Genomic DNA, 125680 nt, shown 5'->3' with positions numbered 1-125680 from the left:
CCAACCCGTCCGTCATTCCAGGCTCCCTTCTGTACTCCTGACAAGAACTGAAGCCAGGCTCTGCTCCTCCTCCCTCAGGACACCTCCACCCCTGCTCCTTCCAGAGCACCAGAGACTTGCCCCTCCTTCCCCAGCTGGCCTCATCGCACCCTCTTTCTCACACCCCATCTCCGCCACCCAGGGCATCTTTCCTCATGCTTCAGGCTTGATCTCATTCTGTGGTTTTCACCCAAACATGTAGCTCTGCCAGTGGATGCTCCCTCCCATTTCCTGCTCTCTGTCCCACTGGTAATACAGACTCATGACTAAACACTCTACCTCCTGAAATCCAGTCAGCAGCCTACTAAGTGCCTGTCATGGCAAAGCTAGCTTACAGGCATTTCAAACATCCCCCAGACTGGACGGGCCGCAGGGACCACATTCACCCTGCCCCCTCTCAGGAGCTGGGAAGAAATACTTAGCTAAGCCACTTGGGTGAAGGTGGAGGTAAAACCAGAGAAACTCTTGATGCTTAAGTAATGACAGATGGACTCCTTCTCAAGGGAATGTGGGCCCCATGAAGCCTGGGGAACCCATGTCACAGAGAGGGGAAAGTGAATCTGGGTCCATATATGGCACACCTGAGATGTAGCTCCCTGGCCCCACCTAAACATAAGGGACAACCTCAAACAGGTCCCGACTTCTGAGATGATGGGCTTTGTGACAATGTGCTCTAGTTGTCAGAGGCAAGGTGGCCTTTCTTAGAAACTGCCCTGGAGTCTTCAGAAAGGGAACCACTTTTTCATGGGAGAAAGCTAACCAGCCAGGACCAGAAGAGTCTGGCACCCAATTTTACTTCACACTGCACGGGTGTGGGTGTGCGTTACAGTCACCTGAGTTTAGGTGCCAAGCCTTTTCACTTTAATCAATTGTCACGTAAAACCTCTGGATGAATACACAAGAAACTGACAACATGAGTCACTTCTGGAAAGAGGAACTTCAGTGTCTGCAGGAGCCTGGGCACATGCCTGTAATCCCAGAGACTTGTTAGGAGGAGGCAGGAAGATCATAAATCTAAGACCAGCCTCAACAATTTAGCAAGATCCTTGGCAACTTAGTGAGACCCTAATTCAAAATAAAAATTTTTAAAAGGACTAGGGATATAGCTCAGTGGTAAAGCATCCCTGGGTTCAATTCCCAGTATCAAAGAAGAAAAGATCTAGGGAGAGGGTAGGAGAGGAACTTATCTGACCATTTATTTGCATTTTCAGAATTTTGTATTATATGCAAACATTACTCGTTTTTAAAAAATATTTTATGATTCAGTTGACCAAAAACTGAAAAAAGGAAAATCCTTGAACTATCACTTCTCTAGGAATATCTATGTAGAAAAACAAGATACCCTTTTTTTTAGGAATGTAATTGACCCAATAATAAGCCAGCCAGCGTCCCCCCAAAGATTCTAGAGGCTCCACCCAACTCCGAGGCCAAGTTCCAGGTAGGAACCTTTCTGACCAGCAGCTTACCTCAACAGAGAAGTCAAGGTGCAGGGAGTATCGGGACATCTCAGCAGCTATTGTTTCTTTAGAGTCCACAAGGTCTGCAACAACGAAACCTCTGATGATTGGCTCATCAAACATTCCCAGGTTGCTGAGATGTAGATATTAAAGTCCAAGGTCGAAATCATTTGTGATATAGCCAGGAGAAGTGGAGTTTTCATCAAGCATAGAATTAGATTTAACTCTGGATGGACTGAACTGGGTAACCTTGGGTATGCCACATCGTCTTTTTAGAAAACAAAAAGCTGGGCTCAAATAGAATTATCATTGGCTGACTGCCAACCCTAAGTCCATTCCAGACATTACCAGCAATGGTCAGGATGTCCCACGCATTCTCAGTGCTGTGCTCTAGGCACCCAAAACACATTGATGAGAGTGAGCATTTGAGATAAAGTCTCTACCATCATGAAACATTTCTAATGGCACTTCTAGCACTCCAAATTGCTAACTCTGGGGTGGAACCCAGGCTTCTGCTCCATAGATGTCTTTGGTTCCCATTTCCTCTGTGCCTGGATTCCTTGTGACTTCCAAAAGGGCGGGTAGACAATAAGTATTTGTTTATGCACAAAGTTTATCAGTGCATGGGAGTAGTCTACAGAAGAGAGAGGACTCTCCAAGGGTGAGCATCCTGATCTCTTGGTGCTGAGGCTTCCCGTCTGATTTTGGTATCTTGACCCTGGATGTGCACGACTGCTTGCCAGGTATGTTGCAGGTCAAAGGAGCCTGTGATGTTGACACTGTATAGAGTCAGTCTTCCTTTTCAGAATCAGGGTCATTGACAGAATTTCCTGGCAGCACAGGATTTTTCCTGATGGACATCTGAGGCAAGTACTCTTTCCTAGGGGGGTGTCTTCCCTCATAATTTAGGGGAGAGAAAGCACAATCCATGGCCTCCCTTGCCTCAGAGGAGACACAAAACAGCTTCCTGAGAGCACTCCTTCAAGGACTAAATATCCCAACCCATCCTAGGTGCAAGAGAGGACCTGCCTATCTGGCTAGGACTCCAGAGACGGATTCACACAGAGGAGTGTCACCCCTGTAAGGAGGGCAATGCCTGATGTCTGGAGAAGCCTGGAAGCTGGCTTTATTTGAATAACATTTCCATCACTTTTGCCTTCAGGGCCAAGTGGGCTTACTAGAGTTAGAGGAATCATGGGTCCCACACTGAGGGGTTTGGGCTAGCAAAGTAGTTTTACATTTTAATTTGAATGCTTTAGAGACCTGCAGGCTCCCATCTCTGGGTCCCCTCCTTCCCAATAGCACACCCCTGCTCACTTTCTGGCCCTTTAGGGCAACAAATGTGCTGTCGCTGCGACAAGGTTCAGACCAAGCAGTCTTGTTCTAGAAGGACCTTCGAAGGCATCTGCATCAGGGATACACACAGCATCCTCTGGGAGCCCAACAGCTGCGGGAGGAGCGCAGGCTGACCTCCTGTCACTCTTCAGTTAGAAATAAAGAGAACTTGGGCTGGGGACGTGGCTCAAGCAGTAGCGTGCTCGCCTGGCATGCGTGCGGCCCAGGTTCGATCCTCAGCATACAAACAAAGATGTTGTGTCCGCCGAGAACTAAAAAGTAAATATTAAAAAATTCTCTCTCTCTCTCTCTCTCAAAAAAAAAAAAAAAAGAAAGAAAGAAAGAGAACTTGATTATTGCACCCAGGGGCATTCTACTAGTGAGCTACATTCCCAGCCCCCCACTTCTTTTTTTTTTTTTTTTTTTTTTCCTTTTTGGAGACAGTGTTACTAAGTGGCATAGGGCCTCACTAAGTTGCTGAGGCTGGCCTTGAACTTGATGATCCTCATGCCTCAGTCTTCTGAGTAGCTGGACTCTCAGGCATGCACCACTGTTCCCAGCTTCCATAGATTTTCCAAGTAACCTCAAAGCAGCCCCATGCCTCTGTTTCTTTATATGTACAAAGACACCCCCCACCAAGTTCTTCCAGCTACAAGGGGACTACAGTCTTATTTAGGCCTTAGTACTTCATACCCCAGTGAGATAGGAATCCCCATGATGTGACCTGAGGCAACTCACTTCACCTCCCTGAGTCTCATTTGCAAAATGGGGAAAATGATAAAACTTATTTTGAAAGATTGTGAGTTACACAGATCATGTTGGTAGTGCACATGGCACATGGCAGGGACCCCTTAATATCATTATTATATCATTATTATTAATCAGACTATTAGCTTCATGTTTATCAAAATATCTGGCAAGGCTGGGCATGTTAGCATATGCCTATAATCCCAGTTATCCAGGAAGTTAAGGCAGGAGGATGGCAAGTTCAGGACCAGCCTGGGCAACTTAGACCCTGTCTGAAAATGAAATTTTTTAAAAAGGGTTGAGGATACAGCCCAGTGGTAGAGCACTGATCTAGCAATGTACAAGGTCCTGGTTCCATCCCCAGTACCATCAAAAATAAAAATAAATGAAATGAAAGTCATCTGATAAATTGAAGACTCTGCTCTGCCCAGTAGAAATGGCAGGAATGATTAGCATGCCCTTTGTTTTGGGATCCCCATCTGCTTGGCTGAATATCAAAAACCCACTTAAGCTGAGGCCAGGCCAGGAGAGCATCAGGGATGCACAGCCCCTCCCACTGCCCACTTCCTCTGGCTGAGCTCCTGCTTCTAGCTGCCTGCTGCCTGCCAGCCATCTTTACCTTCTGGCAGATCCAAGCATCCATCCACAGGTGGAAGGAAATTCCTACAACTTGTTGGGAAGTGGCCCAGCCCCAGCCCAACCACACAGGTGGAGATATACACACCAGAATTGCCAGGGACATTTCCATCACTAAGGTTGTTCTCTGGGTTGGGAATCCTTTATCACCAAAGGGAAGGGGGCCATCACTGAGTCCCAGCTGACCCTCCTGGAAAGGTTTAGAACACAGCTCTGGGTGCAGGTGAGCATGTTTATCAAAATATCTTCATCAGACCCTGATCCTGCCTGGGGCTCCCAAAGAACCTGGGGATTTTCACTACTAGACACAGTGAGCTCAAGGCAGGACTCTTGGCTTGATGTCTTTGTGGTTGAGCACAACGGATACCAATAAACATTTGCTGGATGAAAGAACAGTTGTCATCTTTTCCTGGGTTGGAGACTGCCACTCTCTGGGAATCTGATTTGACTGATCAGTAATTTTGTAACTGACCAGTCTCTGACCTCTCTTATTGATTCTTGCTTTTTTCAAACTGATTTCACCCTTGATTTTCTAAGTAAACAATTATGTAACTTACAACAACATAGTTTCAAACCCCCGTCCCTCCCTTTTAACTTTTTCAACTTTTTCTCGTGTCTTGATACATGGACTAGAACTTCACAGCAACATGTCAACAAAAGCTATGAGAACCAGCATCCCTGCCTGGCTCCAACTTCAACTAGAATGCCTCCGGTGTTTGTAATCATGCCCTGACCTTCCCACCTCTCCCACTTCCTCTGCAGCTTCTCAGTCTCCCTTTTCTCTCCTCTAGTCACTCTTAGCTTTGTAAGTGGCCTGTGTACTACAGATCAGAGAGCAAAGGAAAATGCTCACAATGCCAGTTACATCAAAAGTTCTCAAACAGCAGTGTGTACCAGATCTCCTGGGCCAGGTGCTAGAATTACATGCAGATTTCTGGCCTCCACCCCTAGGGGCATTTTTAGCAGCCCCTCCCCAACCCTGGGAGTTTCTGGTACAGATTATACAGGACTATATTTTGAAAACGACTGAATTTCCAAAGCAGTGGACACCTGCCTACAACCTGAATCAGTCTCTGAAAGAGTTTGAGAAGCCCAACAATAGAGTGGAATCTTTTGGGTGGGGAGGATCTGGAGGTTGGGCCTAGGCTAGAAACTTCCTGGGAAGGGGGAAGCCAGGATAAAGAGGAGGGACCCTACCAGATCCAGTCATGGCCTTGCTGCTGTCTGTGTTGTCCATCTCATTCACCTGATGTCCACCCTGGGTTTCTTTCCAGTGTCAAGGACTGATTCAAAGGTGGCCACACTGTTCTGGGATACCCGATGCTCTCAGCACTGAAACCATCTGTGTAGGGATGATCAGTCATTGTGAGGGCTGGAAGTCCCCCTTGGTACCTCTTCCCCTCAGCCTCCTGCCTACCTATGGTCAGAACCACAGAAAACACCTGGCTGAGGAACACAGGGTTCTTATCATCGAGACCTGCTGCAGGTTCATAGGTCGGGGGCCATCCCTCCAGTAGACTCCTCAACTCGCCTTGCTCGTCTCAGCTCATCTGATGCACACCAGGAGGTGGGATCATTGTTCACCCCTCAGCAGAACAAGATGTGGCTAACCCAGCCTGGCCACCCAGCCCCCCATTGTAGACACCTCAGAACATTTTCAGGACACCGTCTGTCCAGGGCAAGCAATGCACCCAAAAGGACCGAGGAGCATACCAACCATGTGACCTAGGGCAGATGGTCATGAGACCTCCCTTTAAAGCTTTAGGATGACCTGGGGAAAGCCTATGTTGGCTTCAGAAGCTTCCATTTTTAAATTAATTGCCAGTGGCCTGCCTCTCTCTCAACCTCTGAAGAACCCTGGCTAGACAACCTTTCCACTTCATTAAAGCCAGGGAGAAGGCAAAGCCACAAGAATTCATCTCTTAAAGCCTTGGCACATGGTTAGTGCTCTATAATTAAAAATCCATAAATGGGACTGGGATGTGCTTGCCCAGCATGCACAAGGCTCTGGATTCAACCCCCAGTACAGGGAAAAATTAGCAAAGGATTTAGATTTTAAACATAATCTCTAAAAACAACTGTATGTGTAAACAGGTACAGAGGAACCCTCTGAAAACACTACACAAGACAGTCACAAACCTTTGAACTGGCAGCGTGGATTGGACCACACCCACCCATTCTCCTACCCCACACCACGCTCCAGGTCTTAAAGCTACCTTAACTATGCCTTGCAAAAAGCACAAATTTCACTGCCTTGTGTTCCCTCCCCCGCACACACCCAGCATTAAAGATGTCAACCTGGTTAAACTCTTACAATATGCCATCATTTCTAAATCCTGTTTTGGGGTTTGTTCAACCTCAATTTATAAGGAGCTCCCAAAAATGGTGTGGCTCAGTCCTCTTATGACCTCTTAGGTCACACGTCTAAACAAGCCTTTTCACTTATCAAAATCAGAAATATGGCAAAAGCCACCCCACACCCAGAGTGGTCAGAAGGAATAAAAACAGGCAGAAGGAGACCTGCAAAGGGGCCTGATCCAAGCAGGGACACAAACTCCCTGAATTGTCACCAGGACGCCTCTCTGCTCTTGTCTGCGGGTTTCCTCCTGCCTCTTCTAGAGGCCCCAGGCTGTCTGGTCCTGCTGGATCCAGGCCATCTCCAGAGCAGGGTGGGGAGTAGGGAGAGTAGAGAAGGCAGAGCTATGGGGGCTCCAAGGACCCTCAGACTTAGAGCTCCCAGGTACTCTGGTTTGCTCCTCCCAGGTGGAGGTAGCCTATCTAAGATGGCCCCTGCAGTCCTCCCCTCCTGCCCTCGAGGAATCCCCTCCCCTAGACCTAGTGACTAGATGGGCTGAACCAAGTCGCTCACTTCTCACCAACAGAATGCGACTCTCTCTTCTGAGATGAGGTCCTGCACACTCCCTGCTGGCTCCAATGGAAGCCGACCGACCACCATGCTGTGACAAGGCCCTCAGGACGAGGACCTGAGACTGTAAGCAACCAGGCAAGGAGCCTGGAAGTGAATCCTCCCCCAGAGTAAACTTGAGAGGCCTGCAGCATGTGAGACCATGATCCACAGGATCCGGGAGACTGCACCTGGATCCTTGGCCCCACATGTGAGCTGATAAATGTTGTGTAAGTGCTATATCTTAGGGAAACTTGTTACATGGCCATAGGTAGTACATGGGCTAACTGCCGCGTCAAGTTTCCTTGCCCCCCTTAGGCAGCCCCACCAGAAGCTCTGCCTGCTGGTAGGAAATTTGCAGATGGCCAGGCATGGTGGCACACGCCTGTAATCCCAGTGACTTGGGAGGCTTAGGCAGGAGGATTGTGAGTTCAAAGCCAGCCTCAGCAAAAGCGAGGAGCTAAGCAACTCAAATGAGACCCTGTCTCTAAAAAAATACAAAATAGGGCTGGGGATGTGGCTCAGTGGTCGAGTGCCCCTGAGTTCAATCCCCAGTGCCCCCCCGCCACCACACACACACAAAAAAAGAAATTTGCAGATGGAGCAGGCCCAGTGGTGGCCCCACATATCTCAGGGTGAAGGAGCAATATTAAGAAGGAACCTGGAGGAGGGAAGTAGCCCAGGAGTAGCCCTTGCCTAGCACATATGAGGCCCTGGGTTTAACCCCCAGTACTCCAAATAAAGAGAGACCTGGGAGGGGAAAGCTATCAAGCTTAAAGTTGAAGGCCTCTGAAGTTGGCAGGGGCTCTGAGATTCCCTGACAGAACCCACTCTCTGGTAACCTCGTTTTGGAAGTGACTCCTGCAACATGTTAGAGTCCTGGGGTACTCACGTGTGGCTCATGGCTGAACAGGTGGCTTGAGGGGAGGGTGTGGAGGAGGAATACTCCACCAGGAGTCAGTAAAGTTGGTTCAACCACCACACTGTACAGCCTTAAGCCAGCTCCCCTGCTCTCTGGGCTGGTTTCCTCATCTCTGAAAGAAGCCCCACCTTAACCCACTGCTTCCCAAACTCCAACACTCCTAAGGATCAGCTGGGAATAGGCTACTAATGAGCTCTGGGCACTGGGCTGGGTAGTTGTATGGGTTACCAAGTACTCATTATAACCCAAGAGATAACAGAAGCACAGAGTGGCTCAAAGTCTTGCCCAGGGTCACAGAACTTGGGAGAGAAGCAGCCAGTGGCAAGGCTGGAGTTCCTTGGCAAAGGTATATTGCTTGATAACTTTGAATGGCTGCTTGGCCGTGGTCCCTGAGCATCCTCCACAGAACTCACAGTTCAGCTGGGGACACTAAAAACTGCTGAGCAATGGGCAACGGGAACATGGCAGCATCAGACTGGTGTAAAGTACAGGCACCTGCACATGTGGCCCAGACTCCCAGGCCAACTATGGCACATGTGGGTCTGCACACCAGCACGGAGCCCTCATGTTTTTGGTCTTGAGACAGGTCTGGTTCATCAGGGAAATGCAGTCATTCAAGATATTTTCCTGAAACTATTTTGGGAAATGAAGAAAGAGGCAGGTAAGGATTTGCCTGGTGCATCAGAAACTTAACACACACCATCTATGGTGCACTTCATAGCCTCCCTGTGCTGTGACCCATCTTCCTGGCAATGATGTCTGCCTACAGTCTCCAGAGACTCTGCAGCACTGAAAATTAGAAACCTCTCAAGTGCTCAGACACAGAGCAAAGGTTAAGTACATCCATAGATCGATGGGGCCCAGACATTAGAATGAAGTACACAAAGCGCTTCCAATTCCCTGGGGGAATGCCTCTGTAATCGAGTTCAATTAAATGAAGCAACCTACAAAGCCAGGCACAGGACATGCCACCTCAAATATGTCAGCATCAATTATCAAAAAGAATGAGGCACATCAACATGTGGAGTCCTTATCACTGGGGAGGACACTGATTTCATTTTCTGTCCACATTTCTGTACTTTCTAAGTCTTTTGTAATAAGTACATGTTACTTTTTAAGTCCTATTTATTTTATTTTTTTAAGAGAAAGAGAGAGAATTTTAATATTTATTTTTTAGTTTTCGGTGGACACAACATCTTTGTATGTGGCGCTGAGGATCCAACCTGGGCCGCACGCATGCCAGGCGAGCGCGATACCGCTTGAGCCACATCCCCAGCCCCAGTCCTATTTATTTTAAACCATTTTCTCAAGCTATAATTCACATCCCTGTACAATTTGGCATTGAGTCTATGTAGAGTTGAAGTACATGTATTATTTGGTTATCTGAAGGGAAAGCTATAAAAATAAAAGGAATAGATGATAATGTTCATTCTCCCAAGAGTGGGGAGTGTGTGCTTCCAATTCTTTGGAGTTCTTAGAGTCAACCCTTAACTTTCCAAGAGGGGCAACTACCTCAGCTCCAGGACCCTTCTTCCTGTCCCTCCTCTGGCCTTCATTTGGGCTTTTCCTTCCCTGCCAATCATTCTCACTTTCTGTCATGTCCTCACCTGTAAGGTGATACAGTAAATGGCCCTCCACAATAGTGAGGGTAAAGAAGGGGGTGTACATGACACAACCTGCACGGTGCACCCCGCAGTCCTAACCAGGGGGTCCTCCTCCACTGTGCCCATAGCCAACCTGCCCTGTTGTGCAGACTTAGGGAGAGGAGGGGAAACTTCAAGCAGAGGTATAAGGCTTGGCATTTTCCAGAAGTTTTCTGTTGCAAAGTCTGATGAGAAGGAAGGTTGGTTGTGTCTGGTGTCATGAGTCTTCACACCCTGGACCTTACAGCCACCCAGTCCTGCATCTCCAGGTCATTGCTCTGCCTTTGGGCTGTATGAAGATATCTTCCCTCCACTCAGCAGAGGCCTCCCCACCTAAGCTTCTGAAATATTTTTAGAAACACTTTGTGTGCACCAACAGGACATATAAATAATTGTCAAGTGCTCAGTTCTTTGATAAATACTGGGGTTGAGAGAGAGGAAAGGAAGCTGCGAAAGGCCCATCGTGGGTCCTGGAGGAAGGCCTCTTGGCTTGGTCTCCACCCCAGACCTGGGGAGCTAACCCCTCTCTGGACCAGTTTCATGTGTCTGAGGCTGGCAATTGACCTGAGCTCACCCACCTTCCCCCACAAGCTTTACTAGCTCCTCCCTAAATAAAAAGAGGGGTCTGTGGGATGGACCTGTTTCATTCAGGAATGGCAACTTCGTCACCTGACCAAAGTTCCAGAGGTTTTCTCTGATATTTTTGGTGGAACCCATGTGAGCATAGCCCATGTCACTGAGGATGTACTCCATTGGCTCTTCCTCAACAGGCATGAAAAAGGTGTCCTTTGGAGCCAGACCATGAGTACACAAGGGTTCCTGTCCACCCCAGGGCAGAGGCAGGTCTGCCATGGGGGCCTGCCTAGGCTGGAGGTCTGCAAGGTCTTGAAGGGTTTGGGACAGCAGGTAAGGGCCCTAGGAGGGAGGATTATGGCAATACATTTTGTATCATAAATACAAAGAGGTTCTAAAACAACATTCTGAGCCAGCTGTAAGGAACTTTCACTGGAAACATTTGGGATATTTTGAGCATGAACAGAAATTAAGAACAAGTGTGAATCATAAACCATTTTCAAAAGGATCCATAAGTCCACAGAGATGATGAAGGGATGTGAACAGAGGGCTCTGCTCTCAGGAGAATGCCAGGGGCCAGGAGGTAGGTGTGGGTGGAGAGGTGGAAAATCACTGTGTAACCAGCATAGTGAAGGTGAGTGGTTCAGGCAAGAACTGTCAATGGATGCTAAATCTGGAGGTGGGGAATTGTGATGACGAGCAGGATATTTGCAGTCTTAAATTATTTCCACACAAATTGTTTATTAGTTACAAAGGAAAAAAACAGTAATTATATGGCAAAGAAAGTGGAAAACGCCTTAACCAAATGATAAACTTCAGGGACAGGTAGACATCATTTGCCTCCAGGTATGATTTTTTGAGGACATTTAACCTCACTTACATAATATTGCAACCAGGAACACATAACCTCAAATCTAAAGATGATGAGTCACCAGACAAACAGAAAATGAGGGATGTTCTCTGTGTTAGTCAGCGTTTTCATCCCTGTGATCCAAACACCTTACAAGAACAACTTAGAGGAGAAAAAGTTTATTTGGGGCTCAGGACTTCAGAGGTCTCAGCCCATGAACAGCTGAATTCATTGCTGTGGGCCTGAGATGAGGCAGAACATCATGGCAGAAGGTCCTGATATAGGAAAGCTGCTAGGCTCATGGCAGCCAGGAAGCAGAGACAGCAATCTAGGAGCAAAAGATAAAATGAATTCCCCAGGACACATCCCCAATGACAGACTTCCTTCAGCCATGCCCCACCTGCCTACAGTTACCACCCACTAACCCATTCAAATTATTAATCCATCAAGAGGATTAATCCACTGATTTTGATTTATATCTCTCATATTTCAATCATTTCACTTCTAACATTCCATTCCAACATTGCCACATGAGCTTTTGAGGGACACTTCACATCCAAACCATAACATTCTATTGCTAAGGGGGGCACTATCCCTCTGAAATTCATTGTCAACAAAGACTAAGGGGGCTTGAGTGTAGCTCAGTGGTAGAATGCATGTTTAGTGTGTGTGAGGCCTTGGGTTCCATCCCCAACACTGCAAAAAACGTAAAATCATGTAGAAAAAAAGCTTACTAACTGGTAAAATGAGGGTTGTTTTTATTTACTCTCTTCTGTCCATTTCTCCCTTTTGAAATTAAAAGGGAAAGCAGTGAAATGTAAGTACTTTGAACCCTGTCAGAATTGCATGCTCTGGGAAGCCGTAGCCGTAGGGAGACATGGCCCTGCTGTACCCTGCCGTGGTGGTTTTAAGCAGTGTTAACAACTGGATGGCAGGGAACCTGCTGAGCCAGCCAGCACCCTGGCTCTGTGGGCCCCCACCTCTGTGCTGAACTCTAGCCACACCCATCCCCAGGAGATGCTCCCCTGCCTTAGGGACATCTTCTGCCCACTCACCGAGCCCCCACCCTCCTCTCAGATTCCTGTTGTCCCCTGGATCCTTGAGCCTGGCCCTCTATCTGCATTGTTCCTTGTCCCTCCATGGGCCTCAATGCCATCTCTACCCTGATCATCCAGCTTTTGTTGTGTGCTTGAGTTACATAAGCCTCCCTTATCACCCCAGGCATCCAGACTTCTGGGTGCACTTCCCCTCTCTGCTTTGGGCTAGTGTTTAACCCTCACTGGGCTGAAGGCAATGGAGGTGCTTCTGATTACTACCTCTACCAGCACCCTGGAGGAGACCCCAAGCTTCCCTCAGAGGAGCCAAAGAGCCCCTCTCTCAGAAAGTGCTAGAAAGTCCTTTTTGGTGCTGGAGATCCAACCCAGGGCCTCACACACACACCAGGTAAGCACTCTGCCACTGAGCCACACCCTAGCCCTGCTCCATTTATTTTTAAAAATTAAAAACATAAAAGAGCACGATCCCCCCACCATTATCAAACCACCTGCCACAGATCTAATTCTTTTCTGTTTCCTAATTGTACTTATGTGCAGGTAAGTAACCTGGCTGTGACTGACCAAGGAGCTGTTTCCTATTATCTTTGCACGAAAGGTGTGATATTTCTAATCACTGTTACTGGCTTGCCTCCAGCCCACACAGCTTGGGGTGAGCAAACCTCAGCACTGAGATTCATCCCTAGAGAATGTTCTAGATCCCCCTAGAATAGTCATCCCTCTGAGTGGCCTCATCTCTCTGTGCTGGTCACTCCCCAGCCATCTCCTGGGTGGCCAAGGAATTGGATCATCTGTGGATAGAATGCTCACTACTGCCGAGCCCAGCTGAGCCTCAGTTCTGTCCTAATTGCATAATGATCCTCATTATAACCACTTCACAGATAGGGAAACTGAGGCTCAGGAAGACAAAGGAACTCTTGGCTTGAATTGATTATAAAGGGCACTGCAGATTCAGAACCCAGGGGCCGGCCCTCAAGCCTCGTGAGCAGGGCCAAAGGTTTCTCTGATACTGCCTGCAGCTTCGGCTGGTCCTGGGATTGTGGAGACTGGTTCAGCATCATCCACAGATAAAGCACCTGTCCCTGGAAGTCCCCATGTGGCAAGAAGCAATGTTCTCCCATTGCAAGAGGTCAAGGTACACAAGCTTCAGCTTTGTTAGCAACCCAGCACGAGAAAAAAAGAAAAAGGGGATCTTTATGGCCTAAGTTTCTCTTTCTGGGTTCAAATTGTGATGATGCAGCAAGGGGAGCGGGGCGCTCTGCTCCACCCCTGCTGGCAATGGGTCTGAGACTTGGTTTCCCACTGTAAGATGGGCATGCATGTATCAACCTTGGGGGTTACGTGCTGTTGAACTGCGACCAGCAGACACAGTACTTGGCAGGCATTTCTGGTTAACAGTTTGAAAAGTGGGACCCAGGGCTGCGGTTGTAGCTCAGAGGTAGAATGCTTGCCTAGCATGTGTGAGGCACTAGGTTGGATCCTCAGCCCCACATAAAAAATAAAGGTAAAACTAGCACTTCCTGGAACAATTAAAAAAAAAAAGTGGGGCCCCCACCCCAATACCTGCCTCCTCTCTGCAGACAAGGCTAGGAACAAATCTGGAGCCATGGTGCTGTGTGCTCTCCTTTAATTGACAGAAACTGGAGAGAAAGAGGAGAGTGGGTGAATAAAGGAGGGAACCCACGACCCAAAATTGCTCTTGCCTCCTGGTCAGGCCAGACTTTGGGTGACTGCGGATCAGACAGCAGCTTGAGGTGGGAGCTCACAAGAGGTTAGGGAGGAAGTGGCCAGAGATCAGCCTTTTTATCCAGAGAAGAGGAAGCACCAGGGAGCTCTCATGATCCAAGGCTATTTCTGCTATAAATGAGATAACCCCCAGTGCTAAAGTGAAAAATAGATTTACTTGGCATGTGTGTGCATACACACCTGACTTGCCACGTATCCCCATTAGAATGACATTTCCTTGTGTTACCTCAGCTTAGGAGCAGATCTCCCCACTAGTTAGAATTCAAGCTACTCACAGGTTCACAATCAAGAAAGGGAAGGACCGCCCCCCTACCTCTTCCTGGACAAAATGCCTGCAGGCACATTGGCTGTCAATCACTCTTAAAAAAGAAAAAAAAAAAAAAAGCCCAATCCTGGTCCTCAGTTTCCATGTGCATGTAGCACACTGGAGTCACCTGTGAAGCTGTCAGGAGTACTGATGTCCACCTCCGAGACTGGTGTCATTGATTAACTTATTAATCCCCCACACCTGAGCCTCTGTACTCTCAAAGCTCTCTGTGTGGTCTAAACGTGCAGCCAACTTTGAGAACTGCTGGCTCTGCATGACTAATACAAACGAGGCTATCTTAGAGGCCATTGGAACTTCCCAAAAGCTTGTTAAATCACAGCTGAGCAGAGTTCTAGGTCTCACCGGCAAAAGAGATGCAAAGTCCTTCCCACATTCTGACTTGTTCCTGCTGACACTTTCCTTGCAGAACATTTACAGGGGTCAGCCATACCTATGAGATAGATGAACAATCGTGTCACAGATGACTAAAACTGGAACTCACTACCTCAGACAGGTCCCCTGGAACCAAGGGCTGAACTGAATTATTCCATTTGAACTAAAAGTTCCAGCAGTGGAAGCCACACGAGAGCCCTGTAAACCTGGACTGCCTGGTGCACCTCCTCCTAGGGGTGCCCTAACTACTGGGAAGTCTTTTGAGTCCAGGGGTACAACATGCTCCCTCAGGATGTACTTCCTGTGTGTGCCCGACACTCATGATGCTGCCCTGCCCCTAGAAGACTTCAAGTCTGCTTCAATTTTCTGGCCAGAGTTGAGCTGTGCCTTCCTTGGTCCTTCAGGCCAGGCTAAAAAATAAATTTAAGCCAGGCACAGTGGTGCATGCCTGTCATCCCAGCATCTTGGTAGGCTGAGGCAGGAGGATCACAAGTTTAAAACCAGCCTCAGTAAAATCGAGGCACTAAGCAACTCAGAGAGACCCTGTTGCTAAATTAAATACAAAATAGGGCTGAGGATATGGCTCAGTGGTTGAGTGCACCTGAATTCAATCCCTGGTACTCCCCACGCCCCCAAAAAAGGTATGATGGCACACACCTGTAATAACAGCTCACAATAAAAAGGGTTGTTGGTGTAGCTCAGTGGTAGAGTGCTACTGAGTTCGATAGCCAATACAAAAAAAAAGTTTCCTACAGAAACTAAAGGAGAAACCATCTTGCTGAGACAGAAGGGTTTTTAAGGTTATGAAATTTGTTGTATGGTTATTGGAACTTCCTATAGAACAACTCTAAAGGAAATAGGTAATTTTTTACTGACTTCACGGTTTTCTTATTTAAGTTAGAAAAGTAAGGATTGCTTGTGGTTTTAAATTTTATTCTATATTTTGAATATATAATGCATCCACATGGTCAAGTTCTCTTAAGTGCCAGTCACCTTGATGCATTCTAGTTACTAGTTTCTTTTAGACCTTTCCAGAGACTGTATGCACTAAGACAACATATTTATGCAATAGTTCCCCTCATGCTTATACAAATGGGAGCATATTGATGTATTGTTCTGCATTTCAAGTTTTTGGAGATCTTGGAGATGTTGGAGATTTTTCTAGCAGCACATGAGTTGGCCTGTTCTTTTCATGGATGAATAGTAGTTCATTTGTGTAGATGACCCATAATTTATTTAACTAACCTCCTTTCTATAGGCATTTGGGTTGCTTCCACTTTCTCAGTACTGCAAACAAAAATCTTATAGATCATTTATCCTCATGTGGGTGTATCTGTAGAACTGAATGCTTTCAAGTGGAAATGTTGGGCTGAAGATCAGCTGCAGTTGAGATTCTGGTAGACAATAATGCTCTGCTCTCCCCACAGGCATCTGTAATTTTTTTTATTTATGCTCTGTGTCACTGAGAAGTCACCTGTGTTAGGTTATTTACCTGAAAAGTGAGGGAACACTGTGGCTCTCCCAGGGCTCATCAGTGCCTGGCACAGAGGGTCCAGTTCACACCAGTTAAAGGAAGTCAGACTGGCTCACAAAAGTATGGACATCTGTGGGGAGACCAGGGATGCCCAGCACATGTATCTGCAGGGCAGGTACCTCTTCCTGAGGTCAGGGGAGATTCTGTCCTCCCTGCCCAGAGCAAGCTGGGAACCCCTTTTTGAAAGGAGTCCTGGTAAGTCCTACTTTTGGGAATTCAAGCTTGCTTGCCCACCAGCCTCTGCACCCACTTCCTAGTTCTGAGGAAGAAAGAGCAGCCACCACCCTGCGGGCCATCCCAGGCACTATGTGGGCAGCCCACAGTGCTGAGCTCTAGACCTAACTCATGAAGGCCATTCTGATACTTTTTACCTCCTTTTTGGAGACAGGGAGCAATTGGAAAAATAGCATCCATAGATCTGTAGGAGGAACATCTTTTCTCCTTTGTATCTGAAACTATAAGTTTATCCTACATCTATTTTTTCTTATTGTGTATGTAAACACTTTAAAGCAGAAAATAAAAAATTCCAATAAACCCTGAAATCTCCTCATGAAGCCATTCTTAGTGCTTGCCAGAGTACATGAGTGTCTAACACGACACATAGTGATCAGGGCGCCTGTGGATCCGGCTGGTAGCCTGCCCTTGTGGTTGTTGCCTGTATCTACCTATCTCAAATATTCCTACTCATGGCTAAACGATGTTCTACTGTGTTTGCTTAACCATGTGACTCTCAGGCAACAAACTGATATTAGCAGTGATGCCACCAGGAGCCCTGTTGGCCAAGCTGTGTGCTTTTTCTTTCCGATATTCCCCCCAGAGAGGATGAGGGGCTGCCACCTAAATAGCCTGCACTGAGGATAAACAGGGCTCACTGCCACATGCCTTCAGGTCAGATGATGGGGGACCCTGCTGAAGGCCAGCAAGGAGGACTTGAAGCAGGGCAGAGGGGACAGGCACTCAACCAAGGCTCTCTGGATTCCTGCCTCAGCTTTATGACCAGTTGAGTGGATGTGGGGGGAGCTGAACCCTCTAAGGCCCTGTTTGCTAGGATCTAGGGAAATACTAGACAGCTCTAGAATTTGCAGCAACAATCCTCTGGCAGCCCGGCTCTGGAACCAATCCGATTGGAACTGGCGCAGCGAGTCCCTCCTCTAACCCTCACCTGATTCACCACTCTTCATCCTCTCCTTATCCAGGCCCAAAGAACCTAGAGCAGAGCTGGGCTGGCAAGGACAAGCTTGGTATTTCCTTGTTGAACCACCATAGCAATAATATTTTCGTATTTAATAGTGTTATATGTAGGGCTGGAGACGTGGCTCAAGCGGTATCGCGCTCACCTGGCATGCGTGCAGGCCGGGTTCGATCCTCAGCACCACATACAAAGATGTTGTGTCCACCGAATACTAAAAAATAAATATTAAAAAAAAATTCTCTCTCTAAAAAAAAAAGTGTTAAATGTAAATATTCCAATTTATCAGCAAACAGTTGTATTAAAAAAATTCATGAAACTACCAGTCAGGGAAGGAGGCTGAGGCAGGAGGAGGATCTCAAGTTTGCGGCCAGCCTGGGCAACTGAGGAAGACCCTTTGTCAAAATAAAAATGTTAAAAAGGCTGGGGAGGTAGTCTACTACTATTACTGGGGATGTAGTATATTACTAGTGAGGTTTCACCTTTTCATATGTTCACTGGCTCTTTAAGTTTCCTCTTCTGTGAATTATCAGCCAGTATGAATTCTATTAGTTACCAAACAATATGCTTTGATCAATTTTCTTTTGAGGTATTTTGCCTTTTTGTCAATAATGTGTAATACCTGAAGAATTTTGAAAGAAAGATAACTGTTCCAGGCCCACAGGACCTAACCACTCCCACGAGATAGCCACTAATCACTCTGGAGGGTGGTTCTCCCGTGACCGATTACCGTCCACTGGGCCCCACTGCTTAAAGATTCCTCTGCTCTTCAAAATTGTTACACTGGGGACCAAGTTTCCAACACATGAACCTTTGAGGAACAAGCCACCTCCAAACCACAGTTAATGTACATAAAATTGCCCATTTTAATCATTTTGGAGCGTGCAGTTCAGTGATAGTAAGTACACGCAGAGCACTGTGCAATCATTACCACTATCCACTTCCAGAATATTTTCATTGTCCCCAAGAAACTCTATCTTTTAAACAATAACAGGATGTTTCTTTCCCCCGGCACCTAGTAAAACTGCTCTGCTTTTTACCAATCTGCCTATTCTAGGGACCTCAAATAAATGGGAACATAACATAGGTCCTTTTGTGTCAGGCTTATTTCACTTAGTGAAATGTTTTCAAGGCCCGTCCATGTTGAAACGTGTTAGATCTTCATTCCTTCTTATGGATAGTACTTAATTATATATATATATATATATATATATATATATATATATATATATATATATTTGTATTTATCACAGTCTTTATCCTTTCACCTGTTGATGGATGTTGTTTTCACGTTTTAGCTATTTTGAATAATGCTGCTATGAGCACTGCTGTACTAATGTTTAAGTACTTGTTTTCAATTCTTTGGGATATAGAATTGTCGCAAGAAGAATTGTCAGATTGTAGGAAAATTGGATCAAATGACAAATCCATCAAAATTTATCTTATTTTACTGCCTGTGTTTTTGGTGTCATATCCTAGAAATTGTTGCTAAATCTAAGGTCACAAAAACCTTTCCCCTCTTTGAAAAGCTTATTGTTTTTTTTTTTTTGCTATGGTACTGGGGATCCAACTCAAGGCCATAAAGCGTTGTTTTAACTTTCATGGCTTTGATAAATTTTTAATTCATTTTTGGTATACAAAGTAAGGTAAACATTCAACTTTTTCATATGGATATAGTTTTCCCAGCACTATTTGTTGGAAAAAAATCATTTTCCCCATTGAATTGTATTGATACCTTTGTCAAACATTTTCTGGACTCCCTGTTATATCCCAATTGATCTATCTCTCTGTCTTAATGATAGTACTACACTGTTTTGATTACATGGCTTTGCAGTGATCTGGGAATCAAGAATTGAGTCTTTCAACTCTGATCTTTTTCAACATTGTTTTGACTATTCAGCTCTTGATATTCCATATGAATTTTAGGATGTCAATTTCTGCAAAAACACCATTGATACTTTCAGGGAATTGGATTGAATCTGTAGATCACTTTGGGTGGTATGTCATTTTAACAATAGTCTTCCAATTCATGAACATGTAATGTATTTACATTTATTTATGTCTTCCCTAATTTCTTTCTGTAATCTTTCATAGCTTTTAGTGCACAAGTCTTCCACCTCTTTGGTTAGATACATTTTTAAGTATTTTATTATTTTTGATGCCACTGTTGAGTTGAAAAAAAGTTCCTTTCAGCTTGCTCATTGTTAGTATATAGAACCGGAACTGATTTTTGAATATTGCTTTTGTATGAGGCAACTTTGCTGAATTTCTTAATTCTAACATTTTAAGGAATCTTTAGGATTTTCCACATATTAAAATCATATCATCTGTGAAGAGAGATAATTTTACTTCTTTCTTTACAATTTAGACGTCTTATTTCTTTTCTTTGACTAACTGCTCCAGTTAGGACTTCCAGAACTATGTGGAATAGAAGATAGTGAAAGCAGAAGTCCTTGTCTTGTTTCTGAGCTTAGGGGAAAAGCTTTCTGCCTTTCACCACTATAATGTCAGTGGCATATTGTACATATATTGCTTTTATCACGTTAAGGGAGTGTCCTTCTATTTCTAGCTATAGTTTTTTTTTTTCTAACTATAGTTTTTTTCATGAGAATGAACTGAAATTTGTTGGGTTGTAACCAGATGTTGAGGGTGCCTCCAGCATGTGGGGAATCAGGTGGGGCAGTGGGGACTAAGGAGCTATCAACAGAGAGAACCCTTGCTGGAGTGGTAGGTGAGGACCAACCCCAGTTAGCCAGAGCCATGAGACCGTTGGAGAAGGAGAAGAGAGCCACAGAGGTACTGTGCCATAGGAGGAGCCTAGACCAGCTTCCTCTGTCCTGGACAGGACATCAAGGCCCTCTCATCTGCAAGGAGTGTATGAAGAAGCCCAGTTGGGGATCAGGCTCAGGGGACTGGTGAAGGGTCAGGGGGAACCCCAGCAAAGAGCTGGAGCAGGTGAGTGCAGGTTAATGCTGTGCACGGAGAGAAAAATGGCAGTGCCAGACTATTCTGAGCTAGGAATTACATTCACAAGATATAAGTTAGCAAAAGAACTGAAGGGAAACAAAGGACAGAGGAGACCAAAGGGTGGGGCCAACCTTTGGCCCAGGTTTCTTTCCTGATATGGAAAATGAATGAGGGCTCCAAAATGAGATCCAATTTTCCTCCTTGAGAGAATGGCCGAATGTCGAGCGCTGGCTGGCAGACTCCAGAAGGAACACAGGCAGCAGAGCAGCCAGGTACTACCAGGCAGAACCTCCATGCTTGCCCCTCTCCACCTGCCCCACTCTGGAAGTTCAGCTCACCCTGGCTGCTTCCTCTAACTCCAGAAAAAAGGAAAGAATTTAAGATTCCATCCTGATAGTTTTAACTTACAAAACAAGTTATTTATTAACTCAGGTTTCCTTTTGCTTGCCATAATACATAAGCATGACATAGATGGCCTATAAGTCAGCATGGAGTTGTCAGAAAGCCCCACCAGTCACTGACACTAGAGGTTTGTGACGGTCTTAGACAACAGGACTATAGTTACAGTGTGATTTCAGGCACCATACATGAAGCTGAGCAACCCAGGAGCTCAGCATCCGCCCGGGCTCAGGAACATGAGAATCAAAACTTTACGCAGATGACTGAGCACACCTCCGAAAGAGCACTGCCGCACTGCCTCTCCTCACAGAAGCCACAGCTTCTGCACTCAGGGCTTGGAGATCAGAGGCTTGTTCCCTTGGGAGCAGGGCTGGCCCGAAGACCTGCCTCGTCTGGCATCACCCCATGGCCAACAGTAAGAAGGCTGCATACCCAGGTCCCCCTGGAAGCAATCCTGCACACCAACCCAAGACTGGGCACCATGGTGGCCTTATCAGCTCTTCGTCCTGCCAGCTGGTGTCACTGCTGCTTGTGTGGAAGAGCCTTCCAGGTTGGTGGGAGCTTCCTGTGGATCAGGGTGAGCCCACAGAGGATGAGGAACACTCCTCCCCACCACAGGACTTCCTGGCACTCTCCATACAGCACGTAGCCCAGGAAAGCCTGCGCAGAAGAGATAGCAGTAAGGGACCTGCCCTCCATGGGTGGGCATAACACACTCTCCTTTGGCTGACATTCTCCCTGAAGGTGCTAGCGGCAAAGGTCTAGAGCCAGAATCCTGGGGCTTCGCACTCAGCCGTCACCTTCACCGCTCACTCCATTCACCTCTGACTCCCCAGTAGAAGTGGGGTGTCGCCTCACTCACAGCATTAGACCCTAACAGAGAACGTGAGAAAGACCCGGCACAGGCTGGCAGGTGGACCTAACATAGAGATGGTTCCTGGCAGTCACTGACCCATGCTAAGCCACCACAGCCTTCCTCCCAGAACTTTAGGAATGACTGGGCTCAGCTCCGCCCTGTTAACTTCAGACCACCAGAAGGAACCTGGACCCTCCAGGGCTCATGCTCAAATTCACAGACCCCTAGGAGACTGCTAGGCTACAGAGAGACTTCAGAAAGAAGTCCCCAGCCTGGAAGGAGCACCAAGCCAGGCTGTATTCTTATCTAACTTGAGAAGTCCATCATTTTTTTTTTTTTTTTTTAGCTGTAGATGGACACAATATCTTTGTTTTTTACTTTTTTATTTTTGTATGTGGTGTTGAGGATCGAACCCAGAGCCTCACGCATGTGAGGCAAGCCCTCAGCCACTGAGCTACAACCCCAACCCGTCCATCATATTTTTTAAAAATATTTTTTTAGTTGCAGATGAACACAAAATATTTATTTATTTTTATGTGGTGCTGAGGATCGAACCCAGTGCTTCACACTTGCGAGGCAGGCACTCTACCATTGCATTACAGCCCCAGCCCCAACCCTTCATATTTAATGGCTCCATGATTAGAGGAATAGCAAAGTGGGGGTCAGCCAGAGCCCAATCTCTGCTTCACATCCTGTCCTTTCCCCTGGGAAAGCAGGGGTCCCTCATGGACAACTCACCCAGAACCCAGGTTTAGTACAAGGGCACCAGACCCTCAGGCTACTCACTGAGCTGAGGATGTTTGAAAAAGTCACTGTGACAGATGCAATGGCTGAAGACATGGAGAAACTGAGGCCCCGACTGAAGAAGGTCCACATCAGGGAATTGGTGCTCGCCATCACAATAATGCCTAAGATGCATAAGCTCATGTTCACCTGTGGGAGAAAGTGTTGCTGCAGCCATGCCCACCCACCTGCAGCTCCCCTTACAGCTCACCCAGGGACATAACTGTGGCAGCCAGACCCCTACTGGGATGGCACCACAGCCCATGGAGACTCAAAACTTTCTAGGGCAGGTTTTCACTTAACCCTCAGTGGGCAGCAGACCCATCTTCCAGATGGAACAGTCAGAGAAGACTCTTGCTGGCTGTGTGACCCTGGAGCAGAAGTAAAACACTAACCCAGAATTAGTATTTTCCAGTGAACACAGACCTCTTTTACTGGTCCCACAGGAACCAACGCTTGCAGACCACAGGGCCTGGTAGTTATTACTTGGTATGTGCTATAAGTAGGGTGGGGGGGGAGTCCTTACTTCCCAGGATCAGATAAGGCACAAATTGGCCATACCTCCCTCCACAAGGCACCCCAATCCCCAAGTTACAAGTTCATTCAGGCCAGCTCCTCAGGGCATTCCTGGGCCTTTTTTGTGCTAAGACTTTACCTGTGCAGGTGTTTTTGGTGCATTCTTGCTTATTCCTTAACTTCATTTTACAGATAAAGAACCAGGGGCACTGCATAATTTGCCTAAAGTGCCACAGTATGAGAGCCCATAGGATTCAACCCTAGACACTGTAGTTCCATGCTCTTAACCAGGACACAGCCCTGACTGGGGATACACCATCGGAAGTGATGTGAGTCATTCCAGGCATCACTTCAAGGACCTAAAGATTTTTTTTTCTTCTTTCCTTTAAAAAAAAAAACAAAAAAAAAACCTTGAGAGAAAAGGGGATCTTTAGAAGCCTCCTATACAAAACCTATATAGACCTTCTTGCTTGGCTGAGAATAAGGAAACTGCCTGCAGACATGCATGCTTCTTCCATGGATTGGGCCTATCTAGACCTCCTACTTATTTCTCTTAAGTTTACCAGAAGCTAAAAATATTTGAGAAAAGAGTGCTTTTTTTTTTTTTTTTTTTTTTGTGGTGGTGGTGTTGGGGATTGAACTCAGGGCTTTGTGCATACAGGGCAAGCACTCTACTAACTGAGCTATTATTCCCAGCCCAAAAGAGTGCTTCTTTATAATTTACACAAGGCATCTTAAGGTCCAGTGGCAGCCTGCTGACATAAAGGGTTATGAAGGCTGGGTGGCAACTGATAAAGACTAAAAAACTTCCCAGTCCACAGAGTCACTTGTTTTACTTTGGACCACTTACCCCAAGAATCACACCCAAGAGTACACCAACTGCAAGCGTGGCAGCTCCCGCTGACAGACCTAAATAGACTGTCGGGTCTGAGCCCAACTCTGGGTTGGGGATGCAATAAGACTCCTCTATCAAGCAGAGACTGGGGATGGGAGGCGAAGGGGATGCACCTGAGCCCTGAAGGGAGGCTGCTGGGGAGGGGGGTTCTCAGTTCAGGGGCATTTCCAGACAGTTCTTTCCAGTATCCCCGTATGCCTAGGGTACCCCACACGCCCAATTTTCCTGGCAATAGGGTAGACTGGCCAGAACACCCGATAATGACAGAAGAGCGATGGGCAGCGGGTTTCTCACCTTGGAATCGCGTGCAGAGAAAGTCTGAGGCACAGGGGACTTAAAATGAGAGGTGGGAGGTGGCGGTCTCCCCCAGAGCGAACTAGCCCAACCGCAGGGAAGGTTTTAGACCTGTCAGGAGGAGGCCTCGTCCGCCGTCTCTTACCGCCCGCGCGGGACCCGGGTCGGCGCGACTCGGGAGGAGGCCGCTCCCGCCTGCCCGGCTCACTGCGGCGCCGGCTGCAGGCCCCCCGCCCGCCCCGGAGCCCGCGGCGCCCCCCCGCCGCCCCCCGCCGCCCGCCCCGGGCTGCACCTCGCTGCCGAAGGCCAGCTTAGCGGCGGCGGCGGCCAGGGCCCCGAACGCGCCGGCGCACAGGCAGTTGAACGCGCCCCAGAAGCGGCGCCGCATCGCGCCGGCCTGCAGGTGCGGGGGCACCTCGGCGGGCGTGTCGGGGTAGGCGGTGGCCGACACGGCGCCCCTAGGGGGCTGTGGCTGCGGCAGCGACCGTGCCGCCATAGTGCCTGCCACCCGCTACCCGTCGCCGGCTGTCAGCCGCGCGCGCGCCCGCCCGCCGGAGCCCGAGCGCTGAGGACGTGCCCACGTGACGGCCCACGCTCCGGAGGCGGCCACGTGACGTGCTTACGTGAGCCCGTCGTCCGCAGCTCCCGTCTTACGCTGGGTGGTGCAAGGCCCGCAGTGTAGACGCCAGGTCCGGGGCCCGCGTGGCGGCTGTGGGTGCGGAACGACAGCCGCTCGCAACCTGCGGCCTCAACCCCGGCCACACAGCGCTGCCCTGCACCGACCCCCGCAGCGTATTAATGCCCAGTCCTGACTCGTCGGAACCTCGAGTCACCTGCATTCCCACGCCTCCTGCCCGCTCACCTGTTCTTTCTAGGTCCAGACACGTACAATGAAGTGCTGCTTCGACAGAGGGCGCTGGACACCTCCGGACTGAGAAAGGAGGCTGGGGTGGGGAGAGGGTGGTGCGCCCTGCATGGGAAGTTAACATGAGGGTAGGCAGTGAGAAGTCGTCCGTAGTCACTCTGCTCAGATAAACGTCACCTCTGATCTTCTATGCAATTATATGTCTTTATAATGTCATTTAAAAATTGCATTTTCTTGAAATCAGAGCTGTTGGAATGTATGCTATTTCCACTCTCCAGGAAAATTAGTACTTTTTCTCTATGCATATTTAGTTATATAGAGTACAAATGTTAAAAGTATTTTATATATGGGATCCCCAGCACACCCCATCCCCCAGCTTCCATGCTGAGAATTGAATCCCTCGCCCCCTCGCATGCTCAGCAGGCACTCTAGTGCTGAACTACCTCGCCAGCCTGGGACTTTTCTAAAACACAAATGATTTCACAGCACACATAATGTTCAACAGCACTCTGTTCCCTGTTCTGGGAGCTTTCATGGAAGTCTTTGTGTGCCACCTTGCTTCGCCCATAGGGTGGTTTGTGGCTCAAATAAAATCATGGATGATCCCTATAACTCCTATGAGGTTCAGACTGTCCCATTTTGCAGATGAGAAAATTGAAGCTCAGAAAAAATACATAAAGTAAACCCCGGCTCAAAAATGTTCCCCTCAAAACTCGTACCTTACTTTGAATCTTCAGGAAATCAAGTTGTGTCTGCCAGATCAAGACTGCATAATGTACAAGGGGTTCTCTTGGAACAAACAATGTCTTTTCTAGGACTAGCAGTTGAGCATCTTCAAACCACCTGCTCTGGAAATTTTCACCAGTCCTCTGGTGGTTCCTCTGGTTGTCTGTACTAGCCTGCCAGCTCCTTGAGGATAGTTACATATTCAGTTGTTTTCAGGTGTCTAAGGCCTAGTGCAGGGCATTGCATTAAAGCTATCCTCAGCCAACCTACTGGGAAGTAGTTTCTGCTCTTAGGAGCTCCCCTCCACATACAAATTACCTGGGAATCTTAAAAATGAAGGTTCAGATGAGGTCTGGAGCTGGACTGAGGCTCTAATGAGCTCCCCCAAGACAGTGGCAGTGCTACTGGTTAAAGGACCACACTGAGGAGCAAAGCTTTAAGTGACTGTTGTTCTAAGTGCAGGTGGGCATCCTGCAGCTTACATGTCCGCTCACAGGACTTTGTCAGGGCAGAAAAATACATGCCTTTTTCTGTTTCTGCTGCAGCACTGGATAGTGCGACCAACTCATCTGTGACCTTTCTACAGATGTTTGAATACACTGTGGACAAACTTACTAAAAAACGATGCAAGCCAAAATTGCCTCAACTGGGAAAACGAGGGGAATCTCCCATTCCACGTTTACTTAAAAAAAAAATTAAAACAAAACTTAAAGATGGCTTATAAGCAAAAAAATGACCCATTGAGTTCTGGGAAACCCTAAACTCCTCCTCACCTAGAAGAGCCAGATGTCATAATCTGAAAGGGGGCAAAGAGGGAATTTTAAAGCGTGAAGCCCCTGGGGTGATGGTGGGGGCTGCGGTGACCTGGGCAATGAGTGCCTTCTGCCACCCTTTTTTCTCCAGCCTTGCCTCAGTGTCGTTTCTTTTCACAGTGTCCATTCCTCTGTGCCTGTCTTTTCTTCTGTTCAGTCAAACAAATGAGCACATAATCTGGGCCAGGCCCTTCCTGTTCCAATCATCATAGTAACCTGGATGCTTAAAACCAGATCCCTGTACTCCTTGGGTTCTCAATCCTAACTCCATGTCCTGAGGACAACCTTGTCTTCTGTCCTTGCTATGAGTGATGTTACGGGTTAAATTGTGTCCCCTAAAAAGATAGGTTAAGGTCTTAATTGCTGGTAGCTGTCAGCGTGACTTTATTTGGAAATAGGGTAATTGCACATGTAATCGCAATAATCTAATCCAATGTGACTGGGTCCTCATGAGAAAAGCGGTGCAGGGGCATGTGCAGCTTGGTGGTAGGGTGATTATCTAGCATGCATAAGGTCTTGGGTTTGATAAAAGGCGGGGAGTAGTAGGGAGAACCCCATGATGTATGTGATACTGTGAATGAAGTGACACTTCTACAAGCAAAGGAACCCAAAGGATTGTTGGGAACACCAGGAACTAAGAGAATGGCATGGGACATATGCTCTTCTGGGCCAACACACCTTGATTTTGGACTTCTGGCCCAAGAACTGTGAGAAAATAAACTGTTGCTTTAAGTCACCCAGTCTGTCATTTGTTATGGCAGCCCTAGCTAACACAGGTGATAAGACCCAAGCCTCTTCACTACCAGTGTCAGTACTCTACCTTCTCCCTCCAAGGCAGTTGCTACCTTTTAAATTCCTTTTACATCCGGCCCTTAGGGATTTACTACTATTCCTTGAGACTTCAAACATACATTAAATTTAAGCTTCTTTCTACAGCTTTATTAAGAGGTATAACTCAAAAACTATAAAATTCACTGATTTCTTTTTGGCAGTATTAGTGATTGAACCCAGGGCTTCTTACAGTCTAGGCAAGTGCTCTTCAACTGAGTTATATCCCCAATTCTTAAAAAAAATTTTTTTTTCAATATATGTATGTGTTTGTTGGTACTCTGGATAAACCTAGGGGGTTTCTAACATTGAGCTTCATCCCCAGCATAATTTTTATTTTGAGATAGGGTCTTGATAAGTCGGTTCAGGATGGTCATGAATTTGCAGTCCTCCTACCTCAGCCTTCCAAGTGTCTGGGTGTGTATGACCATGCTTGGCCAAATTCACTCAAGTGTACAATTCAATCTTTAGTAATTTAGAGTTGCGTAGCCATGTCCACAAACTACATTTCTGCCACTTGAAATACCAGTACAGATCTACGAGGATAGCTGTAGTAAGAAAACCTGACAATAATGAGTGTTGAAGACGTGGAGAAAGTGGTACAGATGGCTCTGGGACTGTAAAATGGCACAGCCAAATGGTATATTTGGAAAAGGTAAGCAATGTCTAGAAAGTTAGACACTTGCTTCACAGATGACCTAGCAATTCCATTCCTATATATGAATCCTATGTCCACACCAATATTTACATATGTATGTTTACAGTGACATTATTTCCAAGTTGGAAACAATTCAAATGTCCATCACCTGATGAAGAGATATATAAAATGTGACATATTCATATAATGGAGTATTATTCTCAATAAAAAAAGAATTAAGTTCCAATACACAGAAGCTCCTTGAGGGCAGGAGTTTGTATTTGCTTTGTTCACTGATGAGCAGAGCCTGGCATCCAGTAGGAGCTCCACTAAGTATATGCTGAGTAACCAGGGAATAAACAATCTGAGTCACTTCATTGTTTTTTAAAGACTTTATTTGAAAAATGTTCAATATTTACAATCATAGAAAATGCTCATGAGAATAAAGAATACAAAAAAACCCCAACAACTATATTAACAAGTTCACTACAAAACCAACCATTAGATTCAATGAAAGTTATTGAACCACCATATATTGTTAGAGCTGCCACAAGAATCAAAGGAGATTACCTGAGAAGAAAATGACCTAACATCTACTGCAGACCTTAGCTACAGGTTCTTATTTTAAAGACAGAAGGGTTTTTCCAGTATTTACAACCAATTTCAAGACTGAAAATGGAGACGTAGCCCCTTAATAGTATGCTGCATACTGTCACAGGTATACCTGTATACAAGAAAACGCAAGGGTCATTTTCTGCCCCCCTATACACATGTCATAATTAAGATCCTCAAATTCAGCTCTGCTAAGTAGACAAGACTATGTCTTACTTTTGAGAAAAATAAAAAATAAAAATCTCCAAACAAGATGATGCCTTGGTAGTTGACCAGGATCCTTAGGATTCACTCTTTTTCTTTTCCTTTAAAAATATATTTTCAGCACGCAACTTTTCTGACTCCTATAAGTAATTTAAAAAAAAGAAAAAAAAAGAATTAAAAGAAAAAAAAAATTAAAGCCCTAATTCTTTCAGGAGTACAGGAGGAGTTATTCTTACCATTTATTACGTTTATATTTCAAATTAAGATTAGAATGTTTGATTTGTAAACTATTCAACAAACAAAAACTGGCATTTATGAAAATTTTAACTGATTCAATTATGTCAGATTAGTAATGAACAGAATTATTTTGAATTTAGGAAGTTCTCTGAAGCTGTTAATTGACGCAGTCATTAAATTTTAATTAATTTTACCAAGAGAATCACTTTGAACTCAGAGTGAATTTATTCAGAATGCTTTTCAGAGTGTACCTCGACAAGCCTGACATTTTCCTTCTTCAGTCGCACTACGTATTGAATCTTCTGATGCAGGTTTTGGTGGCCCACCAGCTTCCCATTCTCCTCAGTGAGAAATTCCACCTGCTTCCTTAGCATCGTCATCTCCTGCAGGAAAATCACCCCAAGGAGGTAAATGAGAAGCAGAACTTTCAAAATTACATTACTTCTTGCCCTCCAAGAACACAGGAAGTGAGAGTCCAGATCCCCAGCTTCTGTGGCCACACACCTCTGTGTACATGAGAGAAACGTGGAAGCAAGGACATGCAATCACAGAACCGAGCTTGTGTGGATTAGCTGTGTTTATTTAAGTGTCCTAAGAACCGTGAGAAGTCCCCACGCTAACACACCTGGGACCTTCTCTCACTCTCTTCATACATCTCTTCCAGTTTTGATCTCAGGCGTTCCTTTTCCTGGAAGGCTTTAGACTCTAATGCTCTGGTTCGAACAATTTCCTCAATCATCTGGAGACACTCCATCTCCCTGATACGAAGAGCACCCTGGACTTCTTCTAGACTGTAAGAATAAATATTTCATGGTATGCCAAAAGAATGTATCTGAAAAACAGCACTCAAATTAGATATTTCCCCTCTAAGCCCCAAATTAAAATTTGGAAGCATCACTGATATTCAGACCCCTCCAGTCAAGAAGAAAGCCAGGCTGGGGGTGTGGCTCTGGGCGAGTGCTTTCCTGGCCTGTACCAAGCAGAAAGCCAGTGCCGCAGAGCAGAGGAGCTTTTTTCAGTTAGTTGCCCAAGACCTTGTCTTCTCTTTTATCTCAGAAAACTTCAATGCTTTTTATTATACAATGCACATGCAATGTAATCTTGAAATCTTGATTACTGAAATTATGCAGTATGCAGAATTTACTATACTACTGCAGGCCAGTTTTCTGTGGGTTTAACCTGATAAGACAATGTCTACCATTTGCTGGGTCCAATTCCCATGCCCAGTGATGTGTGTGCTCTTACCTGTTTCAAGGACTCCTGGTTACTAGACTAAGTTACATGCCAAGATAGATAGCTTTTATTCTTTTTTAAAAAGGTCTCAAATGAATATTATTTCTAAAATGGCTCTGATTCTACAAACCATATGTCTGGATTCTCAAAGATCCTGTAATAAGCCGGCACAGTGGTGTACACTTATAATCCCAGTGGTTAGGGAAGCTGAGATAAGAAGTCCGAGAGTTCAAAGCCTGCCTCAGCATCCGTGAAGTGCTAAGCAACTCAGTGAGACCCTGTCTCTAAATAAAATACAAAATAGGGCTGGGGATGTGGCTCAGTGGTTGAGTGCCCCTGAGTTCAATCCACCCCTGCAAAAAGAAAAGCTTCTGTAAAAGATCTGGGGTTCCTGGCTTGGTTGTACCACTAACTGATTGGAAGACAGTCTCGGAACTACTCAAATGCAAATGAAAAGGTTGTTTCCACATGTAGCACATGTATACACTTTTGAGCCTATGAAGCAAATGACTCAATGATTAAGTAATGAATCTTTCACAGGTTGGATGGTCTTTGACCACCTGATCAAACAAAGATCATTAAAACAGTATTTCTGATGAGAGAGCACCATGATTTGGGGTGGGGGTGGGGGGCAGTGCTGAGGATAGAACCCAGGGCTGCACACATGCTAGGCAAGTGCTCTGCCTCTTAGCTAGATTCCTAGCCCACCTTGTAAGTTTTGGCATATTAACTTGGAAAGAGTTCAAATAATTGGATGACAGTACTCTTAACTCCTTCCACTGCTATTTGCAAGTATGTAAATGTATGAAAAAAGATTTCTCATTAAAAAAGCCCTCATTATCTTGCTTTTTTCTTTTTTCCCCCTTTCCCTTTTTGTGGTACTGGGGATTGGAATCAGTGGTGCTCTACCACTGAGTTACATCCCCAGCCCTTTTTCATTTTTTATTTTATTTTGAGAGAGAATCATGCTAAAATGCCCAAGCTGGCCTCAAACTTGAGATCTTCCTGTCTTGGCCTCCCAAGTTGCTAGGACTATATGTGTGTGCCACCATGCCCAGTCCTTCTTGTATTTTTAAATGGATAGAAAGTAGCAAATTAGTTGGAAACCTTTAAAAGAATGACAAGAGTTTTAATTGCAAATATTATCATGTTCAACAAGCCAGACTATTCATCCTTTGCAATAATTTAAATTTATAATGAAAAGTTTTAGATAAAAGGCCAAATTGAAAATATGTAAGAGGGTATATGGTAGCTCAAAATTCTCTTAAGATGTATAACAAGTAGAAATGTTTGAGGACTCTGGATTGGTAATTACTCCATCTTTTGAATGTTATTTTATCATTTTATTGGTTACTTAGTTTGAACTTGACAGAAAATACACTGTATCTTGTTCATCAAAGAATGAGGCAATTTATAAGGATATATAAATTAATGTGAAAACTATATGAATAAATTAAACTCATGGCTTCAAAAAAAATATGACCTGTGGGTATTAGGGGCCCTCAAGGTTTTAAATCAGAGGGAAACAGAATAGATGTAAAAAGGGAAACCTGGCCAGTTATACTGTTCTTATGCCCATGAGGAGAAAACTGCATTCCTCAAGGGAAGTTAGGCTTTCCCATGTGCTTATTTTCTAAAATTCCCTTAGAGGAGAATAAAGAAAAGACAATCAAGCATTTGAACTACAAAATAGTTTACTTACTCTGCCTTCATTTTCATCATTTCTTCGACTATTTTACTCTATAATAAGATTAAAAAAAAAAAGGAAAAAAAAAGATGGCTTAAGGTCCTTTATAACATCAAATTTAAAGATGTTAAAACATTAAAAAGAAAAGACTGAAAAAGAAAGCAATCCATCCCTCATGCTAATAAAATCAAACCAATGTCCTCTCCCACAATCCCAGTCACACATACATCACGGGGTACATATTCACAAGGTTTCAGGTGCTGTGCCTTCTAAGGCTGCTAAGTGAAGAACTGTACTGGGCACGCCGACCAGGCGACTTCCCACCAGGCACGAAGACAAACCCCCTGTACTTCTCAGCAATGTCTAAATGCTGACGGTAAATATTATGCTCAACAAAGGAAATGCAGGAAAGACAGGAATCTCAGTAGCAAAATAGTTTCAAAAAACATGTAATTATGAAAACTTTCTCATAGAAAAGGACACTATTGTGTCACGTAAATCATACTTTAGCAAGTCTTTCTTTGATAATTTCTTCTTCTTCACCCTTTAGCTGTTGATTGTTGGGATGATTCTGGTCACTGCATAGAAGAGTGAACAGAGAAACATTGTCAAGTAGATCCAAGTATCAGTTTCAAATTCATTATATGTAGCAACGAAAGTTATGTCAAGAAAAGCTAACTCTTTGGTGACTGGGTCAAGTTAGTACAGTTGATATATGTGACCAACACATGGGATGAAGTAAGGCTGCTCCCCAGAACTCAGGACTCATTCCTCCCAGTACAAAAACATGACAAGCAGAGCTGGGAAATCTAATCAAGACCTGGTTGAAAGTGAAAGTAGAAACGGATGCAGAGTGGTAATACCTGAAGATCAAATGGGGGCATGGCCTTGGATGAGCATGATCAGGTGGGAGGGGGCCTTTTTGGGTGGGGAGTGGTTTCTCAGGGGGCCTCCGGGTGGCTTGGCCCCTTGGAGCCCGACTTCCCCTTTGGATTCCCTACTCAGCTGGCACTTTCTGACCATTCTGGCTTCCCATGTATTGCAGATAGTGGGGAAGGGGGTTCCCTAGGAACCACACAGAAATCTCTTCATGAGAAAGGAACGCTCCCTAAATACAGACAGACGATGACGACACTCTGGATGGCACAGCCCCCTCTGTGAGGTGAGTTCCGAGGACAGTCCCACGGACAGCAAGACCTCCCCCTTAGAAGACCTGCCTGAATGCCGTGAGCTTCTCTAGGAATCTCTCTCTGACGGGTGAGTACAAGACCATTTCTTGAAGGAAAACAGAAGCTACAGTAAGGTCTCTTTCCCTTAACGAATCTGGCAGCCTAGACAAAAATGGCAATGAGACTCCAGTGAGGAAGAACTCCACATCATGGCGGGCGGAGGGGCAGATGCTTCCTGTGTGCTAATCCAGGGATAGGCAAACTTTTCCTTTTCTGTTTTTTGGCAGTATTGGGGAGTGAACCCAGGGGTGCGCTACCACTGAGCTACATCCTCAGCCCTTTTTATTTTTTATTTTGAGACAGGGTCTCACTGAGTTGCCTAGGCTGCTGTGAACTTGCAATCCTCCTGCCTCGGCCTTTGAGTTGCCAGGATTGTAGGTGTATACCACTGTGCCTGGCAAAGGTAAATTTTTCCTGTCAGGAACTAGATAGTAAGTATTTTAGGCTTTGGTGGCCGTATCATCTCTGTCACAGCTACGCATCTGTCTACCGCAGCGCTAAAGCAGACATAACAATATTTAAGTGAAAGGTGACTATGTCCCAATAAAACTATTTGCAAAACAGGCTGTGGGCTGGACTTGGCCCCTGGACTGTAGATCACCCCTTTTCCTGAGTTTTCAAAGAAGGTTTGGTGTGGGGCTCCTTCTACAAAGGACATGAGACTATGAAATAAAGTATTTAAATCATTTATTTAACCACAAATGAATCTGGGCATGTTCTATATTCCATGTTTCTACCTACTCTTGAAAAAGGAATTGATGTGGGGGTGGAGCCTTTGGGAACTTAGGTGAGCAGACTGTGGACTGTGTTCATCAATTACCTAGAAGGAGAGGAAGTTGCTTATCAAAAATGTAGACTTCTGCCTTAAATCCTGCCCTACAAAATCTGACTCTGATGCTTATTAAAACTGGGAAATAACTACTTAAAAGATCGTTAGTATAGTTCCATCACCACCCTCAAATCTCTTGTCTCAGATAGGTTGCTGGGGAGCTGTCAAGGACTTTCTGGCAACAGCACCTATCGGATAGATATTTCTGGGTAACGTCCTCTATTCCAGAGACCCCCCCCCCCAAATCTGGTTCATTTCAACATCCCACATAATTTTATAGCCCCTCTCGTCTTTAGTCCTTCATGAAGAAAATTAAAATAGGTTGAGTCATAATCCTACCTTGGGTACTTATTAAGTACCTTTTATTGAGTGACACTGTTAGTGAAGCATGTAACTGGTACTTTACATACATTTATGTTGTTCTGGGGCTGGAGATGGAATCCAGAGCTCAGGCATGTTGGCGAGTGCTCTGACACTCAACCACATTCCCAATCGTGTGTGTACATGTTCTTTTTAATCTTCAAAACATTTTGGGAAGAAGATAGAACTTTCCTCACTTTAATGTTAAGGAGCCTAAGGCACTAAGAGGTTAAAAAATGTGTTCAAAAATCACAAGGCTTTTAAGTGTCAGAGACGGGACCTGGATGTGGCTGCCGGTGGCACTATGTTATGTATAAATGCACAAATGCAACTAAACAACTGCTTTAAGCTGAGGCCAAATCACACACACAGAGATGGTCATGGCAGGGAACTCTCTGTGTATAAGGCTGAGGATGTTCTGGCCCAGCCCAGGAGTGTTCCTGGACCATGAATTCTGATGGCAGGAATCCTCCCCTTTTTCAGCAGCCTTCTTGAACTTTGTCTTGTTGAATTTACTATTTAAAAAAAATCTTTTTTAAGTAGAAGTAATTTGATTAAAATATTCCACACATTATAAATTCATTCCAGTAACTTTACAGTGCAAAGGGTAACAGAGTAGCTGAGATCACAAATGCCTTATCTTCCCACTCTGGAAAAACCAACACCCTCTCCAGACCTGCTTCAAATCAGCTAAGGGAGCACCTCCTGGGCTAGTGGAACATCATATACACCATGAAACCAACCCAATCTCACTCACCCAACCACACCCAGGCAGGCCAAGGTCTGGCCCACAGAATTCTGGTGGCTTCTTCTCACCTGTTGTCCTTCTGCCTTTTAATATCATCCAGCTGACTTTGTAGGAGCCAGTTTTTCTCTCTTAACTGCTGAGATTCCAGGCGTAGGTTTTCCATTGCAGACAACTGCTCCTAAGAACATACAAAATCATGCTCTTCAGAAAACACATGACAATATTATTTTTCACCCCAAGTCCATGACTGCAGCAGGCATTCCTCTTTTAAGCTCCTCCTATGTACAGAACAGGGCAAGGGGTTTTGCTGAATAAAACAGAGATTGTGACAAGTTCTCGGAGGCCTAGAACTATGATTCACAACCATATCCATAGTGCTTTGAACAGTTTCTTATCAATATCACATAAGTCATTTGTTTATGTGGGTGGAATTTTCATAATTTCTTTAGGAGGAAAAAAAATGACAAAAGTCTCTACTTTGGTAAATATTCTCAAATATTTTATTTAACAGATTCTAAATAAAACAAGCAAAGAAAAAAAAAACTGATGCCATAGTCGATCACTCAAAATACTTAATCAGATCCTAACTTAAAAATCATGAATTTAACCATCCAGAAGAAATAAACATTTGTCTGCAAAGAATATTCTTTTAAATTTAATTCTACTCTGATTTCTTTTAACCTGACCCAGTTTCTTCCACGTTTCAAGATCATGCCAACCTGGGTAACAGCCCCATTCCTGAGATAGCATGAAGTGCCCTGAATTCAAAGGGAAGGAATGATCCTCTCTCCTTGACAAACAAAATCCAAGAGTGACACTATCTTTACTTACATTATGTCACTTGGTTAACATGACCTAATTGAGTTCCTGAACAAACTCTCACTGCAGAGCAATGAACAGGCTAAATGCTAATTTCTGTGGGCACCCACATCCCTCCTCACATCTATCTATATACTCTTCACATGCCTCCACCCCAAATCATAGAAATGCCCTGCCACGCACAGAAGAAATTAGTTTAAATTTATCACAGACGGAAATAAATCTCCTTCATATATAAGGAATGCCCACAAATCAATAAGAAAAAGTTCAATAGCAGAAAAATGGTGAAGGATATAGTTCACCATGAAAGAAAAACAAAAGATGTTGATGCTACTTTAAATAAGAAAAATTAAAACGACACTGAGATAACATGCTTATAAGATGGCAAAGACCTCAAAGTTGCATAGCACTATGAGGTGAAGTTTAAGGATACAGGCTCTCTCCTGATGACAGTGTATGATATGATACAACTGTGTAAAGGCCACATAGGGCAGGAAAAGGATGCTTACGGACTTAAACCAAGTGTACACACTGAAAAGCTCTAACAAATAAGAAAAAAGAAACCGGCTACCCTGGGACAGCAAACTAGGTAGCTAGGAACCAGAGGTAGGAGGAAGACTTTTCTCTGTTCACCTTCAGTTCTGTGCCCTTTGAATATCTATCCTTAGCTGTCTTGAGAATCCTGCTTATTTTTTAAAATTAAATTTACTAGAGGGGGAAAAGGACCCAGGTACCTTCATTCTGAGGATCTCAGCATTTTTGACTTCTCTGTCTTCATTCAGCTTTGTTACAAGATGTTGCAAAGATGTCTTAGAGGCTCTTCCATCTTCTATCTCTTGTTCTTGTGTTTCCAGGAGTTTTGCCAAGTGTGTTTGAAAATGAGGTGGTGGTGTTTTAGGACTCTAAAATAAAATCACATCTCATCCAAATACCCGATTAAGTGATGCTATACAGATTTCATAAATCTATATAGCTAATACACAGAATATGCATTTAAATGAATATGCCAAGAAGCTAGCACACAGTGCATGCTGAGACATAAGTTGGTTTAACTTATTCAAATTCATGTTCAAGTAAAACCACCAAAGACTGGTACTTTTATCAAGGAGAAAGCAGACAGAGGGCATTGGTGAAAAGACAAAGCTATCCCCATTCCTTGGCACAAACCTAAAGGACTTAAAGTCAGCATACTACTGTGAATTAGCCACATCAATGTTTATAGCAAGCTCAATTTACAATAGCTAAGCTATGGAACCAACCTAGGTGTCCTTCAACAGATGAATGAATAAAGAAAATGTGGTCTATATAAACAATGGAATATTACTCAGCCATAAAGAAGAATGAAATTATGGCATTTGCCAGTAAATAGATGGAACTATCATGCTAAATGAAATAAGCCAATCCCCCAAAACCAAAGGCTGAATGTTCTCCCTGATATGTGGATGCTAACATACAACAAGCGGAGGCAGGAAGAATAGAAGTTCATTGGATTAAACAATGGGAATGAAGAAAAGGAAGGTGGTGGGAAAAGGAAAGAGTAGAATGAATCAGAAATAACTTTCCTATGTTCATATATGACTATATGACCAGTGAAACTTCACATCACGTTCAACCAAAAGAATGGGATCCTCATTAGAATAAGTTATATACCATGTATGTATAATATGTCAAAATACACTCTACTGTTATGTATACCTAAGATTAAAAAAAAAAAAAAAGACAAAGCTATGGTTCTGGTAATTTCTACTTTTTTTATCATTCACAAAACAAACTATTCAGTCCTCCTGCAATGCATGCTTTTCTTGGGAAGTACCTGGGGATATTCGGCAGCAAAATCCATTACATGTTCTAGTTGCCTCATTTTGAAGTTATATTCATTCTTCTTCTGTTCTACTTCCTCTTTCTTTTGGATTAGCTGGGAAAATTGAACAGAAGAAAGGTTACAAGTTAGAAAATGATATGAAACACAGAGTCTAATTAGAAAAGACAAGCTTCTGCATCACCAATCATCAGGGAGATACAAATAAAAATCACAATAAGGTATCACCTCAGACCTATTAGAATGGCTTCACAAACACACACACGAAAATGGTATAGCGGTTTCCCCTGAAAAACTTAAACTAGAACTACCACCTGGCTGGCAATCTCACTTCTGGGTATGTAACCAAAGGAACAGAAACAATATGCCGAAGAGAACTTTGCTCTCCCATGTTCACTGCAGCCTTATTCACAATAGTCAAGTTATGGAGTAGATCTAAATGTCCACCAACAGATGAGTGGGTAAGAAAATGTGGTGTTCATAACCAAATGCTGTTCGGCCTTAAAAAGAAGCAGATTCAGTCATCTGCAATAACAGCATGGATAAAACTGGAAGGTGCTGTGCTAACTGAAATAAGCCAGAGGCAGAAAGCCAAACACACGTGATCTCACTTAAGTGTGGAATCTAAAAAAGCCAAACTCATAGAAGTAGAGAATAGTGGTTACCAGAGGAAGTTAAATTGGTCATGTTGGTTAAGGGGTACAAAGTTTCAGGTGTACAGGAAAAACAAGTTTTTGAGATCTACTGCAATGAAATGTGAATATAATAAAAAAAGTCAATTAATTTGACTAAATCATCCCATAATGTGTGTTTGTATAAGATCACATTGTACCACAAAAATATACATTGTATCTATCAATTTAAAAAAGACATTTCTTGCTGGGTGTGATGGCATGCCTATAATCTCAGTGACTCAGGAGGCTGAGGTAGGGGGATCCCAAGTTCGAGGCCAGCCTTAGCACTTTAGCAAGGCCCTAAGCAACTGAGTGAGACCTTGTCTCAAGATAAAATATAAAAAGGATTGGCAATGTAACTCTGTGGTAAAGTACTCCTAGGTTCAACCCCAATTTAAAAAAAAAAAAAAGACATGCATGCCTATAATCCCACCAACTAGGGAAGCTCAGGCAGGGGGCAAGTTTGAGTCAGTCTGGGCAACTTAATGAGTCTCAAAAAATAAAATAAGAGTATCCTTGTGTTCAATCCATAATACTATGGAAATAAAATATAATAATAAAAATGTTTCTTAGAGAGTGAAGGAGGTGGCATCACTATACCAGACCTTAAACTATACTACAGAGCTATAATAACAAAAATGGCAAGTATTGGCACCAAAATAGACTTGTAGACCAATGGTACAGAACAGAGGATGCAAAGACAAACCCACATAAATACAGTAAACCCAATGATCTCCTTTGCTCCCATTATTTGCCCTGGTTTTTACTTTCTAAATTTTATAATAAAAGGTTCATTTTAGAAAAATACAAAATGTGAAACAACAATAGTGGCCAAACAATGATGGTCAGCTGTACCCTCATCACAGTGGTTAGAAGTTGTGGCCATGTGCCAAGGACCCAGAGCAGGGAAGGATATGGCCATGCAAGTGTCAATTCAAGGGAGCAAACCCAAATCCACAATCCACAGTGCAAACGCCAGATCACCTACACTCTCCTCAGTCTTCACCTTTTGTGTGCGGAGAAACCAGCCAAGGCAGGAATATCCGACAACCTCCACTGTGGATTCTGCCTGACACCTTCTTGAGTGACACCACTGTGCAGCTTACCTCGTGCTGAAGTTCCTGGATCAGGGCGTCCTTCTTGGTCAGTTCTTCCTGGGCTGACTGCAGCAGCTCTGAGTGTTTTTTCGAAGCCTCTGTGAGCATGTTCAGCTGCTCAGTGGCATGAGCCAGATCTTCACAGAGCATATCCCTCTGTTAGGGGACAAAATTCCCATAAAGAAAAGAACTTATATTCCAATAAAGGTTCACAAGTCACTACTAATTTTTTAAAAGTTGATTTTTTTTAATGTAAAAAAAAAAAAAAAAAAAAAAAGTCTTTTTTTTCTTTATGTGCTAGTTTAATCCATTCCAAGATAAACCAATCAATTGATATTTAGGTGAACAGGCTTATACAGAAAAGTATTACACAGTAAATGCATAGCGATATGTCAGTGGAGGTTGAACTGCACTCCCCCCCAACCCTTAGGATCTTAAAGTTCTCTCTTTCCTGGGGAGGACTTGAGGTATAGAGCTTACCTGATGTCTCACTAATTGATTCTAGACTTTATATACTAACAGGTAAATAGCTATCACAATACCCTACCACCAAGTCAGTTGGGTAGAGGCTTGGAAGTTCACCATTTCACAGGTTATCAATTTCAGAATGTAAGGTGACGGAAAGTAAGAGAAAATTGGAAGTCCTATAGGTTGCACACATAATTCTTTATGTATGCAGTACATGTAATCACTATCAAACTGTGAAGAATCTGCTTATACTTCCTTTCCAAATCTATGCAGGTATGTATTCATCTGCTTTTTAACAACAACAACAACAACAAAAAAAAAACCCTTGATATATATTACAAACATTTTCCCATCTACTCACTCTTTTCTTATATAATTTTCTTTGGATGGGCTCCTTTTCATACAGATACATCACAGTTTAACCCATCACTGAATATTTTGGTTAACTTAAATTTTTCAGTATTAAATGTACTTTTTTCTCATATCTAGATTTACTTCTTTAGGGTAATTTTCTAGAAGTACAAACTCAAAGTATACACAAAAGACTTAAGGTACATTATTACCAGATTATCTCTCTAAAGGCTGGTCCTCAATACCTCCAAATGTCTACAAAATCATCCCCTTCTGCACATCTTCCTTGAGGCTTACACTTTACAACATATTTTAATTTGCACTTCTTCGATCCAAAGAGGTTTGTGTGCTGCTACATTCCTTTTTATGGGGGATGCCCATGTACCTTTTTGCATCTGCTTCCCTCCAACCAGGGATGTTCTGTCCCTTCTTGTGACTTGTAAGAGCTCACCTATGTATTCAGCTGATGACCCGATGTCATCAGTTGTAGCTTCCCCCGATCTATTCTTCAGTCTTATTTTTGTCTTTAACTTATATAATATTCCCTTTTTGGTTTCTAACCATAGTACCAAGATTTTTTTCAAAGGGCCACTTTTAAAAACAATCTTCGGGATTCATCATGTCTTTGTATTTTCTAACACTTTTGTAATACCATTTGTTTAATCTAAGAACTTGCATTGGTAAGAATCTAATCTTATCTTTTCAAGTGGGTCTTTTCCTAATATTTATTGACAACCCATGTTCTCTTCACTGTTGTGAAATATCCCTTTTACCATTACACTAAATTCCTTCCCCTTCATGGTGGTCTAACTGTGCATGTTCCAAATTGTTGCAAAGATCTGACATCAGTCCAACACTGAGACATTATTACGTGTAGTTCACAAATCTCTCTGCATTATTATTTTTCTACATTTTGTTGAGAAATTCTGTGTATTTATTTAAAGGAATTTTAAAATCTTCTTGTCAAATTTTTAAAAATTGAGATTTGAACTAGAATACATAAATTTCTATTTTTATAAAGATTAATGTACCTTCCTCTGCAAGTCTCCTACAGGTTTATCCAAGTCTCAGCAAGTTTTGTCCTTGATACTTGCTAAACCTTCTCCCTAAGATTTTGATATACTATGTTTTTGTGAATTGCTGATGTACAGTAAAGCTATTTTTACAAACACTTAGCCAGGCACAGTGGAGCATGTTTGTAATCCTAGTAACTCAAGAGGCTGAGGCAGGACTGCCAAGTTCAAGGACAGCCTGGGCAAAGTCTTGTACAAATATTACCTCTTTTGGAAAGTTCTTTGGAATTTCCCCAGGCAGAATTACTTCCCTCCCTCCCTTTTCTGTGCTTTAAGTAATTTATTACACAGTAATACACTTAAGCTACAATGCCTATGTAACAATGTTTTAATCATTCTTCCATTCCCAAATGCCAGACCAGATATAGGTTGTACAATAGGTAGATCCAATAAGTATTTGTTGAAGTTATTTCATTGGTTAGCACATTTTTCCAAGAAAACCTTATTTCTTTTTTTTCCCCAAAGAGTTTCATTTTTTAAAAATTAAATTATTTATTTATTCTAATTTGTTATACACAATGGCAGAATGCAATTCATTTCATATTACACGTATAGAGCACAATTTTTCAAGTCACTGATTGTACACACAAAGTATTTTCACACCATTCCTGTCTTCATAGATGTACTTAGGGTAATGATGTCTAACTCATTCCACCATCATTCCTACCCCCTTTCCCTATCTAAAGTTCCTTCATTCCTCCATGCCCCCTACCCCATCGCCATTATGAGAAAACCTTATTTCTAAAGCAAATGAAGAACAATATACATGGCAGATTACCATCTATGTGAAAGTATTTAGGATTAATCTAAAATCTCTGGAAGAATACATAAGAAACTGGTAACACTGGGTGGGTGTTTTACCACTGAGCTTCATTCTCAGTCCTATTGATTTATTTGTTTGTTTATTTTTAAATTCTGAGACAGGGTCTTACTAAATTACTGAGTCTGGCTTTAAACTCATAATATTTCTGCCTCAGCCTATTGAATCACTAGGATTACAGGTGTAAGCCACCATGCCTGGCTAGTACCACTTAATTTTTAAAAAGAACAACAACAAAACTAAAACCTACTTTAGCTAAAATGTAAGAGGCCACCCTGAAATCAAACTGTTAGCCAGTCTTTCCTTTGCTCCCACTTCTCCCACTGTGTCCAAGTAAATGCCGATTCCACTCTGCATTTCTTACATGAGGAAGCCAGTTTAGGAACTTACCAGGGTATCATCACAAATGAATGAAAACAGATCAACTACCCAAAACAACAATTTTAGTGTTATCTCTGAATCGTCCAACTTCCCATGAGAAAATCATTAAAAAATCCTTCTATTTTTTTATTAAAAAACCTCCATGCAAAAATATACATATCGACAAGTAAGAAGACAAATAAAGTGCTGTGTTAACATCTACCTCAATGTCCTCAGAGAGTATTCTCAGCCTAAGAGTTTCTTTCAGATCCTGAATATCCACTTCCTGTCTCTTGATCAATGCTTTGCTCTCTTCTTTGTCAACCAAAGCAGAGTTGTATTTGCACTGCAGAAAAGAAAATCATGATTCAAAATCTGTCTGCTTTATTAGCTGTTTATTTGTAGATTAAAATAATTTAAGAGCTGTATGGTGATGACCAGATTAACAAGTTAGTTCAACAATACTTGTTAGTAAAGGAATGGAAGAATTGATGCATGTGGCAAAGAGAAGTAGGAAAGTCCCACAGATCAGTGAAAACACATCTGGTTTTGTCATCTTCATCAGGAGACTACCTTTGGAAAAACATGGAGTGTGGCAAGCTCCTCTTGGAACCCAAAGGGGGACAAAACCTTCACCTTGACCCAAGCTGAGGAGGAAGCATCATCATTCAATTTAGATACATGAAGAAGAAAGAAGTAGTTACTTTAAGTCTAATACTGGGGAAACAAACCAATTTTCTCCATGATTAATGTCTCTGAACTTCATTAAAATGTGTTATTTTTTCCTGGAAGCAACTAAGGAGCACCACCTTAGCTTTCACTGTCTCAGTTAACACCCCGTTTGTTCTTATCTGGTTTGTATTAGCAATTCCCAAGTGGTGCACGGAGAACATTGTTCCAGGACAGTGAAGTGTGGGAAATGCTACCGATTGTGTTGCCTCCCAAAGATATGCATGCTGCACAATAAAGGCTTTGCAAGCAAGCAAACACAGTAATTCACTGAACTTCAATTTGTATTTCCAAATTTACTTGATCCCAGAATCTTCAACGTTTGTTAACCCTTTGAGTAGTCTATGAAGTGTGTCTCATGCACAAATTTCCTATCTTTTTTGGTGACTGAACTTACGTTTATGTCCTTCAGTTCTTGTTTCAGGGTGTCTATAGTTTCTGTTTTCTCACAGATTGATGTTCTTAGTTCCTGGATCTGGTTCATGAGTTCAGCTACAACTTCCTGATGAGGATAGAAACAGTATCTTCATACCCATTGATGTTAAGGACATCATTTTATAGTGATAAACCATTTATCGTTCCTAATGGCAACATAAGAAGTCAATTTTATTTTAGCAAAATATCATATCACACTCCATTATTAATATCAATTTATATTTACTGGCTTTATTCTACTTTAATTGTTTCGGTTTTATAAATGAATAAGAGTTAGAGAAATAAGGATTTTTCTAGGTCTATGTTATTAAGGCTTGTGTTTTTGTTTTTGAGATGGGGATCTTTCTTTGTTGCCTAGGCTAGCCTCAAGCTCAGGATCCTATTGCCTCAACTTCTCAAGCAGCTAGAATTTCAGGGGTATATCACTGTATTCAATTTATACCTGATTTTTATACTTGGAGAAACATGTTATTTTTATTATTCTAGATAAAGTCAGCATGAAGGGTTTTGAGAATTTGTATCATGAGAAAGGGGCACAATTATATCAGCATCCTACTTAAAAGGGCAGAATGTGTTTTACAAACACACTCTCTTTTCAAAGCAACAGAACAGTTTCCTCTTGAAATTACTTGATAATTAACTTAATTGGAAGAAGCATTCTGTAAGCACCCTTGTCAACCAAAGCAGAGATGTATCTGCACTGGAGTGTGCAAATACGAACATGGAAATGGAAGCTTCCACCTTCCCTGAAGGTGGAATGTCAAGTCAGCTTTATAAACTCCACCTACCTTGTCAGACTCTCTAGACTTTTCCAGAGAATCGATCACTTTTTCTGTAACAAGCAAACTCTCTTCTAATTTCTGTACTTTTGCCATCTACAGAGAAAAACAAATACTTAAAAAAAGAATTAAATCATGACCACACATACATTAAAATACTAACCAACCAACCAAGCTGATTCCTGCTTTTCAACTATAGAGTCTATAAATAAGAGTAATACTTCAAAATGATCAACTGTGTTGAAAGGCAATGATACTGAGGGTTCTCCACCAGGAGGACAAATAATGACCTATGATGACAGCTATTTAGGAGTGAGAAAATTAAGAGCTAAAAAAATTAACTGATTTCCAACACTTAAAGCTGAAATAGTTTTTATAATAAACTTATTCACATATCAGGTTCAAACTTCAAATTCTAGAGTCAGAATAACAGGAAATTTACCTGCTCTTCACACTTGGCCATCTCTTTTTGTTTCTCCTGACGTACAGCCTCAAGAACTTTTAAGATTTCTCTGAAAGAGAAGAATTACATTTTAACCCATTCCATTCAATGTAAACAGGAACTGAGTCTGTTAGTTTGGAAGAGATTAAATGCAATACAATTGAAGTTTATTAAACACACCTTGGCTTTGTCAGTATATTCCAGTAGAAGTCAGAAAGTTGAACCATTTCAATGGCTAGTTAACAAGAGTCCAATTTTGTTTCATGACTATTTTCTTCAGAGTGTTTTGAACTCCTCAACATAACATGCATATTTGTTAATTACTTGTCTCTTCTATGTTAAAGTTCAGTAGGACAGGGATATTTGGTTTCACTGTTTTACTCTATACATTGTGGCATTTACCAGAATAGGGCCTGGCTTAATGAATATCACTAAATGTTTGCATGAGTGAGAATATGTTAACAGCTTATCTCCTATCTAGATATAAGCTCTACATTTACCACTGTATACCAAAGCATGGAGATTCTATATCATAATAAGAACTCTATAAGTATTGATTGAAGAAACAACTCTTCCTTAAAGTGATCATGAGACTACTGGCTAAGCCCAAGAGTCTGACTAAAGGCTATCAAGGAAAAGAACTTCGAGAGAGAGAAGATAGACAACAGCATTCCTGGTAAGGGACCAGAAAGAAAAAAGAACACCTAGAAAAAGTACAGTAGAAACAGAAATAAAAATCAGTCCCCACCTCCCAATAATAAATGGAACAGCTGGAAGTTATATATACTGTGACTTACAAAAGACTCTTAAGTTCTGATTACTGCCTGTCTCAATTCATTTAAAAGCACCATAGATAGCTATTGCTAAGTTTCTTTATATAGCCAATTAACAAAAGCATCTGATATTCATTTCGGCAAACTTTAAAAGAAAAAGTTTTTTGTCTTTTTCTTTTTTTGTGGTACTGGCGATGGAACTCAGGGCCTCACACAGGCTATACAAAAGTGCTCCACCACTGAGCCACATCCCCAGCTGAAAATAACTCTTTGCAGGGTATTAGCAAGAAAACAAAAACAAACAAGACAAAGAATGTGATAGTGTCAGCACTCACTTAGAACTGTTTTCTTTATCCTCTTCAAATTGTAATGATAATTTGTTGTTGCGTTCTTTTTCTGCCTCAAAAAGCTCCATCAAGTTCTAAAAGACAAACTTAACATTAGATTTGAAGACACTGCTATAAGCAATGTGTAGCCAACAAATATGTGGCATACCTTCCACGTGGCAGGCACTGAGGCTGGTCTAGGGAAAGAGCGGGAGGGAGTCAGGACTGTCCTTGCCTTTCACACAACAGAACAGCCACAGTCCTAGGTCACACTCACCCATTACCAATACCCTTTGTCACTTACATTGAGATCAGATTTCAGAGTTTCATTTTCTTTTTTGCAGTTTTGGAGATTTTTTGAAAGTTGGTCAATTTCAAATCTCATTACTTCCTGTAAGTTGTCATAGGAATCTTGTAGGCAAGCTTGGCTCTCAAGAAGCTTTTCATGTTCTAATCTTTACCAGGAAAACATTTTGCAATGGTAAACATAAGCATTCAATATTTTTATGAGTCAGATTATCTGCACTTAAATTTATTCTATCAACAAACCACTGCCAACTTACATAAACCTAATGAACACACACACATACATAAATATGTATGTTTGTGGTGTAAACAGTATATATCAAGTAAGCGAAATAATTCAAGAAACAACACTACTGTTGTGCTGACTCATTCAGAGGCCACACAGCACCCAAGTGTTACATTAGAAAATAAGCAGTCCAATAAGTGAGAAAGAATAAATTGTGTCCAGTATATTTAAAAAGCCAGGACATATTTAATACTTTAAAGGTAAATTTAAAAACCTAAATATTATGTATTCTTTACATTTTTGATGTAGGCCCACTCTGATAAGTTTTGTAATAAAGCCAACATTAGACTCAGTGATTCAGAGGTTAAAACAAATGCCAGGTGTAAGAAAAGGTGTGCAGCTATAATAAATTACTAATTTTTTTTTTTTTTAAGATTTTCTCACCACTATAAGGTTATGGTGAATTTATGACATTTATTATTAATTTATTATCCATTACACTTTGGGTTAAGGTCTTTCTGTGGTCTGAACTGGTTTTCTAGAAGGTAAAAGCCTTAATTTTTTTTTTTTTTTTTAAAGAGAGAGAGAGAGAGAATTTTTTAATATTTATTTTTTAGTTTTCAGTGGACACAACATCTTTGTTTGTATGTGGTGCTGAGAATCGAACCCAGGCCGCACGCATGCCAGGTCAGCGCACTACCACTTGAGCCACATCCCCAGCCCCAATAAATTACTAAAAATGACTGCTTTGTTGAAGCAGTTTGAATTGGGTTTATACCACCTGCACGTCACATAATCCTGAGTCACAACCAAGCAGGCACCTTGAAACCATCACACAACAACTCTACCTGACGTGGCCCAGCTGAAGCTGTACATGCACGTGTCTTTCAGAAAGCTCGTTGAATTCTTTTTCCTGACTCTTTTTGAATGAACTATACTCCAGTTTTACTGAAGAAAGCTCCTTGTCAGCAGAATGAAGAACTACTCGCAGGTCACGCACCTCACTTTTTAAAACTAAAAAACAAAACAAGTCCTCAACAGGTTTCATCACAAATATCTTTTATAAAGTACACGAATAAATTTGATACCATTAAGGACAGATATTGAACCAAGTGGTGGTACCCAAGAGATCTGAGATTTCTGTTTCATCTTCTCCCTACTGCATAGCTCTTCCTACATTTCTAGTTAAAGAAGAAGAGTTAACATCTCTCCCTCACTTACAGGTCACTTGACTTTTCTAGATTTCTCCTGTAAAATGTGCATCAAAACTCTTAAGAAAGAAACATCATGAGGCCTAACAAATTTCAAGTGACTTTATCTTAGTTATTGTTATAGTTATCAAATCTTTTGGTGATATACCAGAATTTTTCAATATGGGCTAAACACCTCTGGTCTTCCAGGGAAACTCCAACTGTAATATCAATTAGGTAATTTTTTAAATTAAAAAACAAACAACAGAATAGCTATTTTTGTTGCTGCTGTGTTAGCTCTACTGTAAACTACTGTATAAACTCTGATAAAGGGAGAAATAAGAAATGAGTGAAAAAACTGGGAATTCAAATGATGCTCCCAAAATTTAAAAAATAATGCTTTGTCAATATTAAAACACTCATATTATAAATTGAAGATACTTCATTTTCAAAGCAGTTTAATTAAGATGCTAAGCAAACATCTTTGTCATTTGTTTATCAAAAGTAATAAAAATTTCTTTTTATAATATATTATCGTCACCACTGTCATGTAAACTCAAGTATGTCTAACAATAAAACAATCCAACCCCAAAACACAGGACGACATTTATTTAAATGAGTAAAAAGACGCTGAGGTTACAGTATTCCTTCAGGTCACAAAACTCCTAACTGTTCAAACTTACAATCATTCTCAGTCTGAGTCTCTTGAAGCAGCTTTTCAAGGACATTCAACTGTGAGACACGCTCTTCTTGCTGTTTGGTCCAATCAGTTCTTTCTGATGAGAAAAGCTTTGGGAAAGAGATATGTTTACTGGAAAAGGAATACTGGTGGGGTAAGACAGTTTAAATCATCAGTTTGTTTCTTTTTTTTTTTTTTAATCCCCCCCTAGTATTAGGGATTGAACCCCATCTCGTGCATGCTAGGCAAGCACTCTGCCACTCAGATATATCCTGAGACTTTATTTTTATTTTGTATTATTTTGATACTAGGGATCAAACCTAGGGACACTTTACCATATGCTATATCCCCAGCCCTTCTGATTTTTATTTTGAGATTTGCTCAGGCTGGCCTTGAACTTGCAATCCTCTTGCCTCAGCCTCCTAAGTAGTTGGGATTATAGAAATATACAAAGTAGTAGGGGTGTATTATTATTGAGGTACATCTCAGAACATTAATTTTCATATTGAGACAGGGTCTCACTAAATTGCAGAGGCTGGCCTCAAACTTGTGAAACTCCTGCCCGACTCCCAAATCACTGGAAGTACAGGAGTGTGCCACCATGCTCAGCAAAGGCTGTTTTTTTAAGGGGGATGCTGTTTTTTTACTGGGGATTGAACCCAAAGATGCTTTATTACCAAGCCACATCCCCAGCCCCTTTTTATATTTTATTAGAGCAGGGTCCTGCTGAGTTACTTAGGGCCTCTCTAAGTTGCTGAGGCTGAGTTTAAATTTACTATCCTCCTGCCTCAGCCTCCTGAGTCCCTGGGATTATAGGTGTGCACCACTGTACCCTGCTAAGGCTGTTTTTTAAGTTTAATTTTTTAAGGTCTCTGACAAGAAAAAATCTGGCTATTCCAGGAATCACAGTGAAGAGAAACAGAGTGTAAGAATGTGGATGGGCCATCTTGTTTTCTTCTCAACAAACAGAATGGAACTGACAAATTCAGACAATGTCAACATCTGCCTTAAGGCCAGAGTAGTCTTCAAAGTTAAAGTTGATCAAGGATCTGTGAGGGCATTTTTGTCCCATAATGCTCTACTTTGAGTGCTTGTTTCACACACTGACTGAGGCCAAGCTCCTGGGCTCACCTCCTGCATTTGTGCCGAATGATGCTCCAGTTTGTCAATATGCTGCTGAAGCTTCAGGTTTTTATGCTCTTCCTCATCTAGCTTGACTTGAAGAGCATTCATTTGTTCCTGCAATACACAAATTTCAGTCCATTAAAACTCTTTTAATGGAATTCACATACCATCACCATTTCTTTTTAATTAAAGAGAAAAGAAATCAAAAGTGAACAAGCTTAAAACCCCATAGGAATAAAGATAGCAAAGGTCTGTTTGAAGCCAGAAAACTTCAAAAGCCTATTCTGACAATTTCTGATGTTTCAGAATTACTCTTGTGTGGTCCATCAAAGTAGATAATTTAAACCCAAAGAACACAAGGGATTAGAATTAAAACCTAGAGGCATCTTGAGACTGCTAAAAGCTTCCTCAGAGATGCATGGGTGGGGGGGGCACTTCAGTAGGAAGACCTCAATGGCTTGGAAGGATCAAATTACTGGGATTCAAGGTGATCTGGTCCACTCCAAGTTTTACTGAACAGAATTTTTTTAAATTATCAAACCAGAATTCTGAAATAATCAAATTTCACAAGTTATTACAAATATATGAAAAGCTGTCTAAAATTTGATTTATACTAAAATTCTGTGTCAAATATCTAAACTTTCTTTAGCAGATAAGCAACATAAACCAGTTTTGAAACTTGAAGCTAGCAATTATGGTCATTTTACACAAGGGAATCAAAGTCCATGGAGAATAGAGAATGATTTTCTGAAGACTGCAAAATGAATTAAAAGAACAAGAGTAGACTGATTTCTAAGCTAGTGCCCTTTATACACTCACACTTAACACTACAGATTTCAGGGAGTTAAAATGATAGACAAAGAAAATTACTTAACTGAATGTCTAATTATTTACCTTTTTAAAACCTAGAACATTACCTGCACTTTTTTAAGCTCTTCAGAAATGGCCTCAAAAGCTTGTTCATTCATCTCAGGTGGAACTGGTTCATTTAATATATCATTATCTAATATGCTAGAATTACACACAAAGCTCCCCATTTCAGGGCTTAATTTTGGTACTAATCGAGAACGAAGTTGATAAGCCTTGGTTGGTGTAGTTATAATCTGAAAAAAAAATGATAATGGAAAACAAAATTAGCACACATGAAAAAAATAGCATATTTAGTAATTTTATGAAGAGAGAAGATAAAAATTAAAGCCTGTAATTCCAGCTACTCAGAGGTTAATGCAGGAAGTTCACAGGTTCAAGGCCAGGCTGGATAAGTTAGTGAGACCCTATCTCAAGATGAAAAAATAAGAAGGGCTAGAAATACAGTTGAGTGATCGAGTGTACCCAGCTTCAATCTCTAGTATTAAGAAAAAAAATGAAATCTATTCAAAAGAAAGGAAAAAGTGTCCCTGAAGAAACAGAAGACATGACTAAATAGAAGTAATTTTTAAAAATATTTTTTAGTTGTCAATGGATCTTTTATTTTATTTATTTATATGCGATGCTAAGGATGGAACCTAGGGCCTCACACATGCCAGGCAAGTGCTCTACCACTGAGCCACAACCCCAGCCCTAAATAGAAATAATTCTATCAATTCAATACAGTTCCAAGCAAAATTCTAATAAGGTTTTAAAAAATGAAACTTGGTAAATTGATATCCAACTTTGTATAAAGAATAAATGTACAAGACACACTTCCCATTCAATATAAAGTCACATTATAAACAGGGTATGATTACTAAAACAGTAATTTAGCATGTTATAGTCAAAAAATTGGAAAAACATACAAAGTCCACAAACAGAATGATTTATGTGTAGAGATTTCAAATTAGTGAGAAAAACATGGATTTTTTAAAAAGTTAAATCTTTCTACCATTCAAAAATAAAATATAAAAGGTATACAAAGATCTCAATGTAAAAAAAAAGATAAAAGGTCAATAAGCCTGGCTACATCAAAAATGAAAAACTACCATATAACAAAAATATCACATGCAAAGATGAAAGACAATACCATGGCCAAATATATTGACAATGTATGTAAGAAACAAAAGATGAATATATAAAAATGCCAACAAATTCCAAGAAAAAGATAAACTACAATAGAAAATGGGCTTTTTTTTCCCCTACAGAGAAGGATAATACAAATGAACATGAACATATGAAAAGACATTCATCCTCACTAGAAGTAAAGTGGGAACTAAAACCTTAAAAAGATCCTGATTTTCATGCATGAGATTGTAAGAATTAAAGAGCCTGATGATGTCCATTAGTGGGATGGTGTTCTTCTATCAGGAGGCAATTGGTGCTACCCCAGAGGCAGCTCCAGCAGATCTGGCTCATTTCTAACACAACCTTTTCTTCAGTCCCAGAGAATGTGTGCCCTTGGAAACCACCTAGAGTCATGAGTCATCCAAAACATGGAAGTGTAGATTTAAAGTGAGGTAGCACTCTGGGTACCAGTTAATATAGAAAGATCCAAGGCATATGTTGGACTTACTTAACTAAAGCATATTGTAGAATAACATATGCAAATTGACTTCAATTTTTTTTAATAGCAAAATAAACAAACTATAAAACTCTACATATTTTCTCAGTCCATGCATATTTGCTGTACAGACACCAAGAAAAAGGATTAAATTAACTCCAGGAGTATGGGATAAAGGACCAGATTGGAACTAGACTGGCAATGGTGCTCCAAAAGAACTTTTAACATTAACTTGTACTTTTAAGCCATGAGAATGTATTCATAAATTCATAAGAATGTATTCATTATGAATACATTTGATTTAAAATAAACAACAACCAAAGATCTGAATTGCTATGCCACTCTTCCCTCAACAATTCTACTGTGCTAAGGAGCCACCAAGGATTTTAAAACAATTGACAATATTCTTTAATATTTTATTTCCTGCAAAGAATTCAAAGGTCATTTTTAAAAATTTTTTTTGTTTTAGTTATAGATGAACACAATCTATTTATTTATTTATTTTTATGTGGTGCTGAGGATCAAACCCAGTACCTCACACATTCGAGGCAAGTACTCTACCATTAAGCTACAACCCAGCTTAGGTTGTAGGTCATTTTTTTTTTTTAAAAGCAAAGATAAAATTCTAACTTTTTAAAGAAAATAGGATTTTGTACGTTAAATGAATCATGATATATCCATATAATGGATTCTTTTGCAGCTACCCAAACAAACCAAAAGCTATAAAAAAGCAAAAAAACAAAAATGGCAAAGTTCTTTTTCCCCTTCTGACCTGGGACAAACTGTAAAATATGTTAAGCTAACATTCGCATCAACAGTATCACTGTCTCAAACTTTTACTTTCTTTATATAATCCTCCCCGACAAATTCCTTAGTCAGATGCTTGCACATTTTTTCTTTTATGAGGAGAAATTATTAGAGGACCCCTCCCCCCATTATTTCTAAGTATTATGTGTGATAATTATATGAGTACTTTATGAACATATTCTCCTAGTTTAGTGCTCTTTGCACACATTACATTACAGCAATGGCTGCCAATTATTGAGATCTAGAGGACTAGGCTCTTTATCAATAATGTTACTACTCTAAAAACCCTTCATCCTCAGTTCAGAGGAAAGAAAGGTGGGGCTAAGAAGTTAGAAAACCCTGCCTAAGGTTAATGGCTGGTGAGAATTTGATTCCAAATGTTGTATTCTTTGCTCCCTGGCCCTACTACTGGAGGTATACATAAGAACACCAGTCAGTGTGACCCTGGGGTTAACCTCTGTGAAGGATGCCACCTATGTCTGGAGATAGACCATGTAGACTCTCTCCATTATGAATACAAAAGAGGGGCTGGGCTTATATCTCAGTGGCAAAGCCTTGCCTTGCGCATATGAGGCACTGGGTTCGATCCTCAGCACCAAATAAAAATAAATAAAATGAAATAAAGATATTGTGTCCATCTTTAAAAAAAAAAAAGACTACAAAAGAGATAAGAACTAACTTAACCCAGGACCGCTGCTTCGGATAACCTACCTTAAGTGTTTCAGCATGAATTTTATTCAGTTGAGAAACTTCTTGCCGCTTGCAGGCTTTTGTTGCGTCCAAAAGGCTTTCAAGATTAAGGTTTGCTTTTTGCAAAGCCTGAAGCTCTGATTCCAGTTCTAGCTGCCTTTTCCTAATAGATATTGTAAAACAGTACTTCAGGTAATAAGCAAGTCAAACACTTGTAAAGTACTTTATAGTTTATACATTCACATACCTTTATCTCTCTAAATCAAAAATACTCTCGTAGGATCATTACCTTCATTTTCTAGCTGGGTAATATACTCAGAGACTCAAAAATGTTCAAAGAACTCAACTACTAAATAGTAGAGCTCAAATTCAAGGGCCTAAATAGTCCATGATGATGATGAAACATATATGATGTCATTTTAAAAGCAAATTGTTCTTTATAATTTAGGATAAGATTAGTCTTAATTTATATCAAAGTGAATTGTCTTGTTTTTCTTTTATACAATGAGCATCAAGAATATTAATAAACCCAGAACTTTTAAAAATCTTGATTCAAAATAAAGAATTACAAAATAAAGAATTTACTCAGCAAGTTCAATTGACAACATATTGCTTAAACATTTATATCATTTAGTTCATTAGATACACCATAAGACAAAAAAGCCCTTTTTCTTTGTGTCAAAACGAGTTAGATGCTAATAAATAAGAATTTAATATTTAAAGTAAAATGCCCATTTAAATTGTGAATATTAACATTACCACAAATCAACACTAGAACACACAAGCACACATGTGTAGTCACACTTTACCGAGTTAGTTCTTTGAATTCTTCATATTCTTGCTTTGAATTATTCAGCTCTGTCTGAATTTGCAGGAGTTGTGCTTTTAATTTCTCAGTGTTTGCGAATGAACATAGTTCTTTTGGAGCTTTGGGAGAAAAGCCTTGCTGACCTGATAATAAAGAAACAATCTTGGTCTTTGAAAGACAAACATAACAAAACACATTTGCTAAGTACTCGGCCACATACCAATTTTGAGGCATAAAGAGGATAAATAAGAAATGGGTTGGGAGGTGGGCCCTCAAAGATGAGTCTATATCTCTGCAGGAAATACAGGATGCAACAGTGTCTAAAAGAATTAGGAGAAGACATATTCAAGTAGCAGAGAGGTCCACAGGGTGGAGAAGCACAGCTAAGACAACACCTTTTCCATGAAGGAAAAGAGCTAATGATGACTGACATGCATCATGTTAACACTGGAAAGAGAATCACATGTTGAACTTGCAGGAATTAGTGCTAGCAGCTTGTCTGAACGGTCAATGCATTATTTAGAAAAGAAAATGAATAGCAAGAGCAGCAAGCTGAAAGAACTTGGTATCATATACTAGGTAGAATATGTTAATTTTCAAAATTTGCTTAGAAAACTGATTAGAGAGTACACTGAGCTCCAGCAGAGAAAAATATAAAAGTTGTTTGCAGGGGCTGGGGTTGTGGTAGAGCGGTAGAGCTCTCGCATAGCACATGGGAGACCCTGGGTTCAATCCTCAGCATCACATAAAAAATAAATAAAATAAAGGTATTGTGTCCAACTACAACTAAAAAATAAATATTTTTAAAAACAGTTGCTTGCAGAATGGTAGCTGCTTATAAGGTCCCAGAAATTACCATTAGTATCTATCAAATGTGTAAGTTAAGATTCCACTGAGGCCCAAATCGCCAACCAAATACAGAGCCTTGTAGGGAAAATTAGCTGAAACAAAACCAAAAACTTAACTTTACATCTAAGATTTTAAGTCTCTCTACAACTCAAATACTGTGAATCTTCTTCTCTTAAGTTATAAAGGAATAGAAGGCAGCTTAGGAAAGGAAAATTTAGAAAACAAGGAGAAAGAGCTGGGGATGTAGCTCAGTGGCAGTGCACACTTATCATTCATGGAGTCCTGTGTTCAATCCCCAGCCCAAAAGAAAGATAAAAAGCAAGGAGATAAACTTCTACATGAATGCAGAAGGAAAGATTAGAATTTCCTCAACCTAAAAAAAAGGAAGGTGGAGGCTGAGTGTGATAAAAGACCATGAAAATACCAATTCTAAAGGGGCAAATAAACTTTATTATCAAATTCCAGGATATTAACACCAAGAGCTGCCAAACCTGTAAGTCAGATTTAATACCAACTAAACCACTTTTCAGAGTACAAGTAAACTCCTGGGAATAATGTGTCACTCATAATACATTCATTGTTACCACAATATCAGGACCAAACCACTGTTTAGTGGATCATGAATGTGACACCCGCCTACACTGTATAAACTTTAGCCAGACTGACAAACATTTCAACTATTTGAAATTGTAACTATATAATTTCAAATACTTTAAACTGGAAAATTCTATTGAATAAAAATTAAGTGATATCCAAATAGTTTTTACTTTTATCAGTAAAACAAGATAAATACAATGGGTGTTTCCTTGCTATGTCTAGTAATCTATGTAAATTACTATCATCTTTGAGGAAAAAAAATTTAGTAAATTTATTTTTATAACATTAAAGAATAAGTATGTGAATAAAAAAATTTGCAGGGGCTGAGTTTGTGGCTCATTGGTAGCGCACTCATCTGGCATGTGTGAGGCACTGGGTTGGATCCTCAGCACCACATAAAAATAAGTAAATAAATAAAGTTATAAAACAAATTGGCATATCAGGTCTGAAGCTAAAAATGAAGATCCTCACTGTAAGGCACTACAAATGCTCTTTAAAACAGCTTCTTGAACGAGGCAGAGTGGCACATGCCTGTAATACCAGGCTCGTAAGGTTGAGGCAGGAGGATCTCGAGTTCAAAGCCAGCCTCAGCAAAAGAGAGGTACTAAGCAACTCAGTGAGACCCTGTCTCTAAATAAAATATAGAATAGGGCTGGGGATGTGGCTCAGAGGTTGAGTGCCCCTGAGTTCAATTCCTGCTACCCTTGCCTGCCCCCCCACCACCAATGGTTAAATCAACACAGCCTCTTAAAGCTGGGAATGGTGGCACACACCTGTAATCTCAGCAACTCAAGAGGCTGAGGCAAGAGGACCCCAAGGTTGAGGACAGCCTCAGCAACTCAGAGAGGTCCTAAGCAACATAGTAAGGCCCTGTCTCAAAATAAAAAATAGAAAAGGACTAGGGATGTTTCTCAGTGATAGGACAAACCAGGGTTCCATCTTCACTACCAAAACAAATAAAAATAGCCCCTTCTTACAACTATAATTTCTTACATTTGTTGTTTTTCTCTATGCCAGATATTTCAGAGAAAGCTTTCTCTAGTTTTGCAATGGTCTGGGCATCCATTTCTTGGGCTCTTTTCACAGGCTCTAATAATCTCAGTCTTCTATTCTCTTCCCTGAGGGAATGATTTTCCATAGCATATTTTGCGACTCCAGGGTGGTGCTCTATCTGTCACACAGAAGAATCACACATTAAATATTTAAACATTTCCTTACTAAACTAGTCTTTCTGAAAAGCCATTAGAAACCTAAGGAACACTGATGCAATATTGGTTGTACTCTAATGCAATCATTGTGGAAAGCAACTTGGCATTTGTGATCACACTGAGATATGCATCACCTACTCTTCTATTTGTGCTAAGTTTCTTAAAACTCTCACCTGTGCACCTAGGGAGATACAGCCGGGAGTATACAATGTGGCAGACTCTTCCACAAAAGAAAATGGTTAAATCAACACACCAGAAAAAATAAAGAGACTTTCTGTTGACCAAGATACATTAACTGAAAGAGGCAAAGGACAGAAACATATATGAAAGTAAAAATGCCCATGCATTGAAAACCCTGGTGAGTGGCCAGGTGCAGGGGCACACCCTGTAAATCCAGCAATCCAGAAGGCTAAGGCAGGGGGATCACAAGTTTGAGGTCAGCCTGGGCAATTTACTGAGACCCTGACTCGAAATAAAAAAATGAAAAGGGCTGGAGACACAGCTCAGTGGTAGGGTGCTCGCCTAAGGCCCTGGGTCCCAAACCCAATATCATACACACACAAAAAAACCCTCTGGAAAGTGACACAGAGTTGATAACAGATTACTGTGGGTTTTTTTTTGTTTGTTTGTTTTTGTTTTCAAAACTAGATGTCTTTGTGACCTCCTGAGGGAAAGGGGAAAAAGAACTAAATATCAAAAGGCTCAACTCTAAAGAGACTACTGATTCAGATAACCACAATGACCCACAGGGTGAAAATCTACTTGGTCGGCTAGCATTGAGTGCTATATGGCAATATCACTACGAAGCCTTCTTTCTCTTTTAGTGTAACTATTCTGGGAAAGGGAGGAAAATGAATTATGAAATCATACAACCAGTTGAATTCATTTAAAACAATTTCCACTGTATTAAAGAACAAGTATTTGGTGACAAACTTATATTTGCTTTGAACTTCCTTTATTCTTAAAGATACACACACACACACACACACACACACACACACACACACACACACTATGGACTCACTTGTTCTCGGAGAGTCTGGATCTCATCCCTTAATTCTGAGAGTAAGCGACACTGTTCCTCAGGCAGAAAACTTCCCCGGGATTCCTTGTGGAGCTTCTCTAGCCGCATGATTTGATCCTCTCGGAATTTCACAATCATTTTATTCGATTGAATAAATTTTTCCTTTTTGAGGGTGAGATCTTCTAATTGGGTAATTCTTTCTACCAGAGACTTAAAGACATTCGTTGTTTGGTTAATCACAAAAAATAAGTCAGTCTTCCTAAATTTTCATAAACTCAGAAACAAATACTAAATTTAAATTTAATCCTAAAGGCAAAAGTAGATTTTCACAGCCTTCATTTACTTTCTTTATTAATCTGGTGCTACTCATTTTATTGTAGGGCAATAAAAACCACATTGTGAAAGCCTGAAATAACTTAAATCCCTTTTATCCTAATTCAGTTTCCTACCTTCTTTTCCTGTTCAGATTTCTTAAAGAATACCATTGCCTCCTGGAAATACTTCATGTAATCAGTCTTTTCTTTATCTATAATTGACAAAAGAAAAAAAAAATTCTCAAATTTTTAAAACCAAAAGATGAGTTTAACAGTCTTTGATTGAATATTCTCAACTAATAGAACGAGACTGTTGTCACTGGATCATGAAATTCAAATTAAAACTACTCAATATATTAGCTGTTTTTTGAAAAAAACGAGCTTTTCTTTATTTAGTCAAAATATATAGTGTGTGATATGTAGAAATAGAAATGGATCTAAAAAAATTGGGGGGGAGTACCAGGGTGCAGTGTGCCTGCTGGGATTTAATTTTCCCTCGTTTATAGATTTCAAATGAATTCACTTTCTAGTAACTATACTTTGGAGAAAAGTGCCTCCTACTGTACTTAATAAACATGTAGAATATTATGTAGATCCTATGACAGAATACTGGAAGTGACCTAAATGAAATCAGTCTCTCCTTTTAGCAATTATTAAGGATGAATCATTCAAAATTATCTTAATTCCTTCTCCCTGCATCTCACAGAACTCAGTGTCTTTGGCTCCTGTGTCTGGTTACAGGGTACTATGCTCCTACGGAAGTGATATAAATAGAAAGGGCTAAATGAACAGAGGAGATAGTCGTGGGAACTTCTGGGAAGCCTATCTAGCAGCAGGGGGCTCTTGAACTAATATTCACACTTGTCTTTCCCAGGATGGTCCTGCTGTGTTCGTTCTACCTCTAGTCAGAAGGCTTTCTGGAAGTGTCTGCCCGGAAGTAAGCTGGGCCAGTTGTTCTTTGAGCCTCTTCACTTCAGCTTGGAGCTGGCTCACATTTCCTTGCGTGTCTTCATTTACCACTGCCTGTTCAAGAATTAAGAGATCGCTCTTTTCAGTTGTACAGTCCTGAGTTTGCATTTTTTTTGGTATGGAGTGAAAAACAGCCAACAAAACTGTGCTTCCATTTCATGAATGATCAAAAGGCCACCAGAATCAAAGTGTCCTAGAGTGGGAAGGAAACTTCCTTCTCTGTGCCTTTATACCTCGAGCTGGAGATGGACCAGCACCAGCCAGGCTCTCTTCTCCCTCACCACTCCCCCCGCCAGACTCCCACTTAGGTATTACTCTTTGACCAGCCCCGGTCTCTGTCTGGATCATCCTTCAGACCTGAGTGTTCCCTAATACTTCCTTCCCCCTGAAGAGGACAGACTTCACCCCCTTCCCCAGTGGAGAAAAGCAAACACCTCAATTGGTGCCATCCCCTACTCACCCCATCCCACCCCACCATCCTAGCTCCCTATGAAGAAGAAACCTAGCCTGTGGGGCTGGGGTTGTGGCTCAGCGGTAGAGCACTCGTCTTGTTGGTGCAAGACCCTAGGTTCTATCCTCAGCGCTACATACAAATAAATGAATAAAATAAAGGTAGAAAAAAAGAAAACAAAAAAGAAACCTAGCCTGTAAGTGCAATGATGACCCCCAGGGCTGGCCCAAGCTCCCTTGGCTTGGCAGAAGCAAGCCTCTCCAGAGGAATCCCACCCTGTATTTTTTAACAGCCCTCCTGAAAGGAAGAGTTGGTTTCACAGTTCCATTTTGCGTTTTCAACACACTAAATGATATCTTTCTTTTCTACCTGTGTGTGTATGTGTTACCAGGGATCGAACCCAGGGCCTCGTGCATGCTGAGGAAGCACCCTACAACTGTGCTACATCCCCAGCCCAGTATCTTCGTTTTCTTAAAGAAATTCTTGTTTAAGACACACACTAAGAAGTTAAAAATGGGGGCTGCGGTTGTGGCTCAGTGGTAAAGCACTTGCCTTGCATGTGTGAGGCACTGGGTTCGATCCTCAGCACCACACAAAAATAAATATAATAAAGGTATCATATCCATTTACAACCAAAAATAAAAATAAAAAGTTAAAAATGTTCACAAACAAATACACCACTGTGACATAGGATGTTAATAGTGAGGAAGGTGTTACATGTGCGGGGACAGGGAGTATATGGGATGTTTCTGTACTTTCTGTTCAATTTTGCTGTGGACCTAGAACTGCCACAAAAATAATTTTTGTTAATTAAAAAATTATATATTTTTAGAAAAGGCTCACAAAAGCAACAGGGTGATTGATAAGTACCAACAACTGAGTACCAACCAGGTCAAAGGACTCAGTTGTGAAATGCCCAATACCTCAGTGAGGAAAAACTCTCTGCCAGCCCCACAGTTCCCTCTGCTCTTGATGTAGGAAGAGCCCACTCACTCAGAAAGATTTAAATGGTTCATTCTTAAATAAGTAGCAGATGCCCTAGCACTCTCCACTGGTAGGAAGGTCAGGGGACTTACCATTGATAGAGACTAGTATAGAGCTCCTAGTTTTGTTGTTTTGTGTGTGTTAAGAAGCCATTTCCAGTTGTGCCTGACTCTTATGGCCAGCCTCATTATGAGGTACTTTTGACATCATCATCACATCAATGACACCATAATTTCAATTATCACTGCAGTTCTATTTTCTCCAGACTTCTAGAAGTCCCAAGAGATAAGGCCAGAAAGCTCTAATTGTTTTTCCTCTTCATATTGCTAATATTCATATTAGTATGGAGTCATAATCCAAAGAAATATAACAAAGGACTATATCTGTACTCTTCTGATCTAGCTGGGAGAAGGAGAAACACAAACCACTTTAGACTAACCACGATCAGATAATCAGGGAATCTTCTTGGGAGTTTAGCATGAACAGTTTCACCCTTGAAGGAGAAATAAAATTAATCTACCAATTTAGAGACAACTATTTTTTTCTAAAACCGAAGAGATCTTCAACTTCTCCAAAATAAGTGGGGGACTTCTTGGTCTTTAATGATCTGCAGAAGGCAAAGTGTTGTTTGTGGGCAAAATACAGTCCACTATCTTCTGCAGATGAAGCTATACTGGAGTTTGGCTGCTCCCGTTTGCTAATACACTGTCTATGGCTGTTTTCTCACTACAAAGGCAGAGACAGGCAGAGATGAGTAGTTGGAACAGAGTTTATGTGGTCCAAAAGCATCAAATAGTGACTACCTGTTTTTTTAAGGAGCATCATTTTTTTAATATATCTTTATTTTTACTTTATGTGGTGCTGAGGATCGAACCCAGTTCCTCATGCATGCCAGGCAAGCGCGTTACCACTTGAGCCACATCCCCAGCCCTACTTGACTCTTACAAGAAAAGATTTCTGACCCTACATGTAATACCAACATTAAAGAAGCTTCTTGTATATAAAATGAAATGCAGACTCCCTGGAAATAGAGACAACTTGAAAGACCAACTTTATCAATGTTACAAATTTCTTTCATAGCATACTTTCACCTTTGTACGCATCAGCTCTGCTATCATTGTTTAGGCAAATAAATTTAGTCTGTATCCCAATTACAAAGGAAAACTTTACATAAAGAAAAAACTAGCAAAACAATTAACAACCATAAGATCTATCCTAGGTCTTGAATGGCTACAGAAAATAAAATGGAAGGGCTGGAAGTATGTATAGCTCAGTGGTAGAATGCTTGCCTAGCAGCTGTGAGACCCTGGGTTTAATCACCAGTAACACCAAAGAAAAAAAAAGAAAAAAAAAGAAAACAAGGAAATAGAAATCTTACGTATAGTTAAGATAAGCTTTCACAGAGAAATAGATAACAATTAACCGTAATTTAGGGAAGGAGCTGGGGATATATATATAGCTCAGTTGGTAGAGTGCTTGCCTCTGTATGCATAAGGCCCTGGATTCAATCCCCAGAACTTCCCCCCAAAAGAGTAATATTAGGGCAATCATAAACTGTATATTTTAAACTTAAGTCTTTTTCTAATTTACTAAATACATTGAAGTATCTTACCTTGTTTTTAATCAGCTTGGCTCTTTGAGCAAAATTAAGTGTTGACAGGGTTTCCCCAAAACACCTGGATCCGGGATGAACATTTACAATTATGGCTGTTTTGGCATTACCACCAAGAGAATCCTGTTCCATGACATAAATGGTATATGTTTTTATGTGAGAAATCACAAGAGCTTTTCAAGCAAAATAAAGAAAGAAAAACAAAAAGGCACAATATTTCCAGCAAGACTGAGAGATGTTCCACTATCAACCTTAGTGAGCACAATTAAAAGAATGCAGGGATCCAGTAATCTACTTTACCCGCAGCAAGAAGGTAAGTTTGGAGTCTCTGTAGCACACGTGTCTCTGTTTTCCATTACCCACATCAACAAGTGCGGTAATCACTTGGCCTAGGCAGCTCAATGATCGGTTTATATTACCTGCTTCCTAAGGTGTTGGGAAAAAAATAAAAAAATTTAGTGATATTAAAAAAAAAATAACAAAAATAAGTGACTTTCTGAATTAAAATAGATCTAATAGAGTGACAATCTTGGATGGAAAGGCAAGTTGGAGACTATTAGTTAATAATAATGGACTTTTCAGCTAAAAAACAGTATGCTCAATTATCACCTAATAGTTTTCTATTTGAAGTACACTGCAGCATTAGAATGGTATAAAAGCAATGGACATTCAGTAGAAGCTGCACTTCAATTTTAAAAATTTTTTTTAAAGTACTTTTTTGGTTGCAGATGGACCCAATACATTTATTTTATTTTTATGTGGTGCTGAGGATCCAACCCAGTGCCTCACATGAACTAGGCAAGCGTTCTACCACTGAGTTACAACCAGAGCCCTCAACTTCCGAATTTTCATCTTTCTGCAGGTCAGCCAACATTCTCAGGATAGTAGGAAGCAGTAGCATGTCACAACTCCCAGCTGACCTCAAGATCTTGAGAAGGAATGACCATGACACTACCAATTACTCTACTGCTGAAATATGATGTTCAGTAGGGTAGATATATTCGGTGCATTTTAAACTTCATGATATTTTCAACTTACAATGGATGTACTGGCATGTAACCCTACTCTAAGCAGCATCTGTATAAACATGTTATTTTATTATGCATCATGTATCAATAGAAACATGAGCCTTAGATTGCCAGAAACTGCATGAGAACTCAGGAGGCTCAAGCCTCACTTTTTTGTGTAAGATTTTTTTAAAAATATATTTTTAGTTGTAGTTGGACACAATACCTTGATTTTATTTATTTACTTTTATGTGGTGCTGAGGATCAAAGCCAGCGCCTCACACGTGCTAGACAAGTGCCCCACCCCTGAGCCACAACCCCAGCCCCCTCAAGCCTCATTTTTAATGCAAAAAGAAGATCTCTCCTCTGCCATTTCTGACACCTCTCCCCCAACTTATATATATCCTAAACTATAGAATCCACACATATTTTAATGATGATCACATTGCAATTATTAGATCAATATACATTACACAGAACCTCTGGTACCATTGCTAGTACCTTAGCCTAGGCCTGGGTCCTCAACCCTGTACACTTGAAATATTAAACAATATAACCAGTCTCCTTTCTCTTTAGGCTCTCCCCTCTTCATCCTGGCAGTGGTAGGTTAGAGGGTCCAAGTTTTTCATAAAATAGGCTTTCTTCATGAAATCATTCATTTCTTCAAAACTTTTAAAATTATTTCCCAGTATTTGGAAAGTTGAGAACAAACTTGGCCTGGCACTCCTGTCCTCAGTGATCTGGCCTACTTGCCTCTCTAACTCACTCTCCCATGCCAAAATGCCAATGCCATACTCATTCTGCACGTATACAATAAGCTTTGATTTGTCACCCAACTGGGCATGTATTCCCTGTTCCTCCCTCCCTACCCAAACCCTGTCCCTGTTTGAGATGACAACTTAAGAACTATTTCTTTTTCACATTTCCCCAAGGAATCCATTTCACATCCTTCTTTTTCTGTCCCCTGTTGATATACACTTCAACTTTAGAATAGTAGCAAAGCAATGCCTCCTTTATTTTTCCTTCTCTCTCTCTCTCCAGATACTTTTTCCATATTTTTTATTGGTACATTAGAGTTGTACATAATGGTGGAATTTGTTGTTAAGTATTTGTATATGCACACAATACCTCTAGTACCATTATCCCCTCTAGCAAGAAGTAAAACATTCTTTTTTTTTTTTTAATATTTATTTTATTTTAGTTCTCGGCCGATACAACATCTTTGTTTGTATGTGATGCTGAGGATCGAACCCGGGCCGCACGCATGCCAGGCGAGCGCGCTACCGCTTGAGCCACATCCCCAGCCTGAAACATTCTTGCCACTTGCCCATCCCATTCACTTTCCCTACCTAATAAAAATCTGCTCCTTTTAGATAGGAGAAATTTTTATTTCTTTGCAGTCCCCACAATACCTGGTGTGTACTGACTTCTGGTAAGAATTCACATATAGGCTGAAGACCATAATCTCATTCTTACCTTCAACCTCATCCCTTCTGCATGGGTATCTTTTTGCCTTTCAGATCCTGCTAAATCCACCAGGTTGAGTAGGGAGGTTCGTATATTTACAGTCTCATTGCTTTTTTCCATTGACTCTATTGTGATTGTAAAGACTGCATGAGACCTAGAGGATTCTCTGTTCATTGATGTCGATGCCACACGTCTGTTCCTCCATCCTCCAGACAACACCTAGGTAAGAGGAAAATGTATTACAAGAAGCCACAGCAGGCACACTTAAGACAAACTTAACATAAATATTTGAGAACCACTGATTTAACAAGAAAAATACTAATTTACAGTTATTTACTTTCACAACATTTACACAAAATATATTCTCCCTCTAGAGCAGAGGTGGGGAACACCTATTACGATCTTTCCATTATCTAGCTTTGTAAGAGAAATGATATTTTCACAAATTTCAAGTGATACATGTTAGTCACCAAAATCAATAAAAAAATCTGTAAAGTATGATAAGAAATATTACTGGCCCACCAAAGAACATACAAGTTATTTTTTTTTTCTCTCTCCATGTTACAAAAAAAAAAGAACAAACAGGAAGCTAACAGGCATAGTTTCTAGAAGGGTTTTGCCATACTCTATCTGTATTATCTTAATATAAATCACAAAACCTCTCTGAACCCTTTTCTTCACAATAAGAATGTTGAACCAAAGGAAAAAAAAATTCTGAATTACCTTGAAACTCAGAGAGTTGTCCAGTCTTTTGTTTTGTTTTCTTTCTTTCTCCTCCATTCCCTTGGCCTGTAAAGTACCTATTTTCCCTTTCTATTCCCTTTCTATTCCCTATGGCAAGCAGGAATACATGAAGGTTCACATTGCAGGCTTTAGAGTCTGAATGATGAGTTCAACCCTGGCTCTACTGTAGTGTGATCTGGAGTTAGCTGAACCTTTTCAAGGCTCAGCCTTTATATTTTTAAACAAGAACATGAGTGCCTACCCTTCAGGGCAGAAAATCTAAGTTCAACATGCATATGATCACTTATGGAAAGGGAAATTAGAGGTTGATCTCAATTTTTCAAATTGATGAAAAAATACTAAAAAAAAGTTTAAAAATTGAATCTAGTCCTTTATCATGTTAACACTTGAAAGGAAAAAGAAGGCACATGATCATGGCAGTAGCAGAAAAAAGCATCTGAAAGAATTTAACATACATTTCTGATTTTGTAAGATAGTTAGCAAGGTAGCCAATTAAGTAAAAAGCATTCTATAAAAATCAACTGCATTTCTATTTACATCAAACAGAATATGTAATTTTAAAAAGAGATTATAAGAGCATCAAAAATTGTAAGGCATACTGTAATAAAGTTAATGAAAACTACATGACTTTTATGGTGAAAATTACTAAAATTAATATCACAAAACATTAAATCTAAATAAATGAGGAAATGTTGATGTATGGACTAAATATTGTAAAGGTATCAATTACTCCAAGCTGGTCTACAACTGCAATGTAATCCAATCAAATCCCAACATGATTTTTTGCATATGTATCTATATACATACTGAGCCACATGTAAAACCTACCTCTTACTGGGGGAATCTCAGTTTAAAAAGTTTGAGTCAAGAGACTTTTTGAAGGTGGAAAAACTAACTAGTAATATTATATAGCAGTGAAAATAGATGCAATGCAACACAGATGCATTTCATAAACCATGTTGAGTTAAAAATTCATAGGAGGTTGAACATAAACCATTTTTTAAAACCCAAAAGGAAGCAAAAGCAACATATTAATATGTATATATATATTTGTAGTTTAAAAGCAGAAGCAAATGATAATCATATTCAACAATATTTGGGGGAGTAGTCAGGGGATAAGGAGGAATACACGAAAAAAAGGATAATATTGGTGCTATATGAGTTTTAAATTGTCTTGAATGTTCATTTTAAAATTAAACTTAGTAACTACATGCATGTTGCAATATTCTGTATATAGTAAATATTACAGTATAAAAATTACTTAACGTCTGTAAAATATGAGAAGATTTTTATAAATTTCCATTGCTGGTTTGCCCTGAACCGAAGTTAGCTTTTGACGCTCAACTTGCAAGCAAAAATAGAAAGAAGTGAAGAGCTGGCTCTTTATACTAGCAGTTCCCAGGCAGACTAACTTAAGAAACAGGGACACTAATGAATTGTCACCTGCAGGGTGTTTTTAAAGAGTACTTGATTAGAATAAATGTATCAAAATAATGCTAAATCAAGTGGCTCAGAGTTCTTTTTCACTAAATCCTGCCCTATTCTTTTTTCTTTTCATGAGCATTTTGCATCATGCCTCCATGAAATATTTTTGGCACCTCATTCTACTTTTTTGAGATCGGGGTGCTTTCACAGCGTGTTTATTGCCTAAGCATCAAGTAAATACTCATGGAAGGGTACCTGATAGGCTTCAGCAGCAGAAGTGACCACCTGCTCCACTGCACCAACAACAAACACTCCCTTCTTGATGTGTTCCCGTAAGTGCAGTCCAGCTGAGGCAGAGTCCAGCAGGTCATAGATCTGCTCATTGTAGATCTCAATAAAGGAACACTTACACAGGAAACTTTTTCCAGCACCAGCCTATAAAAGAAGCCTCAGTTAGAGCCATCATTGTCACGTGTTCTCCCAGCTTTCACCAGCATTAATCTTGTAGCTGTTTGACAAGGTGTAAATTTCCCACACTATTAACCTTTAATAAAGATACTGAAAAGTCATTGGAAAAAATTTAGATAACTAGTTTCAATACATTGTAACATTTTAAAGCAGTATCAAAGTGTGATCCCAAGAGCCCTGGAGGTTTCCAGAGGCGTCTAAGAGCCAGCTTAGGGAGTAGGTTAATTGGGCAATTTCATTTTAGTCTGTTTTTTATTTTGGACTTTCTCATAAAGTTTTATTTGAAACAAACATTATGTTCTTTAAAAGACTGAAAACAATCCATTTTAAAAGACTTTAGAATTTTTAACCACAGAAATGCATGTTGCTAAACTCAATTATTTTATTGGCATGTAATTTATGTGTCTAACTGAAATATTATGGATCGTTTCTTTTCTCCTGTTTTTGGTGGTACTGTGAATTGAACTCAGGGGTTCACATCTCCTGCTCTTTTAAGTTTTTTTTTCTTTTTAAATTTTGAGACAGGGTCTTGCTAAGTTGCTGAGGCTGGCCTCACACTTGTGATCCTCCTGCCTTAGCTTTCAGAGTCACTGGAAGTATGCACCACTGTGCCAAGCTTGGGATAGTTTCTGAAAAGCAGTAAGTGATAAACTGATATCAAATCACTTTCCTTGGTACACAGTAATGGAACATATATTACTAAGAGCTCTTAAGACTGAAATTTGCCAAGCCAAAGAGGAAGCACAATCATAATAATGGCCCAACCTTGGAGCCAGCAAGAGAGGGAAGACCTCGTCTCCACATGATAGGAGGCATATCACACAGGTGCTGCAAAGGAGGCAATGATGGACCCAATCACTAGTGATTTCAGGAGGATCTAGGGATACCGGAAAGCCCAGGTACAGGTAGATGACTGGCTTAGTATATTGATGAATCTGTTTTCCTTAGTCAGGATTTATATATATATATATATACATACACTTTTTATATATATATATATATACACTTTCTCTCTTGTACAAACTAAAAACTCAATTAAATTTGAAAACAAAACCCTCAGAATCACTGATTTTATCTTAAGAATTGAAAGCTTTTTCAATACCGTACTTGCTGACACACATTGTAGAACAGAGTATCATCCACACTCCTCTATGTATCCTGAGCTAATTATTAGCAGCTAACTACTCGAAACTAGACATTTTGTTGAACCATTTTATTTTTATAGTAAGTTTTACCTTCTCTTTTTCACGATCAATTAAGTAAAATAAATATTCAAAACTTCGTGGAATTACTCCTCTCAGGTTGTGAGAAAAATTATCAGATTCAGATGGTCCTAAAAAAGTAAAACAAACAAAAGGCCTGAATTTCATTGTATTTTTTAAAATATATTTTTTAATATCTTTATTTATTTTTATGTGGTGCTGAGGATTGAACCCAGGGCCTTGTACGTGCTAGGCAAGCGCTCTACCACTGAGCCACAGTCCCAGCCCTGAATTTCATTCTATTACAAGAGTCCTTCAAGAAAGGAACACTGAAAGGCAATTTACATAAAAATAAGATGATACAGTGTACAATTTCCTACTTCAGCTCTGACCATTACATTTAAGCCTGTGAAAGACAGGATGCTAGAACCTGTCAATCAGTAGAACTGAAGGCCCAGAGCAGTCACCATCTGATTTTTTTGTGGTCGTTTCCTAAACAAACACAAAAATCCATCTAGGTATTAAGCTTGGAATTGTTCCAACTGCCATGTGCAAGAATCAGAAATTCCAACTAAATCTTACACAACCACAAGAATGGGAAGTTATACTCCATGTATGTATAATATGTCAAAATACATTCTACTGTCATGAAAGAATTAAAAGATATGAAAAAAATACCAACTAATTCTAACTTATTTATTGCATGTGACATTTGGTTTCACGGATTGACATATTCTACAGCATAGCCCCACATTGTGAGCATAGGCTATTTAGTCTCTCCTAAACTTGAGTTTTCAACTATAAAATGGAGATAATAATGGAATATCTAACACATGGAACTGTTAGAATTAACTGAGTATAAAAGTAAAACACTTGGAGCAATGCTTTAAACACACCAAGTACTAAAAATTAGGAGTAGCTAGTATTGTTTAAATTGTGCAGTAAAAGCCAAGCTGGTAAGAAAGATAAAATAACAATATCTTACAAGATTTCTATCAGAGAGATAAACAGTCTTATCTCTACTTCCTTACACAAGAGGAAGGAGGAGAAACGAGTGGATGCCTAAGCAGAGTTTTAGGAATCCTACCCCAGCTTATGATGTGATACATATTTCTTGGTTTTGTTTGACAGTCCTGGTTCAAAGGTCCTATAGTCCTTGTTATTTTCTAAGTGATTCGAGAAATAAGAATATCTTTTGTTAAGAAATTGGTCCTTTGTCTTTGGTTGTGGGGGTAGAGGGGGTTGTGGGTTTATAGTTTGTTTGTCAGAAATATAAGCCACAAACTGGGGCAGATAGGCAGTCTTGGGGACTGAGCCTTAAACCTATGAGATCTGACTTTATCTTCAAATAGATGGTGTCAGAAATGAATTGGATTAGAGGACACTCAGCTGGTGTCTGCTGCAGACCTGCTTGCTCACTTGCTGGTGGGGAGAAATTCTTAAACCTTTTAAAGTCACAGAAGTCTTCTGTGTTGAAGAAAAGACCTAGAAGTTACTATAAATTTTAGTTAAGTATGCCTTAGAGACTAAAGGAACTAACAGAATCCAGGTTTGCATAGGAATGATACAGAGAACAATTTAAAAATCTTGTCCTGTGCAAGGCCTTATTGATTACACCTGGAATATTTACATGGTCCTTGTAAACTGTACTTTTAAGAAATGGATAACATTCCATCATTATGTACAACTATATTGCACCAATAAAAAATGTGGAAAGAAAAAAAGCATACAAAGATAGAAAATGCAATTAAATGAGCAAAGAGAATAATATTAGAGCAGAAATCTTACACCATATTCTTGAACAATATTTAAAGATCGTCAACATATCCTTAGGCACCTCTATCATCACTTGCCTAGAAGGAAATAGTTACTAATCCTGCTCCTTCTTGAACCCTTCCTCTTTATTCCATTGATGCCTGAGTAATTCTTCTAATTATATATCAAATCATGTAATTCCTGTTTTAAAATAACCTTTCCAATAACTTCTTATCATACAACAAAATCTGAATTTCTCTCCAAGGCCTATGTGAATTGGCTGCAGGCTACTGCTCCAACTTCCCCTGCTACAAGCCCCTTGTTCTGGAAAACTCCACTCTGGCTGTAGGTGTCTGCTGCTCCTCACACTATTGCCTATGTGCCCAACTCAGGGCCTGTGCAGTTGCTGTGCCTCTGCCTAGAAGTTTTTTCTCTGGATAGTCTCAGTACCCACTCTCATTTCAATTGTGACCTGAGAAGTTGTTCCTAACCATCCACCTAAAACAGCACCTCATGCTCTTCTCTATCCCCCACACTGCTTTATTTCTCTTTATGGCACTTATAACCTCTAGAATAATTACTATACATTTATTTGTTTTTAATTGTACATATGTCCCACCACCACTCTGGAATATAAGCTCCACAAGAACCTGGACATGGCCTTGTATTCACAGAACAACAGTGCCTTGAAGAGTACCCGGCACATTGTAAGCACTCTAGTATTTGTCGTTCTTGTAACCTCAGAGAGAGGAAGAGTTTCCTTACAACAACTCACAATTCAGAAGCCACTGGGGGGAAAAAAAAAAAACAGGGAAAAGGGCTGGGGGCTGTGGCTCAGGGGTTCAGCACGTGCCCAGCACGTGTGAGGCACTGGGTTCGATCCCCAGCACCACAATAAAAAAATAATACACTGGAACCAAAACAGGCTGGTAGACCAATAGTACAGAATAGAGGACACAGAGACCAACCCACAAAATTACAACTACCTTATATTAGACAAAGGTGCTAAAAGCATGCAATGGAGAAAGGATAGCATCTTCAACAAATGGTGCTGGGAAAACTGGAAATCCATATACAGTAAAATGAAATTTTTGAAAGGCCAAGGTTCATTGTTGGAGATTAAAATGCACACACACAGATAGCAGTGACAAAGATGAACACATTATTGCAAGCTGGTGCTAGCTTATATAGAAAGTGAGAGTCACCATGCACAAAAGTTAACTCAAAATGGATTAAGGATCTAGGAATCAAACCAGAGACTCTGCGTCTAACAGAAGAAAAAGTAAGCCCTAATCTCCATCACGTGGGGTTAGGCCCCAAATTCCTTAATAAGACACCTGTAGCACAAGAATTAAAACCAAGAATCAACAAATGGGACGAATTCAAACTAAAAAGTTTTTTCTCAGCAAGAGAAATAATATGTGAAGTGAATAGGGAGCCTACATCCTGGGAACAAATTTTTACCCCTCACACATCAGATAGAGAGCTCCAATCTCTAGGATATACAAAGAACTCAAAAGTTAAACAACAAAAAAGCAAATAACCCAATCAACAAATGGGCCAAGGACCCGAACAGACACTTCTCAGAAGAGGATATACAATCAATCAGCAAATACACGGAAATGGGAAATCGCTAGCAATCAGAGAAATGCAAATTAAAACTGTTGGGAGTCTCCCTGAGAACTCCCAGGCCTTTCAGACATGGTGGTGGGCAAGTTGCCAGTGGGCAGATAACAAGCTGTTTTGAAAACCTTCTAATTGGCCCTCCTGTCTTCTGTGATCCATCGTGAACAGCTCGTGCCCCCCATGAATCTTATGCAGGGTGGACATGCATGCACAGTAGGTGATGACCTGACCTTTACTATGATTGGCCCCCGGAGCTTCCTGGTTTAAGATAACTGACTCTCACTTTCTATATAAGCTAGCACCAGCTTGCAGTAAGGTGTTCATCTTTGTCACTGCTGTCTGTATGCATTTTAATCTCCAACAACGAACCTTGGCCTTTCAAAAAGTACTCTAAGATACCATCTCACTCCAGTAAGAATGGCAGCCATTATGAAGTCAAACAACAATAAGTGCAGGCAAGGATTGGGGGGGGTACATTCATACATTGCTGGTGAAACTGCAAATTGGTGCAGCCAATTTGGAAAACAGTATGGAGATTCCTTGGAAAACTGGGAATGGAACCACCATTTGACCCAGCTATTCCTCTTTTCGGATTATACTCAAAAGACCTAAAAACAGCATACTTCAGGGACACAGCCACATTAATGTTTATAGCAGCACAATTCACAATAACTAGACTGTGGAGCCAACCTAGATGCCCTTCAATGGATGAATGGATTAAAAAAATGTGGCATTTATACACAATGGAATATTAAAGAGCACTAAAAAATAACAAGATCATGGCATTTGCAGGGAAATGGATGGCATTAGAGCAGATTATGCTAAGTGAAGTTAGCCAATCCCAAAAAAACAAATGCTGAATGTCTTTTCTTATATAAGGGAGGTGACTCAAAATGGGGTAGGGAGGAAGAGCATGAGAAGATTACCTCTGCTCTAGATAGGGAAGAGAGGTGGGAGGGAAAGGGAGGGAGAAGGGGAATTGCATGGAAGAGGGAAGGAGACCCCCTTTGTTATACAGAATACAGGTATGATGATGTGGGAGGAAAAAAAAAGAAGTGGGTCACATTAGATTGGGTAGAGAAAAGTGATGGGAGGGGAGGGGAGGGGAAGGGAGGAATGGAAGGATAGCAGAATAAAATAGACATTATTATTGCTGTGGGTATATATGTAACGGCATGACCAATGTGATTCTGCAACCTGTACACTCAGAAAAATGAGAAATTATATCCCATCTGATTCAAATATATGGTATGTCAAGATCATTGTACTGTCATGTGTAACTAATTAAAACAAATTTAAAAAAAAAGAAAAATGAAAGGAAAATAATAATAATAGACAAGCAAATAAATAAAGGTATTTAAAAAAAAGCAGAAAAAAAAATAAATAACCTGAAATCTGACCACATAAAAATAAAAAGCATTAGCAAAAGAAAAACAACAACAACAAAAACCTTAAGCAAGCAAAATACAATGTGAAAAACCTAGAGAAAAATCTAAAATTTTAAAAACAGTATCAAGTGTGTAAAGGGATGTGGAACAACTAGAAAGATCACTTTAAAAACTATTTGACAGAGGGTGGGGTTGTGGCTCAGCGGTAGAGCGCTCGCCTAGCATGTGCAAGCCCTGGGTTCGATCCTCAGCACCTCATAAAAATAAATAAATAAAATAAAGGTATTGTGTCCAACTACAACTAAAAAATAAATATTTTTTTCTTTTTCTTTTTTTATTTGTTATAATTAGTTACATATGACAGTGCAATAATGTTGACATATCATACATTTGAATCAGATGGGATATAATTTCTAATTTTTCTGCGTGTATAGGTTACAGAATTACATTGGTCATGCAGTCATAAAAAATAAATATTTAAAAAATAAAAAAGAAATAAAAACTATTTGACAGTGTCTACTAAAGCTAAGAATACATATATCCCATAATCTAGCAATTCTACTCCCTGATAAATATCCAACAAAACAACTTCAAAATGTGAATACAAGAAAAAATATTCAGAGCAGCATTATATGGTCCCAAACTGGGACCAAATTCAAATGTTCATCAACAGTGAATGAAAAATTTGTAGTATATTCACACTATAATACACAGTAATGGAAATAAACTACTACTGCACCCAAAAAATAGAAACAATGAGGGAGAAAAAAACAAACAAAAGAACACATACAGCAAAATTTCATTTTTGAAACTTCAAAAATAGGCAAATCTAATTATCAGAGCAGCAGTAGTTAGGCATGGGGCTGGAGTAGTTACTAATTAGGACTCTTGATCTTGGTGATATAGTATAGAAATACATAAAAAATCATTAATGCCCATTAAAGGAAAGGTGTGTTTACCCAACACCAAGTCTGTGCTAGGCATCGAACTAGGAAACGTAACTGTGAACACAACTAAGTCATGAACTCTGCTATCCAGGAACTCATCATCTGGCCTAGGAAATATCCCTAATTTTATGGGATCAACATCACATATAGAAATTATGCCTTCACCCAAAATGTATTACATGTTGTCATCACCGAAAGCATACATTAAGATAGCAAATATTAATCTTTAGTTTACTTACCCATCATAGTAAATGTCTTCCCTGAGCCAGTCTGCCCACTGTGAAAAAGGTTTTATATATTAACACACAAAATTTAGAAGACTATCCTTCTAATTTTAATATGGTCTACTATTATATAAATTTTCACCACAAAGTTATTCTATTTCTAAATTATATTAGATAAAACACAAATGATCTAGTTCTTTCCCTCCAATTCCAGTACTAAGAACCAACCACTATCAATTATCTGGTAAATGCTTCTAGATAATATTCAGAATTTTCATTTACAAAAAGTGAGATTCGTACGGTTCTGCAATCTGCTTTGCTCTTAATTTTATCTCAGATATCTAAGTCAGGGAATGATGTCTGCCCCATTGTTTTTAATAACCACATACTATTTAATGCATATGAAATCTTATAGCATAATTTATTTTACCAAAATTAATTGGACCATTTTCAGTTTTTGCTATTCTAAAAAATGCAACAATTCCTTTCCTAAATGCTTTGTCTTAAGAAGATATTAAACGTCTTTGTTTAAAACTATGGCAATTTTAAAAACCATTATGTAATATAGGTTTTATTTTGTGCCCAGAATCCTATCTCCTTTGTTATGCCACTTAACAGAAACAACAAAAAACTAAAAATTAAAAACTTGTAAGTTAAAAATAAATGTCAGGGCTGGGGATGTGGCTCAAGCGGTAGCGCGCTCGCCTGGCATGCGTGCAGCCCGGGTTCCATCCTCGGCACCACATACAAAGATGTTGTGTCCGCCAAAAACTAAAAAAAGTAAATAAATATTTAAAAAAAAATTCTCTCTCTCTCTCCTCTATCTTTAAATAAATAAATAAATGTCAATCATAGTGTCAAATGATTTTAGCTCAGATTTAGAGCAAAAAAAAAAAAAAGTAAAATTCTGCCAGGCACATCAGTGTACATCTGTAATCCCAGCTACTTGGGAAGCTGAGACAAAAGGCTTGCATGTTCGGAACCCGCCTCAGCAACTTAACAAGACCATATCTCAAAAATAAAATATAAAAAGGGATGAGGATGTAGCTCAGTAGTAGAGCAACCCTGAGTCCAATCCCAAGTACTGCAAAAGAAAGAGAAATAGAAAAAGAAAAACAAAGAAGAAAAAAGGTGACAAAGAAAAAGAAAAGGGCTGAGTGATAGTGCCTCTGGGCTCAATTCTTAGTATTGCAAATAAATAATAAATAAAGTATGAAATTTTCTTTTTGGTCAAGTGTCCCCCCAAACCAGAAAAAAAGTATGTTCTAATTGTTATCTCCTAATTTTAGAAGTACGGAGGAAAGTTCTTTGGTAATTCAGAATGAGAAATGGATATTACTGAGTACTCTACAACTAGAGTAACCCTATGAACTACTGTCCCAACAGGCACTTGAGAATGAAGGACCTACCATTAACAATTACTCTAGATTTAGCACTGTCCTAGGCAAACCAGAAAGTATAATCACCCAACAAATAAATCACTCATTTCTAAGTGCTTCTTATTTTTACTCACAACTCCAAAGTGATTTTCATTAAGTTATTAGTGAGTATATCATAAATTAAATATTATTAGTAGTATGGCTTACAGGATTCTCAAAGAAAAGAGTTGTGAAGATACACAATCCCTGCAATTGAGGCTACTTCAAAATCATTTTGAACTTCAACATTCCAAATACTCTATGGAAAAAGTCTTTAATCTCTGAGGAAGATATATCAGGAAACACTTTTCAGCCTCATAGCTCAAAAGAGAACATTTAGATCTGCTGACTACATGAAAAATAAACACGAAAAGCAAAGGCAAAGTGGAATATATGTGCAGAGTGAGTGCTAGGCTTCTAACTTCTTAATATATTCTTTTTTTTCTTGTTTTTTGAGCAAGTTATAGAAGAATCAGGATACATAGACAGAACAAAAACAAAACAAACCCCTTGTACCTAACAGCTGCTCAAAATGAATACAAAAATCAGTACATCTATTAAAACCTAGTTCTACATAGATTTAGGAAAAAAAAAATAATCACACTATCATGACGCCTTCTGGACTTCAGCTATTATTCCAACATCAAGCCCACTGCAACGTCTGCAGGCTGCCAACATTTAGAAAAACAGGATCATTATTCACTTCAGATATACACATGATTGAGTAGATATAAAATGCTACAGCCACTTTAAAATATAGTTTGGCAGTTTTTTATAAAGTTAATCATAGAATTACCATATGATCCAGAATTGGCATTCCTAAGTATTTACTCAAGTGATTTGAAAACTTATGTTCACACAAATACCAAATTTAAATGTTTATGGCAGCTTTATTCACAATCACTAAAAAAGGAACCCAGCAAGATGTCCTTTAAAGGGTGAATGCATCAACAGACTGGTGTGTCCTCACATACAAAAAAATACTATGCATCAAAAAAAGGAATAATCCATGAATGTAGACAACACAGACAAACCCAAAGGGCATTTACTAAGATTAAGAAGCCAGATTCAAAAGGTCACATATTGTATGATTCCACCAATGACACTCTGGAAAAGGCAAACTATAGGAATGGAAAATACATGAGTATACCCTGGATGACAAGGGTTGGGAGGAGCAGGGTGTGGCTGACTACAAAGAGGACCCCTAGGGAATTTGAAGGTGAAGGAACTCTGTGGTACCAACAGAAAATACCTGATACCATGCATCTTTCAAAACCAATACAACTATAAAGCACAAAGGTTGAACTTTAAAGTATGCACACAAACAAAAGCATATCCACCAGGATATTAAGGATCTCAGAATAGAATATTATAACATAACTGCAGAGAAGTGAGCAGGTAGGAAAGGAGTTGACCTAAAAAAGTTTAGAAAATGGATTTTGACTCAAAATTATAAGGCTTAAAAAAAAAACAAAAAACAATTGTACATAAACACTATACTCAGTAAATATTCACCTCATAGGGATACAGGCAAATAAATCCGAAACTGCTTTACCTGTATACTAGGTTACACAAATTAGTAAATGAATGGTAAACAGTAGAAGTCAGGTTTCTCACTACCAGCAAGGAAAGTTAACAGTGGTTATGGATTAGGATCAGCCATCAGTATGAAATAATGTTTCCCTTTACACACATGTACACACAAATGGATAGGCACAGAAACAATTATAGATATACATGACTTAGTATATATACATATACGACTTAGATCTGTCTACTGAGAAGGCCTAGAAACTGTCACTCTTCAATTCCAACAAACACACCTACCACCCAGATCTTGGTTTCTAAAAAAAAGAACAAGGATTCCTTGAGCCCACAGCATCTTGTAATATCACAAAATAAGGAAGTACTCAGAATACACAAGGGTAGAATATGGCAAATGGACACAGAAACCAACCCCAAGAGCTCCCAGGGGCCAAAGTTGAATGATGTGAGCAACCAAAGAAATAATGTAGCATTGGATTATAACCCAAAGTATGCTATAAATATACATATGTCCATATGAAAGAAAGAAGACAAATCTTTATATTTATTTATTTGTTTGATGCTGGGGATTGAACCCAGGTATTGGGCATGCAAGGCAAGCACTCTACTAACTGAGGTATATCCCAGCCCCAAGAAGACAAATCTTTCTTACAGAAGAATTTCAAATATTAACACATAGATACTCTCTTCTCCATAAAGCAGAGCTTAATCCCACACCTTGATTATCAGGTGGGGCTCAGTTAATCACACAAGTCCTTAAAATCCCAGAACCTTGTCCACTGTAGTTAAAGGGAGATGTGACTAAGAAAGAAGAATTGAGGAATTGTACATTGTTGGCTTTGAAAATAAAGAAAGGGGGCTGTAAGCCAAGTAATCTGGGTGCCCTCTAGAAACTAGGAAAAGAAAGAAAATAGATTTTCTAGTACAGCTTCCTAGAAAGGAACATGATCTTGTTAACACCTTGATTTTAGCCCAGTCAGACCTATGTTGAAAATTTTTTTTCCTGGTACTGGAGATTGAACCTAGGGGCACTTTACCACTGACTTACATCCCAGCCCTTTTTACTTTGAGACAGGATTTCCCAAAATTGCTAAAACAGAGGCTAATAAATTTATATGGTTTTAAGCAACTAAGTTGGGGCAATTTATTAAAACAGCAATAGAAAGCTAATCAAAAGCCAATAAAAACATTTACTACTGTACTCTTATATGTGGATACAGTCAACAACTTACTATGCCAAGATGGTACCATTATAGCCGCTCATGCAAGACTCCACAATGCTTTTAGTTACAGTTGAGAATACAGATTCCTACAAATGTAAGTACCAAACACGTTAACATTTCAGAAAAATGAAAACCTTTTCCTAAACTATATTCTACAATATAATGAGAAAAACTGAGTGCTAAGATTTTTTAAACAAACTTATGACATCATGGTTACATCCACTATAGAAAAATGTCTGAAACATCTAAGCAATAAAATTTTAACCATAATTAAATCTATTAATCTCCCATATAATTATAGATTTAAAGTGCACATCTATCAAGGGCAGGACAGAGTCTGGCCAAACATCAGGACATGAGAAATCTAACTCAGTGCCTACTTGACTGTCTTTACCTTCATCTATTTCTATGAAATAGAGTTCATACTATTTTTAAGAAGTGTTGAGGTTAAATTTATAAATTAAAAAAAAAAAACAACTAAATTTCATGTAAAATTTTTATAGCATATTGCATACAAATATTAATCTGGTATTAACACATAACCCTATGACTTATTCAGCTATTTTCTCATAAGTTTATACTAAATAATATCTGATTTTTATTTTGAATTTTGCATATAAGTAGATGCAGTCTTATCAACAACTCAAGAACCCCTAAATCTACATTGTCCACAAGCCACACTTGACTATTGAGTACCTAAAACACTGCTAGTCAAAATTGAGATGAGTTGAAAGTGTAAGACACATACTAGATTTTTTTTTCTTTTTGGGGTACCAGGGATTGAACCAGGGGAGCTTAACCATTGAGCTCCATCCCCAGCCCTTTCTAAACTTTTTTTTTTTTTTTTTTTTTTTTTGTGCTGAGGATTGTCTAAACTTTTTTATTATGAGACAAGGTCTCATTAAGTTGCTGGCTTCAAATTTGCAACCGTCCTGCCGCAGCCTCCTGAGTCACAGGGATTACATACATGTACTACCATGCCTGGCCACACACTAGATTTTGAAGACTGAGTGTAGGGGAAAAAAAAAGGAAAATATCTCAATAATTTACACTGATTACATGTTGAAATGATACTTTGGACATATTGAGTTAAATAAGATATATTTTTAAAATCAATTTTACCTGAGTCTTTATACTTTTCTTTTTAATGTGTCTACTAGAAAATTTAAAATTATACATGTGGCTTTTATATTTCTATTGGCTAGCAATGCCATAGATGAAAAGATAAATGATCTAAAGCTCTAAATAGCTCACCAAAAACATATGTATAAGAGAATAATCAAGACTCATGATGTACAGTATAGTAAGAATTAGCTATACGTGGCTACTGAAGTTTAAATTAATTAAAATTAAATAAAATTTAGTTCATCAGACACACTAGCCACATTTCAAATGCTCAACACAGTCACATGTATCTAATGTACATAAGGCACCGATTTAAAATTTTATTTAATTTTAATTAAACTTAGTCATGTGGCTATAGATTACTGTGATAAACAGCTCAGATATAAAAGATTTCCATTAATGCAAAAAGTTCTACTGGCTAGTGCTGACTAGATCTTAATTAAATTGACCTTATTGTCATCATAGTAATTCTAAAATCCTTAAACTAGGTGGCTAATTGTACTCATCAATCACTCAAGCGGCCCCAAAAAGTACTCCTCCATTAACCTCCATCACTGAGTGGAGAAGCAAAGTAAAACAGGCTTGTGTTATTCTATCACAAAATTCTATGAATAAAGAAGAAAGCTATTTAATAAAATTAGAGTTGAAATATTCATGGAATGTTTGAACTTAAATCAGTCAAACTAAAGAGATCAAAAATTAAATCTTTACAAATAACAAAGACTTGTATATTTCAAGTGAAAAGTTAAGCTTCCAGTTTTCATTACCTGCGTGGTGTCCATGTCTGCAACATAATCAAATGTGAAGATCTTGGGCTCGGGGCTGGAATGCAACCGGAGACTTGTTGTGGAAAGCACAGATAAGCACAAGCCATGCTCTCCATCAACTGACCTAGAGCCCTCGGCAGGTGGACGAATTCGCACAAAAATTTTGATGGCATCACCTTCATTACTAAAGAAAAAGAAAGTAACAGCTAAGTTTATTGGAGAAAAGAAAATTGTAAAGGATCTGAGTTTCATGTTGCCTCTAATATTTCTTATAATAAGTTTCCCCAACAAAGTCCAAGACATACTCCATTTAAATTTACCTCTTATAAAGTCTCAATGACCCATACTGTTTATTGAGTTAGTTCATGATAGGCACCTTCATAAACCTTTATTGGAAATAAAGGGAGTTCTTTTCAAAGGGATATAAACACTGCTTGTCTCTCATTCCCTCTTACCAGCAAAAATAAAAGTCATTCCAAGGGAGAATTATGTAACCAATCCCTTATTTTAATTTGGAAATTAAGAGGGCAGGGGAAGTATATTATTTTCCCATATTTCCAGCTGATTGAGGACTAAGCTAAATTTTAAAACAAGTACCCCTTACTATGCTAAATACTTATTCTAGAAATATAAAATTGCTAATTTTTTGGGAGCTCATCAATAAGACTTTTTTCTTACCTTGGCAGGTTAGACTGAGAATTTGTCACATTGCGTAACTCGGCTTAAAAAAAAAAAGATAAATCATTAAAGATGATTATAATTAGTTTATGGAAATCCCATTCTCTAACTTGTTCCTCAGTTGCTGACACTCTTCAGTCTCCCCATCCCTCACATCCATGGTATGATGCTCCTGGGCTGAGGCCTTGATCCTCTTACCTATTCTATCTCAACCCATTAAGGTGGTAATGCTGTCCAGCCCCATGGTTTTAAAAGCTAGGTATATACTGATGATTCCCAAATTTAAATGTTCTCTCTAGATTGCTTTCCTAATTGCCTACTTGAAATCTACAACTGGATGTCCAGGGGGTAATGTCTCAAATTTAATGTGTCCAAACCTGCTCCTGATTCCCTTGTGCCACACCAATGTTCTGCTTCATCTAGTAAATCACAATTCCATCCTTCCCGTTGTTCAGGCCAAAAATCATAGAGTCATCCCTAACCCCATTCTCTCTCACTGGAGCCAATCTGTCAGCAACTCCCTGACTCTAACTTTAAAATATATCTGTAATCTTAAACTTCTTGCCAAATCCACTGCTACCACTGCAGAATCAAGCCAGCAACATCTTTTACTTGGGTTATTACAACAGTCTCCCTGCTTCTCTCACTCCCCTGAGACAGAGACCACCATAGGGATAAAGGACAAATGCAATCCTGGGCCTTAAATCATGGGCTGACAGCCATTAAAAGATAGTACAAGATTTTTCTCTGCTCTCCCACCTTAACTCATTGCTTGTAAGGTATGAAAAGCTTGGTATGGGCCTTACCCATTCCCCTCAAACAACTTTATTAGCTTCAGAAACTAGGTGCCTAATTAGGATCAGGATGCTCTTGCCATGACTCTCTGAGGACAAACAACATGAAGAATAAAAACTGTTGAGAAACCATCAAAATGGCAAATTCCCAGGGCCCTTAATTTGATGCCTGCCATAATTTGTGTTCTCTTCTGTGCCCCACCTTTGTGTTCTCTTAACAGCTAACGAGACTTCCTTATTACAAGACAAATATTTATATGGAATGTGGCATCAATATGGAAAACTAACATTTGGCTCCAGGATAACTAACTGAACTTCCTCAGAGTTAAAGTGCTCTCACAGGAAAAGAATCAATACATCCAGAACTTGGAGGACTTCAAATAGGAGAAAACCAAAGAGGTGTACAGATAGACACATTATACTAAATATTCTGAAAGTCAAAAACAAGAAAAAAAATATTGAAAGCAGCAAAAAAAGGCCTGTTGTTACAAGTAGCAAGACGAAATCCCATACCATCCCACTCCCTCCAGCCAGCACATATTCACATTCCATATGCTACCCTCCTAATTGTCATTTAGTAGCTGCTTCAGTTATCATTAGATCATCTAGTGGTAGGTATCAGTGTTTTTGTTCAAGTAAGCTTTGCAGCCTGTGTCACATTGCATAGCTCATTCATCTCAATTATCTTACAGATAGGCATTGTATCATCTCATTTCAGAAAAGGAAGGATGAATACAGTAAGATTTTTAGAAAGACCACATTCACATAACTATTATTACAGTGTACTATTCTAACTGTTCTTATTATTTGTTATTGTTAATATGTTACTGTGACTAATTTACTGGGAGTCTTGGAATGTATCCTTGAGGATAAAGGGCGACTACAATAAAGATATTGCTGCAATCTGTGCTTGAAAGACGTGTTTGGGACATAGATAAATCCTTCCTTTTGAGAAAGTCAGAAATATGGAAACCTGCAGAAGGTAGTGATCACTGAGTAAGGGCTGACCCTCAGGCAGGGCCACCTAGACAGGCAGCCCGCAGCGGACAAAGAAGAGGGCCGGCAAAGAAGCAGCAAGATGGAAAGAAGGAAGAAGAAGAACAGATTCTAGTCTTAGGGCTCCGGTTCCCCACTGCTGTGTGCCAGCTCCCCGCACGCGCCAATATGCAGAAGGAACGCTGAGAGTGGTCTGCCAGCTCGCTCTCTGTGCAGCACGGATTCCAAGATGATCACCGATCTTTCCTGTCCTTCACCCAGGACAACCCTACGGGAAGCCTCGCGTCGTCGTATCTCGGGCGTAACTGGGTCACGAAACCGCGGCCCCCGACTTACTTTTGCAGCCCGGCGCCATAGCGCCCTCAGCCCTGGACCTGGAACCTGGAACCTGCTCAGCCGACGCCTCCACCTCCCGCCCTGCAGCGGTCCCGCCCGCCCAAGATGGCGAGAATTTGAATTTGGCGCTCCGGCCAGACGCTGACGTCACACGCACACCGACTTGCCCGGTCTCCGTCGGGGCGTGGCCTTGACGTCATCGGCCAGCGCCGTCACATCTGGGGACTGTCAGCCCTCGAAAGGGTTTTACCCAGATCCGCCATGAGCAAGCGGAACCAGGTGTCGTACGTGAGGCCCGCCGAACCCGCCTTCCTGTCCCGCTTTAAGGAGCGGGTCGGGTACAGGGAAGGGCCCACCATAGAGAGCAAGGTGAGCGCTGCAGTCGCGTTACCTCGGAAACGCTCCCGGTCCACCATTTCCGGCTCCTGCAGGCCGGTTACTCCTCACCCCAATTTGGTGGACCTCGGACCGTGGGCAGGACTTGTTGAAACCATACATCCTCCTGCGTCTAGGAAGCTCTGTTTTAGAGCGCGGCTGCTTTCTCGAAAATGAGCTGACGTAGGTGAAGCTCCTGGTCCTTGGTTAAGAAAGATGGCTTTCTTATCTCTTCTCGCCTGCATATCGCACAACCTGTGAGCAGGTTGGATAATAGCACCGTCCCCGTTTTCCAGATGAGAGGACAGGCCACTCGGTCAAATGACCTGATATCCTAAGACTCGAGTCTCGAGTGTATTTTGATGAACGCCCTGTATCTATTTCTGTTTTGTTGTTAAAATAAATTAAGCATATTCTTAAAAACAAAGTAAGCAAAACCTTAAATACGATGGGACGGGATGTCAGTAGGAATCAACCACTGAGCCCTCTTGGGCTTCTGCTTTAGCTGGTTTACACCAAAACTGCCCCAACTCTTTCATTAGTAACAGACCATTATGCTTAGAGGATACGTGGGAAAACAGTTTTATTTAGCATTGTGTCTCTAGTATTTGCACTAAGGTCACTTAGAGCTTCATAGAGAGGACAAAATTGATTTACATGAAGTTACTCAATACATTGAGTATGTGCTAAACCCAGCACTGTGCCAGGCTCTGAAAAGACACAGAGATGGATTTCTAAAGTGTCATTTTCTTTTTAACACCTTCCTGCCCTGTTTCGTATCTGTAGGCACAGACCATCATCTCTCTGAAGGCCTTCAGAACCCCCAGTTATTCTTTTTCCTACTTGTTACTTTATCCATATCTCCTCTTTAATACTCATTTTGTATTTCATCCACTTGTGCCTCTCCTCTGTACCTCCTTCACTAAATCAGACTCTCTAAATTCCTACTGGAATCCCTCTATTGTCCAAGCACTGTGTCTGACATTAATGAATGAAGTTACAATTGGTTGGATGCCTGCTTGTTTCAGGTAAGGTTTCGTGGAGGAGGGGTATTTGGATTAAGTCTTGAGCACTGGTAGGTTAGCAATTAGAGACAAGGGAACTGCATGGGTAAAGGTGTGGAGGATGGTGAGTTATGGACTATATGTAGAAGCAGTGGAGGGATTGATGGAGATAGGCAACAAGGAACCATAGAGGTAAAAATCAGAGAGTGATTGATCCCTATGACCAAAAACAATAGTAATAACAGTAAGTTTTGGGAAAAGGGACATGGATTCAACAATGAATGCAGGAGATGTAACTATTGTTTTTTGGTCATGGGGATCAATCACTCTGATTTTTACCTCTGTGGTAACAATTCTTTTTTTAGTTGTAGATGGACACACTATCTTTATTTTATTTATTTATTTTTATGTGGTGCTGAGGATCGAACCCAGTGCCTCACGCATGCTAGGCAAGCACTCTACCACTGCCCCTGTGGTAACAATCTTGATTGTAACAATCTTCCCAAACAATTCTTAATGAATTTGGCAATACAATTAGCATTTTAGTGATCTGTTAACAAAAAGAACTGACTTTTGTGGGAAATCATAATAATTGAGATAAATCATCTTATTGATCTTCTTGAGAGTTAATTCAGAAGTGGCTTTAAACAGTCACTGTTCCTTACACTGTTTCTTTAGTTTTCTAGTTCGTCAAATAAAAAAAGAGAATCAGAATTAATGATTCTCAAGTCTAAAGAATATTGGAAATAATTTTACTTTTCCATTTCCTTGCTAAAAATGCTTAATTACCTACTTGATTGTGATCACTTATTAGAAACGTTTAGAGAAAAATAGGCAGCAACTGATGAATAGTCAATAAACTAACGGATATTATTAAAGAGAATGAGCTTATTGAGTAATGGGACTTGGGCACTTAAGACCCACACTAAAAAGATGAATGAACTTTTGACTAACTTGTCAGAATTTCAGATTTTTCAACATTAACCCATCTATTGGTTATTCATTAGTAGATCAGCAAGTATTTCTTGAGTCCCTTCTATTTTCTAGGCTGTGTGCCTCTAGATACAGAGATGAAACACAGCGCCCCTCTCAAAGGAGCTTGCTTACTGGAGACAGACAAAGCATTGAAAACACAGTGTGGTACTTGCTTCCTATGAGCTATCTACAGTGTACAAAAGAAAAAGAGGTGAGATTCTAGAAGATCTGAGTTCTAAAGGCTGCTTGAATAGCAGTTGGCCAGAGGCAATGGGGATTTGTTCAGAGACAAAGGAGGAGATAAAGGAGCCCTTATGTTTGGAGGTATCCAAGTACTCAAACCTGACTGCAGTCTAGAGCCACAAGAGAGTGGTATGGGAGAAAGCTGTAGTCATAGGCTGAGGCCAAGTCATGCAGGGCTTTGTACCCTGTTAGGGACACAGAGCTCAATGAGAAGTGGAATAATGAGCTGTTTGAATAATATGTTGAAGACACTTTTGGTGTGCTTATCTTTCAACCCAACAGTTCCACTTCCAAGAATTTGTCTACATATAAGTTTCTAAAAATGAGCAAAAATGTATATAAGGTTTTTCTCATAGTAGGAAAAAGCTCTTAAACAACCATATTTTTCAGTAAAAAAAAAAAATGAGGGGGCTTTTATGATGTCTGGCATTTTTTAGAAATCTCAAACAACTGGCAAAATGTTACCATTTAGCATTTGTGTATAATAAGTTCATGTTTTCTTTTATGTTATTCCCTGTATTTTATGTTTGAGAAATTTCATAATTTAAATAAAAAAAAGAAGTCATAATATTCACAGTTTGATTATGTGCAAAATGTTTTCTATACCTATATATTTGTATATACTTGGAAACAGCTGAAGCTCTTACATGGGATAAGGAATGAACAGAGGTAGGAGAAGAACACTTTTTTTTTTTTTTTTTTAAATATTTATTTTTTAGTTCTGGGTGGACACAACATCTTTGTTTGTATGTGGTGCTGAGGATCAAACCCGGGCCGCACGCATGCCAGGCGAGCGCGCTACCACTTGAGCCACATCCCCAGCCCAAGAACACTTCTTACTTGCTGCTTACTTTGATGGCATTTGATTATTTTCTGTCTTACTCTGAGAAAAGACAGAGGTAAAAAGTGTTGATGAGTGGAGCATGGTGGTGCACACCTGTAATCCCAGCAGCTCGGGAGGCTGAGGCAGGAGGATCACAAGTTCAAATCCAGACCCAATCTCTAAATAAAATACAAAAAAGGGCTGGGGGTGTAGCTCAGTAGTTGAGTGCCCCTGAGTTCAATCCCCAGTACAAAAAAAAAAAAAAAAAAAAGTGTTAATGAGGAGCAGAGAGAATTGATATAGCTTAGCACTGTCCTGAGTAGACTAGGCATGATGGAATTACCCATCATGTAAATGCAAACAGGAATCCTCCTGATTTGGAAATGAATCCCATTGGATAGGCATTCAGGGTGACTGGCAGGTAAACCTATTCCCTAGTGTGGTGTAGTTAGATTCTTTGCAGTTACTTGAAAAATTATTTCCTATCTCATTTAGTTGTTATGTTACCCTTCTCATTTTAATCATTACACTTGTTTACAGAGGCAGTACTTGTATTTGGTTCAAGATAAGTAATCTACATGCTGTATTTTGTTTTCTCCTAGAGAATCCAGCCTCAGCTCCCAGATGAAGATGCTGATCACAGTGACCAAGAAGATGAACGGCCCCAAGTGGTGGTTTTAAAAAAGGGAGACTTGACAGCTGAAGAAGTCATGAAAATTAAAGCAGAAATAAAGGCTGCAAAAACAGGTATATCTGAAAGTAATTTGGTTTCTCTAATAATTTAAGGAGCCTGGAGTATGAAATTGCCTTATTTTATATAATAGAGAGGCTTGTTTGAAGGAGCTGGTCCTTGGTTCAAGTCTTGATTTTGGCACTTCACCAGATATGAGATCTTGAGCCAGTTATTTCATCTCTGAGCCTCAAGTTCCTTGTTAATCAAATGGAGACAACAAGTGTACTTAGTGGGTTGTTTTGAGGATTAGGGGTGAGTTTAAGTAAAAGCCCCATATTTAAAAAAAAAAAAAAGTAGTAAAGTTTACAAACAAGTCAATGAAGTTCTATGTATTAATTAGTGCCTGAAATGTGGTTTCCTAACAACTATTACATTGCTTTGTGGGAAAATACAGTAATTCCAAACACTTTTCAAAAATACTGAAACATACAACCTGATTGGACTAGGGATACAGCATTTGCAAGTGAATGCTGATCTTGAGGGTCATATAACTAGAAGCCCATACTGAATTTACTCCAAGGATATCCTTAAATACAGTATGAGAATATTTTTGACATTTGACTCTTGTTAATGGCAAAATAATGAGAAAAAAATCTTTAATTTTGTTTTTGCTTCAGATGAAGAACCAGCTCCAGCTGATGGAAGAATCATGTATCGAAAACCAGTCAAACGTCCCTCAGATGAAAAATATTCAGGTTTAACAGCAAGCTCAAAAAAGAAGATAACAAGTGAAGACAAAGTAAATAAGCAGGACTTAGTTAAAAAGAACTCACAAAAGCAAATAAAAAACACCAGCCTCCTTTCTTTTGACAATGAAGAGGAAAACGAGTAAGTGTAAAGCATTTTGTATTTAGTCTTCTTTGAAAGTACATAAGGTATTTTTAAAAAATATTTCTTTTTTTATGTCTTTTAAAATAACATTTTTCCCCTGTTCATCTTAGAAAATACAGAAAAAAATTTAATAAAACAAAATTTATGTCTATTCATCAATAATCCTTTGACAGGAAACGTCAGCTTTATAGATATTGACATTTCGTTACTTGCAATATGTGTGTGTATATGTATGTAAATTATATTTTATAAACAAAATTGAGATTGTATTATGTGTGTTTTCTGTCCTCCCTTCTTAGTTGACATTACATTGTGAGCATTTTTTCAGGTCATCAAATTTCATAAATCTGACATTAATAGCGACAGAGAATTTCATAATTAAATGAATTCCCCTTATTGTATCTTCTCCATTAGCAGAACACTTTGAGTGAGGGAGATGATAATGCAACTAGTTAAAAATACTTCCCTAGCTGGGTGCAGTAGCTCACTCACATCTATAATCCTAGTGACTCCGTGCTGGGGCAGGAGGATTGCAGGATCAAGACAAATATCAGCAACTTAATGAGGCCCTAAGTAATTTAGCAAGGACCTGATAGTAAAGCACCTCTGAGTTCAATCCCTGGTACCAAAAAAACCCCACACAGTTCCTGCTAAGGGTGGCCCTGTTACTCTTCTCTGGCAAGGTAAAAGGTGCAGGTAGAAGCCTGCTTAATAAAGATGCTGGGTTTTTTAATACAAAAGAATGGGCTTGAAAAATATGAACCTTTGCCCTTATCTCTTCATCCTGCTTGGAGTACAGACATGAAAGCTAGAAGTAGCAGAGCTGTGTTTTTTTGGCATACAGAAGACAACTACTTTCTGGGGGTATTAAAGTGGAAAAATTGAAGGAGCTTGGATCTTTATGGCATGCACCAGACTTAGACTGCTAGCCTCTGAACTTCTTCATACATAAGAAGAATAACCACTATGCTTATTTAAGCTTCTGACAGGTTTCTCTTAAAGGGTCCTGCAGTCAAATGCCATCCATCCCTACGGGCTGGGGTTGTAGCTCAGTGAAAGAGCACATACCTAGCATGGGTGAGGCACTAGGTTCAATTCTCAGCACCACATAGAAATAAATAAAGGTCCACTGACAACTTAAAAAATAAAAATAAAAAAAAAAAGGTCATCCCTAAGTGATACAGTAAATTACTGGTTAAACATGAGTGTATTTCTGATGATTGAATGAATTACTGGAAGCATTTTTTAAACATTTATATTTATTAAGAGTTAAAAGTATTTGAATATTTTTAAAGCAGACGTTTAGTAAAAATTGCTTTTTTGTTTGTTTTGTTTTGGTTTTTACCATTTTGTTCATTAAGCAACCCTAAGAGGCCACTTGACCTCAAGCAGAATAACAGTGCACCAGCTTTGGGTTGACACTAGGCTTTTTCTTTTTTTGGGGTCAACTTCCTATTTTCAAATGGTACTTAATAGGTTAAGTTCAATTGGCATTTTCTTGATCTACCAATGAGGCTAAACTTCATGTTTTTAAGTTTTTTTTTAATACCTTTATTTTTATTTATTTAATTTTATGTGGTTCTAAGGATTGAACCCAGTGCCTCACAAGTGCCAGGCAAGAGCTCCCACTGAACTACAACCCCAGCCTAAGGCTAAACTTATGATGTTAACTATTCTTTTCTATTCCTTGAATTAACTTTTTGTTAATTTCCATTAGTTTAATCATGTTTCTCTTACTAATTTATAAATTGTGTAATTTATGAACCTTTTGTTCTGTCTCAGATAAAGAATCACCTCACAAGGCATAATCCCAGTGACTCGGGAGGCTGAGGCAGAAGGATCACAAGTTCCAGGCCAGCCTCAGCAACTTAAGGAAACCCTATCTCAAAATGAAAAGTAAAAATGGCTGGTGGTATAGCTCAGTGGTAGAGTGCCCTGGGTTCAGTCCTCAAAAAAACATCAAAAAAAACAATCACCTTTAATCGCTTGTTCTTTGTTTCATTTTTTACATTTTGAACTTTATCCCACCTGGAATTAAAATAGATATACTTTTTTCCTCTCCAGTAATCAATTATTGTAGACCCATGCCTGCTTCTCATTTGAAAGGCCATCTGAATGAGAGGTTTTTCCAAATGTTGGGATAGGGAAAGAAGAGAAGCATTGTAAAGCCTGCAGCTTTCCAGGTAATTCCTCAAGCACCTGCTTAATGCTAATAATTTTTGTCATTAGTAAAAGTCACCCAAAACTGGGGGCTTAAGACCCCATCTTCACCAGCCACATCTGTCTGAAATTAGGAATTTCAGAGCATCCTGTCATGAATTTGGTGCCATATCTGTCTCCTCCATTTTAATATCCAAAGACTACTCCAAAACAGGGTGTGGGAGAAAGACTACTCACAGTTGACCTGAGGGTGGAAAGGGAGCCCTGATATAGGCTCTTTCTAAATTATTCAACTAGTCCTGAAGCCATTCTGCAATACTCTCTTTAATGTATACTCACTTGTTATGTAAGCCATGGTGTCTGTTTTGTTTTTGTTTTTTTTTCCTCTTTCTATTTATATTATTGTTCTATTCTTGAACCATAACCATACTGGTTTATCACCACTGTATCCTCAGAACCCAGAAGAATACCTGGCATATTAGGTACACAATAAATATATTTAGAATGAATGAGAGTGTTGTCTTTAATCTTTTCATAGGTCAGTGGACCCTGGGCCAGCAGCACCAGAGCCACTTAGGAACCTGAAAAATGCAGATTCTCGGGCCTTGCTACTAAATCAGAAGTTTGGTGTAGTTTACCTAGCTCTACAAGTCTGACAGGTGGTTTTGATATGAGAACCACTCATAAGACTATTAGAACTATTATAAGAAATAAAATGAAAAATTTAAGCAAGAACTGTGAAAAACTATTATAAAGGCCTAAATCTTACAAATGCATCATATTAAGGAAACCTTTACTGCAATTGATACATATAACAATGTAAATGTAATTGCTGTGAGTTTACCTCCTCCCCACTACCCCCATATCCTCAGACCCTCAGATTCCTAAGGGTGAATGACAGAACTGATTGTAGCAAGGGGAGCTGGCCCTCCCTTCTTGCACAGGTTTCATTCCTTGGATCCTATCTGTAATATTTTTATGGTCAGACAGACCCATAACATATCTTGCCTGATTTCTGGCCCCTTTCCTGGCTCATCTCTAAATTCAGGGTCTCTTCTCACTCAGTGTACCTTACCCAGTCCAGTTTCCTGGGGATGCATCTAGCTGTGCTCCACTCTGTAGGAGTCAAATTGCCCCGTATATCGAGAAGCTTCCAATTCCTGTAACATATGAAACTTACTAAAGGGGCGTAGAAGCTGATAAGGCTATCCTGGGGTTGCTCTTGCCATCCTGGTTTCTTCAAATCCATAGGGCCCTGTGACAACACAGATGACAGCATATATTGGTTCCCAAACAAATTCACAAGCCCTTTTCTCCTACGAGCTTGCCTTCAAATCCCAAGGGTTCTGTGGGCCACTAAGCCACAACATGCTGGTGTGAGAAGAAAGCTAAACTCAAAGCCAAAATGGAATGCACTCCTATGTATGCCCGGGATGGTGGGTTTGGGATCTATTAGATTCCTCTTCAAAGGACTCTGAAGGTAAAGGTGCCACATGGCAGAAAGCAGCACCCCTTCAGTTCTGCCACATCCTGGCATGTAATACCCAGCACATTCCTTTTCTCTCTTGGCTTCACAGAGGCCCTTTAAATGCTTCCCGGGAAGGAAATATTCAAAAAAAAAAAAAAAAAAAAAAAGCATTTGCTGGGAGGAGAAACAAAATTTTTTCTGCACATCCTATTTATTTAAGAAGGTCTGTGAGCTTAGGAGGACTCCAGGAGACAACACAGGCAACTAGGCCACCTAAAACAGGATCTAGGTAGGAACATTGGCTCAACTGGTCACTAAAGCCACATCTTGCTGATCTAGGATGACTGACCATCCAGCTCACCCAAGATAAAGGGGTCTCTTGGGGGGTATAGAACTTTCAGTGGTAAAACTGAGTAAGTCCCAGGGAATACCGACACTGATTTCTTTTCCTTCCTCCCCTCCCCTCCCCTCCCCTCCCCTTCCCTTCCCTCCTTTCTTCCTTCCTTCCTTTCCCTCCCTCCCTCCCTCCCTCCCTTCCTTCCTTCCAACTAGTTCTTTCCCCAAGTGTTTCCCCTTGCAAGAGACCCTCTTAAGGTGGGTACACACTGAGTGCCTGCTCTAGTCCATCCACTATTCTGTTCCCAGGAGCTCATAGTCTATTGGAAGAAACCAATCAAATTATTATTATTATTATTATTTTGGTACCAGGGATTGAACTCAGGGGCACTCAACCACTGAACCACATCCCCAGCCCTATTTTGTATTTTATATAGAGACGAGTCTCACTGAATTGCTTAGCCCCTTACCATGGCTGAGGCTGGCTTTGAACTCACAGTCCTTCTATCTCAGCCTCCCAGGTCGCTGGGATTACAGGTGTGTGCCACTGTGCCCGGCCCCCAATCAAATTATTACACAATGGGTTGGATGCTTGAACAGAGGTTCTTGCACCCAACATTTGTTCCACCTCTTTTTTTTTTTAATTCTTTTAAGATATTGTGCCACATCTTCTGATTTTAGTTGGGAACCTTTGTGAAAAACAAACAAAACCAACCAATATCTGTGAACTTCTCCTATTAAGGTTGAGTGTAACATTATGAGGGGGGAGGGTTTGTTCCATTGGTTGTTTGATTTTATTTTTAAACTATCAGTACTCATTTCATCCAAACCTGGCATGGAACCAGATATATATGTAGATAGATATATGTTTTTTAAAAAATATTTTGTTTTTAAATATGACAGGTATATCTTTAACAATATCTATTTTTATAAAATAATCATTATAGCTGTGCATAGTGGTGCACATTTGTAATCCCAGCAACTCAGGAAGCTAAGGCAGTAGGATCAGAAGTTCAACCTGGGCACCTTAGCAAGACCCTGTGTCAAAACAAAAACAAACAAAAAACAAATACTGTGGTATAGTGCTCCCAAGGTCAATCCCTAACACCACAAAAATAATAATTATTTTTAAAAATAATCATCACTCAATACATAATTTATTCTTTATTAACTATTACCATCTTCCACTAGACCATATTCAAATTTCCCTAATTGTCTCAAAATGTCTACAGTGGATTTGTTCAAATAAGAAACCAAACAAACTCCATTATATTTGGTTAGTTTGTTTCTTAAAATATTTTAAAATATATAATATTTTTAAATGTATAATCCTTCCCCCACCCCCATTTTCATTTTGTTGAAGAAACTGGGTTATTTGTTCCATACCGTCTTCCACGTTCTCTGGATTTGGTTTATTAAATCTCTTGGCATTAACAGTGGTGTTTCTCAAGCTTTAATATGCATAAGAATCACCTAGCAATTTTGTTAAACCCTAGGTCCTATTCAGTAAGTCTGTGATGAAGCCTGAGAAACAGCATATCATCTCTAACAAGCTTTCAGATATTGCTGATACTGCTGGTCCAGGGACTATTCTTCAAGCACTTCTCTATCTTCCAAGTATCCTAAAAACTGGCATTAGATTCTAAGGCTTGTTCAGACTCAAGTTTTGGTAGTTCTCATTCAGGGCTACTTGACAAGGAGAGTTATGTACTTCCTACTATATCAAATCAGAAGGCACACGACACATTGTGATGATACTTTGGTGATAGTAAGACGGATCAGTTTGTTATGTTATCAGCTTGATCTATTCATTTTAAAGTTTCCTTTTAACCTTTAACCTAACAGTTGGATACTTAATTTTTAAAAAGCTATGTGATTCTAATATATAACCAGGGGTTGAGAACTAGAATAGCCCATACTCAAGCCACATCCACATGAATTAAATCAGAATCTAATAAAAAGCAGGGTGGGGATATAGCTCAATGGTGGAGTGTCCCAGGATTCAATTTCCAGGACCACAAAAGTAAATATAACAAAGCACTTCAGGTGTTTCATTGTGTGGTCAAGGTGTAAGCCACTGCCCTAAAACCTAGAGCACTATAAATTTTAGGAGAAAAAAGCTCCAAGCAAGAGGCAAGCCAAAGTCTTGGCAGGAAAGCAACTATGCAGTACATTCCATGAGAATTGGGCCATATTAGTGTACAGTATTTCCTTTAATTTTTTTAGCCCTGAAACTGGTAAAACCTTGTTAAATGTGACAGTTAAGATTTAGCTGGTCCCCAGGAATTAAAGGTCCAAAATTCTAGCTTGAAGTTGGAATTGGATAGAGGAGAAAAGAGCCTCCTAAAGTTAATTACACTGATGGTGGCTCAGTACTAGAATCCTAGAAGGTGGCAACAGAAATATGAATGCCAACAGGCTGCAAGGCTTGTCTGTGGGCAAAAGTGTCAGTGAAAGATGACAGCTATTCCCCCTCTCTTCAATGAGTTCTTATTACTCTGAGCTTTGCTTATTTGGAGCTAAAATATACTTTATGAATTTATTAATATAACAGATGGTAGTTTAATTCAATATGTTCACTTGCCAAAAAGAAAAGGTTGAAAAATCTATACTGGCCTCCAAAAATAATACAGTGCTAGGGATCAAACCCAGGGCCTCACACAGGCCAGGCAAATGCTCTATCAATTAGCCTCATCCCCGGCCTTCCAAAAAATAGTTTCAGATTTACTGCCTGGGAAATCCCAACATATTGTTGGTGGGATGATTAAATCATTTATTCTCTCAAGAATGCCATAAAAACACCAAGGATGCATTTCTTTAACCATAAATTTCACTTCTAGGAATTATCCTACAAATATCATGCACATGTGTCTAAAGAAAAGCATGTTATAAAAACCATCTGTAGTTTTATTTGATACTCATAAAAGAGTAGAAAGTCGGACAAAACGGGATATGATTACGAAATTTTATTTTAAAGGGATTCTATATTACAGTTTTTGTTTTTTCCTAAAAAGAAATGTCCTAGAATCTTAATCTGAAAAAGATATGTTATCTATCAATGATAACTTTTTTATTCTGATTTGTTATACATGATGGCAGAATGCAATTTATTTCATATTACACATATAGAGCACAATTTTGCAAGTTACTGGTTGTACACAAAGTATTTTCATACCATTCATGTCTTGTACTTAGGGTAATGATGTCTAACTCATTCCACCATCATTTCTAATCCCCTGCCCCCTCCTTTCCCTTCCCTCCCTATCTAAAGTTTGCCCTATCTAAAGTTCCTCCATTCCTCTCATGCTCCCACCCCCCACAATCTCCATTTATGTGTCTACATCCTCTTACCAAAGGGAAAAAAAAAAGAAAAGAAAAGCATGTTATATATGCAGCATTGCTTATGACAGAAAAATAAAAGAAAGCTATAAACTGTTCATCATTAGGGAACTAATTAAACAATAATAGTCTATTCATACCATGACACTGGGCAGAGGTAGGGGAAGATCTCTATTGATAAAGAACAATCTCTAAGATGTAAGTGAAAAAGCAAAATAATGGCCATTGTATATCATGCTATGAGGTTTTTTGTTTTGTTTTGTTTTTTAGGAAGGAAATCAAGAGAATACAATAAGCTACCAACTGGAAGAAAATATTTGCAAAAGTCCTCTCTGATACTGGATAATTATACAAAATATACAAAGAAGTCTTAAACTCATGATGATAAAACAAACAACGCAATTAACAAATGGGTAAAAAGGTGGGTACGGTGGCACATACCTGTAATCTCATCTGCTGGGAGGCTGGGCTAGAGGACTGAAATTTCAAGGCAAGCCTGGTCAATTTAGTGAGATCCTGTCTCAAAATAAAATTTAAAAATATTGGGGATGGGGTTACGGCTCAGCAGGAGAGCACCCACCTAGCATGTGCGGGGCCCTGGGTTCAAATCTCAGCACCACATAAAAATAAATGAATAAAGGTATTGTGTCCAGCTACAACTAAGAAAATATTTTTAAAAAATTTTAAAGGTTTGGGGATGTAGTTCAGTGGTATAGTGTTTGCCTGATTCTAACCCCAGTATTGCCAAAAAGACAAGACAAGACAGGGGGAATAGACCTGAATAAACATTTAATCAAAAATAATGTACAGAGGCTAAGATTGTAGATCAGTGGTAAAGGAGTTGCCTAGCATGCATGACACACTAGGTTCAATCCTCAGCACCACCTACAAAAAATAAATAAAGTTATTACGTCTATCTACAACTAAAAAAATTTTTAAAAAAGATGTTCAATGTGTCTCTAGGGAACTGCAAATTAAAACAAGCAATACCAAAACACTGACACCACAATGTGCTGACAAGATGTGAAGCAAGAAAAACACTGATTCATTATCAATGCAAATGCAAAAGGTACACTTTGGAAGACAATTTAGCAGTTTGTTTTTATTCTTGTTTTAAACAAAAGTAAACACTTAGCTGGGTGTGGTGGCGCACGCCTGAAATCCCAGCAGCTTGGGAGGCTGAGGCAGGAGGATGGCAGCCTCAGCAACTTACTGAACCCTAAGCAATTTAGTGAGACCCTGACTCAAAATAAAGTAAAAATAAAATAAAAAGGACTAGAATGTAGCTCAGGAGAAAAACACCCCTAGATTCAATCCCCAGTACCAAAAATTAATTAACTAGAAGTTTTTTAAGTGAAGAAAATTCTTACATGCAAAAATGTTTCATGTTTAAATTTATATTAATGGCTAACAAGAGCACATGCTATGTGATGGACATTGCAATAAATGGATTAACTACATTATAAGAAAAAATGGTTGAATGTAAATATCAGAGTAGAGAAATAGGTCACTATATTATAAACAAATCAGTGAATTAGAGGGGAGTTATTAAAATTCAATTGATAAAGTCTGTGGTAATACTGTTAAATCCACATGTTAAACCAAATAACAAGATATTTAGTACAATTATCATTGTTATTTTTAAAAGGGAAGAAAAATGGCTAAACAGAGAAGACTGGAATCAGTACTCTAGATTAGACTATATTTCAAGAGTAAAAGCATATAATTTTAACTTTTCCACACTTCTGATTTTATAAATGTATTTCAATGAGTACACATTAAATTGAAAACAAATATTTTTAAAAAAATGTTTTTCATAATTTGGTTTCCTCACATATTGTTGGAAAGGTTAAACAATGGAAAATTATCTGTATGTCAATTTGGTACTATAAAAAGCAAGACTTGGGGCTGGGGTTGTGGCTTGATGGCAGAGCACTTGCCTGGCATGTGGGAGGCATTGAGTTTAATCCTCAGCACAGCATATAAATAAATAAAAAATAAAGGTACATCAACAACTAAAACATATTTTTAAAAAATCAGGACTACATGTGGAATACTAAGAAATCTAGATTTCAGATACAACTCTGATACTACTTGCTTGACTCTAAGCAAGTTAAATACATTGTTTTTTTACCTTGACTCTAGAGAATGGATAATAACTTCATTAGAGCTGCTTATTTATATTAATGAGCTTAGTGTTGCATAAAACACCATCAAAAGTATCCCTCGGGTTGGGGTTGTGGCTCAGTGGTAGAGCACTTGCCTAGCACATGTGATGCATAGGTTCAATCCTCAACATCAGATAAAAATAAATAAACAAAATAAAGGTATTGTGTCCATCTACAACTTAAAAAAAATTTAAAGTATCCTTTGATTTCTCCTACATGTATGCCTATGGGAGGGGATGAACTGGAGATGGAACCCCAGGCTCCCTGCATGCCAAGCAAATGCTCTACCACAGAGCTATACAACAAGCCTAGGTTCTTTGTGATTTTCCGAAATCATTCTTTGTTGTAAGTGAGGCACTCCTGACCCATACACATCACCAAGACATTGTTCTCCCTTTTCCTTTGACAAGGTCTCCTGCCCTCCTCTTCCCTTAAAAGACCACTTTCAGGGCTCAAGCGGTAGTGCGCTCACCTGGCATGCGTGCGGCCCGGGTTCGATCCTCAGCACCACATACAGACAAAGATGTTGTGTCCGCCAAATACTAAAAAAATAAATATTAAAATTCTCTAAAAAAAAAAAAAAAAAAAAAGACCACTTTCAGTCTTGTGCTCCCAGAATTCACAATTACAGCTACATCCTCACCTACAGGTTCTCTATATTCCAACCCTCTCTGAGTTCTCCTCATGACTTCCCCACCTCTCCCAAACACGAAAGTCCCATAATGTGAGATTTTATTCAGCTATTGTTAGCGAGACTTCCTTCTGTATGAGCAAGAGAAACCTAAGACCTGACATCAAATTAAATCTTATGAGATATCTTTACAAAGTCCACTAAAATCCCAATTATTTTTTTATCACTAATTAAATTTGAAGTTTCAGCCACCACACTGTAATCCCAGCAACTGGGGAGGCTGAGGCAAGAGGATACCAAATTTGAGGCCAGCCTCAACAATTTAGCAATGCCCTAAGCAACTTAATGAGATGGTGTCTCAAAATAAAAAATAAAAAGGGCAGGGAATGTGGTACAGTGATTAAGTAACCCTAAATTCAATCCTGGTCCCCCCCCCCAAAAAAAATCTGAAATTTCTCAAGGACAAACTGGTCTTAAATTGTAAATGCATACTTATATCTAGACATTATGGTTTAAATAAGTTTCTGTAAAATAAAAGGAAATCACAGTCCATTACAAAAATGAACTTAATACACAAGCCAGGTGCTATGGTACATGCTTGTAACTACAGTGACTCAGAGGCAAAGGCAGGATGATCACTAGGTTCACGGCCAACCTCAGGAATTTAGCATGACCCTATCTCATAAATAAAATTAAAAGGGTTACAGATGTAGCTCAGTGGGTACAGTGCCCCTGGGTTCAATTCTCACTACTACAAAAAGAAAAAAATTAAAATACCTTATGAGAACCAAAAAAACTAATGCTGATTTGCTAGTTCTTAATAGGCATATTTAGATATTTTTATAGACTTTTAGAACATCTATAAAACAACTAAGGGTCATTAATTCTCATCTGCAGTTTATTTTATTCTTAAGACAACCCTATGAATTATCCGCATTTTTCTTTTAGGGGTAAGAATGGGGAAGCTAAGGCTTGGAGAGGATCAGATCACAATCCATTAAGTGGCAGAGATGGCATCAAATTCAAGACTTGTTCTGAGGCTATTTTCTTAACTTTTAGGACACAACACCTCTAGTTCAAAATATAAAATATTTATGACAATTACTAAGTCTTAAACTCCCAGGAATTCATAAAGAAAAAAGGCATTTCATATAAATCTTTTTACATTAATTTCATTCCAAGTTTTAATCTCCAGCATGAAGCCTCTGATGTCGAACAAGTGCTGAACTGTGCCTAAAGGGTTTCCTACATTCAGTGCATTCATAAGGTTTTTCTCCAGTATGAATTCTGTAATGCTCACTGAGGTGTGCTTGTTTGCGAAAAGTTTTTTCACACTCACTACACTTATAAAGTTTCTCTCCAGTGTGAGTTCTTTCATGTACGGCAAGGAAGGAGTTCTGAGTGAAGGCTTTTCCACACGTGGTACATGTGTAGGGCTTCTCCCCTGAATGAACCCTCTGATGCTGCATGAGGCATGTGCTCTGATTGAAAGCTTTCCCACATTCATTACACTTGTAAGGCTTATCTCCAGAATGGCTTCTCTGATGACGAGTGAGGCATATGCTCTGACTGAAGGCTTTGCCACATTCCATGCATTTATATGGTTTCTCTCCAGTATGAATTCGTTGGTGTTTAATAAGGGATGGGCTCTGACAAAAGGTTTTCCCACATTCATTGCATTTATAGGGTCTCTCTCCAGTATGAATTCTCAGATGCTGGACAAGGACTGCTTTTGTTTGAAAAGCTTTTTCACATTCATTACATTTATAAGGTTTCTCTCCCGTATGAATTCTCAAATGTTGAGTGAGATTTGACTGTTTAAGGAAACATATTCCACATTCACTACACACATAGGGCTTCTCTCCTGTGTGAATCCTGTGATGCTGAGAAGAGATGATCTCTGAGTAAAGAATTTTCCACACTCACTACATTTTGAAGATTTCTTCTGCATGTTAACCCTTCATTGTTTCATTTGGAGTTGTCACTAGAGGAATATTGTTCCCAGTGAAAGTGGTGTGATTGTGTGTGTGCACATAAACATGTGCACATGTTGTCCTCTCTGTAGTTCCTGTAGGATTTCCCCCTTTCCTGTAGCATGTATTTTCAACTTTTCCAAAGTCAGTCCCTGACAACCAGCTTCTCTGAAGAAAGAAAAGAAGTAGTGACAAATATTAGGAATTCAATTAAATTTTCTATCATAATTGATAGAGCATAACTGATGGAACATAAATTCTGAAGCAATCAAACGCTAGCAACTAATCCAGGTAATCTGGGATCATCTAGGTTTGTATCTATAATGATAGTACAAAATGTGAAATAAATAAGTATCTTGGACTTGGGGAAATTAAAAGTGGAGGAAATTTGCTGTCCACCTACTTCTCAAAAATAGGTGAATAGTTATTATATTTCCTATAAAGAATATTTTGGCAGAATAGTAATAACTAAAGTTTCCTTTTCAAGATTTCAAAGGGCATCCATGCTGTAACTTTCACTAGACCCATCTTACAAATTTTTTCTTATTCGCTTGCCTTGTCAGGTATGTCATTGAACCCCTTTCTGTGAAAAGTGTTCAGGTAGTTTTTCCCCTATCTCCAATTGAGAAATCTATAGGTTTGAAAATTAGAGTCCTGCTTACTGAAACAAAATAACATTGTTTTCATTCAGGAAAGTGAGACAAAGGTCATTAGGAAGAAGTCAGGACAGTAACCTGAATATAGCAACGGGGCACAGGGTCTGGCTCTCACCATTGTAGCCAAAGAAATGCTCTAGAATTTGTTACACTAATTACATTTACAAGAGGAAATATGTAGAAAACAAAGTCCCTTTGTTAATTTAAAATGAAAACTTTTTATGCTCAATGTCCTACTGGTTAACACAGTCACTTCACTCTAGAAAAAAATCATATGGGAACCAAATCATTGTCATTAGAATGCTCCCAGAGAAGCACCGAACTGGAGGAAAAAAGGAGTACTCAGATGAGTGTAATGGCATCAAATGTCAAAACTATGATGTTGGAATAAGGGCACAGAGAACAAGGAAGTGGATACTCAGGGGGTACATATCACAGCAACTGCTTCCCTGGATGCACTGGAGACACTGGCATATTCTTGTTTTCTGAGGCTCCTTCTTATCTTAGTTTTCTAATCACATGTTATGCATGAATATATACTCATTTTTAATATTTAGGAAGAAATCAAATTATCACTATTTTAAGATGATATAATCCTATATTTATCAAGATCCCAAAACTTCTACCAAAGGACCTCTAGAACTGATAAGACAAATTTAGCAAAGTAGCAGGATACAAAAGCAACATACAAAAATCAATAGCCTTTCTATACACCAGCAATGAATCTGCTAACAAAGAAATCAGGAAAGTAATTCCATTTACACTATAGCTTCAAAACAAACAAACAAACAACATATGAATATATCTAATTAAAAAGGTAAAAGACCTTTAACAACAAAAATTAGAGAACACTGAAAAAAGAACTGTAAAACACTAGAAGATGCAAAGTCCCCCCAGGTTCCTGGATAGGCAGAATTAATATAGTTCAAATGGTCATTAGCAAAAGTGTTCTACAAACTCAATGCAATTCCCATCAAAATATCTATAACAGTATTTATTGAAGAGTTAAAGTCAGCATACTATACTGATACAAGTATGCCCAAGTTTATAGCAGTTATAGAATCAGCACAGGTTATCTAATAACAGATGAATGAACACAGAAAATGTGTGTGTGTGTGTGTGTGTGTTTTAATCAGCTATCAAGAAGAAAAAAATTGTCATTTTCAGGAAAATGAAACCAAAAAGCATCTTGTTGAACGAAATAAGCCAGATTCAGAAAGTCAAGGGTCATATTTATGTTCTCATATGTAAAAACTATGGAATAAAAGGGGGGAAAGAAGGGGATCCCATAAAATTATAAGGGAGGGCAAAGAAAGGGTATCAGGGAGAGAAAGGATGTAAGGAAAAAGGGAGTAATACTAGGGAATGAAACTGACCAAATTAAGTACATGTATGAATGTCACAATGAATCCCAATATTATGTATCAATTAAAAAATACATGTGTACCAGATAAAAGAGTCATTTTATATAGCTATTACCCCCACCCCACCCTACCCAAACAAACCCAGTCCCTTTATCTGATATTATAAAGTTTGGAGTATATTCTTCCATTGCTTTTTCTATATATTTTTCTACATACAAATAGCAATTGGTGCTTTTTACATAAATAAAGTTGTTCCCTAAGTCTTTCTCCACAATATGTTTCATTACTATCTGAGGAGAGTAACACAATGATAAAAAGTTGGGCTAATGAGTAGATTTTCTGTTTTTTTTTTTTGGTACTGAAGATTGAACTTAGGGGCATTCTACTGAGCCACATGCGCAGCCCTATTTCGCATTTTATTTAGAGACAGGGTCTCACTGAGTTGCTTAGTACCTCACTGTTGCTGAGACTGGTTTTGGTCCTTCTGCCTCAGACTCCTGAGCCACTGGGAATATAGGCATGCACCCAGCTTGAGTGAACTTTTGAAAGGCAGCAGGAAGAATGCACGAAGGCAGCAGGTGCTACTTAAGGACTTAAGCATCTTTGAATAAAAATCCCTCCACAGGAGAAAAGGCTAGAAAACAAAGGCTAACCAAGCATAATGGAAAAGCAGCTGACTTCAGAAATCATACTGTAGGGCTAAAGTAGAGAGCAGTGGGACATGCAACAGACTCCGTCAAGAGGTCTGGATTTTAGTCTTAACTTGGTTCTGCCCTTGATTTGTTCAATGACTTGCTGCAAGTCACTTAGTCTCATTTGTGATTTTTTTTCTTATCTGTGAAATTAAAAGTTGATAATAGCTAAAGTATCTTATAATACCAAAATTCTTTGACTCTAAAACAGAAGGCAAAAGTGAAAAAAACCTAAAACCAAGCCCTTCCAATCCATCTTTGATTGAAACTGCTTGTTCCTTTATTTGAAAACCACTAATCGAGCAAGCAATGATGAGGAAAGTTCTTAGGAGTGGCTGGAATCAGCTGAGTGCTGTGGCACATGCCTGTAACCCTAGGAACTTGAGTCCCTAAGGCAAGGGGATCACAAATTGGAGGCCAATCTCAGCAACTTTGTGGGGAGCCACTCTGAATGACCACATGCCCCCCAGTCCTTAAGAGGGGGCTCTGACCAATCACTACATTTCATGATGATTTGGGCATTATCCCAGCTCTGATAGAGAGGTGGGCCTTCAGGTGGAGGTGTTACCAATGAGGGCTGAGTTACACTCACCTGTCTCTTGTAACCCTGCCCCTTCTGGCCTTCTTTGGATACAACTTTCTAAGAACAAGATTCCCCCCAATAAAAGCTCATTTCCAAACATGCTCACTCTCTCTCGCCAGCCTCTGGTGACTTCCTCTTGCTCTTCCTCTTGGGGAGCCTAAGGCTGAGAGCGGAGAAGCGGTCCTGAAGCTTGTGTAAAGGTAAATTGTGTCTGTGTTTTATTTGGTGTCCCTACAAATACACACAGCGATCTTAAGTTCTACTGCCTGCACAGGTCAGGGGTGGCCCAACTTAGCAAAATAAAAAGCGCTAAGGATGAGGAGGTAGTTCAGTGGTAATGTGCCCTGGGGTTCAATCCCTAATACCACCACCCCACCACACAATCACACATACAAGTGGCCTGAGTCAACAGCAGGGAAACTTCCTTTTCCATTATTCTCCCATAATTGCAGGATGCAAAAATTTCTGGAAACAGAAATGTGTCTCTTTCCGACACACAGGAGAGTCTGTTGGAACTCCTCCTAAGGGAAAGGATTTTAAAGCCCTACTAGAACACCCATTAAAAGACAGGGACCTCATGGGGGTAGGAAAGAAGGTGGAATGACATGGACATCATTACCCTAAGTACATGTACGGAGACACAAATGGTGTGAGTATACTTTGTACAACCAGAGATATGAAAATTTGTACTCTATGTGTAGTATGAATTGTAATGCATTCTGCTGCCATATATAACAAATTAGAATAAAAAAATTTTTAAATTTTAAAAAGGTCACAGAAAAAAAAATCAAACCTATGATCTTGGATTTCCAGCTTCAATAAAGGAACCTGATTTTCAGTGTAAAATTCGCCCAAATCCACTAGCACCTATTATCTGAAACTGAAAATAAGTTAGTTTCAAATTTCTGGTCACACTTGAATATCCAGATTAAATAACCACAATTCTTTCTTGTGGAAAATTTGACTCTTTGGAGGCCCTCCCTTCTCTACATTCTCAAATAATTTAATATGTCTCTACTATAACACTTTCTAATTTAATAAGGATCACCTCTTTTCAACTAACCTTGAAGAGAAGAACAATATGTGATCTAGATTTTTCAACTATTAAATGAGGATGACGATAACAATACTTCCTAGAATTCTGGTGATGAATAAATGAGTTAATACATGGGAAAGAGAATAATGCCGGTTCGTAAGCATTCAGAAAGCGGTAACTGCTCTTCAGTTACTACTGAGTCTGTCTTTGTGGAGTACTTATTCCGCTACTCCAAATATTCGACACGCACATCGCTGTGAACTGGCAGAGCAAGTCATGTTTTTACTTAGGGAATTAAGTGTTTACTTAGGGTTTTTTTCTTTCTTTCTTTCTTTTTTTTTTTTTTTTTTAATGTAAGAGCTCGAAAGTTGCCTCGGGTGGGCAGGCTTAAGTACGTACAGATGAAAGCCAGGATCCGACTTCCGGCCTGGAGCTCTGAAGGCCTCCTCCCGCCTTCCTCACGGCGAGCGGACTTGCTCATGATGGGGGAAGCTTTCGGTTAGCGGCCCAGGACTGACCTCGCTGCGGCGGGCAGCCGAAAGTGCTCACCGCTACGCTGGTCACCGGAACTCCGCAGCTGCCGGAAGTCATCCTACGACCCTCCCCCGGCGTGACATCACCATCCCGCGCCATTTCCGCTCAGGAAGAACGCGGTGAGTTCCGGCCTCTGGTTCTTCCCGACTGAACCTCTGGGTGCCGCGCTCTGCCCTTGAGTCGCGGCTCCGAGAACAGCCCACAAGCCCACTTCAACTTCTCGCGTCCCTGTTTAAGAAGCTGAACGGAGGGGAACACGGAGATGGACCACAAGAGGCTCTTACTGCATCATTTCACCCTGCAGTTCTGTCACATGTCTGCTTACATCACTGTCTCTAGGGATTCTCATGGCTTTCACTTAGCTGTCTTCAGTTTTCCTCACATGTATTCTCACCTGCCAGAAAGTTAGCCATCTCACAGGAACCCCAAACATCTTACTGGTTGGTTTATTTAATAAGGGCTCTGCTTTGCTTTGGGCTTAAATCCCAGGTTTTCCGTGTGTGAACAGGAGGCAAGTTAGTTTGTATTTCTTTGCGTGCTTCCTGATTTATAAAACAACAATGGCAGCAAATTCATAGAGTTGTCGCGAGAAATAAACGACTAATACATGTAAATTACAAGAACGTCTGGCAGTTAACTACCACCTTTCTCAAGTCCCTTCTCCATTCCGTTGTTCTGCCTTGGCCTCAGTGACCTTTCCAACCCCCCAAAATAGCATTCCCATTTTCTTCAGCAAACCTTCAGATCTTGATGGTGCTCATTCAGGAAATATTTGCACACATGGGCTCATCCTCACATGTATCCCAGTGATGGAATTTATGGGTCGCAGAACACCTGATTCACTTCCATGCAAATGCACAGGACAGTTTTGTATCATATCCATAGTGTGCAGAATATGGTATTGAACTTAATAAACACTAAAATAAATGAATGTGATGCAGCAAAGAAGATATGTTGAAATTCCAGACGCCCAAACAGAGCCCTTTTAAAAGACTGAAATTAAAGTGGAGGCCAGGCGGGGTGCATGCCTGTAATCCCAGCAGCTCAGGACACTGAGACAGAAGGATTGTGTCTTAGCAATGGCAAGGCACTTAACAACTCAGTGAGACCCTGTCTCTAAATAAAATACAAATAGGGCTGGGGATGTGGCTCAGTGGTTGAGTGCCCCTGAGTTCAATCCCCAGCACCAAAAGAAAAAAATCGTGGAGGTGCTACAGACTGAGGCCACCACTAATTCTCTCAGGTAAAAGGAGACCTCTGTAGAACTGTCAAACACTCCTAGTATTTTATCAAGTGTCACATTCTCAGCACTTTGGTATCGCAGAGCAAGTTCTTCCCCACAGTCCTAATATGCCATAGGCAAGAAAGCTTGGGTCTGGTCACTTTTTAATTATCTTTTAGGCTTCAAAAAATCTAAATCAGCAGGCTCCTCTGTATGGAAATTAAGCCTGTAGTGGGCACACTCAATTGAGCAGTACATTAGAATCAGTATTCTAGGGCTTAAAAGCATTTGGGGCTCAACTTCTTTTAATGAGGAGAGAAAAGGATGGTAAAGATGGACGCCAAAAATATTCCACCCAATTAAAAAAAACCCTGGCCCTGATGTGGCCATAGGATGCAGGGAAATGAAACTGTGTCATCTAGTCAAGGCTAGGAGTTTTGCCTTATGTGGCAAGTAGGGAGGGGTTAAATGCAAAATCAAATTTGGAAGGCAAAAACTGCTGATCTTATAGAGTGAGTTTCTCCCATCCTCCAGATGAGGGGATAGGAGGAGCCCTCAGTGGCCAGTTCCCTAATGGATAAAATAAAGAGGTATATGGAACAGAGGTAAGACAAAGAGAAATGTGAATGAAAAAAGGACACTGCAATTTTACATTTACATGACACTGCTTATGTAGCTTTGGGGAAGGCCAATTGCATATTTTATCTTCTGTTGTTCAAAGGATTTGATGTAGCCCCATCTCAACGCATCCTTCTGAAGTCATTAAATATTCAAAGCACTAAGAATAAGCAAGAAAATCTATCTCTTTATCATCCTAAAGACCTAGACAGGTCATGAGCTCCAGAAACACTTCTACTTTGGGATTTCTCAATTCCAAGTGCTCTCATGCTAGACCAGCATTACTCTTCAGTTCCTGTTTACCTTTTTAGTTCATGGATATTACAGATGATGTAGGTGTCTCTCCATCTACATACATTCTTTTTCCTTGTGATAGAACTTTATTTAATTTGTAATAAACTTCCTTGGCTGCAAACTACAAACTATTCTTATTATGGAGTCCTCTACATAATTAAAAATTCAAATTATATATATAAAATTCAAATTATATATATATATATATATATATATATATATATATATATATATATATATATATATATCTTGGAGAGAGGTCAGAATTCTTGCTCATGGCAAACATTTAAAAGACACATACACTCACATTATCTCCTTTCTGCTGATACATAGGGACTTAAGTTACAATGGGCAGACTGGCTGGAGAAATGTCTAACTCAGTATTTTGGTTGAGCTCAACAAGTATTTACTGAGTAATTTTCAAGTGCCAGTTACTGTGATTACAAAGATGAATATCACATTGCCCAAGCCCTGGTGGACTGTACAGTTCAGTGGGAAAAGAAAGGTTTGTAAACAACCCATTATCATGTAAGATGACAAAACTATAAAAAGTATAGAATACAGAATAAAAATTGTGAGGTTAGAGGCAGTTTTATGCTGTCACTTGAGCACATTGATGAATAATGCATACAAACTCTCCAGGAAAGCCAAAGCAAGAAAGGGAGGCAACAGAAATATTATATGCAAAAATGTACCAGAGTACAGTGGCAATGCTCCAGAACTAAAGAAATCTGCACCATCAAGCAGAATGTCCCGGACAACAAATGGCAGCTGAGGATGGAGGCATAGTCATGGGATGAATGAGCAGCCTCAAATGTTTCTTTAGAGGGCTAGGACTTTATTCTAAGAGAAATTAATAAGGCATGCAATTAGGATTAGAAAAATCATCTAGAAGAAAAATGAAAGATGGCTTTGTGGTGGTAGAAATTGAAAAACTATTTAGAAAAACTGAAAATAGTCTCAAAAATAACCTGGAGAACTAGACTAAAGGGAGATGGCGTCTAGATTTAGGATATAATGTCAACAGGAGTTGGATTAATATGAAAACTGAATAAAAGAAAAGGTTGAAGGGGATGGCAATTTTTAGGTTTAGGGACACACTGAAAAGACAAGGCACATTTAAGGGCCAACAACAGAAATAAAATTAGGAGCAGTTATGTGTAAATGTGAGAATATGGGCTGAGGGCAGTAGAAAGATGATGAAATCTTTTTCTATTTCCCCATGAAATAAAAATGTGCAGACTATAATTGTCCAAAGACTAAATATTCAAGGTTATATCCATTCCATTTTAGAAAATCTTTTTCACCAGAATTTAAGATATAAGAATATATATAATTAATATAATAATTTACCAAATATTTAATAAACTATGTACCAGCATTACTTCTATAGTGTTATTTTTCATTTAGGAAGTATAAACACATTGATATTTACTTTCAGTAAAATATATATTTTCATGAGCATAAATATTCAGAAATATTTCATAGGGTTATTTTTTTGCAAACAAGGTATTAATTTCCTCAATTATGATTTCATCTGTTGTAGGTCTTCAGAACATAAACTTTACAGCTAGAGAGGGAAAAGCAAATGTTTTACTTGTATCACATTCCTATTAACAGTTATGAATGGTTACACTGATGCTTGCAAGACAGATGTTCTGGATATACATGTAGTTACAAATAACTAAGCATTCCAGAATCAATTTACTTTAAGTGATTTTTATATTCATATTTAAAAAATAATATAAGTTTCAGAACTTAGGAAATTATTTCAAATACTGCTCAAAGTCCTTAATCTTATGGAGCTCAGTTTCTGGGTGGCAGTTAAGTACATGAAAGGGACTGAGGAAATAATGGGTAAACTGTAATTTCAACAATAAACTGTTATTTTGATTTACAGGGATTTAGAATTCTTTCCAAATTCACTGACAAATTCCAACACTCTATTAAGGACTAGCCCAGGAGTCTGAATCTCCAGCCAGCATAAAAGGCTGTTTCTTTCATCACTAAAGCTTTCTCCTAAAGGCCAATACCCAAGTCCCTTTTGTTAGTCATAGTGGGTCCCTCTACACTAGTTCCTGTGAACCAGTGGCCTAGCCAAACTTTTAACACAGAGATGTACTCCTTAGGCCAAGCAGGGTTATATATATATATATATATATGGCTTCCTCAGACACATTCAGGCTTTCTATTCTGAAGCCTCTTATCACTATTAGTCCACAACAGACCACTTCTCTCCTAAACTAGTATTCTTCTGTGACAGAAGTTGGACTTTCCTTTCCCTTCCCCTGAGCAGACCTGTCTTTCAATAAACTGGCAAACTCTCTTCGTCTCCTATTTTCTTCTTAGCTTCATGTCACCCACAGGCTTAAAAGCATCAGAAAGATCTTTCTCACCCCAATGAATGTCATCTTCAACAGAACATCTGTACAAATCAGCCCAGTTTTGGCCACGTCCTGTTATTTGGTTGAATGAATGAATATAGGTTCTTCCCCCACCTCCCACTTGTTTCTGTATCCCACACACAGGACTACTTCTACAGATCAGGGAGCCTCCCTATCATGGAATGGTCACAGCTGCCTCAAACATCTGGAAGTTAAACCTCAGAACTATATCAGAATTGCTGTCACTTCCACATCAGCCACTGTACTTAGGTGACAAAGTCAGAAGGCTGGGTGGAGCATGGTAAAGGAAACACAAGTGCTAACTTAACAAATGTCTGCCCTTTCGGTGTAGTCATATGGAGAGAGGAGTGGTAATCTGCCAGCTTTATCTGAAAAACTGTTTTTTCCTTTTTACCCAGTATTTCAAGATGTCCACCTGGAGTAAGTTCTGCATCCTCCAGGTTCCCACTTCCACGTGAGAAAAACAGCCAAGTCTCATCTTCCCTATGTGCCCCTCTCCTCCCAGCCATATTCTTAGGTACTCTTTCTAGAGAAACCATCATAAGCTAAATGCCACTGTGAAGTTTCTGATGTCTGAAAAGGACTGAACTATGTCTGAAGAATTTTCCACATTTGATGCATTCATATGGCTTCTCACCAGTGTGAATTCTGTAGTGTTCACTAAGGTGTGCATATTTGCGAAAGGTTTTTTCACATTCACTACATTTATAGAGCTTCTCACCAGTGTGAGTCCTATGATGTTCCGTAAGAGATGAGCTATGAGCAAAGGCCTTCCCACATTCTTTACATTTATAGGGCTTCTCCCCAGTATGAATTCTCATATGCTGAGTGAGGCAGGTATTCTGATTAAAGCCCTTGCCACATTCATTACATTTATAAGGTTTTTCTCCAGTGTGACTTCTCTGATGCCGAATAAGGCAAATGCTCTGGATGAAGGCTTTACCACATTCGCTGCATTTGTAGGGTCTTTCCCCTGTATGAATTCTCTGATGCTTAGTGAGAGGGGTGCTTTGAGTAAAAGCTTTGCCACATTCCTTACATTTATAGGGTTTTTCTCCTGTATGAATTCGCTGGTGTTTAATAAGAGATGGGCTCTGGCAAAAGGCTTTACCACACTCCTTACATTTATAGGGTTTTTCTCCAGTATGAATTCTCTGATGCTGAGAGAGGTTTGCCTTTGTTTGAAAGGTTTTCCCACATTCATCACACTTATGTGGTTTTTCCCCAGTGTGAATTCGCTGATGTTGCATAAGATTTGAGTGTTTACGAAAAGAAGAGCCACATTCATTACATAAATAAGGCTTCTCACCTGTGTGAATTCTCTGATGATGTATAAGGTGTGTATTCTGACTGAATGCCTTTCCACATCTATTACACCTATAGGGTTTTTCTCCGGTGTGAATTCTCTGATGTTCAGTAAGATGTGAATGATTGCGGAAAGAATTCCCACATTGATTACATTTGTAAGGTTTCTCTCCAGTGTGGATTCTCTGATGCTGAGTAAGAAATGATCGACATCGAAAGGCCTTCCCACATTGCTCACATCCATATGGTTTCACTCCAGTGTGAATTCTTCGATGTTGAACAAGGAATGAGCTACGACTAAAAGCTTTCCCACACTCTTCGCATGCATAGGGTCTCTCTCCAGTATGAGTTCTCTGATGTTGGGTAAGGGATGAGCTCTGAGTGAAGTTTTTTCCACATTCCTGACATAGCCAAGATTTTTTCTGTGTGGAGAGAGTTGAACACTTACCATGGTCTGAAATCTCACTTGTATGTACATTACATGTTTCCCACTGATGCAGACTCTCTTCTGTAGAAACCCTGAGATGTGTAACAAGGCTTGAGGTCAAAAGCAAGCTTTCCTCAAAATTATATTCTTGACTAAACATTTCAGGGGATGCTTCTCCATGGACAAAGGTTATTCCCCCAAAACCTCCTGGCCCAGGAGCCTCTTCCCAAGAATTTTCCTTTATGTCCTCACTGGCATATTTTTCTTCCAACATAGAACCCTGCTGTTCATCCTCTTGGAATCTCTTTGCTATTCTCCCTGGTGGATCAATTTGAACAACACCCTGCTTTGCAACAGGTTTGTTCTTCCAACCTAAAAGAAATCACCACAGTAAATATCTCTTGTATCTGACAGAGCTGGTCACTGAAACTGTGGGACCCCAACTTTCACAGGTCTCAGTAATGACCTATGAGTATAGAATAATAAAAGCAAGCATGGCAACTAAGTCAGAGTTGGTAGAGATCTGCATTAGGGTAATGTGATCACCACTGATGAGGAACCTCATGGAATGGGCAGCAAGGCATCTGTGGAGTGAGCCAATCACAGGCAAGAGTAAAAATGGAAAATAACAGACACTGCAGAGGCTGAGATTAAACCAAAATGGGTAATATGGATGGTTTTTATTCAAAAGTGGAAAATGGGAGAATTTTGAAAGGCAAATGCTGGAAATGATAAAGATTTTTTGAGTACCAGGAAAAAGATGGCCCTGGAGATGCTCATCCATACCTGTTCCCAACATTCCTGAGAGAGAGAGTAATTTTTATCTCCTGAGCATTAATCTGTTTCTCTTCTAAAATTTTCAAAGCCTTCCTACTGGGTGACTGTGTCTCATACATTGTCCTATACTCACTCACCTGAACAAGTGTCTCTTTCAGTAGCTTTCTCTTCAGCTCCTTGCATATTCAACATCCACAAATCTTCTCCTTGCTTTAATTAGAAAAGACTTCAGACTTGGAAAACCACCAACCCTGCTCATAGGGGGAAAAATGGTTCGGTTGGCAGATATCATTTTCCCAGCAAACAGAAAAATGAATAACAATTGTTGCTTGGGGAAACTAATAACAAACACAATACCTCTCAGGATAGCAGTGTGACTATTTCAGCAAAAATTGGGGTTGGCATGCAGCCATCTAGGTTCACAAACACCATTTTTCAGCTATTCAGGAAGTGATAGACTCAGAAAGACTGTCCAATGTTCAAGCACTTGATGAATAAATCCAAATGTTATTTTTTACCTTAAATTATAAAGACAAAGATTAGACAGATATGAATATTCATGTCACTTAGTGCACTCTGTTCATTATACAATAATCTTTACTAAAAGTCAGTTAATATAATCATAAGCTGCACAGGAAAATGGCTTCATGCAAAGCCTAATGCATTAGATCTGTTTCATTAATTTCCACCATATGTCAATTAACCTGGATCATGCCTAGGGAACTCTAATACAAACTAAAAATATGCTGATTGTCCTTTCTTCTAGATGTTATATCAATGAAACAATTTTTTCTTCAAGCAGACAGCTCAATATGAGCACATAACATCTTTATTTTATTTTTATACTTTATTTTATTTTTATGTGGTGCTGAGGATCAAAAACCAGTGCCCCTTGGCTAGGGATGTGGCTCAAGCGGTAGCACGCTCGCCTGGCATGTGTGCGGCCCGGGTTCGATCCTCAGCACCACATACAAACAAAGATGTTGTGTCCACCGAGAACTAAAAAATAAAACATTAAAATTAAAAAAAAGAAAGAAAGAAAAGCAGTGCCCCATGCATGCCAGGCGAGTGCGTTACTGCTTGAGCCACATCCCCACACCCCTCAATATGAGCACATAAGTTGCTCTTTAAAACAAAAAAAACCCTTTAATTGTGAAATTCCTGTTTTGAGTTTTGAATGTTTAAGAAGATTATGTGTAGGCTTTCCTGGTTCTCTTTCAGAGGAGGAATATAAACAGGGCACACAATCCTAAAGAGGTGTCACACAATCCTAAAGAAACTCAAACAGCAGAGTAGAATTTGAGAGTAATCAGTGCTAGACACTGAGGGGTTTGGAGGAGTAGTCAAATAATGCCCTTGCCAGTCTTGAACTTGTTATCATATCTAAACAAAGAAAATTAAATCAATAATTTCAAATCCGGGAATTAACAAAAGTGAAAGTATAGGGTACTATGGAATATAGGAAACCAAGCCTCTGTTAAGGAGACAAGTAGGAACTACACAAGAGTATACTATATTTAATAATATAGTAAATAAACTATATCTGAAACCAAACAGAAGATTCCTAAGGAATCAAGCACAAAACTTTGAAAGAATGAAAAAGACTCAGTACAGCTAAACTGTTATGCACTAGAAATCAGATAGAAAGCCCGAGGGCAAGGAAAGCCCAGATCAAGCAGAATCCTGCAAACCATTTAAGGATTTAACCCTAAAGTGAACAGAAAGTCACAAAAGAGTTGATAAAATATATGACTCAATCTACTATTGTATAAAAACATTCCTCTGCCCACTGGAAAGAGTGCATGCAAAGGGTAGAGGATGAGAGTGCATGGCTGCGGGTCTCTGTGAGGCTGTTTGAATATGCAGAAAGGGCACTGGACAAATATAAGACAGAATCATCAGGACTGGATGAGTATTGTGGGAAGGAGGTGAGAAAGATAAGTCAGGAATAATTGGCAAGTTTATGGCTTCAATGATGACAGTGACATACAGCGAAGTGGGAACACTGAACTGGGGAAGAAAAAGATACATTTAGTTTTGAAATATCTGAAGGAAAAGTAAAACATATCTGGAATAGAGGAGAGAGGTATGAGCTAAATGCTTACATGGAGAGTGTTCTTTGTTTTGTTTGGTGGTGCTGGGGACCAAACTCAGGGCCTTACACACACTAGGTATATACTTCAACACTGAACACCCCCAGCCCCCTAGAGTTTTTGACATAGAGTAACTGAAATCATGAAAGTAAATCATAAAAATGCCTGCATTTTCTCACCCAGTAATTCCATTACTAGAACTTTCTCATAGAGAAGTTCTCAGAGGGAAACAAAAACTGGAATTTTGTTACGGGTAAAAAAAATATCCCCTGCAATATTGTTGGAGTTAATTTTTCTATTGGTAGACATTGAAGCTTAGCAAATTATGGTACTTCCACTTGGTGGAAATTATAGAAACATAGCAGTAATTAAAATGAAAATATGGACAATTTGGAAAACTACTTATGCAAATATATAAATTAAAATGCAGAATATTAAAATTTCTTCTTGATCTTATTCACACTGATCTTTTTAACAATCATATATGAAGCAAACATATGAAATATGTTTGGTGAATGTGAATAAGATCAAGAAGGAAAAATAATCACTGTGGTGATATTGAATTATAAATAATTTTCCCTAAATTCCTCTACTATCTATATTTTACTTTACTCTTTTAAAAATATCCTAACTTAAATATGAGAATTGACATCAAATTGCTATCTGTGTTCATCCCTGAGGTATAAAATTGTAATACACTTTTGCTTTAGAGCTGATCTTTTTGTAATATTTGAACATTTTCCCATAGAAATAAACGACATCTATAATCAGATGAAATAAAAGCAAAAAAATACAATCAGATGGTCCCCAATATTTTTGTGCATAAATCACATTGTTACTATAATTTTAAAAAACAGGCAAAAAGACATTGATAGAATATATATATGATAAGTTACTAAACTGTGAAGATCATATTTTTAAAGAATAGTCATGAGAAAATACTTTTATGTTGAAGCAAATGGATATAAGACACCAATCCAAAAATATATATATGCATATACTAAGTAAGCTCTGAGTAAACAAATTATTATTAATACACCAACTTAGCAGAATACACACATTTAAAATAGAAAAGAAAAATTCACCAAAATTAATATACTTATCTCCAGATCAGTAAACAAGTCACTTTACTTTGTAACTTTATACTTTTGTATATACTCAATTTTTGCTTTAGTAAATATAAATGTGTTACTTTTATAGTTAGAACAGTTATTTTTAAAAAATTTTTAGTTGTTGTTGGACCTTTATTTTATTCACTTATTTATATGTAGTGCTGAAAATCAAACCCAGTGCCTCACACATGCTAGAATGGATTGTAACATTTTGTTGGAAAACAAACGTTTGCACACAAGCTGTCACATAACACCCTGTCATCTCTGAGCCTGGTGAAGAAAACAGGGCACCGACTGACTACTTGACAGTGCAATGTTAGAGATCCAGAGACAGCCTCTGTACTCTCCAGGATTAGAATTTAGGTCCTGACACGTCCCACTTAAGTGTGGTTTACACTACGAAGACAGTCCCTAAACAAGATTCCTAGTTGTAGAATAGGCTAGGGTTAGAGACTGGTATTGGGACCGAGAATTCTGAGCCCCAGGCCTTCGTTTTCCGACATGGTTATGAGCTCTCCATCATTCACATCCCATTCATTCATCATTTATTCATACATTCACTGTCATCTTCTTAGGTTTATCATCTGTATTGGACACTTAGCTGGGCTCTGGGCTTTGTGGTGCTAGTGGTCAGACTGTAGGCTGGACCCGGCCAAGAAGCCCGGGGTGCCCCAGGTTCCAGGGTGCACGCGCAGACAGCAATCCCAGGAGGAAGCTCTGGCCGGCCGACCCCAGCCACTGCGCGCCGAGACCTCTCCGTTCCCCTCTCCGGACCCGTGCCCCTCACCGTGAGATCCCGGGGCTCCCGCTGGGCGGTGACGGTCTCAGGGGCTTGTGCAGACCTAGGAAACTGGGTTCCAGTCTCGGACCACAAGAACGGTGGCGCGGTCGGTAGTGCGTTAGCTGAGTTCTTGCACATCTTCGACTGCCTTTCTAGGAATTGGGAGGATCATCTCTATGGTATCCTGGAGAAGGCGCGCTCTCAGAGCCTAGCCTGCAAGCTCAACTTATTTCCCTTCAAGCCCAGCCACGTTCCTGATGTCTCCCTAAAGATTAAGTCCGGCTGGAACACATACTGCAGAAAAATTATAAAGGGCGGTGTTAGGGGGCTGGGGATGTAGCTCAGTGGTAAAGTGCTTGCCTTGCATGCAGAGGTCCTGGGTTTGATCCTCAGCACCACCAAGTAAATATATATATATTTTTAAATCAAAGGGCAGTGGGAAGGATGAAAAGGTTCCTGGATAGAAGTTGGAAGGGTTACTCTCAGCATTGAGCTATTTTAAGGAGCATATTATTTTATCTGCTTAAAATAGCGCCGCCAAAGGGCTGGCCTAGCATGCAAAAGGCGCTAGGTTCAATCACCAGCACCACAGTACACACACACACACATATCAATTAAGAACTGCGAATGCTCCTGGTATGTTAGAATAAAGGACAAACTCCGAAATTGGGACTACAAAAAAAGACTTCAGATCAACATCTCTTATACATGTATTCTGCTCTAACATTGAATTCCCCTTGGCCCCTGAAACCCCTATCCTGTTCCTGATCCTCAATTGTTTTTTCCAGGGGTTGCCTTCTGGAATATTCTCCCTCTCTTCTATCTAATCTCCTCCACCTCAGCCATCCAACTCATATTGCTTCTTTAAAACCCAATGCTAATCTTGACATGACCACCTTGGCTGTTGCCTTCACTGGTATTCACAATCCAGTCTAGTTTGTATGGAATTAGTGGGTGATAACTATGGGCAAGTGGGGTGTAACTGAAGGAGAATGGTCACAAGGCGTGTGCCCTGAAAGGATGAATTTAAAAATATAAAAATTTTCATATTCTTCATAGTATAAAATATATTGTACTTCCTATGAGAGGGATTTCTAATGGTAACTTAGTTTTCCTTCTTATATAAAGAAGCAACATACAGCTTTATGTACAGCATATTTAGATGTTGTTACCAAACTGAGCATACACTTTCTCCCCTTTTACTTCCTGTTGAAACCTCATTTGGTTTAGGTATTTGCATCTCTTCCATTCAGCCATGAACACCATAGAAATCTCAACTTCGTTGGTCTCTTGATTTATGTAAGAACAGTAGAATTCCTCTTGCCTATGACTGTCTCAAGAATGGGCATATGACAATTAGATTTTGCATTTTGATAAAACGCCCCAAGATTTAGTGGACCAAACAATGAACACTTTTGCTTCTACTAATTCAGTAAGTCAACTAAGGGGTGGGTTTTTCTAGTCTGGAGTGTTTTAGGATGGGTTGTTTAGGATGAAATGGCCTGGATTACATGTCTTGTCACTGACAATCTGGTTGGTTGCGGGGGTTCATCAGTTGGGAACGCTTGTCAGTTCTCCATTCTGGGCTTTGTAATATGGTAGGTAGCCTCAAGAGTTCCTAGAGTGGCAGAAGAGAGCAAGCCCCAGTGGCACTTTGTCAGCCTCTACTTGCAACAGTTTTGCTAAGAGTTCCCTGGACAAAACAGTTCACATGCTGAGCCTATGTTCAAGGGATAGAGAGGAGAGTCTGGTATTATGCTAGCTTTTTGTCACTCTGACCAAAAAACCAACTGGGCCAAAAGCAACTTAGAGGAGTTTTATTTTGGCTCATAGTTTCAGAGATTTATTCCTTAGTCAGTTGAGTCCATTACTGTAGGCCCAAGGTGAGGCAGAAGAGCAGGGTGGAAGGACATGGGGAAGAAGTGCTGTTCACCTCATGGTGGCCAGGAAGCAAAGAGACAGGAAGGGGCGCAGGAAAGATGCATCATTCGGGGTGCATGTCCCCAGTGATCCACTTCCTTCAGCTACATACCACCTGCCTACAGTTATCATCCAGTGAGTTCATTCAAACTAGGATGGTCCTTGGGACAATTCTGCATTAACACAGAAGCTTTTGGAGGACACCTTGTATCCAAATCCAACTACTTATTGTGAAGAACTACAAGTCTGTGAACATTAGTACACAGAGGTGTGAAGAACATGTAGCCATTTTTAAAATCTTTCCAGGACATAACATATATTGCATTTTGTACTTGGGAAAGGGAAAGGAGGAGATTTCTTCCTTTTTTTTTGGGTAGCAGGCATTGAACTCAGGGGCACTCAACCACTGAACCACATCCCCAGCTCTATTTTCTACTTATTTAAAGATAGGGTCTCACTGAGTTGCTTAGTGCCTCACTGTTGCTAAGGCTGGCTTTAAACTGTGATCCTCATATATCAGCCTCCAAAGCCTTTGGGATTACAGGCATGCACTACCAAGCATAGCTGAGAAAGGAGACTTCTGGCAACGATGATCAGCATTCTGAAAAAACATCCCCAAAGCAATTGCCTCTTGCAGCAGACAAAGTTATTATTGGCTGTAAGAACCAGAACACTGTCACCATGTGAAAAAGTATATATACTGAAAAAGTACATACAAACAAGGATTTTGAGACCATCATGCATCTCTCCCTCTTGAGGACACCCACAGTCTATTTTTGAGTTTGTACCCCTTTGCTGTCCTTAAAATCTTTGTTTGTATTTTGATTACTGACAACTCCTGAAATTCTTTTCTGTGGAAACATGGAGTACTTTCCTTGGGCCAGACACAGTACCTCATACCTATAATTCCAGAAGTTCAGGAGGCTGAGGCAGGAGGATCTCAGCAACTTATCAAGGCCCTAAGCAACTCAGCAAAACCATTCAAAATAAAAAAATAAAAAACAAGGGCTGGGAATGTGGCTCAATGGTTGAGTGCCTCAGTTCAATCCCTGGTGCCAAAAAAAAAAAAAAAAAAAAAAAAAGAACTGCCTGGGGGCTGAGGACATAACTCATTGATAGAGTGCTTGCCTACCAAGTACAAGGCCCTGGGTTCAAAACAAAACAAACCTGCCTGGGGCCCAGTTGAGATCCCCTTCTCTTTGGAGGAATCTCAGAGCCCTGTCTGGTGACAAATTGGTAATTTTGGTGATCTTCAGGAACTTAGAAATCTAGCCCACTTTCTTAGTTAACCTGGGATGTCACAAAAAAATAGACTGGGATGCTTACTGCTCAACCCCAGGACTGCAAAGGCCCTAAAGTGTTTTCCAATCCCCAAAAAACGACATGGAGCACTCAATGGAGAGGTTTTAGACATTTTATTACTCACTCCTTGGTGGTGGCAGGCCACAATGCCATGGAGGGCCATTCTGTGCCTACAAGCTGAGGGAATACATATATGATAGGTGGCATGCCCACCTTGCAGGTGGACTTCCTTCAGATGTTTTATGAGTTCATTCCTAGGTCACTCTCTTTCCTAATGATTGGAAGTAAGGGAAGTGGCCCCCTCCAGACTTCCCTTGTTACCACATTCTTTTAGAGACCTAACTCGTTGCAAGCTTTCCAGACATTGATTAGTGTTTAACCCAACACTTAGGATATTGGAAATGTTTTCTCATAATTCTGGATGCTGGAAAGTCCAAGAATAAGGTGCTGGCCTGTCGGGAGTCATTCTCACACGTGACTGGGTGACTCCCGGTCAGGGTCTGAGGCGCTCTGGCTGTGTCGGAGCTTTCCGGGCCCTCTCCTGTTGAGAGAACCTGTCCGTGTGGGGGTGTAACTGACCACGGACCCCGGAGGCCCAATCACTGACCCTGACCTTGGAGTGCGGCCCCCCCCCTTAAACCTTCATTGGATGGAATTCTCCCCTGAATTTCTTGCTCCCCAATAAAAGGCTACTCCCTGGCGTGCTCACTCTCTCTCTCCTGCTAGCCCTGAGTAATCCTTGCTGCCCTGCCGGGCGGTTAGTGGAGGGAACCAGAGAGGGGAGCCGTCTCGGACCTGGTCCTAGAAAAAGGTAACTGAGTCTGTGTGTTTATTTCGATCTCTGCTAGCTAACTTTTATGCCAGGAACCTCATTAATGAAACCATTGTGCCTGCCGCATGGTAGACTGGCCGATTTTGTTTCCTGGGTTGTAAATGGCCACCTGTGTCTGGCAGGGAAAGAGAAAGAGAAAAAAAGGAGGAAATACAAGCTCTCTGGTATCTCTTCTCATGAGAACACTATTTCCATCATCAGCTCCCTGCCCTGATAACCTCAACTAACCTAAATTTCATTCCAAAGGACTTGTCTCCAAGTAACCTCACACTGGGGGTTTGGGCTTCAACTCATGAATTGAGGGAAGAGACACAATTCAGTCCCCAGCACCATCTAAAATGATGTGAAGTGTCATATCTAAGGTTTGGTAGGGTGGTGAGCTTGAATAAGCCTGTTTCCCTGAGGAATCTGTGGAGCAGAGCTACTGTGCCAACCCTGGGTTGCCTTTACATTTTTCAGAATGAAGAGACATAAATTTCCACCTTCATGTGCCATGGTTATTTCTTATTCTCAAACTAACTTAATCTTAAACTGATACCACTACATGAGAAAACAAATTGCCTGGTGAGCCTGGAACTGTAGAGCACAGGTAGCTGATGTTCATGATGAAGGTCTCCAAGCCATAAACTTCGATGCACTGTTTCCTACTACACCAGCCAGGAGAACCAGTTATTTATATCATTTGGTTAGGGGACAAGATGGTCTGGCCTGGATGAAAGACCCTCTGACAAATATTGGCTATTTAAGCTACATTGTTCCAGGACTCTCTCCAAACCAGGGACACCCAAAGGTTTTACTGTTGCCCCACCTGATACTTACCCACTGAGGGCTGACCCCCTCCTCAGTAACCCTCTTGAAAGTACTACCAAGTCCATCCGTGTTGTGGACTGTGACGCCCAGAGGCCAGATTCTGAAGTCCCTCATTTTGCCTGTGTTCCAACCCCTTTTCCACCATTTAATGCCTACCTGTGGGCCATCTTCCTAACCTCTGCCTTATTGACCCTGTCTGTAAAACTGAAAATCCTCCTTAGGGGCATTGTGTGGGTTAAGTGAGTAAAACATATAAAACAGTCACATAGAGTAAGCGTGCCCTGTAACTGCCATGTGACATAAACAGCTATAGCTTGGTGTGGTAGCATGTACCCATAGTCCCAGCTTGTCGGGAAGCTGAAGTAAGAATGCTTGAACCCAAGAATCTGAGACCAGCCTGGGCAACCTAAAACCCTTTCTTAAAATAAATAAATAAATGAATAAAATCGCTTTAATTATTAATTTGCTTTCCTGCTGAGACATGGCCCAATAGCATTTCTGCCAGAAACTCCAGGGATAACCTATAAGGCCAGAGAAACTACTGCTTTTCTTTATAGAAGGCTGTGGGAACTGTGCCATTTCAAGCCATAACAGCCTCCAGTTTCAGGCCTGTCAGGGGAGGCTCAGTAAGCACTGCAGCCCCTCTCAGCTCTGGAAGGCTGGTGCAGGGCAGGGCTGGGCCAAGTGGAGAAGCCACACAACATCCAACCTGCTCTTTAGAGGTCATGGCAGTGTTATCAAGAGGGGTCCACCTTGTCCTAGAATTACATTTCCTGAGACATTCTGTCATGGCCCTGGACCAAGAGGTCACAGATTCATTTGTCTCCTTCCTCAGCACCATGACCCTTTAGACCATACTCTAAACAGATCTTACCCCTTGGAACCCGAACTATGCCTTCACCTTCCCCTCCATGACCTCTTTCTTATCCCCTCATCAGCCAAGGCCTCTGCTTAGGCTCTAGAAGGAGCAGCAGCTCAGTAGCCCTCTCAAGGACATGGAGGCCCAAACGTAAGGCAATTGGCAGGAACTGCACTCACATTACACTTTGGAAGTAAAAAATGTTCTCCCCGTCAGGTAAGGCTTGGGTTTCTTTTATCCATGCTTACCTGACTCCAGCAGGCAAATGGCAGGCCTGTGCAACAGGGAGCCTTATAATGGCTGTGAAAGTTTGCAGCCCTTATTGCATCCCAGTCAGGCAGGTTAGGGATTTTTCCTGATTGGAGGTAAGGAGCAGGGCTATCCCACACTGCCCTAGTTCCCATCACGAGGTTTGAAAGAACAATCTTGCCCTCAGCAGGATGGCCTGGTTCACGCCCTGCTGACCCAAGGCCAGAGAAAGCAGCTGGATAGGACCCAGGTCCCAGAGGAAGCTGCCCTTTTCCCTTCTTCCTCTTCCCATCGCCTAGCCACTCCTCCAAGCTGCTACATCTTATCCCAAGTCTCTATTCTTCCCCTACATGACCCCATCCCCAACACTCCTCCCCACTCTATCCCCAACCTCTGCAAGGTGCCGCCTCCTCCCTCCCCTTCCCTCCCCTCCGCACCTCAGGCTCACCTGTGCTGCACATGGCCTGCACGTGCATCCATGGCTCCATGAGCCCGTGTGGGAGGGCAACTGTAAGCTTCAGGCTGGCAGTTCTAGGGAGCCAGCTGCATCTTTGTGGTCCTACTCTTTCTCCTGCTGCATCCCTGAGAGGTGGGAAGAGGCTGAGAATACCCCAGTTCTTACTCCACTGATTTCCTGGTGTACTTATTAAAGGATCAGACGAAGTCACGGTGGAATGTATCACCCTGAGAAGGTAAGTCTTTGATTTGACATTAAACCTTTTTTTTTGTGTGCAGTGCTGGGATGCAACCCAGGGCTTTGATGTGCTAGGCAAGTCCTCTAACATTGAGCTACACCATCTGCCCAATAAACCAGAGAAAAATATCAGTGACACATGCACCAGGTAAGAGTAATTTCTTTACTATATAGAGAACTTGTACAAAGCAGTCTTTAAAAGGACAAACAACAGGAAAAACTGCTAAAGAGCAGAAGTAAGCAATTCATAGAAAAAGAAATACATATATGGGTTTCAAACATGGGATATGATAACTAACTTCACTAAAGTCAAATTACTAAAGTCAAATTAAAACACAAGAGCATCTTTCATTTATGAGATAAGACAATACTCTCATAGAGGACTCAGAAACTGGGAATTTTCATATACTTAATTAGGAACTGCATTCCCAATTTCTATTGAAATACCAAATGCACCTGCCCTTCTATCAATTTATCCTGCAGATAAGTCCCAAATACACCAATGACAGTAAGCAGGGATATTCAGCACAGTATTGTTTGTAAGAGCAAAAGAGAGAAAAGAACCTACCAACAACAGAGCACTCTATAGAGTAATGGGATATCCAAACCATAATTGGAGCAACACATAACAATGAAAATAAGAGTGAGGTAGATTATATAGGCCAATAACAAACCATCTCCAAGACATGTTAAATGTAAAAAGCAAATTATAGACATTATGCAACCTAAGCTCCCATTTGCGATCTTTAAAGAAGGGAATACTAAACACAGTAAACACATGGTCATGGCCAATCCCTGGAGGGATGCTCAAGAAATTTAATAATGGTTATCTCTGGGATAGGAGACCAATTGTCTGGACTGGGAAGAAATCTTACTTTTCTTTTATTTTTTTGTACCATTGATCTTTTTACCATAGGCAAGCATTACACTTTCACTTGTTTTAATTTTTTTGGTGCTGGGGATTGAAGCCAGAGCACTTTACCACCAAGCTTTGTCTCCAGCACTTTTCACATTTTTTTAATTTTTATTTTTAGGTAGACATAATATCTTTATTTTTATGTGGTGCTGAGGATTGAACCCAGTGCCTCATGCATGCTAGGTGAGCACTCTACCACTGAGCTACAATTCTACACTCCACTTTTCACTTTTAAGTCAGGGTTTCACTAGGACACTGACCTTGAACTTGTGATCCTCCTCCCTCAGTCACTGGGTTGCTGGGATTACAGGTGAGTGCCACCATGCCCAGCTGTACTTATGACAGAGGACTACTAGTTGAGGACTGGAGACCCTGGCAAACTTCTAAGTCAGTGTGGGAAAGGGGCACAGGCTTCGGTGTCAGAGTCGTTCTAATTCTGACTCTGACTAATGGCTTTGAAATGAGGATGGTAAGACAACTTCCCTCCTCAAGTGAGGATTAGATGAAATAAAGCACATTTAACATTGAGAATGGTGTCTGGCACACAGGAACCCCCCCTCACCTAATTGATGCTTACAAACTTTCTTTTGGCTCAGCAGGCTGACTTACCTTAAGGGTGCCCAAGTCCCTGGAGGGAAAATACCAATGAGATCAAAGGCAACCAAGAAGACAGGACATTTGAGGTGGGTTGGGGTAGCCAGGTGGCCTGCCAGGACTTGGGTTACCTCTTCCTTTACTCCTAGTCCTTCTGTGTAAACACAGGGCAGCTCCAGAGAGCCAAACCATGGCTTCTCAGACCTGGGCATGGCCCCATTTTTGTTATGTACTAGGTCTACACCCAGGTTCTAATTTGGAAATTGGATGCTGGATCTTCTATGCCTCCTAAGTTCTGCTCATTTTATCTTCAAAACATCAATCTGTCCCTTTCCCTTTTGTCTCCTAGGGCAAAAGTACCTAGGTCAGAATTCAATGGTTTTTCTTGAACTGTGAAGACCCGGGGAGAAACAAAAAATCCTGCCAATACAGTTTGGAGGAATCCCTTCCCCTTTCCCAGGCCAGTCTCCATGCCCAAGCCAGAATATCACAAATATATTCCTTGCTGAGCTTCACCAGGCATTAGGTACTTGGTAATTGGGGACCTTATGAATCCAGACTCTTTATTATTCTATTGTTCTTCACACTCCAGCCCATGCTCAAGAAAATCTCACCACTCGGAAGAAGTCATGTTCTTTACCTTTTATTAAACCTTTTCCTTCCCAATAATGAAAGTCATTCAGGCTCACTATAGGAAAGACCATGCAGGAAAAATGTAACCATCTAACCAATCTATCCTTTCAGTCTTTTCTATGCATGTACATTTTAGAAAACAGCTCTGTAGAATTTTTATACCTTGTATTATTCATTTACTGTTACTGTGACCATCTTCTTGTTATCATCATTCTTGCTGAGGGTGATAAAATAAAGGAGATAGGTGATCAAGCCTGCCAAACCTCAGAGAAGGAAGGCCACAAGGAAGAAGTGGGATTACCTGGAAGTTTGTTATAATAACACGACTCCCTTTTCTCCCATTTCAAGAGGAGCACTTAGTAAGTAACATTTGAATCGCACACAAAAAATATCAGAGGATTTTTTGCCAAGGAAATTTAAGTACTCCAAGCAAAAGATTCTGCACTCTGGTATTTA

The 125680-nt window shown here is 40.1% G+C and overlaps 4 protein-coding genes across 12 annotated transcripts; 1 reads left to right on the top strand and 3 right to left on the bottom strand.

Annotated features, from left to right (window-relative positions):
* Positions 1 to 11058: 11058 nt before the first annotated feature.
* Positions 11059 to 24591, bottom strand: Tmem42 (transmembrane protein 42). Of its 6 annotated transcripts, none has more exons than XM_076869559.2 (5): positions 24331 to 24591; positions 24039 to 24062; positions 22337 to 22483; positions 14576 to 14663; positions 11059 to 11435 (listed from the first exon to the last, which is right to left on the bottom strand). In XM_076869559.2, exons 1-5 carry the CDS (start codon positions 24532 to 24534, stop codon positions 11368 to 11370), a joined length of 531 nt encoding a protein of 176 aa, XP_076725674.2. In that variant the 5' UTR covers positions 24535 to 24591; the 3' UTR covers positions 11059 to 11367. The 6 variants fall into 6 exon arrangements, with proteins under 6 accessions (XP_076725674.2, XP_076725692.2, XP_076725720.2 ...); XM_076869596.2 differs by lacking the exon at positions 11059 to 11435 and adding an exon at positions 13713 to 13799; XM_076869577.2 differs by lacking the exon at positions 24039 to 24062.
* Positions 24592 to 28407: 3816 nt separating this feature from the next.
* Positions 28408 to 83476, bottom strand: Kif15 (kinesin family member 15). The gene is made up of 35 exons (XM_076844427.2): positions 83458 to 83476; positions 81332 to 81374; positions 80654 to 80837; positions 78771 to 78847; positions 74591 to 74628; positions 68669 to 68766; positions 67221 to 67400; positions 64806 to 65015; positions 62623 to 62748; positions 62323 to 62445; positions 59206 to 59329; positions 58442 to 58518; positions 57993 to 58202; positions 56754 to 56931; positions 54316 to 54457; positions 53528 to 53669; positions 50454 to 50639; positions 49543 to 49650; positions 48416 to 48521; positions 47391 to 47556; positions 46315 to 46465; positions 46020 to 46105; positions 44912 to 44981; positions 44479 to 44565; positions 43653 to 43757; positions 42750 to 42872; positions 39464 to 39610; positions 37678 to 37779; positions 36599 to 36766; positions 35114 to 35223; positions 32385 to 32457; positions 31895 to 31932; positions 29585 to 29750; positions 29211 to 29342; positions 28408 to 28862 (listed from the first exon to the last, which is right to left on the bottom strand). The coding sequence occupies exons 1-35, from the start codon at positions 83474 to 83476 to the stop codon at positions 28800 to 28802; spliced, it is 4158 nt and encodes a 1385-aa protein (XP_076700542.1). The 3' UTR covers positions 28408 to 28799.
* A 202-nt stretch (positions 83477 to 83678) lies between these two features.
* On the top strand, positions 83679 to 96719 carry Kiaa1143 (KIAA1143 ortholog). Of its 4 annotated transcripts, XM_077109250.1 has the most exons (5): positions 83738 to 83826; positions 85884 to 86022; positions 87480 to 87624; positions 88228 to 88438; positions 96015 to 96719. In XM_077109250.1, exons 2-5 carry the CDS (start codon positions 85990 to 85992, stop codon positions 96037 to 96039), a joined length of 414 nt encoding a protein of 137 aa, XP_076965365.1. In that variant the 5' UTR covers positions 83738 to 83826; positions 85884 to 85989; the 3' UTR covers positions 96040 to 96719. The 4 variants fall into 4 exon arrangements, with proteins under 4 accessions (XP_076700613.1, XP_076700620.1, XP_076700627.1 ...); XM_076844498.2 differs by lacking the exon at positions 85884 to 86022 and having other exon boundaries at positions 83679 to 83826; XM_076844505.2 differs by lacking the exons at positions 85884 to 86022; positions 96015 to 96719 and adding an exon at positions 90224 to 91110 and having other exon boundaries at positions 83679 to 83826.
* Znf502 (zinc finger protein 502) lies at positions 95434 to 112621 on the bottom strand. The gene is made up of 4 exons (XM_077109246.1): positions 112567 to 112621; positions 110474 to 112024; positions 99709 to 100407; positions 95434 to 98479 (listed from the first exon to the last, which is right to left on the bottom strand). The coding sequence occupies exons 1-3, from the start codon at positions 112619 to 112621 to the stop codon at positions 99728 to 99730; spliced, it is 2286 nt and encodes a 761-aa protein (XP_076965361.1). The 3' UTR covers positions 95434 to 98479; positions 99709 to 99727.
* Between the last annotated feature and the right edge of the window lie 13059 nt (positions 112622 to 125680).

This window comes from Callospermophilus lateralis, chromosome 1 (assembly GCF_048772815.1).
Source record: "Callospermophilus lateralis isolate mCalLat2 chromosome 1, mCalLat2.hap1, whole genome shotgun sequence".
Classification (NCBI taxonomy): domain Eukaryota; kingdom Metazoa; phylum Chordata; class Mammalia; order Rodentia; family Sciuridae; genus Callospermophilus; species Callospermophilus lateralis.
This window is presented reverse-complemented; position numbering and strand designations above follow the sequence as displayed.

Bases quoted from the DNA above. Each gene is read 5' to 3' on its own strand.
- Tmem42 (XM_076869559.2), bottom strand. From the start codon at position 24,534: ATGGCGGCACGGTCGCTGCCGCAGCCACAGCCCCCTAGGGGCGCCGTG. The intron at 22,484-24,038 runs GTGAGAAACCCG...TTTCTCCCACAG, and splicing joins TCTCTGCACGCGATTCCAAG to GTGAACATGAGCTTATGCAT. The intron at 14,664-22,336 runs GTGAGTAGCCTG...TCTATCTCATAG, and splicing joins TTTCAAACATCCTCAGCTCA to GTATGGCTGACCCCTGTAAA.
- Kif15 (XM_076844427.2), bottom strand. The intron at 80,838-81,331 runs GTAAGAAAAAAG...CTTTTTCTTTAG, and splicing joins TCTCAGTCTAACCTGCCAAG to TAATGAAGGTGATGCCATCA. The intron at 56,932-57,992 runs GTGAGTCCATAG...TCTGTGTGACAG, and splicing joins TCCAGACTCTCCGAGAACAA to ATAGAGCACCACCCTGGAGT.
- Kiaa1143 (XM_076844498.2), top strand. From the start codon at position 83,719: ATGAGCAAGCGGAACCAGGTGTCGTACGTGAGGCCCGCCGAACCCGCC. The intron at 87,625-88,227 runs GTATATCTGAAA...TTTTTGCTTCAG, and splicing joins AATAAAGGCTGCAAAAACAG to ATGAAGAACCAGCTCCAGCT. The intron at 88,439-96,014 runs GTAAGTGTAAAG...TTTGTTTTTTAG, and splicing joins GACAATGAAGAGGAAAACGA to GAAGGAAATCAAGAGAATAC.
- Znf502 (XM_077109246.1), bottom strand. From the start codon at position 112,621: ATGTTGAATATGCAAGGAGCTGAAGAGAAAGCTACTGAAAGAGACACT. The intron at 112,025-112,566 runs GTGAGTGAGTAT...GATTTCTTTTAG, and splicing joins TGAAAGAGACACTTGTTCAG to GTTGGAAGAACAAACCTGTT. The intron at 100,408-110,473 runs GCATTTAGCTTA...GGATTCACACAG, and splicing joins ACATCAGAAACTTCACAGTG to GAGAGAAGCCCTATGTGTGT.